Raw genomic sequence first — 127,500 nt, 5'->3', positions numbered from 1 at the left:
CTTTCTCTCTTATGCAAGTATAAGTAGAGCGAAGTGACGCTGCCAGAGATTCATAACATGCAGCCAGGAAGGGATTAAATTTAATGATGATTGATTAAATTTGAATTGCTTACTTTATTAGAATTACGCTAACTGATCCGAACTTAACATTTTCATATGCTTAGCTGGAAACGTGCACTTACCTCTGAACTCTTTTAACTGAATTAACACAGGACGAAACGGGAAAAGAACGTTCATTGATTCGTTATTTTGGGAATTTATTTTTTGGGGAATTTACAACAAATTTTTCAGATTTCTCTGAGGAGATTTTTAGTTTTCTGTAAAAGAAAACTATTGTGTCGGCTTTGTCTGTCCGTCCCCACTTTTTCTGTCCGCCCTCAGATCTTAAAAGCTACTGAGACTGGAGGGCTGTAAATTGGTATGTTGATCAGCCATCCTTCAATCATCAAACATACCAAATTGCAGCCCTATAGCATCAGTAGTTTTTTTTATTTTATTTAAGGTTAAATTTACCCATAATCGTGCGTCTGGCAACGTGGTTAAAGTTCCATGAGTCGCGGCTCATACAACATTATACCGAGACCACCGAAAGACAGATCTGTTTTCGGTGGCCTTGATTATAGGCTGTGCAGAAAACTCGATTGCGTCGAAGAAGGTTCGGCGCATTTTTTACTCGTTTTTATTTTGCCTAGTTCTGAATAAACGTAAATCTGTCCATTGAAGTATATATAACTATCATTCTTAAGAGAAGCTGCAGCCCTTACCTCACCAATCACATTCTACTTTTCATTTCTTTCTTTTATGAAGTCATTGAAGATTCCGAAATCTTAAAAAATCTTCTTGTTTTTGTTAAAGAACATTTTGATTCATTTACAGGTGGGTTAGGAGTTTGTATAATCTTCGATGAGGAACATCAAGAATGACTTGTCAACATTTTTGCATTTAATCATTTGAGAATATGGCTAGCAGGTTAGGAGGATTAGCTCCCCAGGGTGCCGAAGGATTAGAATTTTCTTCAAAAGTTACCTAGCAACTTAGCTCAGCATCAATTATAGGCTGAAGGAAGATAAATTCCCTAATTCTTCAGAATGACTTGTCAAGAGTTCTGGACCTGACTTCTACAAGAAAATGGATTGGTACATTCTGGGGGGCTGCTCCATCAAGCTGCTGGTAAGAAGAAAATATGCTGCTAGCAGAGATGGGAAGTCAACCCAACTGTTGAGCTGATTAACTAGAGCTGCAAGAGACAAAACTATGGCAAGGCATAGACAACAGCCTAGCCTGCCAAGAGATAGTGGACAACTATACCCTATCGGCTCCTTCATGGCGATTTAGGGATTAGCCTACCCTTCCCATTTATTTTACGTGGCTAAGTTTAACCTCCTTGGCGTTTGTTAACCAGTATACTTCTGGTTCCCTATTGCCTCACACTCTGGACCTCCACAGCTTATGAATCTCTTTTTGACCTTCCTTGGATTATCACGAACCACTTTTAATTTATTATACAGTATGTGCTATATATATATATATATAGAAATGAATTTCTGTCACCAGAAATAAATTCCTCTAATTCTTCACTGGCCGGTCAGAGAATCGCACGCCGGCCAAATAAGATTAGTGCTATTTAATTTATCATCTATTCATAATATGGTCCCCTTTCAGTTAGAGTACAAGAAGGCTCAGGAGCCACGGTGGATTGGACATTGCATGGCTCATTCTGTTTTAACGCGTCTTTGGGGGCTTAATGAGTCTAAAACATTTCTACGTAAAACGCTCCATCATGTTCTGCTGGTGAGAGAAAATTGTGAAATCTCTCTTCCGTATCTTAGCTCACAAATCCTCACCAGACACAGGCAGCGTCCAGGGTATGTCCTAAAATGACCTCAGAGCCTGTGGATGAAGCAGTCATGAGGACCCTTCCTGTTCCATGTTTTGAAAGCACAACTTAATGAGTCACTGAGCTTCCCTTGTGGAAATAATCCCAACTAGAGGAAGGCAGCGCATTCCGTTTAAGAATAAACGTGTTGTTTTTATTGTTGTTAAATGAGAAAAAACTATGGCAAAATTGATTAGGCAACCAATTATAGTATAACAACTGCCTTCTATACCTACCAAGTGGGAAATTTGAGTGGACAAGCCGATAGTGAACTCATTTTTCAGCCACTGAGTACATAAGATAGGGGACTTGGGGGATCTCAGAAAGTCAGGCGTTGCCCAGCTCTATACTAACCATAAGCCAAGGGATTTTTGGTTGCTGGTCATTCTCACTGAAATAACGTTACACAAACTGCAGTACTGGATATATGGGATTAGTGTATTTGTATTGCTCATCAACCCTTCTCAGCAGAATCACACTCAGAATGAGTACTTGGCTTATCCAGTACCATAATCGTGCAAAGTAAATGTTTGTTCTCATATAACGAGAATGTGCAAACTACTGTAGATTAATTAAACCAGGAGGACAAATGGGTTTAGTTCTAATTGAGTAACTAAAGCCACTCTCTGTGCAAGTTTCACACTAAAAAGTGGTTAAACACCTAAGATACTGAGCAGAAATGTACACTGACATACATATTTTCATTGATAACAATTATATCACCGACTCATAATTATAACTATGAGTGCTACTTTGGGATAGTCACGATCAACGGCCAAAAGTAAATTCTCGGAGCAAAAGTTGACGTACTTTAGGAATACAGGACGCAGGTCATACTCTCAAACACGTAAACACTATTTTGATTAATTTTATCTATAAGTCTCGCATCAGCAGTGATTTTGGTAGTGACCAGAAGCAGAGGGCTAGGTTGATCCACTTACCAATATATCTATATTTAGGTGTAGGCTGCGTAGTAATACAGATGTACGATGAAAGCAAAAGTTGTGGCCTTTAACTTCGTATATTCATAACTAATGTTGTGACCATATCCTGCTGTGTTTGAAGCAAACGTTGAAGGCCTTATATTTTGCCAGTTTTATACTGCGTTTTTAATTGCATTTTTCCTTTAGACAAAATGAAAACTCTTTGTCGTGTCTATATCCACTGGATGAATGCCATTGGTATCACGAATTTCAGACAACTTTTACTCAACCTCTGTCCCACTGAAGAGAGGTATATAAAACAGGCAGAGAAAATAATTGTAAGTTGAATGCCGCTAAGTTAACTGTAGTCTTCCAAGAAACATATTTGAAAGATGGGTCTCCTTCATGATAGCGTAGCAAAAACGTTGAGAATAAAAGTAATCTGAGTTTTTTCTTCCCGCTGTTGATACTAATTCCACATAACTAGAGAATACTTTAGTTGGAGAAATTCTAGCAAGTCCTCACTCGTATTTATAATTATATATTGAACGTTAGGGAAATACCATCCAAGTTTTGCAATTAAGCGGGATTGTTAGTTGGATACTTTAAAATATTCATAGTAACTGGAATGTTGTATAGACAGAAATCAGACCCAGGTAAAAAATAACTGCAATCTATGTACATCAACTGAAAAAAGAAATCTGAATGCAACCATTCTGTGTTTCTTTGCTAGGTCTGAGTTTTTTTTTTTTTTCTTTTCTTTTTTGTATGAACGAGGAGGCCCTTTGGTGTCATAAGAAGCGAAGTGGAACCTTTGCTCTCCCATCTTATACCTAGTGTGTGTGTGGCCTAGGTTCGGAGATCACCAAAAACAAAATTAAAGGGATTAACAGCTTAGATATTAGGCAATTTAATGCCTTCTCCTCCAGACGAGGCTTAGGCTCGGGTGTGTCGACAACAAATCTGAATTCACTCTGTTGTTTCATCTCCGAGAAATCGGATTTTTTATGTTCATGGTTCCCCTTGTAGTGACTTACGTGGCGCTTTGGGGGCTAGTGTCCTATTCAGATTGGCTGAAATAATTCAGTAATAAAGAAACTTGAGAGATGTGAAATGCCAGGTCAGGATGGAATCAGTTCAGAGATGATTTTAGCCGAAATTGGAGTGAAATAACTTTTGCAGCTTATGGATTGAAAGGAAGCCTGATGACTGGGAACTGGAAGCCCTAGCTAAGGTACCAAAGAGGGGCAACTTGACTGAATGTAATGGCCCATTTGTATATATATGGCACTTGGTAACTTTCATTACACTATTATCCTCTAATGTTGTTAATTTTGAAGTTCTGCTATTCAAGGTCAGAGGCCAGTGTATATATATATATATATATATATATATATATATATATATATATATATATATATATATATATATATATATATATATATATATATATATATATTATTATGTGGAGAAAAGTTAAGTATACCTTAGTTTAACCAGACCACTGAGCTGATTAACAGCTGTCTTAGAGAGGGCTGGCCCGAAGGATTAGACTTATTTTACGTGACTAAGAACCAGTTGGTTGCCTAGCAACAGGACCTACAGCTTATTGTGGAATCCGGACCACATTATGCCGAGAAATGAATTTCTGTCACCAGAAATAAATTCCTCTAATTCTTCATTGACCAGTTGGAGAATCGAACGCGGGTCTAGGAGAGTGCTAGCCGAGTACGATATCGACCCATCCAACGAGGAACTATATTACGCGGAAAGTTATCAGTTTTAAAGCTCTGTCTGTGAATGCCCAAGTTATTCAAGGTCAGAGTTCGAAAAAGAAATTAACTCAAATTTATTGCTAGGCAGGAGGGGATTTTTTTTCTAGACTGAAGGCGTTGTTGAAATGACATATGTGGCGGTTGGAGGATTCCTTCCTTCATCATGGTCTTGTCTTATTGTGTTCTTAATCTTGAGGCCCCATCTTAGATGTTGTCGAAGTTATTCAAGGTTAAAGCCTGCAGATTAATAATAGTAATAATACCACCAACTGAAATGGTAAGTTCCAGTAATATGAGAACAAATACGTGACTCTGTATGGAGCGTAGAGTTACAGAAGAAATACTGAAAACCTTAAATAAGATAAAAAAGAATAGTGACACTTCCATAATTTACGAATACAGGGTTTCTTGCATAGCAAGCCAAGAGAGAGAGAGAGAGAGAGAGAGAGAGAGAGAGAGAGAGATTCTTCACTTATGCTTGGACCATCACGCATGCGGCACCAAACGGGTACTCGGTATTCGCCTTCGCTAACCGCGACGGTGAAGGTATGCCCGGTGGATATCCAATGTACCCTTGGAATATTGATACAGGCCGAGACTTCTGCGCAATTCTGAGCAAGTGGTTGACCATCTGTTTCCAGGTTCTACAACACAAAGTCACTGGTCGTATTGGAAGGTCCCATAGAGAATAACGACGGTTTGAGTACCAAGGGAAAAAATTGGCTGTCTAATATTCAATAGAGAAGAAAATTACCCGACACAGCGCTATAAAATCAAGATTATGACCAGTTATAAGTTCAGAAGTTAAAAAGTGTTCGGTCTCTGTCCTGAAAGCTCTTGCTCTTTGTTTAAACGATGGTGGGAACGAGTGTCGTCATCACTCATGAATTTAAATTACCTACTTGTATGATGGAGTGTAAAACCCGTGGAGTTTTCGAAACTCTTGTAGTTACAAAAACCGAAAGTAACTTTTAATTTCAGTTTATTCATTCGTGTATTTTCGTTTTTTCCTGTTTAAATAAGATCAGGAACTAAATCACAAAAGAGCAAGTACCAAAAATAACATTAAATGAACTAGTGTTCACTGCTCGTGATGCTGAAATAAGTTACTTGAGGAGAATACCCATCATCACACAACCAATTTGGAACAAGCATTCATTAAGAGTAAGATGTTTGAACTGACTCTCAGGGACACAGTGAAAGCACGTTTTTCCACTCAACCTTTCAACTTCGATTCTAGACAATGAAAAGATTATTGTTACCCAATAAAATGAATGAAGAAAATTGGCACGAGAATACCAAACGCAACATAAGTGTATATATATTACGAGTTAATTTTCATTCATATGTAAAAAATAACATAAAGAAAAATTGTTTAAAGACGTTGCTTGAAATTCATCTCTGTCGTCATATACATCGTCATCTTGTTGTTTCATTGCATTTATAAACTGTACATCAGTTTATAGACCCAGTGTTATGTCATTTCTTGACAAAATATAAATACTCATGCATCAATATTTATGAGAATGCAATTAAACGACCTTTATGTAGATGGCAGACCTAGGAGCAGGACGGTTTCTGTTATATTGGTAACGTACTGGATTTTCAGGCTCAAGTCAAGTGGGCAGTAAGATAACGAGCAGAAACAGCATAGGTAAAGTACTAGGAGATTCGTGGATCCCTGGTATACTGGTATCCGATCAGCGAACAGGGCAAAAATAAATGACTCGCGTGTTAGACCGACGCCTCTGTTTACGAATGACCAGTAATGTTAGACGTACATCAGTAACATGGTAACTTAGAACCACTTTCACAGAAAACGGTTGAGATTTTGAAAAAGCGCCGCCAAAATGTAGTGCACTAGGAAAATCAGATGAAGAAATCGGACATAGATATTCTGTTCTGAGACATGAAAAGAGACTGATAATAATGATTAGGACGTGTAATATGTGAAGAGGAACAATCAGTTTAATTAGAGAGGAGTGGCAGGACGCCGAATGGTGGGAAGGCCCGCCCAGAAAATCTTAAAGAAATTCTGTCGATGAGAACATCGAACAAACGAGAATTCAGAAAATAAAGGGCCCTAGAAATAAAAGATTAGAAAGAACTCGTATACTTCTATTCAAGAAAAGGCAAACGACATAAAAGCGTGAACAGCAATGATGATGGGTATTCATATATATAATGTATATATACACGTATGTATGTATGCATGTATATATGTATGAAAGTATATATGTATGTGTGTGTGTGTTTGTATGCAGTATATATATATATATATATATATGGTTGTGTGTTCGTTTTATGTGTAAGTGCGTGCATCTTAAAAGTTCTTAGAAAGCAGAAAAAAGAAGGCAGCAGACATTCGTTGAATAAAAAAAAAGAAAGATTATCGAGAAACGAAAGAGAGGGGGCTGGGGGCGGGGGGTGTTTGGGGATTGGAGCGATGATCAAGGGATCAGTGGTAGGTGGGCGTTCCAGTTGGGCGGGCAGAAGGACAATAGCCTTTGGAGGATGGAAGGGGTTCGCGGGCGTTGAAAGGAACTTCTGAAAAGAGTGGGATAGACGTAAAATTTCCCACTGCTTTCATAACCTTAATATGTTTGTCTTTGAGAGAGAGAGAGAGAGAGGTCAATAGTCATCGTGAAATCGTTTTCAAATGTAATAAGTTCATGACGGGATTACTTTCGCAAACCGGACACATTTATCAATATTTACGTGTAGGAATTTTCAGGTCCTAGGTCATTACATATTTAAGAGAGAGAGAGAGAGAAGAAGAAGAAGAAGAAATCTTGCTGTGACCGAGGCTATTCATTGCATCTGCAAGTCACTGTCCCCAGGTGATTGCTGAGTACATCTGAAAGTGAGGGTTGCAATCTTACGTGCGGCGGACGAGCACAGGATGTCTTCCAGATTGGATACTTGGGGTTTGAAGTGGAAATAATGGAGGTTTAGACTCGTGGGAAGTTTCGAGAGTAAATTGAACCCCATTTAATGAATTTCTGAAGACGATTTTGAGCCGTCATGAAAGGAGATGCATGCTATAGTTCGTCAGCTATGTGAAAACTTCTACATCTTGAGTATTCACACGAGCAGTAGGTGATTATTTAGTTCTAATACTATGCTCCCATGCACCTACATGAAGCAGTAAAATGAAAAGCAAAAGGAAATCACAGGAAGCCTCAGTACAATAATAACGAAACAAAGGAAAGCACCAGATATTGCGTCAACAAACTAGACAGACCAAAAGGAATTATTAGTTATTGTTATGGCAAAAAAAAAAAGACCAAAGCTAAATTATTAATAAATTATGCCAGCGAAATCTGTAGAACAATGGAAAATCATTCGAAACAAGGAAGTAATGAATTCCTAAACCATTGCAACAGACCAAAGTGAAAACGGTAGTAAACTGCATCAGCAAACTAGCAACAACAACGGTATGTCATAGACCCAATATATTTGTTTATGTTTTGTCAGAGCTGCTATTCTGCCACAGACAATTTACAATTACTGCTTTTCTCGTTGGGGATTATACGTATTTGCCTTTCCTGTTTGCGCTGATTGTGAAAAGAAAACTACGGGGAATGTGGTAACAGAAAAAATTCTAAATAGTCATTAACGTATCATCGTCTTACTGTGTATCTCTACGCGCGATGTTAAATAAGGAGAATAAATGAAAATAAAAGAGCCTCAGACCTCTAGCTGGAGTTGGAGGAGCAGTTAAGTACATTGCCAAGAGTAATTGTTGGTGGGTAGTCTTTGTCCACTGTTCTTCATGTTTAAATGCACGATATGTGGTTTGACCTCGAAAACAAGATTGTTGCTTATGTAGATGATGTCACAACACATATCAGTCCCATCTCCTGTTGGTAAGCCTGCGGTTGCTGATTAGCTTACCAAAAGTTTAGCTAAAATCAGCATTTGGCGGGAGTGAATTTGAGCCCCAGTGTGTCTTTAACCATAAGTTACACTTTGAAAATTCTCGGTGTCGTTCTTGACAGCAAATTCACTTTTGAGAAACATATTCGGTCCATCTTTTCTTCAGTTGCTCTAAAAACTGGTATATTGGGCAAGTCTTTGAAACCTGTCTATCTTGAGGAAATGTTTTGATAGTTTTTGTGACATAATTTGCATATTGTTCGCAGTTGAGTGGCATCTTCACTTGTTGTCAACACATTTCTTAGTTATTATCGGTCACCTCACTGGTCATCTTTTGCATTCAGATCTTGTAAGGATTATACCATCCACTTCGTAGTGCTAGAAATGCTGTTAATTCCAAGTCTTGCTCTCCCTCGATGAGGTTCAGTCAGGTTTTGTAGAAGTTTTGTTTCAGCAGTGACTAAATTTTAGAATGATCGAAATGGGCTGCTTTCCGTATTGGGGCCTCTGGGCTTTTGTAGCACTCTGCTTTTAGTTTTCTGTAGAAGAAAACTGTTGAGATGGCTATTTGTCTGTCCGTCCGCCCTCAGATCGTAAAAACTACTGAGGCTAGAGGGCTGCATATTAGTATGTTGATCATCCAGCCTCCAGTCATCAAATATTCCAAACTGCAGCCTTCTAACATTAGTAGTTTTGATTTTATTTAAGGTTAAAATTAGCCATGATCGTGCGTCTGGTACCGCTATCTGTGCCAATAACACAGGCCACCACAGGGCCGTTACTGAAAGTTTCATGGACCGCGGCCGAGAGTTTCACGGGCAGTGGCTGAGAGTTTCATACAGTATTATACGCCCTACAGAAAACTCGATTGCGCCGAAGAAACTGGGAAAAATGTACTGGGTCGCCGCACTTTGAATCAAGATGGCCATAAAATTAGAACAAGCCAAAAGTTATTTTAAAAGTAAAGAATCAGGTATTAGGAAGGCCATAAATTTTACACATGAGGATATTTTGCGAATAATATGTAAAAAATCTGTTTAAGACACGTCTGCGCAATAATAAAAAAGCAGCATTGTATTTACAGCTGATGTTACCGCTTTGGTTCAGGTACCTTTTAGTCAGTTTGATAAGGAGAACCGAGCAGGCTGTCGAAAGTTCTTTTTTCGTGCATTGCAAACAGGATTTTAACAGAATATCAGCATGGATTTGTCTCCCCATTTTAGCGCCTCATGTCATAAAGAGACTTTGAAGAGTTAGAGCACGGTGAAAGTCTGTTGTATTCAGTAAGATCAGTTAAATTTGTACGCATTTAAAGGGAATCAGGAATAACAGACTAAATAGTAAAGGCTAAACAGACAATTAGTAAATAAAGTGAAAGTGGTAGTAGGACTATAAATGATAAGAAATTTTTAGAGATGAGAAAACTGAATGAGTTCAGAAACTGGTGAATGACAATAAAAGTGTGATAGTTTAGTTACTGAGGGCGAGTGTTTGCTGTTTTAGAAGGAAGATGGAATGCGTAATGAAGATGAGCAGAGGATAATAGGAACTGGCTGATGTAGTTTATGTAGCTGAAAATAAGTCTCCATTAGAATGACTTTGGTGGGTGGGAGTGGGATACCGGGAACTACAGCAGAAAAATGGAAAGTTGAACAGAACAGGTAAAATTCAAAGTTAGATAGGGATAGTTTCATAAAACCTGCCTAAAAACAAAGCATTCAGATCGTGAAAAACGTTTAGGAGCCTTCTTTAAATTAGCCAGCCCTTTTTAGGATTTCATTTAATAACGGTTAATGCCTCCATATCACAAGTGGAAGTGTTGTCTCAAAATTTTGCAGAGAAGCTGTTATCAGTCTTCCAAGTTTTTAGATGAATAATAGTAATCAGTAATTGCATCACAACATAATTTTCGCCACGTACCCAATTGTTTTTGACGTTTAGAAATTGAACAAAACGCGAGCAAAAATGTCAGGGACTTTGACACGATAATTGAATTATTTACCTGAAAAGTGAACAGGGAAGTAAAAGTTAGTTAAGAAACTGAATTTAAAAGATTCCTGATAGGGGGAAAAGGGTCTGAGAGGTATGAAAATAATGACTTAAGGAAAACAATTATTGAAGGGGAAATGCAGGCTCTGTTAGCAGCGGGAAAATATGTTAAGGAATGAAAAGGATAAAAACGGAAATGACGTCTAAAGTCAATGGAAGGAGCAAAGTCAAAAGGGACGAAGAAAAGGCGAGTTAGTGAGGTGTTGGAAGTGCGGTCAGAGGGGTCACTCGGCTTTTCTACGAACTTTTTCTTCCCTGATCGGTATATCTAAATCCAAATCATTAAATTATCGTAACCACAAAGGCCCAGACAACTTTGTTCTTGCTTTGTTCAGCACATCCGTTACCTTTCATTATCTAATTATCCTTATTAGGCACAAAAGCTTCCCGAGATTTCTTCGTTTCTGTTGCCTCTGGACCTGAATGCTTTACTTTTCATATCAAGGTAACTTTGTAATGACTGATGACAGAACTAAGTGAAGTTAAAGAAACAAGAGACAAAGACAGACCCACTGGTAAATTATTATAAGGTTTGAAGTGAGTGCAGGAAATGCAAAGGAGGGTCAGTCTTTAAATGTAAACTCGAAGCTGTAAGCCAAGTGGGTTTCAAAGTGAATAAGAATTGGGTTATGAAAAATTAACGAAACGAGTGAGAATGGCGAAAGGGAAAACTACCCTAGCCGTCCGTTATATACCTGGCAACAGGTTAATTTGAAGCAATGAAGCAAACCTATTTTCTTCTTGCTAAGTGAAGACAGGGAGATGCAAAGAGTCCTTTGGATTTAAGGGCAAATTATAGTCTGTTGTCTGAAAATTAGTATAATAAACACCTGGTAACAATGGCGTTAAATTATATTAACATAGAAAGTGCTCTCATTACCTGAATAAAATTTAAATTATTATCATCTGGCATGTTGCTGCGGAGATGCCTGTAAGAAATATTAAGCAAGATAACTATGCATTTTATAGAGACTCTGAAAGGCATGGCATGGTCTCGAAAGAACATCGGTCCAGACTGATTAGTAAGCATTATTATCATGGAAATTAGTTTGGAAAATGGGTCATATTAAAGGATTTTAATTGAGGTGGAGACTCGCACACGTAGGTTAGGGAATGTCTTTGATTTTTGCAATGTTCCAAGGGAATGTACAGTTTTAGAGGGAATATAATAATATGATGGACAGAAGACATGTTTCCCTCCTGGTGTTGACGTGTTGCCTAGTTTTTCGTTATGTGAATGGAGAATTAGTTAAGTTTCTAAATTCTGTTGCCAGTTACACTTTAAGCACGAAGGTCATTAAAGCAAGAATACATTAGTTGCTGTATAGTTAGGGTTTGTGAAAGAAAGTGTATTGATCTGGAAGGTAGCTGTAATGTTACAGATAATGCCGATTAATGGCTACGATTGGAGTAAATACTCGTATGAAAGAATCTGACCTTAGTAACGAAGACCTGGGGGGGTTAAAATTGTTTCTGTTTAAGTGTAGAAAATACTTAGAAACGAATAAAACTCATTAAGGCTGATAAATCGATGGGAGAATCAGATTAGATTAACTAGTAACATAGCAGTGAAGCTTCCATACAGGAGAATAGTTCCTGTGTTGATACAAGAAGATGTAAAGCTAGAATGGTCATTAAAGGGAGTAAAGATCCGTATGTAGCACCGGGAGCGTTGGGTAGGAAGACATCAACAGGATGTAGACTGTATTGATTACAGAAAACATATTGAAATTTCAGTAAAGGAGGCATTTTCATGACCTAGGATAACTGAGAGTTTAGTTGAAGTGTGGGGACCAAACTATTTTTCAGCCTTTGATCTTGTATTTGGATGCCATCAGATGCAATGAAAAGAAGGCCAGAGATAAGACATATTTTTTCACTAACCTGGGATCATTATCAGTACAGGTGTCACATGAGTTTCACGAAGCCCAGCTACATTTCAAAGACTTATAGGAAAACTTAGCGATATACCATTCTTTTCGAGTGCCTTGTTGTCTTGCCTAACATTACAAAACCGGTCTGAACCATTGGTCAGAGGGATACTAAGAGATTTCAAATGTAAGGAATAATATTCAAACCAGAAAAACGGTGTTTTCTTAAGACAAAGGGATTAAACCTGAAACGTGTAAAATCGAGAAAGTTAAAGAATGGAAGAAGCCTGAAACAATTAAGGAATGTAGGGGAATATTAAATTTTTTCACATTTTATAAATGATTTACAAAAAATCTTTTGTAAAATTAGAAAGCCGCTGAATGAAATTCTTATAGGAGTTAGGAAAAAAGTCAAATGAGAACATGCATAGAAACAGACAGATGAAGCTGCATTAGCTTTAAAGAACTTAAAGACCTTGACACACCTATAACAAAAGGAGTAGCAAGAATTTGTTCTAGAAATTGTTGCCAATTATGATGGTCGGCGGGAAGTGTCACAATACAAGTGGGGTTAGGGGTTGGTTGCTTCAAGTTGCACATGTAAGTAGGGCCTCATTGCCCCACCAGAGGAATATGGAAAGTTATAATTCTTGGGAATATTATTTTGTGGCTTAAGATGGCATGTTGCTGAAAATTTCATGACTGTTTGATAGGCACAAAATGCACGATCTTCACTGGTAGGATCCCTTAAGTAATGTAGCTAGCGGTAAATTATACCGAAAAGAACTTAAACAGGTAAACATAATACGAGAACATTCGCCATATCTGTACAGAAAGAGGTGTACAGAAAGATGACAGCGAAGCGCCAAAGGAGGATGACTTTTGGGTGCTATCCAGAGAAAGGATAACTAAGTGAGAATGATAGATGCCCAAGTATTATCAGAATGGGAATACGAAGAGATTAATGTTTAACACTGGTTCGTTCCTTGAGCAGAGGAAATCGAGTTGAAGCGGAAGACGCAAATATAGGATATCAGGTGCATAAACTGGAACTGCTTGCTTCGAAGAAAGAAAAGCCAAATCTTACTCTCATTAAACGAAAAAATTTCCCGTGAGAAATCGTAATTCCAAAAAATAAAATTTCCAAGAAATAAATACTAGCAAGGTTTAATTTACGACATTGTTGTATTTTTACCCAGCAGAGTTGAATGAAGAATCTGTGAAAATACTTTTTTTTACTTTAACAATAAAAGAACTGGAAAAATTATGACTAAAAGCCCTTGAAATTCAGTGCAAATGTGGCAACGTCAATGAAAATAAAACAATACTGTGTTACCGAAATGAAGATAATATTTAAGGAATATTGACTGGAGTTATCAAGGATGGTTATTTCCTGTGCAGCCATGGATTGTCGCCGTGACTATTGCATAACCCACTGAAATTATACACAGAGCATGGAACACAATAGCGTGCAGCGATTAATCAGAACGGTACCCTATACCATAACGATTTGCATAAATAGGTTCAAACCTGTCACGCAGTTTCACTCCCTGGGAGTCACACACTATTGAGAACTATAAATAACCGGGTGGTCACATGTCTCACGAGCTAAGGTGACGTGAGAACGTTTTGCTTTGAGCTCTAATTTCCCTCATAACGTCTCATGTCGTACCAAAAAAATACGATTTCATCTTTATTCTCTCAGGATTAAAGTTGCAATGGGTGATGGTATTCTCTGAGGTTACGCACGATATGGGGTGGACTTTCAAAGGCACTCGTATATCATCACCTTTGTATTCAGAAAACAGAAATCATTATTAGTATTTTGTTATCATTTTGATTTTATTGGTTCAGTGCACAGTTTTATCAGAGTATTTTTTTATTAAAAAAAGTTATTTAATATCGGTGAAATGTTTAGCAACTAGCTGTAACATGAAAGAGTTCGTTGTTAATGAGGTATAGATAAGGGGATAGGCAGAGACTTATATTCTTATTTAACAGAGTCATGGTCTAATTAACAGCTATGATTTGCCAAAAGTCTTATGACACCGAAATTAAATCTTATAACTGCTAACAAACTCTAGAAAAATAAACGACGTTTCTGGATTTCATACTCGCATATATTGTATCAGTAAATTTGTGTACATTTTGTATGTACCAAACGTATTTGTATGCACATAACTTGGTGTTGTGTGTGTGAGAGAGAGCCCTTTTAGGCATATTTGTTACAGGAAGCGACCGTCACCTACGCAAGTAATAGCAAAACCGCAGACGACGATAACGTTCGTGACAGCGTTAAGAAAGAAAATAAGAGGAAGAAATCAAGGAACGCCGTGATGACAATAATGGAGGAAATTTACCGGATATAACGTATTAATTTAATTACTGGAAATCCGAAGGCATCTCCATGACGCGGAGAGCAGCTGTTAAATACGCCAATTAGCTTCCATTTTGTCATTAAAGGGAAAATTGAAAGCTGAATAAGTGCTAAAGAAAGTACAAATGTTATTTATTGCCGTGCTCCTAAAATCTAGCTATTCTTTTACTGACGATTTTGGGGGAAATTTATGTTTCGACAATGAGGTTTATACTCTCTCTCTCTCTCTCTCTCTCTCTCTCTCTCTCTCTCTCTCTCTCTCTCTCTCTCTCATGCAGCTTAATAGCGCATTGGCAGCGCACTCACCTCACAAACTGAGGGGACAGCCTTCGATTCTCGAATTGCAGGAGGGGCGAGAGCATGGGTCTGTTCTCTGAAATTGCCTTGTTGACCTAATCATTGAATTAGGTACAATGCCTTTTAGCCATCAGTCGACTGTTGTGCGTTGCAGCTTGGGTGGAGAAAGAAGGTGAAGATTTAAAAAAAAAGTGATGTTCATTATACCTTGTATTATCAAGACGTGAGGTCCTTTACGAGATAATACTCACCACTCTGGTGGGTGAAACCATTCTTAAGACATTCATGATTTCTCTCTCTCTCTCTCTCTCTCTTTCTTCCATGGTTACGAGAAAGGCCTAATGAACAAGCTTTCTGAGAAATATTCGGTACTTGAGACTGAATGCCAATTTAATAGAAAAAGAATTTCCGTTTTCGTGACGAAAATCACCTCCAACTCGGAAATGAAGTTGGTGCCATCTGAGGTTCGTAGACGGATGAAAATGGGGGGGATTTTCTAAACTACCTTCTAACAGAATATCAACAAGAGACTGGCATTCCAACAGAAATCAGCGGGAATCCCGAAAAAATCATGATACTGAAGTTTTGGAGAAAAAACTAAAAGAGGAAAAATCTTGAGGGTACTGAGGGTCAACAATTTCCAGTCCCACCACTTAAGAGAGGTAATAATGTTCTACAATTGACACCCTGAGCCGATTTTGGTTAGCCCAGGGTTCCTTTTAGCTGTGAGCTCATCGAGCGAAACCTCCCACCGGATCTAAATCATTCGCGGCAGGATGTCAATAATGATGGTGCGATCTTCTGAATCTCTTTAATATGATAAATTCGTTCTAGGATTAGTAAGTCTTTTTTTGCATTTTCACGGCATATGAGTGTGTCCTTCATCGTAAAGTATACTTGTTTTTAATAATTTCCTGAGCCTTTTCAGTACAGATTACAATCTACCTCCATCCAATTTTACGAATAATGGTTTTGTGAGAAAAGTCAACATCAATTTTCGTCGGGGTATTGTTCTTTATACCTCAGCGTGGTTTGGGACATAAGCATCTTTTGTATTCCCAAGGATTTTTAAGACTTGTGTTTGTAACAAGTAAATAGAGAGATGCAATTTTTTCTTCACGAGCAATTAACATTCCTAGGATTCTTAAGAGAAAAAGATCTAATGCAGACATGATTTAGATTCCCATACAGCACTTTTCTTTCATGGCGTGTTTTACTGTGTGAGATGAAGCGTAGAACGATTTCAGAATACAATTTCGTCAGGTTTATTTGTCGAGATGGCCCTTGTAGATAATTTTCTAGGGAAATGAACGTTATTTGCGGTAATTGTTACTCGGGATAATATTACAATTCCGGGGTCTCGCTCGCTTCAAGGAGGATGGAAATGCCTTAGAATTGTTACTACGAATTAACAGACGAAGAACTCAAGGTCAGAGATACTCAAGGAAAAATGTGCAAGGGAAATTTTGGTATATTCACAGAAGAGATATCCGTTGCTCAGTATCTATTTGTCGTTCATTATACACAAAGGCTTTTTAAGATGTTGAGGGAGAATGTATTAGGCAGTCTGTCGTTATTACGTAGGCAAAGAAAACAAGGAAAAAAGTACCTGAGATTCAGATTGGAATGTTCGAAGTTTAATTATGCTTTGCGAGAAGAAAAACATTGTGAAGGATTTTGTATCCGAAGTGTTTTCCCGCAAACATTAGGTTTAGAAAATCATTTTTAAAAATTTCAGTAGTGTTTTTACATAACAAGATTTTTGGTATACCTTGCGAAGTTTGTAAAACCAAAGGAAAGTGATGCATACAGCCTGTAAATAATTTTAGAATATCGTAGCAACCAGCTTGGGAACCACCACGGCTTGCCAGGATGGGTGAGAAGACTATCTCCGATCTTTTTCCCACAGTTTTTGGGGAATTTCCTCTGAGGATGTGGGAATCATTGTCAAGGGCAGATGATTCTTCTTCTACTTCTGTTTATCCTCGTCTTTTGTATTTAAGCTGTTCACCCTTCCTGAGAATTTAGGTACATATTAGTCCATTCTAATATTTCGTTGATTGCATTTTCATGGGGTGAGTGTTTCTTGGCTCTGCTAGCGTTTGAAAAATTCTGTTCTGCAAAACTATACACATTAGCTAGAAACTTTTTTTCTGGCTATATAGATCATTTTTAGAATCACGCAATGTATCTATACATATAAAAAGCATATTTATAGAGGTACATTCACATATACTTGTTTATATTTAGCGTCCATGTACAGTGGATATGCATATAAGCCCTTGCAAGCCTACATATAAAATCTCAGCAAGACCGTAATTTTATTGTTTCACCAGCAAGATGCCTATGGTTCGATTTTGATAGCTGTTGATTTTACCACTATACCTCTCTTGAATTATTTACTGGTGGTCAGTTGCCTGTTGATGGTCACACCTAGTGTGAAGAAGCAAATCACCATTCCTGAAAAGCGTAAAGGGAGCACTACCTAGAGCCATGCTTTTGAAGGGTTAATGCTATTTGTTCTGAGCTGAAAAAGTTACAGTTATAGAAGAATAAAAGTGTTATTTGTAATGAAGGGACCTAAGGCAGCTGTGCATCTGTGGGAGTGCATCTCAGAGAAAGTGGACTGTCATCTCTTAAAATTCATAAAGGATGGTGGGGTTAATTATGCGCCACTTCCCGAGAATTTGACAACATTGACCGGGACTGAGAATAATCAGGTCTTGTATCTTGGTGACTGCTCCAAGATAATGGTAAACGGTAGAAAACTACAGAAAGTAGAAACCAGTTGCACTGAATCTTCACACACTGAAATGCCGACAAAGGTTGGATTTCAATCAACATCTTGTGATACCAGTATATTTGGAAAAAAACTGTCCTTGGGGATCCAGTTTAGGAGGTATGAAATATAAAATTTTTACATTTAGATGTGAAAATTTTGATGAAGGCTACATTTCACCTCACGGAAACTGAATAAGTTGGGAAGAACCTGATCAAGGTAAAGAACAAAACAAATGAAGATAAAGTCTGAGGGACGTTGTCACTATACAGTAGTGAAGGGAGATTAGTATCGCGAATGTGTCTGTGAATCAATAAAAGGGATTTCGACCCTGTCCAAGGCAATCGATGAATCAAGAGAATTTGAGAGCTTGTCGGGGGTGTATTTCAGGCGGCTTCGTGAATGTCCTGGAATCACAATGAACATTTTAAAAGAGGAGCATTCTCAGTACTGGTTTATGAAGGGCCTGAAAAGGCACTTTCTAAACAACGTTGGAAACTGATTGGAAATAGTATTCTAATGCGCTGAGTAATGTGAAGAGCTATAGAAGAGCAGATGTTTGTAGTGATCATCAACTTGTCATTGCCACACAAAAGATGAAATTAAAAGCACTCAACAAAAAAGTTAACAGAATATCTAGCTTTAATAAAATAAAGTCCCTTGGAAAAAGATATCGAGAAGTTTTTGCGATTGAATGGTGAAATGGAATAGCAGTTCTGAAAACCATATCTGAGAATGTACGGACACTCAGTGAAGGATGGATTAACATCAAGAATGATAATGAGTCTGCTGGAAAAGAAGTATTGAAATACAGGGTTATAAGACGGACGAGACCTGGGGTACAACAAACATTAGACAAAAGCACAAGGTACTTGCAGACCTATCTCAACAATACAAGGAGGCAAACGCTTGGCAAAATGAGTAACACTTGCCTTGAGAGACACGACTGCGTAAATTTTAATAGAAGTTCTCTATTGAAATCTAGTTTCCTTACTGCTTTCGAGAAAGAGGAAGCCACTTAATCGGGCAATTTTGTAGAAATGATATATATTCTACGATGATGCTGACATCCAAGAAGAAGAGTTAAAGAAAAGTAGAAAAATATAAATCCGAAGCTTGTGATGTTGATATCATTATCTCATTAAACTTGGTGAGCCTTAAGAGAAATACTTTGTTTTCTGGTAAACTTACGTAACCATGGGCCATGGCGTAATGTTAGTCAGCATTTTACAGAAATTTGCCCAAGGCTCTCTAAACGCCACGCTAAAACAAGAACAAAATCTGATAGAACATAATTTTGGTTTTATGTAATTTCGAAATTTTAATTTTCTTTCTTACCACTTCGATGTCACATTTTATCTCATTAGTCTTGTTTTTTTATATACTTAACTGTCTTTTCAACGAAATAATAATAATAATAATAATAATAATAATAATAATAATAATAATAATCGAACTGTACGTTCCTGAGAATTAGGCTACTTTTAAAACTTCACAATTTATATCCAGAACAATGGTCCGTCTTTCCTTGAGTTTTTATGAAAATGTGTCTGTTTCCTGAGACACCTTACAAAATACCACGCATAAAGAGATTATAAAATGAAGGAAAACGAGGAAAGTGAAAAATATATTCATCATTGAATCTGCTTTGATGGAAACGATAATGATTTAAAATTCGCATTTCTTCTTTCCGTATAAAGAGGACTTGTAAAGGTCCTTTGGTCCGCTGTGTCATGCTCAGTGCCATGACTGGAGAATGTGAGTCTGACCTTGGGGTCAAAGAAAACAGAAAGTAAAAGTTCCTATCGAAAAGGCTCGGATAAAATGCATAAAAAAGGAAAGTGATTATTGGGGACTTAACAGTGATCGGGTGAAGTGAAACCAAGAAAAGAAGAGATGTAGTAACAGCATCACTGTCATGTGTGTTATGATTGTTATTCCAGTCATTATCATACGTCAGCGAATGGGGTAATAATGAAGGAATGGGTAACGAGAGATAATAAAGAAGAAACATGTGAGACTGATAATCTATACCTCTTAGTTACAGTGTTTAATTTTCGTACTTCTGAATCGTTTCATTATTTGTCAAATGATTTTTTATATTGAAATATTCCTGAGTTAGGGTTTGTGGTGGACGTTTCAATTTCATTACTTGACGATTTGTAATTGCGTGCATCGTTTTCTTAGTTCCTTAGTTAAAAAGACATTATATTTTATATTTGTTAACAAAAAAATTATTGTAATATTTAAGTAGTCAAGTAATAGTCTGAACTGGGAAATGCAGTGAAGTTATGTATCTCATAAAAGAAGTTTTGAATTTATTTTCAAGTTGTTAACAGCAGTTTATTGCCTAGGCAGTAGGAAAAAGTTTATATATTGAGAGAGAGAGAGAGAGAGAGAGAGAGAGAGAGAGAGAGAGAGAGAGAGAGAGAGAGAGAGAGAGAGAGAATTCCAGTTTTAAACCCGCCTCGACTCCAGTCCCTGGAAAATCGGTGCCATGCCGTCCCCGCTCCACAATTACTTGCAAAGCACTGATTTGGTTGATTGCGTTTTCTGTATGAAATCCACAATTACATTAATTTCCCGCATGAGCTGGCAGGACATTTGTAAGTTAAAAGATATATCAAATAAATTTGATATTGAATAATATGCAGCTTACCAAATATACCTTTCCTAATGTATCTGACATTGTTTCAGATTATATTGGAAGATATAATTATATCTTTCAATATGAAACTAAAACAGTAGCAGATATATTAGGAGAGGTACATTTAGTAAGCTGAATTAAGAATAGATGTACAAATTTTTCTGATATTTTATTATTTATATTATGGGGCCACCTACAAATAATATATCACGAGGGCAGACTCTTCTGGAGGCAAGCCCAAGACCAGGGCTCTCGTGCTTCGCCTACAGAAAGTAAAAGTCGGTAGTGAAAGCGGGAACAGGATCTTGCTCTGATCCTGCACGTTTGGAGCACATGCTGCTGTATTAGAATTATTCATCATCGACATCGTCATTTATGTTCCAAAGAGGAAATATTTTTCTTAAATACTTACATTGCTCAAGATCACATCGATATGTGAAGATTTTGGGGGGATCGTAGATCTATGCGGATATTCGCAAACAAGAGGAGGCAGTGGGACTAACATAAGCTTCGATTACAGTATCTGGAGTTCGCTACCTACAGCTAAAGAAAACTGTCAAAAAAAGATCTTATATAATGTCAGTTTTCGCTTTGGTTTTCTCTGTTCTGTTTTCGTGACTGAAACTAGTACAGTGTTCAGAGTTAGCATCTTCCACATTACGTATTGATCACTTTAGGTTGTATGAGCAGCATATTATTACAATGAGAAATCATTCAGCCTTAGGGCTTAGCCTCGCTTGTTATAAAACCAGAGTTTGATTCTATATTATCAGCAATAAGCTAATCGTAAATATAAATTTATTATGAAAAATCCTCAACAAGCAGGAGACTGAATGAAACAGGATAAATGTATTGTTAAAAAGCACACGAAGCCTGTTAGAGATATAAACAGAATTTGGGTTTTATTTTGTAAAGATGATCTAAAAAGTTATTTATAAGACACCAGATCGACCGGTTTTGGTGCAGGGGCGGAGGTCTCGAGTCGACTTTATTCAATTCCTGTAACTTGCTTGGATGTAATTCCTTTCAACAATGTATAAGACATACCGCCTGCTGGGCTGATGAATGATTTCGTATGACTACCAAGGATCACCCAGTAGGCATTTTAATTCGTTACGTTATCAGTAAAATTATGGAAAAATTTTTTGATATATATATATAATATATATATATGTGTGTGTGTGTGTGTGTAGGGTCAAGAGTAAAAAAGGACCTGACCTTCATGTTCGCAGGTTTTTGATGCATTTCAAATTTGTATAATTCTAAATCCGAAGGCTGCAAAGTGTCTTTTAGCCAAGAGCAAAATGAAGTCTGTCACTTGAGATTCAGGTATATACAAGGAAAAATTAATGAGAATACTGAAATATGCCTAATATAGTCGACGAAAATAACAATTATGGAAAAATGTCTCCATGGCTGTTTAGCGTCCTTAGGGTGCAGTGGTGCGAGGGCCCAGAGACGGGCAGTAGACGTAAATGCCAAGTTTTTGGATAAGGGGAGTTGTGAATGTAATATGGAATGACTGGTGTTCGCAGATAATGCAGTTCTGATGGGGGCTAATGATGAGAAACATCAGAGATAAAAGAATTTGAAAGTGTCGGTAAGATTAAGATTCTGAGAGTAAATGGGCGTCAGGAAGATGCAACAGTAAAAGTTCTTATGAACGGAGGAAGAATGGAAGCAGTAGACATGTTTGGGAGCAAATATTTTGGATGATGGCTGGATGACAAGAAGAGGCGAGTCACTGAGTGGATGAAGCATGGAAGGTAGCAGGATGTATGTATGTATGAGATTGGTCGGAGACTTAGTGTTGGGGAAGCCAAGCGGGGAACGAAGGGATTATTGAACCAACAAAATTCTATGGAAGGAAAATGTAAATGTTAAATGCAAATAAAAGGAAGAGGGGTAGAAGCCGTAGAGGTCAATGTTTTCGTATTATTTGTGAATGATCATAATATTATTAAAAACGTAAGAAGTGCGGAGATAAAATATAAGGAGTGGTAAAAGGATCAGCCTGTGTGAAAGGATGGATCAGTGTTTTTACATGTCTTGGTCATGAAGAAAGAGAAGAAGATAAGTAGGTGAAAAGAATATGCAGTTTGAAAGTGTTGGAAGGAAGGAGAGGAAGACTTAGAAAGGGATGGAAAGATTAAGTGAAAGATGTGATGGAAAGGAGACGTCTCACCATCCAGAAAGTGAGAGAGTGCGTACGAGATGGAGGTAGAAATTGCAGTTTGTGTAGGGGGTTGGACGCGCTGCTGGTGAGTCTTATATGTAGGTGTATGAAGCAGTTAATGTCCAGAAGTTTATTGCAGAGGAGGTTCAACTATGACTCACTAATTCAAGTATGAAGGTGGTAAGGATCATTGTCCTCTTTTCATGGGAGCCCCTACCTTTCGTGTTTGGTTAAATGGCTAAATGTTATACACACCCACACACACACACACACACACACACACACACACACACACACACACATATATATATATATATATATATATATATATATATATATATATATATATATATATATATATATATATATATATATATACAGTATATACTGTACACACACGTATATGTGCGTGTATTACATTACCTTTCTATGCTTTTATGTATTTTATTGTGTCGATTTTTACGTAATTTGGTGGTTGCAGCTTTTATTTGCATTATATATATATATATATATATATATATATATATATATATATATATATATATATATATATATATATAGAGAGAGAGAGAGAGAGAGAGAGAGAGAGAGAGAGAGAGAGAGAGAGAGAGAGAGAGCGCAGCCTCATGCAATGATCTCTTAACTTTTGTGTTTCCTATCATTTTGAATACATTTTACAGTAAAACTCATGACGCCGAATTCAGGAATGGAGTGAAAACTCCCTTGGTCCACCCTAGTACATACGTCTAAGGAGCCGTTGTCTTTCATTTGTATTTTATTTGGTTACTGTATTATTTTTTATACCTAAGAGATTGCAACTGGGTTTAAATAGTAATAATGTTCAAGTATGCTGCCGTAATCTAACAAATAAACATCTGTCATTTTAGATTTTATTAAAATGTTATTCATCTTCGCTGATTTATATTTTGTTTAGTTTCTTTAATCCATTACATGGCCAAGTAGCTAAATCTTGAACATTTCGAGAGATTTACACCAGCAAAAAATAAAAAAAAAGTGACACTGACTTACAGAGCGGAAGCAACGAACTTTGCACAAGAAAGAGATGACCCCTGACACAGGGAGGATTACCAAGACCTCATAGAACAATAACCCAGTTGTGGAAGTTCTCACAGAATGATCTATTTCACCTTGGGAGGAGGGAATCTTAATCTATTGATTCAGTATATCAAATCTGCTCTCCGTCCGCCCACCCCCACCCCTCTCTCTCTCTCTCTCTCTCTCTCTCTCTCTCTCTCTCTCTCTCTCTCTCTCTCTCTCTCTCTCTTCTTGTTTTTTCATTCAGATAGTTTATTTTTTATGCTTCATGTCAGAGCCGGGACTTTCATTAAATGAATATAGAATCCACTCACCTTTGGAAGACTGAAGTGGACACCTAAAAAACATGTAGTTTATTATCCTTTTTCTCTAGTGGCAGCCACTAATTTTTCCCGCATTTTTGGTTATGAACACGAGATCGTGTTCATCACACTTTGCAATAGTTGCTAATGAGTAGTAAATATCTGTATTGTGAAAATGCTAACCAAACATAAAATGGAACTCGCACAAGAGCAGACTATCCACCCCAGGAATTTTCAGTGAATTCTTGAAATACTCAGGAACACGCTACCATTATCATGGAATTAATATGTAACAAAGGAAGAAATATAAAGATAAGTCACCTCCCCAGGGCACCATATATTCAGATCAGGTGAGATGTAACTTGTCGGGCATCGGTTCATCCACGTTTTAGAATGAGAGCTCTCATTCTTCTTTGACAAGGCATACACTGATTAAGCATTCAGTGACTTCAGATGGCGTAATATAACTCGAGTCTGTAAATTAACGCTCGGTGCTTGATACAGATTCGCTTTTGCATCTAGAAATGATATGGTTTCTAGTCATTTAAAATAAGCGTGTTCATTTTACTATTCATTGACCAGCTGTTTCTTGTCTGTTGCGTCATCAGTCAAGTGGTACAAATGGCACGTAGTGAACTGGCCTTTAGTGGTTTATTTTATTTGATGAAAGATGCGAAGTAGAAGGATTTGGATTTTTTCAACCCAGAACCTACAGCTTGGTCTTTAATAGCTGAAGGTAATAGTAAAAATTTACTCATTATATTTGCCAAAAATTGTGTTGTTTCCTTGTTGCAATAATTAACAGTGATTGTCCCCTAATTTCTCTTGGCATGTTATGTGTACTTGGCCAGATCCATACACGCAATGGACCTCGATGTGTTTTGTATTGTCTCTGTCACCGCCCGGTCAGTACACGGTTCGTTTCATCCGATGACTAGATGAACGTAGGACTTGAAACGTTCATTAGCAACTTGTATCCCTGTGAGAACAATTTTGTTGCTGCCTAGTTACCACCAACTCAGGGCCAGCATATTAACTTCTAATAGCCATGATTAGAGTTATTTAGAGCTACGATACCTGTCCCACAAAATGTTGTGTACTGACTACCCACAGAAAAATCAACTATATAATTATTTATGGACCTTACACTGGTATACATGTGTAGGCAAATCTGCATCCATGTACCGCCATTATCGTACAATAGTTTGAAATCTACTATTCAGAGGAATCTCATAATATACGAAAATTTTCCAATTTAGGCACATGTCCGTGACTACCCCACCACAAATCAAGATCTCCATGTTTTTCATTCGTTTACGAAGACGTGAGGTCGCATGTTGACTAAGGATTTGGATTTCAGCGTAATGACTAGAGGAATCAAGGAAAATCCATGCAGTGACTTAAGGATCGAAGTAAATTCAATAAAATAAGTTATAAGTATATACACGATTGTGTGATTTGAAGACAAAACTCCCATACAAAGATCAAATCGTAGCCGGTGTAACAATATTACTGTAGTGCCTCAGGATCAAAATTAAATTTGTGTATAAATCGTTTCGTTATAAAGCTAAGTCTTGACGAGCAAAGTAATATCATGGTCTGTGTCTGCCACTTCATCAAGTTGTTTTGTGAGACAAAGTAAACTTATGATTTACACGTCATCCTTTAACATTGAAAACAGCAGATTTGTAGCACTCTCGAGTTTCACATTGTCTGCGAGACTTAACGAATTTATTTCAGTTTTGTTATTGCCATCTAAATCTAATCACACTTTCTTTAATTTGGCTTTCAGGAAATATTGAAATGTCTTTTACTAACCTGTTAACGTCGTCAGATGACAAGACAGCTCTGTTATGATTACTATTAATTCAAGTTATTAGCAATCAATCGTAAAATGTGATCATAATTCGCATTTTTCGCCAAGTCGATCATTCAGTCGCTGAATATCTAACATTAAAAACACTTTTCACGTAATGATTTGGATTTTTCACACAGAGTACTCTAGAAAATTATATATGACTGTCTACTGCTATCAAAAAAGCGTGGGTGTGCCAACACAGTATCACATTTCCACCTGTCTTCTGCGGGATTCATTTTCGGGCTTGACATGTTTTTCGCTACCAAAGAGTTTTTCATTCAATATTTTTCCCACGAGGATTGGTCCCTCACAAAGTTATTGATAGATTTGTTGATGTAATTATGTTGTTACTTTGTTTCTTTTTTCTCAGCTGCTTAACTTGTCTTTAGATGTTACCATTGCTAATTGGTGGTTTGAGGGTTTTTTTTTTTTTATTCGTTGACGTCATTTCACCGAAATCAAGGGCATCTTGTTTTTCAGTTACGTCCGCCCTGTACTGAAATTCTTTTCAATTTCGTGCCTGATCCACCACTGTGTTACACTTTCTAAAGTACTCTCTGGACTGCTGGTATAAAGTAAAAAAACTGGGTTGGTTCACCCTTTTTAGTTGTTAATTGCCTATGATGTTTTTCATTTTCATTTTTTTGTGCTGTTACCATATATATATGTGTGTGTGTGTGTGTGTAAAAGTACATGTATATGTACGGTATATTACTCGTGTTAGGCTCCAATAAGACGGAATGGTTTAGATTCCAGATTCTTTAATTTTAAAAGTGCTAAAAACTTTCGAAGACTTACAGTCTTCTTCATCAGGCACCGATGCACAAGGGAGATTACTGCTGCACTGGGATAAATATATGTGGTCCGTCCTCCTAGCATCTGTGTTTTCCTTTTCCTAATCCCTGGGGGTGACCTTCCCGGTGATCTTCAACCGCTCTTGTCCTTTCTTGCATTCTCCTTAATCTCCGCGGTCGCTTGTTTAATCCTTCTTCGGTGTTCGGGATTTTCTCCAACCTTTCCGTCTTGTTTATGTTCTGCTTAAAACTTCTGTATATTATTTCACACGTGTCCTTGTCCACAAAATGATTCTCTACATTGCCTTTCGTCGTTTTTTCTTAACAGTTGATGGGGGCGTTCTCTACGATCACCCTCGGCGTTTTATCCTGGTTGTTATATATGAAATTGTTCTTTGCTAATTGATCTTATGGTTACAAATCCAACAGTGTTTGGCCAGTGCCGATGCTTAGTTGTGGTGGCGAGTGTTTTATTCATGGTGGCTTGCTCTCTCCTTGCACGATTCACTGCTCTGTCCGCCATATGTTTTAATTCACAGTTGTCACAAGGCTAGTTAAACCCTGGCCCTCTTCTCCTCCCCTTTTATGGGTATTTTATTCCAAGTTATCGTAACCCTGGTGTTTTTATAATTCCCAACTAATTTTATATTTCTGAGTTTTTTGGGGGGTTGAAATCCCTAGTTGTCTGAAACAACGATGGCGTCTGTGAAACACCTCTATGGGGAAAGGCGCTAAGATAAAGACGTAATTAACAAGAAAGTTTCTGTCTTTGTTCTTGACAACATTATCATTATAGACTTGAGCAACAAACTCGAAAATATAAGATTGGTTGGGAATTATAAAAACGTCAGGAATAAGGTGATAGTGGGGACTGAGAATTACAGGGGGATAATGTTTAGTATATCTGGGAAGGTGTATGGTGGGATTTTAACAGCAAAAGTTTGATAACAAAAGGACTGATAAGGGAAGAATAGTAACAAGGAAGAGTTTGTTACGAAGCAGTTATATGAGTTTTTGAAGGTAAAGGGAAAACTTTTGTGTAGCTTGCATGAGCCAAAAAGCACATTAAAGAACTGATAAAAAAGGCATTGAGGAGAGTTCTATGGAACTGTGTTACAAGATATGACTCATTGAGAGCTATGCAGCTTTAATGATGGATGTTAAGTATATGTTGGAATTTTAAGATGGCAGAGTATTTGGTATGATAGGAAATTAGGGCTGGGATAAGGATGGGTTGTGTCATGATGGTTGTTTAGCATTTGTATGGAAAGTGATGTAAGAATTTTGGCAAGGGCGGTAGATGTAGGAGTAACGTTGTGTAAATGAATCAGAACGGCATAACTTAAGACTAATGGTTCCAGATGATGAAATACTGGCTGGGTTTAGTGAAGGGAAACTAGAGGCCGGTGGAAGACTGCATGTGTTTGGAAGAGGCTGAATTAGAGGTGATTGTGATTACAAGTAAGGTTATGAGCTGAAATGAAAACCAAGATGGAAAAATGGATGTTGATATGTATGGTAGGAGAGTGGAAGCAGCTAGTTTGTACAGGTTATACAGTAGAAATAAATATGTCGGATGATGATAGGACAAGGGAAGCAAGAGTAATAGAATAAGTAAGGCAAGAAAGGTTCAGTGATGCGCACGAAAGGTAAAGAGGAAACTTTGAGGTTATGGAAGCCAAGGTTAAAATGTATGAAAGCGAAGACTTAGTGTAATTGTGGAATATAAATGGGTGCAACGGTAGAAAATTGACAGTCTTGGAACACAATGATCCTGTTTTAATCATCAAAACACGACAAAATTTACATGGATTGCTCAAGAGAATGCATTTTATACCTAGAGATGGGGCTCAAGATAAATCTAAGAAAAATAGAGGTGACGAGGACAGACTATGCATAAAGGAATTAAACAACAATAGATGCGGAAAGGATTGAAGAGGTTGAATCTTTAGGAGCATTGATATCCAGTACAGGTTCTCTTGAGCTGGAATTCAGTAAAAGGCTTACAAAGGCAAATTAATCTATGGGCAGGCTGAATAGTATTTAGAAATTAAATATACTGAAATTGAATACGAAAATAAGACTATATAAGAGTCAAGTACGATCTGTGTCGTAACGGACAGGTATCATGGTATGACAGTGAATTGTAACCAGAAGTTTGTTGTCGATTTGAAAATTAAGCTTTAGGAAGAGGATCATGAATCAGGTGGCAGGATAGAGTGAGAAATGACACTATAAGGGAAAATGCGGAATTCCATATGTAGATAAGGTGATGAAGGGCAGATGCAGATGACTTGGACATGTCCTGTGCACTACCCCTGGAGAACAGTTTATGACTGTGTCAGCTGAACTCCTTTTGGACAACAGAAGAGTGAGAAGACTCAGACATACTTGGATGAGAACTATAAAACGGGAAGATGAAGGTGATTAGAGATTTATGAAATATAAAGCACAAAAGAGACTTGAGTTGCAGAATTTCACAGAGGTTTTTTGCTTCGCACAGCACTGGATGCGATGATATCGATGATACTGATAAATGAATCTTAGTTGTTTACCCTAATTAAAAAAAAGCTTTTCCTTACACATACTTTGTATACTTAAGTGACGTCCTGGAATGCACGGATTGATTAAGGACACTTCAGTTCTGTTACTGCTTTTGATAGCCATTCCCTTTATTAGCACTTTAATTTGTTTCATATTATTAATGCCTTTGTTGGGAATATTTATTTAAGAAACTTTCATAATCCAGGTTGATCGATGTTACAGAGAAAATAATATTGGCTGTCTATATGTTTATACTCTCTCAGCGTACAAACGTATTTTTTATCATGTGACATAAAATAAAGGCTTTGTGGAGTCATTCTCCTTATTTTTACCATCATTGTTTTATGGCCGAGTCACGATTTCAAGTTTCCTTACCTCTTGCCCCTGGCTGTAGGCAAAACTAAACGGAGTCACAATGCTCCTGTTATATAATCAACAGAACCGATCACGTTCTACCAGTGCCATATTTTTCATTGTGCCGACTTTCTGGAGTTGATAAAGCATGACATAACATGGACTATCTATTTATTTCACACAAGCTTGCTACCTTGCATCAGATTTCGTGGTTGTATTAACATACAACAATTCTACCTGCTACGAATTAGATCTCATGTCATAGCCTGTCATTTCATGTACTGAATGACAACGTAAATCATTCACGTAAGTATTATAGAACTAACTCAGTGTTACTAAAGCTAATATGCGATGCGTGATTGACAGAAGTAAATTATCAAAGGATATTGCGACCATGTTTACAGGCACTATTTCCAATTAAAGTATCGGATAACTCCCGGTTGTAATTTTCAGGCATCATCAGCTTTGAAAACACGGAATGACGGTCCTCGATAGGAAACTTGATGAAAATTTATGTTAACATTTTATCGCTGTAATATCGTTGTATGACCGTTATAAAAAATGAAATGGAAGTGCAAACCTCACAGCTCCGAAAAAGGGAAGAGGTGGAACATTTCCACGGTCATTTCATGCCTAGTTTCTGCGAGGCTTAACATCCGGTATGAGTAATTGAGTATTATTATTACTATATTCAGAAGATGAACCCTATTCATACGGAACAAGCCCACAGGGGCCATTGACTTGAAATTCAAGCTTCCAAAGTAATATGTTGTTTATTTGAAAGAAGTAACAGTAGGTAATAGGAAATACAGAAAGAAGAGATCAGTTATTAGAAGAACAGATAAATTAGCAAATTAATAAATAAATAAAAATGTAGGTAAAATATTAAAATACAAGTTGAATTCCATTAGGGTAGTAATGCATTCCATCTTCGTTTGAACTTCTGAAGTTCCAACTGCACGACATCCTCTCGGAGACTTCCACAGTCCAACGGTGTGAGGAATAAAGGACCTCTGGAACTGAGAAGCTTGACAGCGAGGCACATTTACCACATATTCGTGCTGCTGATCAGTGAATCTGGTTGCTGTCGGCAGGAAAAGGGGATCAGGGATCAATTGTAAATGTGATAGATCTCTGTTAAAACACAACTTATGAGAAATTGACAAACAAGAGACCATCTGTCGATGGTCCGAGTCATAACTGCTAATATTAGGAAACAGAAACCCACCACCACGAACCACTCTATCTAAAGAGATAAATCTCTACCAGAAGCAGACATCCACACAAGACAAGATAACAGTATGCGTACCAGTGTCATTCCGCCGGCTCCGAAATTAATCACAAATGATCTTGAAACGCATTTAGGTTTTACTCTGATTGGTCTGATAGAATGTTCACTTTTACAGGCATTTATCTTTGCTTGTTAATTCCATGAGGACTCATTATTCACAAAGCTCTAGCGCTCACAAAACACCTGTTATCCTTTAGAAACCTTATTCCCCACTATTTGCTGCGGACTACGGTATCAGTGTGTTATTCCTCCCTATTCTGGTGCAGCTCTGTCATCACTTAGTACATGCTGTAATGGCAAGACCTTTCCTGGGACTAGCACCTCTATCAGTAGTTTGCTGGTGTTTGTCACAAATGAGTTTTGTTTTTAGTTATTTCGCGCTGATGTATTTTTAAATGTTTGCATTTTATTTTTTATACCAGAAAGCAAACACCGGTATTAATTCTTTGCAATTAAAGAACTAAACTATAGGGAAAAGATTGATTATGATTATCTGATTTCTTTCATATTTTTATAGTAATTTTCTCGAAAGAATATTCGTACGTTTGACTTCTTCTGTTGGTACTAAATATGTAAGGATGCTAATCACTTATTGTCTTTAAATAACAGAAACTTTTCTCAAAAGGCAAACTATACAGTTATCTAGTTTTCGAAATCACAAACATATTCCAGATAAGACGATAGACTGAATTGCGGTTACGTCTAAAGTAAAACTCGGTGCCCTTTTGCGAGCAGAAAAATTGCACGTGTAATCTGAGGAAATTTTTAATAGAATTAAAATATCACAGAAACAGAATTGGTAAAAAGGAAAGTATATTCCAGTACAATAATAGGATAGTTACATATTCAGCAGAAAAGCTCAACTGGTTCACATACTATTATCTAAACATCCATTTGACCTCATTGAATATTCTTATTCATTTTATTTTTATCCATCTTCTCTTTGTGAGGTAACGGTAACTTCGCTAAACTTTAAATTGTAATGGCCGTTTGTGATGGACGTAGAAGAAACAAGAGAGGCGAAAAACCTTTCTTTCAGTGCAGGAAACTTTGACCGGGACGTGAAATCATCTGTCGCGGATAAGAGGAAATCGGGAACACCGGGAATAGGATGGCGGTCATCGTCTCCTAAGAGCTTCGTAGCGATATCAAGTACGAGAGAATCGCCCCAGGCAGTGAGATATGGTGCAGGTGCAGGCGACCCTTGTTACACGGTCCGTGCTCCTCTCGCAACTGCCCACACTTATCTGGTAAGGATAATTGGCCAGGCGACATTCCGCTTCTTCCTTGAAGTGCTGCCGTCGCTCCCCTGCCAATTCTTCGGGGAATCGGACGCACACACACACAATTTTTTTTCTCCAGGGTTGATTACGTTAGGACAATATTAATTGATTGATTTGGAGTCCTCCTTACAACCCCCGGAAAACACATGAACTTTATTGTGTCCTCCGCGCAGGGAGACCTAGTAAAGAAACCAGCACAGCAAATAACGTCTAAATAATAATGGGAAGTAAGTTATATTCGCAAATACAGAATTTTGGTTAACATAAAAGTGAAAGCGAGAGCCAACGTTTGTGCAATGTGGATAATATGAAAGTAATGACTCCTGAGTTTCTGCATAGTTTTCACAAATTTATTTGTGAATATCATGCATATGCCCACTCACTCACAATAACAGAGCTTTTGTTGTTTGGATAACAATCCACTCCTTACTAATTCAGTGTTTAAATCAGTAATCTTGGAAATCAGATACTTGCAGTGATATTGAAGAGATCTTCGACAACAAGTGTAGTCCTTAAAGCCTACAGTGTTAAAAAAAAACACACACACACACACACACACGTACACACACTGCAGACAAGGCACATCCGATAGTGCGTTGGTGTTTGCTCGGGGCAAATGTCCTTTGTGACTTGAAAAAATCTTGGACAAAAGATCATACCCATTGTTTCTGTGCTCTAGTTGGGACACATGCACTTTGGGCGTGGGGCGTTTATCCAAGCGATTGTGGACACGGGCGTGTGTGGGGATTCCAGCTCAGCTCTCTCGTGGGCATGTGTGGGCGTCAAGGGAGTTGAACGAGTGTGGGCGAACAGGGACAGGGTTGCTGGAACCGCATCTTCTCAGTTTGGGTTGAGACAGTGAGGAGTCCAGAACAGTCTTGGGGAGTCTGTTTTTATTAAAAGAAAAAAAAAAAGAAGAAGCCATCGGAGGTCTTCCTCGGCGTTTTCAGTCGCTCAACCCCTGCTGGTCAGTAGCATTTCCGCCCATGTGGGTGATGAAGTTCAGAGTATTTCACGTGTCAAGGTGTGATCCCGGTGTCATTTCGTGTCCACTATTTTACGGATTCGCGTGTATTATCTTCCTACTGTGCTAGTGAATTTTATGTGGTTGGCTCAAGCAGGCTTCTGGTGAAATCTTTGTGATTTATTATTATTGGTATGTGTATTTTATGTGCAGTATTTAAAGTGAAAACGTATTTTATTCGGGACCCACTACGTCCTTTCCTATTAAGTTGATTTTCGAGTGTGTAGACCTCAGGATCAGGAGGAACAGGACATTCCGTGACGAAACGTCCAAACAAATTTAATGCAAGTGAAAGTGAGAGCGATCACTTGTGGGCGGTGATGTAGGGTCCATGTTGCAGGGCGAAATTTTACTCTCTACACCTGGTACTTTATTTACATGCCTTTATTCGTGACATTGATTCACGGACACTGCAAAGGAGCGCTATGCTTTGCTTGTTTCAAAAGTGAGATGTTTACAGTTAACTGCATAATTTCCCACAGATATTTCTAGATTTTACAGATGTTTTCGCTTGAGTTTGGGTTTCGTTAGAGTATGAGCGTTACGTAATAGAAAACGGCAGTCAGGGAGTATTGAGAGGACTGCTAGCAAGGGTTGCATTAGATGCTGCTATTTCTCCGGCTAATGTTTTCTATTGCAGTATAAAAGATATCTTAGCTGTAGACAAGCAATGTGAGTTTTAATGGGCTCATCTTAATATGCTCTTTTTCTGAAATTAATGTCATCTTAACATTTTACACGACACTGTCACATATGATTTTAAAGTAATAACTGTTGTTGTAATGGATTCTCTTGTCGATTTACATGGCGAAATCCTAGTTACAGCTGGTCACAGTAATATAGATATGTGGGAAAACTATACATAAACACAAATATAATTAAAAGCTATATGATTTATAAACGGAAAATATATACACAATAACATAAATACTGTAATTATGTAGTCTAATGGGTACATTCACAAGGAAAAGATGGTTTGGCCATCAAATGGAAATCAAGCGGAATACTAAGGCTGCCGATGAAGCTTAGGCGATGTGGCTTTATATTAGAAATAAAAAAAAAAAGATATTAAGACCATGTAGGTGGATCTGCAACATTTGGGGATAGTCAGTAAATAGCATCATGAGAGTCTAATTTCTCGGAACCGTATCTGAAGGAACGGGGAGTTTGAGGAGCTGATTCTGTTTTGGAGGGAGACTAAATTTTATAGAGAGAAGGCGACTGGTTGGTTAGGGCTGGGGACTGAGGAAGGGATATGTAATATTTTGATGTTGTGTGCACTACCACATTTGCATCAAAATTAAGTACACCTTGATTTCTAACAGATTGGTTTACTATTTCGTTATGTATTGTAACTTACTGTTGAATAGTAGTAAATAAAAATTGCAGCCCCAGAAGTAACTGTTATTGTTCTGTGATCTGAGAGTTGTTGTCAAATGGAGAGATAAACGTAGCGTCAGCAGTAATTTCTGAGTCTTTTTTTTCTTTTAAGTATCATAAAAAAGCTCGAAAGGCTCATGTGAGTAACTAAAAATAATTGTTATTATCAAATGTTTCTGAGTTACTGGTTTTACGTATTTGATCACTTGTCAGCGATAACTAGTCTCATTTTCATTCAAATATATTATTTTAAAAAATTACAGTAACGTTTGTAGCCATGATGACATTAATTCCTGCCGTAATAAGAAATATGACGACCTCGTTTCTTTGGCACAGCTGTTGACGCATGTCACGAAGTTCTCAAACCACTCCTATTCCCGTCACACCGCTATTAATTCATCTGGTTAGGTAAAAGCTATGTTTATGAAAATGACGCCCATATAGAGCTAACTGATTCCGTCTCTCACTTTCTTAAGAAAGTAGCATAGAATGGCTCGGGAATCGGAATAGCTCTCTCTCTCTCTCTCTCTCTCTCTCTCTCTCTCTCTCTCTCTCTCTGAATAAATAATTATGTCGAACACAAACGTAGGACTTTAAGGGAAAATGATGCTTATAGACTAGCGTTTGAAAGGCGATATTACACTGTTTAAGGTTGGAAGATAAAACGGATTTTTTGGGACCGCTAAGTCAAACATTTGGAGCTAAGAAATTACAAAACGATTAACTCTCATTCTCTCTTTCCAAACAAATAATGGATGAGAAGCTTGACTTGCAATGCGTGACCGAGAAAGAAAGGGGTTGCAATTATATCGTTTTAATAAAAAAAAAAAATAGATATATTTGGTTCGGAGTGCCAGTGTTACACTAACGGCTATTCAGAAGGCACAGATATTCATAATCTTTCTATTTACAAATATTTCTATTTTAAATGGATCCATCTTACAATTTCATGAAAACAGACTTTTAAAATTTTTTTTTAATGTGTCGCATAATCCCGCTGACCCGTTTCCAGATCACAAAGCAGTTCTCCTAGTCTCCTGATGACATTTTGCTCCGCCCTCGGACAACAGACTGCTAACATCAGTTACAGTCTGCGATGCTTCTCACGAATCTCTGAGGCTTGTACGGGAGTGGACTGAGTAATGCGTAGATGAGACTAGGAAATGCCTTCCTTGTCGTAATATCATGAAGATGCAAGCATACTTATCTATGTGGGTACAAACACGGACCACTTCATGAACACACAGATAGTCACACAAACTTGTACAGTATGTTTTATATTTCATCACACTATATATATATATATATATATATATATATATATATATATATATATATATATATATATATATATATATATATATATATATATATATATATCCCATTATTTTTCCTATTATTTGCTACCTAACACTGCAATAGCTTTTAAAGGAGAGACTCTTCGTTAGTATGAAGATATGATTGCATAACTGAGACGAGATAGTCATGTTTTATGTAACGATTGATCATGGGGCTCCTAGGCCAATGTAGAATGTATGAAGGTATTAAGCATTGTAGGGTTCAAAGACCGAGAGAAGTGGCAACTTCTGAGAGATCAAAGCTATGTTGTTCTAGTAACACCCTCCATTCCCCGGTATTTTTACATGCTTTTATTTAACTTGACTTCTGCGTTTGTCTGTCTGTCCTCAAATCTTGTAACTCAATTTTCGACCTGTTCCCTTCGTCCGATGGACTCGAAATTTTGCTTGGTTACTCAGTCCCGGTGACAGTACAACCTTACATGATCAGTAAGGTCAGCAGTGACCTCTCGTGACCCTACAGTGACCTCTCCCAGTATCTCAGGATTTGTATGAAACTCTTCGGATTTTTCACAACTTCTTTGACTCGGTAAATGACTCTTCGGATTTTTCAAACCTTCTTTGGCTCGACAGCATATCAATTTCGTTAGCTACAATCATAAATCGGTTACAATTTATGTCAAAACTAAAACGTATAAAATAAAAAAATAAAAAAATTTTAAAAACGCTTTTATTAAATGCACTAAAAGTGAAAAATAAATCTTTTGAGACACACCAGGATTTTCTTACAATTAATCATGTCTAAAAAATTAAAAGCGTGGGCGCCAAACATGGAAGGAAATGCTAAAAGAAATAATAAAAAAAAGTATTTCTTTTCTTGTAGCACTTCTTTCCATGTTTGGCGGCCACGCTTTTATTTTTGTAGACATGATTAATTGTAAAAATCCTGGTGTGTCTCAAAAGATTTTTTTTTTTTTTAGTGCATTTTAATAAAAGCGTGTTTTGAAAAACTTTTTATATTTTTTATTACATGCTTTTGTTCTGTCTGTGTCAAAACTTGTAACTCAAGTTTCTACCTGTTCCCTTCGTTCGGCGGACTTGAAATTTTGCATGGTCAATCAGTCCCGGTGAAAATACAACCTCACTTGATCAGTAGGTCAGAAGTGACCTCAAGTGACCCTACAGTGACCTTTCCCAGTATCTCGGGATTTGTATGAAACTCTTCGGATTTTTCATACCTTCTTTGACTCGGTAGAATAAGTTAATAACTTCACGGATTTTTCAAACCTTCTTTGGCTCGACTTTCAATTTTTTTTTTTTTACAATCATAAATCGGTTACAATTTCTATCAAAATAAAAAAAGTATAAAATAAAAATATATATATATATATATATATATATATATATATATATATATATATATATATATATATATAATATTTAAAAAAATGCTTTTATTAAAATGCACTAAAAGTAAAAAATAATTTTTGAGACACACCAGGATTTTCATGTGTACAAAAATAAAAGCGTGGGCGCCAAACATGGAAGGAAATGCTACAAGAATTGTAGACATGATTGATTGTAAGAAAATCCTGGTGTCCCCCAAAATTGTTTTTACTTTTTAGTGCATTTTAATAAAAGCTTGTTTTAATTTTTTTTTTTTTTGTTGTTATTTTCGTTAAAGTTCGAGGATTTCGTCAGTCAAAGGATTCCTCTTTCGGCGACAGCTTTCCTCTGTCCAAATTTGAAACAAGGTAATTAAACAGGAATTGAAAAGATTCATGGTTGTTATGTAAGATGCAAAGATGATTGATCCTGCTAAACCACTGAAGTTTTGCTCATAATAGTAGGAGAGATTGAGAAAATTAACAGTTGAAATATTTTGTCGTTTAAAGTACTTTGCCTATATGAATATTCAACTAAGAAGTTTCCACCCGGTTTGACAAGTGATTGATAGTGATTGTCTTAAGAACTAGTTGTTCGGGTCATCCTTATCTCAATATTGTCAATACCAATAGCCCCCTTAGTACTTCTGGCATGCGTATTTGGCAGCTGCTGCCTCCAAAGTAGATTCTTAGCAATTTGGTGATTTTCAGTGTCTTTAAAGGCCAATTGGTCTGGCTGTTGGATTCGCATGTACAGCGCATCTCATTTCCGAAGACGAATTGAAAAGAGTCGGAGGGAAGATGGGACGGGGTGGGTGGGTGGGTAGTGAAGGGTGGGATGATGCCCTTAACATCGAAGTAAACCATACTTCATGGTTGAACAAAGCTCATAAGAGCAGGGGAAAACAGAAGCAGAAAATTATTTCTAAAATTTAGCAGTAGGGGGAAAGAGCTAGATCCAGAATAGAAAACGAATATTTACAAAATGTGCGCTGAAACAAGACAATGGTTTACATTCCTTGAACACAAATAAAGTATTGAAAATGTTCGGTCGTGTCGACCACGCGTTACGTCTTTGATTTTTATTTATGACCAGTAATATAAACTGACGAGTGCTGTATACACTTTTGCTCAGGACAGTTTTACGACAAATAGAAATACATGCTTCTGTTCCAACAGTCATTGAACTGGGGCTCTGAGAATGACCGTTCGCTTGATACTGATACGCAAATCTAGTACGATTGCAACAGTCATCTCACTGGCTATGTTTTACCGAGAATAGATTAAGCCTTCTTAGTTTTGTAGCTTTAGCTTGAAAGCTGCATTACTCCAGTATTCCACCCATTCATCTTCGTATCTTTGGAAAACCGAAAGAAGCTGATCAATCAGGAGGTTCTAACCTGACTTACTGACATTGTCTTATAAAATTGAATAGGAGACATGAGAAGTATTGCCCTGTGCCAAATCAGAGGAAACATCAGAAAAGAGAGTGGGCTGGATGAGAAAAAGTAACAGAGGTTACGCAAAAGGTTTCTTGAATGGGTTCCATAAATGGATTTTCATCTCGCAAAAGAATCAAAAGTCTCAAGGCTGGAAAATCATTCCATACATGTATGGCAGAGTATTACTTTTTCAGTTTTCTGTAAAAGAAAACTGCTGAGGCTAGAGGGCTGCAAATTGGTACGTTGATCATCCACCCTCCAATCATCAAACATACCAGTTTGCAGCACTGTAGCCTCAGTAGTTTTTATTTTATTTCAGGTTAAAGTTAGCCATGGATCGTGCGTCTGGCACCGCTATAGGTGCCAACAACACAGTCCACCACCGGACCGTGGCTGAAAGTTTCATGGGCAGCGGCTGAGAATTTCATGGGTCGTGGCTGAGAGTTTCATACAGCATTATACGCTATACAGAAAACTCGATTGCGCCGAAAAACCTTCCGCGCGTTTTTTACTTGTTTTTAATTATAGCATCTACGTATATTCGCGATACTGCCACTTTGCTAATAAATCAAGAGAAATTAAAAAGATGATAAAGTATTTAGGTGGTTAATATTCAAGAATTACTTATGCATCTATCGACAGGTAGCTGTTATACTCGTATAAATGAGCAAACCATTATTAGATCGTTTAAGAACGTATGCACCGTCACGTTTCATGACTTGCAAAGCTGGGTGGTAATTAATTATGGCTTTGATGTACACACGTACAGCCCACTTACATACTGACATCGATAGCTTTTAGATCACGTACGGGACCTGTCCCTTAGGCAGACTTCCGGATGGCAATGGCGGATTGTGGAGTACAGAAAGACGAGTGAAATGTTTGGTGAGGCATTCTCTCTCTCTCTCTCTCTCTCTCTCTCTCTCTCTCTCTCTGTGTGTGTGTGTGTGTGTGCGCGCGCGTGAGATAGTATTAGCAGCACTGCCAAACGATGTAGTAAGAAGTGTACAAGGATTTCCAAGTTACTGCACTGATGGAAATTTAATTATCTCTCTGCCAATCTTACGACCATTATCCTTCATGACAGTTTAGATATTGTATGTTATCGGGCTAATAACACACAACGGAAAAGACGAAAAATTCTCTCTTTATTTGCTTAGACATTAGGAGACTTACTAAATGTAATAGAAATAAAGTCAGTTCTCATGTTTTTATTTTTCAGTTCGAGTATGATTAAAATTTTGCATATAATTATGCAATAACTACGGTTATTTATATTTATCCATTATACTATGCACTGATGTTATTTGTTTCACCAATTTTTTTATGTCTTCACTCTCCGAGGTAAATACTTTTCACATTATATGTTTATAGATAATCACATATTTTGAACTGAATGACTTGTTTGGGTTTATTCCTCAAGGATCTCTCTCTCTCTCTCTCTCTCTCTCTCTCTCTCTCTCTCTCTCTCTCTCTCTCTCTCTCTCTTTCCCCATTACGGTTCAAGAAATGTATTCTTTTGGTATTTCTAAAAATTCTGCTACTTTTTTGGGGGTCACTATATTTTTTATTATTTAATTCCTCAAGAGCTAAATAATCCCACTCTCAATAATTTGAGATACAATCCTTGAGTCTCACGTGTTCGAGCAAGTGGTCTATCAAATTAGAAACTAACCATTCAAGTGGTTAATATGAGCACAGATTTCCAATTTTTAAACAACATAGCAGATGCCAACACTGCGTAATACCACATTTAGTTTTCTGCAAAAGAAAACTACTGAGATGGCGATTTGTCTGTCCGTCCGCACTTTTTCTGTCCACCCTCAGATCTTTAAAACTACTGAGGCTAGAGAGCTGCAAGTTCGTATGTTGATCATGCACCCTCCAATCATCAAACATACCAGATTGCAGCCGTCTAGACTCAGTAATTTTTATTTTATTCAAGGTTAAAGATAGTCATGATCGTGCATTTGTTTCATGGACCGTGGCTGAGATTTTCATTCAGCATTGTATGCTGTACAGATAACTCGATTGCGCCGAAGAAACTTCGGCACATTCTTTACTTGTTTATATGCATTCTTACCTTTGTAGTGGTCATTGTAGCCTGTTTCCAGTATGCCTTCCTTTTGATTATTCAATGTGATTTGTGTGTAACACGACCTTGCTCATGTCTCACTAGGTAATAGTCTTTGAAGTGGAAAGGATCATGTATTGTACTTGTAACTTTTCATTTTTCAAATTCTTAGTCTGTAAAATAATTTTCTTGCCAACTCAGTTTCAGAAAAACCTGTTATGCTAACAGCTCGACTGCTGAAAAGGAACAATGGCCATTTGAAAAGCTAAACATACTCCCTGAAATATTCTATACGTCTTTCAGGGGTCAAGGCGCATGGCTTGTGTCACTTCAATTGATTATCTTTTTCTATTTTTTTTTTTTTTACGGTCTTCTAGGCTCTTCGGCGTTCCCTGCCTTCTAAGAATCATCTTGGAAATCCAGTCGTGACTTTGAAAGTTAGCGTTTGAGCAGTGTAGCGAAGCAGAGACATTTAAGGCAGGTGTTTCCGCTAATAAGTTCCGCAACAGGTGGAATCGGGTTAAACGTTTGCTCGGCGAACGTAAGTCAGAGGAATTGTCTATAAAGAACTGGAATCAACGAAAATTTTCCACAGTTAAGCATCACCTGACTGGAACATTAATGTACTTTAATCCGTGCGTGTAGATATTTACCTTCACGGAGTTAGATTTTGTTCATAACCATACTTAGTACTGACTTTGATTTTTTAACTCCTCAGTGTCTCGAAAGGTCAGTTCTTTAATAGATAAAAAGAAGAATAAGCTCTCTGAACAGTTTGCCTAACAGTAGGACGTGAATTTTATTTGTGTCCCATTGTAAAGGAACGTGCTGTTACATAAGTCATCTTTGTAAACACGCACAAACATTTATTCTACGTGACAGGAAGCTAAACTGGAGCAGTAGGTGATGATCGTGAATCAAAAGATTGTTATGATAGGTTTTTAAGGTATGTATATATGTATATATGTATATATATATATATATGTATATATATATATATATATATATATATATATATATATATATATATATATATATATATATATATATATATTTGTGTGTGTGTGTGTGCATGTACCTACGCTACCGGGGTCTAAGCGATGACAGGCAGGACAGCCGATCGAGACTACAGTCTACCCCAAAGCCAAATCAAAGTTCTTCAAAAGAAGGCATCGTGCTTACCCCATACAAATGGGAAAACAAGCACGTTAAAAGAAGAAGACGAAGAAGAAGAAGAAGAAGAAGAAGAAGAAGAAGAAGAAGAAGAAGAAGAAGAAGAAAATATAAAGAGCCGGAAGGCTACTCAGCATTACTACATTTCAAAAGCCCAACCTTTTCGGGACAAGTCCCATAATGAAGTTTAGATAAGGAGAATACGTGAACATTAAAACAATAACATGAAATACATAACTTTAAAGTCATAAAGCTGAAAGATAAGGCTTCAGAGTTAATAGAAATTAAATAGTAAAATGTAGAGGAACAGGCTAAAACAAAAAATATATCAAATTCTTTAGTGAGAAATTTACGGTAGGAGTTTGAGTGCTCTCTAAATCTCCTCAAATTTCTTTATATAAGATTTGATGTTCTTTGTTGTAGCCATAGTGCCTTACCATTTTACCTTATAATTCGTATTAGCTGGAAGTCTTATTTTCATTTATGGCTTAAAACTTATGTCTTAATTTTATATTTTATGTCATTGTGGTAATATTCGTGTCTTTGCCTTGTCTTGAAACGTTGGGCCTTGGAAAATAAATGTTGAGTAGTTTTCCGGCTATCCTCTGTACACACTCAAACACACACACATACATACATACATATACTGAAAATATGTGTCCAATTACCTTATAAAACCCAGGGTCGTTTTAAGGAAGTGGAGAATGACGGTACTAATTATGCGACTGACAAAAAAAGCGAAAAGGAACGAACGGTATGGGCCTTAATTACGAAAGAACGAAGTCTAGCCTAGTACAAACGAGCATGGAAATTGGCTGGCAGTAAAAAGGAAAGCAGAAAGAGGCAAAACGAATATGAGATCATAAACAAGGCTAAAGAAAGACCCAAGGCCGAAATAGTGAGATTTAGAGAGCATGAGGTAAGCTTTGACATTTAATGATAAAGAATATAATTACCGATATCACTGGCAAAAGTTTTGACTGAAAAATGATCAACATCACTTGTGTTTACCATAACAAGTTACGATGCAGAACAGAAATTACCTGTTATCCGCTTGTGGGGAACGATGCGGCGGCGTCGTGTAATTTTCCAAAGCCCTCCGCCCCTGCCCCCGGCTATGGCATGCTTCTTCCTAGTTGAAATCACGGGATGGGTTGCCGTATCCTCTTTTGCACGTGATTTGTCAAATTAACTCTTCCGCAAAGAATTAAATGCTTTTTGTTTAGCAAACGTCTTTTGTCCACCAGTGCTACAGTTTTGTAAATTCTCCCGTTCTAATTGTTTCGGTGGCTTCTGGTAAAACCTGTTTGTAAATGTTTCCGGCATGCAAGTATATAACACTCGGTGTTTTTTGCGCAGAGCATTATTATCGTCAGATTGGAAACATAAAGAAGACCTTATCTGAAACATATTTTCAAGTTCACATGCCAAGATGGCGCTAATTGTTTTACTTCAGACATTATGGCTCAAACACAAACTGCTCAGTTTTCACGAAGGTATGATGCGTGCTTAATTATTCTAAAAGAAAGGTGAAGTGAGTAGATAAACAAACAAATAGATGAATTAATATATATATATAATTATATATATATATATATATATATATATATATATATATATATATATATATATATATATATATATATATATTGCATGTAGGTGTGTATATACATACACATTTGTGTATATATATGTAAATATAAATAAATATACATATATGTATGTATGGTCCAATAGATTCCTTAGTTAAATGAATACGCAACCACAAAAGATACGAATGCTACTTGGCTTTCTACTATTAATATAGCCAGTTCACTCATTCACTTGCTAGCACGTTCCAAGCAAAACAATGCAGGCAGAGACAGGAAAAGGAAAAAGACAATATACTAGTGCAGGCAATGACTTCCCATCGGGAGATGAAAGTTCAGAGAAAATGAGACAAAAGAAAAATCGGAGATGAGGAGACAGGAAACGATAATAAATGTGAAAGCCTCTCTTTATCTCGTGTTTTCTTCTCCAATTAACCCTCATTTTTCTCCAAATCGCGTGTTAATTATTCATAATCATCCGAATACAAGGAACTAGATGGAATTTGAAGATACAGGTATAAATCAGCGCAGATCTTTGCTGTGGTGAAGATTCGACACCATGTTGTTGTCTGAAAGAACACGCTTTGGAGGAAGAGCAGTGTCAACAAAATAACGAATTAATTAGATTAATCATATTCATCCGTGTCAGATTCTTCGTTTCCTTAATTTTTTAATGATTTCATTGTTACTGAAACAGCCAATTTGTGTTTTTTTAATAAACTTGATTGAATAATCGAATGCACAGTGAGTCAGAAAGGAAATTTAAAAATATCCCTTGAAGGAATGGATTGGAAGTGTGACCACACAGTATCTGCTGACTCCTCTGAATCCGTTAAAAGTAAAATTTATGCATACAAAGCCGCTCTTAGCAACGTGAATTTGTGTGGAATTATTTGCGCATGTGTGTGTGTGTTTGCGCGCTTTATCATTAAAGAAATATTTTCTTTGCTTGTTTTGAATCAGTTTCCAATTTAAATCACTAAGGCCTCTCACTTATAAAATCATGGATGCTTTGCACATTTCCTTCAATGTCATAATCAAATTATAATCTCCTCCTCTTCCTCCCCCCTCCCCCTCCCTCTCTCTCTCTCTCTCTCTCTCTGCCCGGTGACTGCTGAAAACCGAAATTTTTCGTCTGTTTGTTGCCCTGAAATTCTCTTACCAAATTTTGTTATGATGACGATAGTAACGCTCCTGTAAGTAAATATTTTACCTCCTAATCAGCTGACGAGAAGACCAACTTGCGGAAGAACAAGCTAAGCGGAATCCTATAAAAGGTCTGCTATGCGTGGGCGTGGGCGTACAAAGCTCGGGTTGAGGAAGAGTAGTTGCCGTGTACGTCATCCGGGGTTTCGGCAAAGCAAAGAATGATCGAGGATCCTTCTAAATTCTCCCTGTTATAGGCAGGGTTATAACCAATTTCACTTTTCTTAATTCACAAACCATACTGGATTGTTTGCTAAACAAGCTCTAGAACTGTATTTTGATTGTGCCTTATATCTTCTTCAAGGTATATTCCTCGTTCTTGGTGACTTCGAACACTCTTAGCTATGGTACAAGGCAGTTAGTCATCAACAATGATTCCATTGAATGGAAGATGCCAGCTGTGACGTCAGCACCGTTCCATACGCCTGCGCATTATTAGTGTAGCGTTACGAGGAAGTGAAATACAAGGTCAGCGACGTTTTCTCAGGCATCGCACACCTCGCTTGCATGGAACAATTGCGATGATAATTAGTCGGTAAAACATTGTCTGGATAACAATGTGCTCATCAGGTGTCTGTTATTTGGTCTCCAGGAAGAGCGCTTCAGGTTTTTGTCTTTAAGTAAACTCATAATGACTATTCTGCTTTTACATTGTATCCGATAACGTAAAGGGCAAAATTTAATATATAACAAATGCGATGTGTTTACGGTTACAATCTTGGTTTTCCAATTCGTTCTTCCAAATAGTGACAAAAGCTTCATTTATTTCTGTTTGAAAACGTTTTCTGCAATAAAAAGTTCGTCCTGAAAATTATGGAATTGCTACTATAACATAATAAAGATGTCTAGAAATGACATGGTTTATGTATGTTGTTTTGCGCTTTAATGTAACCAAACAAAATTTTAATTTTCACAAAAATATTCAAGTTCGTACAAGATTGCAAAGATATTATTAAAGAAATAATTTGCTGCCCCCATGAGTAAAAAACACATTTCAGACATATGCCATAGTCATGAAACTGCAATGCTCACCCTACATGTACCGCAAACCATTCTTACGGGATTACAAAGAAACGTAGGGAAATGAGTCAAATGTTTTGCTTCGGAAGCTGCTGAATAATCCCTTGCATCATGAACACGGGATTTACCCACGCATTCAGTGGAAAAAATCCTTATTCCTCTACTCCACCCTTCCTTCAAACTCTTTTGAGGATCACAAGGGCACAACCTCACAAACAGCGTTACGTTCCTTCGTCAACAGAGCCGCTTAGGAGGACAGATCAACTTGTCTTGGTTGTTTGTCTGTCTGTCTGACAGCATAGGTCGTCTTGTTCAAGGGATATTTAAGTGCTAGTGAACAATATTACGCTGAGCCCCACATGTGTACTGAGAGGAGGGGTCACTCTTATTAGGAGTAAGAAATATTGGAGTTGGAGTGCAGGGAGTGATCTGGATAGAAAAGCAGCTTTTATTATCAGTTAAGTAAATATAATTTAAGTAAATATGATCCATCATTCTGCCCTTCACTGTGAGCTGTTATTTTATCAAATTATGAAGCTAGGTTAATTTAAGGGAGAGATTGTAATATACTTTCATAACAAAACCGTTCGGATATTATTATTTTTTTTAAATAAAAATTATACCCTTGCAATTTCATATATGGATTGAAAAGCGAATACTACAAAATTACATAGACTATAAAAAATAAAAATATAATACATTTTGTTCCTTATAGGTTTTATAGTTAATGAACGTCTGTACCCAAAGTTCAGTGTTGCTTAACAGGAGTATTCTTCAGGAAAGGAATACTTTCCTTTATACTACTTGATGGTTGAATGCAAGACCAATCTTCAATATTCAAATATGTCTTCCTTGTGAAATTAAATATAATATATTTGTTATTTAAGTGGACTGCGCAAAAAAAAAAAAAAACATTCCAGCATTTTCTTGTATTAATTCACATAGTGTTCGTTTCAGAAACTTGTAGAAAATGCGGTTAAGAAAATTAAGAAATCAAGAGTTGCATGCAAATAAATACGGAAGCCTGTTACCAGTTACCTTTCGACTTCTTTTAGAAATAGGGTTGACGTCCCCGGCGATGTCTCTGGCATCTTGGAAGTGAAGTCTTGCCAAAAGAACGCAAACTTAGGGGTCAGATTCTTATCGCCCGTACTGTTGGGCAAAATTAGCCGTTTTTCTCAGTGTTCTCTGCTTAAGATTTGTAATAAAGTCATCGGACTGTGAGAAGGTGAATTGATTACGCTCTCTCTCTCTCTCTCTCTCTCTCTCTCTCTCTCTCTCTCTCTCTCTCTCTCTCTCTCTCAGTATCCAGCGTCGTATTCCGTTAGGGTACGGGTTGCATGAAAGCACAGGGCAAGAGAGAGAGAGAGAGAGAGAGAGAGAGAGTACACACCACTAACCTGTTCTGTGGAAAGGGAAGGGCTCACGGCTTCTTACGGGATTTCATAGAAAATTCCGATAACCTAACCATTTGAATTAAATGTAAATACGCTTTTTCCAACTTGCTGTATAATCTGCTTCCATTATAGATGATTCTTTAAGTATTTTGCCCATTTGGAGACCCTTTGCAAGTGAAGGATACAGAATATATATATATATAGGCCTATATATATATATATATATATATATATATATATATATATATATATATAGTATATATATTGTATATATATATTATATATATATTTATATATATAATATATATTATATCGAATTCAGTCTACGGTCTCTTCCCCCGACCAGGATTCGAACTTATGACATTTTGGGGTTGGAAGTAGGGGGATATTAGCCATAACCACTCAGCCAATAGGGGAGACGAACTGTTGGTTGTGGTCGATGGCACCCTATACTTCCAACACCATAAACCATTGATTCAAATCATAGACAGGAAAGCAGGCTTTATCAAGTGCAATTTCCGTTAGGGGTAAGTATTTCCGTAGGTAAAGTGAATTGGATGTTAATAAATTATTCTTGGTTTAATATGTACGCACACACACACACACCCACGCACAAAACGCGCACACATACACATGTATACACATATATATACATATATACATATATATATATATATATATATATATATATATATATATATATATATATATATATAATGTGTGTGTGTGCGTAACCCAGGACCCAATAGGGAATATAAGAGAGGGCTGAAACAGAAAGTTCTGACCGAAGTAACGTTACTTGTCGTCCCAAAGAGAACGTGGAATTTACTACCGGTAGAACCATGGCATTTACGCACGAAAAAATAAGTGGATACACAATGCGTTTTACCATGTAGATTTATTTGTGATTATCTCAAAGATACCCAGAGTACCACTGGCCCGAAGATTGGGTTTTTAGTCTCTGCCGATGGGCTTTTTTAGTCAGAGTGGGCGTGTGTCTCTTCCTTGTCACCTACATCTTACTCAGGTGATGTCATGCTTCCCGTAACTCTTGGCTGTGCATCAGCTACCAGATGTCTCAGTCGAGGAGTATAATCTTAAGGAACACACACACACACACACACACACAGACGAAAGCTGAAAAACATAATACAAATTGTGTTCATTCTGTGTTTGAAAAGGTAAAAAAAAAAAAAAATGAAAAATAAAATGTAGGTGATTGTTACTGGTCATGAAGCAGTAGCATGACTCTTCCTCGACTGCTTTAAAGAGATCATAGCCTTGGAAGTGTAGCCTTAATTTTGTTTAAAGGTCAGACGTGTACAGTACGTTCGTTACGAATACCGTAGTACTTGGGCACACTTGAATTATTGATGGTCACAGCAAATGGATGCGTCGGATATTAGGATCAAAGTTAATGTCATTATTGTGGTTGTTGCTCTTGTTTTTACAATTCGGTGACTGTTATTACAACAACAATTACTGTAACTACTTCAACTACTTGTGCAGTTAAGATTACTTTTATCATTGCTGTTACTATTGTTGTAAATATTGTTTCTCATCTCAGTATAGTAGTTTCTACCTCAATAAATATGAGGAATTTAGACACAGATTTACCACGTGATCTCTTTATGAAGTTGGGAGTCATTAAGATCTACAGAAACACGAAAATATGCTAATTTGATGAGTAAAAACAACTGCCCCTATAAATTTCACGGTCATTTTATGGCGATTTTTTAGAGGACCGCATCGTGTTTATTTGCGTCAGGTGGTCATTTTTTCAGCTGGTTGTTTTTGTTTTCAGGTAATAAAAACATTCCCTTACAACTTGCCCTTCCTCTTCAGCAACTGTTTCATGTAGATATACAAACACGCACACACACAGACACACACACACACACACACACACACATATATATATATATATATATATATATATATATATATATATATATATATATATATATATATATATATATATATATATATATATATATATATATATATGAACGAATTTAAGGTTACAGAATTTTTGGGTGGTCGGTAAACGTCCAGAGTAGGATTTTGATTCATTAGTGTACACTAGAAGTTTGTGAACTCCAAAGGAAGAATGCCTGGGCAGTCTCTCTCTCTCTCTCTCTCTCTCTCTCTCTCTCTCTCTCTCTCTCTCTCTCTCTCCATATATATATATATATATATATATATATATATATATATATATATATATATATATATATATATATATATATATATATATATATATATATATATATATATATATATATATATATATATATATATATATATATACATACATATGCACACACACATATATATATGTGTGTGTGTAAAAGAGAAAACCCCTTACCTCAAGAATCTCCAGTGAATTTTAAACAGCGTTTCTGAGGAGAGGCGTCAGTCATCGATAGTACTTTTGCTGATAACGTATTTTTGAAATGTTGAGCTATTCATGACCGAAAAAAGAAAATTTTTTTATTCACTCTTGTTATATACATAAATAAGTTATATGGTCATATGAAGAAATCTTTTCACTGATGGCCAAGCAGTTCTCCTGACAGAGGTAACAGCATTTACCTGGAAAAGGATCTGTGAGTATTATTTATCCCAAAATGATTTTCATACCATGTCGTGGTCAATCTTCAGCGTCTTTTTTTAGGAGCGGAATGAGGTGTCCATTGCAAGGGCCCCTTTTCTCTGCAGCGTTTCATGTTCCGAACATTTTGCCTCTTTCTACCTGCCTTAGGCAGCAGGTTACTCTGGCTGTCTGCCTCTTTCCTGGTGTGATTCACCGAGATAACAAAACCGTATCCAGCGAACATAACCCGATGAGAATCGCCCATGCATATCCGAACACAAGCCCTTGAGCGTCGAGTAATCAGGAGGAAGCCATTCCGTCGTGTTAAGCCCTTTGGCGACCACCTGCCGAGAGGACGAAGAAAAGAAGAAGAAGAAGAAGATAGAGGAGAAGGAGGACTGGGGAGAGGAAGAGGTAAAGAGAGAGAGAGAGAGAGAGAGAGAAAAAAAACTCCCTGCCAATGACCGACGTAGACGCTTGCCATGAATTTTAAAAAAGCACAAGGCTCCGACTTCACCAAAGCGACGATGTCGAGTTTATATCTTTAGTCTTCCGTCCGTCCGTCCGTTGGTGGAACTGATGACCGCTCCGGTGGGACTTTTTTATTTTGTTTTTGTTCTTAAGATGATTTCTTTGGCTTTTCCTTCCCATGGTATAAACAGCGGAGCAAACGTTGCCTTTGTGCCGCGATAAATTATCGTTTAATTAATCTTGATAATCAACCACACGAGAAAAGAATTATTTAAAATTAATAACATTTCATAAATTAATATTAATCATGAGTCACATGAGAAAAGATAATTACCTAGAACTCTCTTTGAAATCTCCTGTTCTGACACGTTTACAAGAAAGAATAACAGAGAAAAACTTTGTTGCTTTGCTGAACTTCATGGAGGGAGGCCTACAGTCTTAGAATCCTTCAGTCCATCTTTCGCGAAGGACATTAACACTAAGATCTCCCAGCATGAGGATGTTTGCCAGAGGCCATTTTCCCAGTACTGTGCAAAGCCAAATGTTGACAGAAGGCGGAATTTCTGTTGGCAGTGCCCACCCAAGCGAGACTGATCTAACCATTGCATGTGGATCACAAATGTGACGGATTTGCGTAAAACTGGCTGTAGTTGCCTGTTACTCTGGTACTGTGTGTATGTGTATACATACACACACAAACGTACGCACGCACACATATATATATATATATATATATATATATATATATATATATATATATATATATATATATATATATACATAATTATATATATATAATATATATTCACACACATATACATATACATACATACATATGTATACATGCGTTGCATTTGCGTGTGTGATTCTGGTGCGTGATTAGCACATGATTTCCACCTAAAAGCACGTAAACCTCACCATTTACTTGTTAGATATGGTTTCTACTATTGTAGAATAGCGAATCTGATTTTAGTAAATGACACTATGCGTCAATTTAACATCAAGAATAAATGTGAAAACGACTCGTGCAAAGCTTCGTCAAAATTGCTGCTTATTGGTAGACTTTTTCGGTTGTTCATTGGTAATTTGGTGAAAGACGAAATGAACTAATCAAATGAAGTTCGAAACAGAAGAAGTGTTAAAAAATATGAAAAATAAGATTAATGGGATGGCAAAGGGGTATGGTATGAAAGATATGCGATGCCCTGAAGATTTCGTGAAAGTTAGTGAGATAAATCAAGATCCCTAAAAACTGAAGGCTTTCACGCACGCACGTATGAATACACACAGACACACACACACACACACAGATATATATATATATATATATATATATATATATATATATATATATATATATATATATATATATATTATATACACATACGTTTTGTGTGTGTGCCTGTCCGTGTAAGTGTTTCGAGAACTTATATCTTACCCACAGACGTAAATATGCCTTACACAGTATAGCTGTTGGACCTCGGGCGTATGTTTTGCCTTTGTTGAGTTTGAAACAGCGTGAAAGCAGAATTTCATGGAGGTCAAGTGAATCATCAGTTTTTCTTAGTGAAATGGAGTTCCCCTGGCTTCTCCAGTCCTTTTACTTAGTAACTCGCTTTCTTTTCGACGAATTTAAAGTCGCAAGACCTGAATCGAAGAGCACGATCCTCTACCACAATCCCTCCCTGTTGGTCATGCATTCTTCACTCGACACAATCACTTTCGTTTTCATAAGATTTGCTATCGTTCCAGTAGTGTTTCCGCCTTAGCTGGATAATGAGCTGAATCTGCCTTTCACTCACACAACTCACGGAAGGAAAGTATCCGCTGCTGATGATCTGACGCGATCGATTTGAACACTGTATCTTGTGATGCCCCGAGGAACATTGGCAAAATCAAGTAAAATCTCTCCTATGAAATTTTTAATAAATTTGAATAATGTGTTTTTAACATGCAAGTTCTTTGCGCACGCATGAAAAAGGCCTTACACGCATTTACATCACCACGATTTATATCAGAAGTATATTATTAAGTTTTATTGATGGTGAAAAATGAACGAAATATAATATAGTCCAGTCATGTTTCCGGAATTCTGAAGAATGTTTCTCACGACTCAGTAAAAAAAAAAAAGCCAAAGACTTCCCATGACGTAATTTACATGCAAGAATACTTTTGTTTTCAAGTACTCTGAAGCCATTTTATATATATATTAAAAAAAGTTAAATGAACTGTTGTCCATGAAATCTATGGATCACGGCAGACCGAAAATTTTTTAACCTCCCGAGTGAAGACAAGAATTTTCGATCACAGATTTTGCTCCGAAACCAACCGAAGTACTGCAAATAGAAACGAGAACAAAGAAGAAAAACGAAAGGAAAAATATTTTCTTGTTGTAAACGAGTCGCCTTCATACGTTCCCCAAAGACGTAATGACTTTGTCTAGTAAAAATGAGAATGACACGCAGTTTGAACAGGTATACACCATTGACGTACTCACTCATTCTTCTAAAGCTGTCATTTGTTCGCCCATTTTTCATGAAGAGTAATCTTTTGGAGGTGCTTCGTACAGTGCTTAAAAGAAACAGTATATCCTACACAAAATATTTCCATGGCATTATTCATAATCAAGGTATTTAATGGTGGTGAGTAACTTGATGTTTTGACGAAAATATGCCGTAAGTCTTATATTACAGAAATTTAAGGGTATATTAACTATGACTGCGATACTAGACGCAACAGGAATAGTAAGAACTAAAATACATAAAGACCAGGAATTAGTTTTTATCACTTTGTTGTAGTTTTTATTATGGTTATTAGTAGTTCCTTCGTGTATGTGTATGTGCGAGAGAGAGAGAGAGAAAGGCTTAAAGAAAATCACAATGTTCTTGCTGGAAAGATGTGCAATTGCTTTCCTGCGAGCGCTTTCCACGAGGCGTTCGCGCTTTCCTCAACATCCAGACGTCGCCCTCTCAAACGCCTCGCCGGACATACCCAGATGACCCTCACATGTCTTCCAGGTCACCTCTAGACGTGGTGGGTAGGCATTTTGGGGGCAGGTGGGGGGGGGGAGGGTTAAACCGAAAGGCCACAACACCTGCATCTCTCTTCTTTATGGGAGCGTTCGTAGAACTTGAGACCCCAAGACTTGAAGGTTCAGTTGGTTTATGTTTGTGTATATCTTGCGGTAAGCCAAAGAACACATTTTTTTTTCATTTTGGCAGAGTTTTGTATCATACCATTATACTTACATTTCGACAGAGTTCCAGTTGCAAAGTAATGTACACAAAGAATGATTTTTTGATGCAGGCAGTGGTTTGTTTGCAATTTGCTGTGTATCAACGAAAGAAAGATATCCACGGTAAGTGGACATCCTTTGTGACTTTACTCAAAGTCATGGTTCCACAGTCAGACTAACCCTTTAATGTGAATCCTACTCTGTATATTTTAATTTTTTTTTTTTCGTAACACTACCTTCAACTGTTAGCCTGATCATAGAAAAATATGTTATTTTTCATTCGCCGTAGAAATGTTTATATATATATATATATATATATATATATATATATATATATATATATATATATATATATATATACAGTATATATATATATATATATATATATATATATATATATATATATATATATATATACAGTATATATATATATATATATATATATATATATATATATATATATATATATATATATATATATACAGTATATATATATATATATATATATATATATATATATATATATATATATATATAAATTAGTTAAAGTTAAAGTCCTCCTGGGCCTCTGTAAGCTCTAGGGCAGGCCCCATCTCCTGTTTCTTAGGCCGACAGCCAACGGGGACAGGTCCCAATACCTATGACTCGTGGCCAGTGTGTTGCTAGGCACGGTGTTTAACTCCCAGCCCATATAAATATATATATATATATATATAAATATATATATATATATATATATATATATATATATATATGTTGGTATCATACATGTTGTAAATGTAAATGCAAATAACAAGCATACATGTACAGTATGTAAGCCTAAAATGATGTCATAATTTTTTCCTGTTTGCCGCTGAATTAGACTTATCTAATTTTGAACCATAATTCCCTTTCATTTTACTTGCATTTCAGCAGACAAGGTAACACGTCATTTCGTTCGAACTCTTACTTATGTGCATATATTATGGTGAAATAGTGTACAACGGAAAGACATCTTCCACGATAATTGCGTGATTTTGTTCCAGTTATAATTGATTATAGGCTTCGCATTCAAATGTGAGTGGCCTGTCTTCTAATGTGCACTTTTTTGTTCTTCTTTGAGTGTGGACAAATATTTCCATTTTTCATTTTTAGTTTTCTGTAAAAGAACACTATTGAGATGGCTGTTTGTATGTCCGTCCGCAGTTTTCCTGACCGTCCTCAGATCTTAAAAACTGCTGAGGCTAGAGGGCTGCAAATTGGTACGTTGATCATTCACCCTCCAGTCCTCTAACATACCAAATTGCAGCCCCCTAGCCTCAGTAGTTTTTGTTTCATTTAAGGTTAAGTTAGCCATAATCGTGCCCTTGCTTCACCGCTATAGGTGCCAACAACACAGGCCACCACCGGACCGCGGCTGAAGTTTCATGGGCCGCGGCTGAGAGTTTCATGGGACGTGGCTGAGAGTTTCATACAGCATTATACGCTGTACAGAAAACTCGATGGCGGCGAAGTAACTTCGACACATTTTTTTACTTGTTTCTATTGCTGTCACATAAACCCTAATCGGTTAATAATGTCTGCAACTAGGTTTACACTTAATTTGTAGAAATAATCCAAGTCAGTATTATCAGAACATATCTTTGCAGTTAAAAGATCTCCCGAAATTACTGCCGTCATATACGTTTCTTCTATCTCACGCTCGTTAAATCATTTTAAAAAAAGTAACTGGCCTAGGGCTATTTATTGACTAAAAATGTAATCATCATAACTTGCGTTCTCTCTTAAGTAACTTTTCACGCACTTGGCGCCCACAAATCGGCAAAAAAAAAAAAAAAAAAAAAAAGACTTTTCGACTGAAGTCATGCAAATAAATAACACCAGGTTACAGAACTGATCATAGGATAGGGATGAAATGGCGCTGGTGAGATAAGTCACGGAAAGTGGATGACATTAGACGACCTTAAGAAAATAAGGCAAGAGCAAGACGTCACGCACCCAAAGTTCACCGGCTCTCTCTCTCTCTCTCTCTCTCTCTCTCTCTCTCTCTCCCCTTCCTTAGTAGGAAGGCGATCGATCACTTGAAAAAGATTTGTTAAACGATTTCCCCAAGAAGGCAGATTCAACCGCATGAAGGAAGTGAATTATTCGGTGACGCCTAAGTGCCCTTGTTGGATGACGGCCCTCCCTTCCTCCGCGGAGACAAACCACCGAAAGTGAAAGCACAACTGTTCATAAGACGACAAACTCATATATTTTTATGGTCCTTTTTTTTTTTTTTCCTCAGTAGCCTTCTCGTGGGTCGCGTGAGTTTTGTCACCTTCAGTCAGCGATGTGTCTACCGAAGTTTGCTTATTTATATCACTCTCAGTTTTGCGCAAATTCCAACCGATTTTCTATTATTCCGGGAGACATCGTGTGGAGATTAAACTGATTTACTTGACAGTGGTCAAAAACCTCGTCGTTTATATTCCTTGGCTTAATTTAAAAATATTGATACAGATTCAACAATTGAGTCACCCAAAGGGAATCCTTAACGTCAAAGGAAATGTGAGAGCATTGCTTTCAGTTTAAATAAAGTTAAGTATATATAACGAATTAGGCCGATTTTCTGTTATTCCGGGAAACATCGTGTGGAGATTAAACCGATTTACTTGACAGTAGTCAAAAACCTCTTCTCTTCGTTTATATTCCTTGGCTTAATTAAAAAATATTGATACAGATTCAACTATTGAGTCACCCAAAGGGAATCCTTAACGTCAGGAAATGTGGGATCATTGCTTTCAGTTTAAAGTTAAGTATATATAACGAATAATGCCTTTCCCCAATTTAGGGTACATTGACTTAAAGTAAACACGACGGAATTCGAGCGTATTATCGTTACAAAGACCTTTCTCTTGTAGCCTGCAGCTTGATGGTAGGTAGTTGTTATCTTTAGGAAAAACACAGAATTTTCCTCTCATATGTACCTATTATTCTTTGTTACGCTGTGCTTACCAAAGGCCTTCTCCTTGAAGAACCCTAAGTTCAGATGCCAGACACGCCACTTTGTACGTGAAAAGTTTTGGAGACCTTCAATTATATGTGTAATGTTACGCGTTTTATGTGAAAGAATGGATGATTCCTGTCACCGTAATATCAGATGAAAGTTGATGTCAGTGGCTTCAATATTTCTCATTTTAGTTTATTTTCTTAATAAAATTGTAAATTTTTCTCATTTGTTACTTTTTTTTTAGCGAGAACTAGAATAGTTATTTGTTAAAAGAGCTTGCAAACCTATTACTTATTTCGAAAACCCTCTCATTGCCATGAGATTTTTTATTAATAAGCGAAAAATTACCAGCTTTGCGAGTTCAGGGTTCCGGGTTCAGGACTCATGTCCAGGTCCCATGCTCAAACAAAGATTTGACATTTGGTTTATAATAAGTTGTTATTCATGAGTCCATATTTTTATGTATGCATTTCGGGCCTGCAAATCCTTGCATGTAATGTACAGCGATTCGTTCTTCGGGTCGTAAAAGATTAACGTTTTGCTAAAGAATAATAAGAATGCATCTCTCTCTCTCTCTCTCTCTCTCTCTGTACTTTGAGTTATTTATCTTCATAATACGCTTAATTTTTCCAACCATAATTTTTCTTCTGTCGTCTGGAGCTGCCGCTAAGCGATATTGATTGAAAACAATCTCTGTTATTTTATCAGAAGGTACCTTGCATTTACTTGGTACATTCTCATAAAAAAAAATCATGTATAAACGATAGGCGGTGTGTACATAATATTTTGAAATCCAACATTTTCGACCATGAAATGGAGATAGAGAAAGAGTGAGAGAGGTTAATATTCCTTGATATCTAAACAAAAAGTATGTTACAAGAACTAAGCGAGCATTCTTGCCCCGCCCACCACCCACCCAGAAGAAAAAAGAAAAAAAAAAGACCAACGGAATTATGGAAAATGAATGGGACGGTAAAAAGGAAACGCCTTTGTAGACATTTTTACAGTGCATGACAAAGAAGAATATTAAGTGTTTTATGTTTGGAGAGTAAAATAAAATAAAGATAATAAAAAAAAATCAATAAATGAATGACCAACAGCAGTGCCACCCATTTAACATCGGGACACGCTCATTAAGTGATGAAAAAGGGCTTTAAGAATTAATCCTTGGCCATAAAGATGACGTGTAGTTAAGTATACCTTAGTTTAACCAGACCACTGAGCTGATTAACAGCTCTCCTAGGGCTGGCCCGAAGGATTAGATTTATTTTACGTGGCTAAGAACCAGTTGGTTACCTAGCAACGGGACCTACAGCTGATTGTGGAATCCGAACCACATTATAGCGAGAAATTAATTTCTATCACCAGAAATAAATTCCTCTAATTCTTCATTGGCCGGTCGGAGAATCGAACGCGGGGCCAGCAGAGTGCTAGCTGTGAGAACGGTACTCACCCATCCAATGAGGAACTTGATGACGTGTAGTGACTGGGTAATGAGGCAGGGCGTCCGGCAAGTGATGCAGTCTCTCCTTTTTGAGTGATTCCTCGACAACGACTGACTGCAGTATTTCACCAGATTTGTATCCCGTGGGGTGGTAGCGCCGTCAGTGCACCTCACGTGGTGCACCGTAGGCATTTATTTAAGGGTCTCTGCAGCGTCACTTCGGCCCTTAGCTGTAACTTCTTTCATTCCTTTTACTGTACCTCCGTTCTTATTCTTTCTTCCATCTGACTTTCCACTCTCTCTAGCAGTTGTTTCATAGTGTGACTGCGAGGTTTTCCTCCCGTTACACCTTTCAGAGCTTCTTACTGTTACTTTCCCTTTCAGCGCTGAATGACCTCATAGATCCCAGTGCTTGGCCTTTGGCCTAAATTCTATATCTTATGTGAGTGCATATTTACGGTGTTGAGAAAAATGGCCGAATGGATAATACCTTTCTTTTTCGTACTTTGGTTCTAAATATTTTGTGACTGAATATTTCGGTAACCATGACAGAGTACAACTTGATGAAAGCACATTATTTTGGTGCGCTGTTGTTCACTTCTTTCTCTTCAGTGGAAACGACCTTCTTTTTTTTTCCCTTTTGCTTAACTTCATGGCATTAAAAAATTTTGACACATCTCCGTCATGATTAATTTTTTTTTACTACTGCTTTATTTTTACATTTATGAACTGCTTACTTCCTTCTGTGTTGAATGACAGATCTGAAATAAATGGGAAAACTATCCAATGGCTTCGTGATCTATAAAATCAGCGAGAGAGAGAGAGAGAGAGAGAGAGAGAGAGAGAGAGAGAGAGAGAGAGAGAGAGAGAGAGAGAGAGAGAGAGAGATTTTCCATAGGATGTTTTCAAGGTAGCAGTCTTTATACTTACGTGAGTTTAAGCCTACGTGCTGCTGAGGGTAGTTAGGTTGCTATGCTTACTAAGGAAATACTTGTTTACAAAAAGAAAGTGAAGATGTGAACAGCCTAAATATGAATGTGATGACAAATTCACGAATATAATAGCACTCTTATGGCGCACAGGTCTTGAGTCCTTTTCCGGCGCTAATATTTCGTAATCAAAACACCATTTAGTCATTTCAGATGAGTAAAATGCTTCAGTTATATTATCTTTATTATTAAATCAAGAAACGTTGAATAAATATAAAACGAATTGCTGCTAAAAAGAATGGGACTCACTTCGATGAAGAGCAACAGAAGAAGCTACGATCTCCGAGACCACACACGATGGGAGAAAACTAACGGAATGGGGAGGGTGAAAAAGCTTACTCTGATACGGCTTTTTTTCCACAGCTTGGCTTTACAGTTGTGTTCCTGTTTTTAATCAGGTAATGTAACATTACGTTACTCATTTGGAAGCCCCTAAATCCTTTTTTCGGTTCGATTTCTCATGTCAGAAGTTTTGCGAAGAAAATTCCACTGTGAAGATGAGTGGGTGCTGACAGATTTTCGACACTGTCTCTGCCAGTGAGGAAAGAAACAATTTGACGTTATTGAACAAAGAAACTGCAAAAGCACAATAATTGTGTCAGGTGTTCCAGTCTTCAAGGTTTTCGGCAATGAATGTCTGGCGTAGAAGGTGGTGGGGTTAGGTGTCAAATTGAACGGAGTAAAAAGGCTCGTATGGCGTGGTAAAGATTTCCGTAAATGTCCCTCATCAAAAGAATCGTGTGAACTATACAGCCCTCTGGAGTTTGTTTTCTCAAGTTGTTTAGGGCCGCCAGAGCCATAATCAAGCACTCTTTAGGGTCGAGAGAACTGTTGCTTTGAAGTGGAATAGCAAAGCAGTAGAATGGGTTTGGCAGATCTTGTGTGACTTTGATGTTCGTTCTCATGTAATATCTTTGAGGCTTTCCCTAACACCCGTTATAAAAGGGTCGTCCGTTGTTCCTAAAGATATCAAAGTTAAGAGGGTATTGTGGTGATTAACACTGCATACGTGCCAGGTAAAAATGTAGATTCTAAATACATATTTCAGCCCAAAAAGCAATAAACGATGAAACACTAGGCCATGATAGTGAAGGTGGGTTTATTCCAGCTCTAGTAAACATATCTGAATTCGACTTCCGCTTTTCTTCGTGGCCAATCAATTAACGTTACCTCGTTCTGATACTCCGGACGCAAGTTCGAATCTCGGCCGGGCATTAGCACTTCTTCATTTCTTTCTTCCTTCGGGTCTAGATTTAGTAGTGACAAGCGTTTCCAGAGTGTGAAGAAATCGAGAAATTGAAGAGGGTATTGTGGTTATTAATGTTGCATAGGTATCTGGTAAAACAATGACCAGTAGATTATGCACTCACACACGTAAATATAAATAAATATATTTATATATATATATATATATATATATATATATATATATATATATATATATATATATATATATATATATATATATATATATATATATATATATACAGTATATCTATAAACATTGTACCTTAGAGGAGGATACGCCACATTGAAACTATTGAGCAGTGGATGTACTCCCCGTGCAGTAAACATCCACGATATTGCCTATTTCCATGAACTGCACATACACCTCTTCCTTGCATGTGCTTTTGGATTTCGTGGATGTCAAAGGACTTCCTCTCCTATGCCTCGTCTGCATTCTGTCTAGCACTTTTGATGTTGCAGATACATTGCACGTATTTTTTGAAAACTAATTACCTCCAATAACTTATTAGGCCGGTAATTCTTTTTTATTTATAGCATGGGGTTGCGACTAACCTTAATTCTTAATTTTACCTGGATCTCATGTACAGTATGTACATGTATGCGATATATTATAAGTTTGAGACGACTGCAAGAACTAGTTCAATTTTGTCGTCATTTTTGACTGCTCAGTTGCATATATATATATATATATATATATATATATATATATATATATATATATATATATATGTGTGTGTGTGTGTGTGTGTGTGTGTGTGTGTGTGTGTGTGTGTGTGTATATATATATATATATATATATATATATATATATATATATATATATATATATATATATATATATATATATATTATATATAAAGGCAAATAAAATCACTGTCTGGCTGGATAAGTTTTGGAAATAAAATAGATTATATTATAATAGCTTAGTTTAATACCATCAGCTATATGGATTTGAATCGTGATATAACATTGAAGCTATATCTAAAAGGTCTTATCAATTTGAATGAAGAAGTAAGAGGGCATTAGGAGTCAGATGGCAGGATAGAGTCGGGTATGATACTTTGAGGAAAATCAAGGAAGTTCATATGCAGATGAGATGAGGATGTGCATGTGTGCATATATAAATGTGCATTGTGTGTTTACATATTAAGTGACACGTTATTTTGATGATAGGTCACCTGAATGTATATCCAGAGGTCATCAAAATCTAAATTACTTGCGTAAAGTTATATATCTTTCTTTGTGTCGGTTAAGAAACAAAAGAGGCCTGGAACAATGTCATTGCTTTACGCTGAATGATTTTCCATTAAAGAAGACACGCGGAAAAATGGAAGAATCATCACTGACGAAAAATAAATTGCAGTTTATGACATAGAATGTTTTGAACCAGTGGATGACATCTTGGAGACATTTCCGAAAAAAAAGGAGAATCTAATGGCGTTACATCACACTGCTATAATAACACATCACATCCCACATAGCCATTGTAGCAAACGAAATCACCACCGCACGAATTCATCCGGCGGGAGAATCGCCCTTCGAGTGAGATACTCTAGGTTTCAGAATCGTTTGCGGAAGTAATTCTGATAATTGGGTGATCATCAGCGGCGTATACACTCTCATTCTACCGAGACCCGGTCCAATTGTCGCTTTAAAAAAAAAAAAAAAAAAAAAAAGGCCCTACCATTAAGAACCAGACCGTGATTATTAGGAAGTAAGCTAGTAGGGACGTCATAAGAAAAATGCTGCTCTACAGGAGTTATTCTTTTGATTATCGACGAAGGTGCGATGAGTTTTCGTGTTGATAAAATTTGTGTTAATATTAATTCTGCGTTCGCCCTATTCATTGCATATCAACAAAGGTGGTTAGTTTATAGTTACATGGCATCTAAAACTTGAACGCACAACATTTCTGTTATATGATACACCTTCATATATATATTTATAAATATATATATAATATATATATATTAATATATAAATTATATAATATACTATATATATAAATATTTAAATATATATTATATATTTATATTTTCTTTATATATATATATATACGGTGTATATATATATATATATATATATATATATATATATATATATATATATATATATATATATATATATACAGTATATATATATATATATATATATATATATATATATATATATATATCGCAATAAGTAATTTTCTTAATTAATGGCGCCTAAAGCAAAAAAAAAAAAAAATTACATCAGTTAATGCCACATGCACCCAGATGAGTTATGCGCGTGTTTGTATTGCATATCAGTTATTACTCATAAGAAGACAAGCATGTAGTGTGACTCCACCCTAGAAACACTTTGCAGGTGCCCATTCGCTGGCTGCCTCAGTGAGAGCTTGTGTAACTTAAATATATTTAAGTGTTTGAAGCAAGTGATATGATCCGAAAGACGGTTTTCTCTTACGTGGAGCGGAAAAGTTCAAATTTGGGAGAATTAATTGTCTCTAAGTAAGCTGTTTAAATTGGCATCGTGTCCCTTACTGAAGGTATATAAATTTCCCGCTAGGAAATCCAAATTTTAATATAGCTATTGCATACGGTCAGGTCGTTCAAAAAATGCTGATATTACACCAACTCTGGGACAAAATCCACGCTGATATGAAACCTCCATTGCAGTCTGCTATTTTTATAACGTTTTCTTTTTTAAATTCGGATAGATATCTTTATTATTCACTATGCGCCACACTTGCAAGGATCGTAACTTAGCTATGCTCACTCATTTAGATGCTGCACTGAGGGACACTGCTGTGTTGTTTTGACAGCTTTAAACGTCTTCGAAGATCGACGGAGAGAGGCTTCCAAGGCCATGATGTTGGTTTAAAGGGATCAAATTGAACGACTGAAACACACACACAAACACACACACACAGACTCTGATAATAGGAAATATATGTATTATATTTCTTGAGGACTGAAAAACACTCTTTGATATATAGGTTAAAAGAGCTTTAGGACATGTGCCTAAATGTTCAGCGCTATTTTACAAGCGTTAATTTTTTTCTGAGGAATTCACCTGGGGTGTTATCAAATATTTATTTCTTTGTCAAAGAATTCCAAATCTTGTCATTTTTTAACAATTTAGGATTCTAAATATTACATGAGATACCTTACGATGTTCAGCTGACAGAGCACTTTTGATGTGTACATTTTGTTTACATTAAAGCAATGGACATATATTTTTACATTGCTGTCCTCCTAATCATGCAGTTATTATGTATACTCGTACACTTAGGTTTATATACACTGTGTAGATATATAATATATATATATATATATATATATATATATATATATATATATATATGTATATATATATATATATATATATATATTATGTATATTTATATTTATATATATATATATATATATATATATATATATATATATATATATATATATATGTGTGTGTGTGTGTGTGTGTGTGTTTACATATATATTTATAATATTTATATGGTCATGTCCCTAATAATGCTAAATGATATGTTTATTGTTATCAGCATCAACTTTTGGGCATGTGGGGGTAAACGTGGGCGTGCGGAGGGTTCAAGAAGTCTGGGGGAAGGGGGTTCGTTTAGGTGCAGGTAGCGGACCAAGCTTGTGGGCGGGGACAGGGGAGGTGAACAGGTGTGTCTGGTCGGTGCAAGGGGTGTAGAGACAGTTAGCGGAGTGGTGGTACCAATGCAGACGTCACTCCTTTATTTTGGTCTTTTATGAATTCCACTGGCTGAAGGTGACCCATTTTCGACTATATTTATCATATATACTTTGCGTTCAAGCGAACACACTTATCCGAAACGAAATGCTGAAACGCGGCTGGATAACAGAATGCAGAATTGGCTACCTGGCACCTCTAGGTCTCGGGTGGAGAACCAAGGTGAACCGCTCAACTCTCTTGCCAACTTGGAGGCTAGGTAACTTCTCCCCCCCACACCCCCACCCTTTCTCAACGACCCCCTCCACTAACCCCCATTTCTTAATTCCCATTCTCTATCCCCCATTTCCTCTGTTCCTACCTCCCCCCCCTCTCCATTCCTCTTGCATCGCTCTTGTGTGAACTTTCAAGTGTTGGGAGATTGTTTGTAACGTCTGTTGTGGACCATCTGTTTCTTCTTATATATTTCGTTTGTGCAAACTTCATTTGAGCAAAATACGCTTATATTGATTATTATTATGAAATATTAATAGCAGACAATTTTTTTCTTACCGATGTCTACAGTACTTTCTGATATTTTAGTTTGTGAGCATCTGTGTCCTTAGGTAGGTAATGCAAGTTAAAAAGATAATTTGGCCAATGTTGCTTATTAATGTTTCATAGATCTCTTAAATTCGTAAGAGAGAGTAAGAGAGAGAGAGAGAGAGAGAGAGAGAGAGAGAGAGAGAGAGAGAGAGAGAGGGAGAAGCATATGCATATCTGCAATATCTGATTTGCCATTTACTGTAGATCTCTGGGCCGTGGCTCGAGCCTCTCTTCCCTTAGTACTGTGGAAGACTTGACTGCGCAAACGAAGACAGAATAAAAGAAGAGGAAGAAAAACTCCTCTGGTCGAGTGATCCTGATATTTTCTTAAGGATGAGCCGCTCCATACCGTTAGCAGCTGACGCCCACTTGAATTATACACATACTATACACTGGCGTCTCCATGTACGCATGCACACACACCCTCAGTCATGTGTCTCTGTTTGCGACTGTCTCGCAAGTGCTTCGGGTTTCTTATTCTTTAATTAAATGCTGTCCTGATCTGCGCTGATTATGATGCTTCCTCTTTGAATGGTATTTGACTCATATGTTTTTCTGCGTGCTTGAAAAGATTCGAGAAAATGCGACAAAGGCCTTGCGCTCCAGGTAGTCGTTTCTCTTTCCATGATGGTGGTTCAGAATTATAATTTTTTTTTTCTGGATGAAATCTCCGCAGCTTTTACATACCCTATGTATATATATATATATATATATATATATATATATATATATATATATATATATATATATATATATATATATATATATATATATATATATATATATATATTATATATATGCACACATATCTATATATATATACATATATAGATATGTGTAATTGTAATAACCACAATAGCCTCTTAACTTTTCGAATTCTTCGCGCTTTTTGGATACGCTTGTCACTACAAAACCTTAAGATCTAAGTGCAAGAAATTGAAGTGGTTGTGATGTCCGGTAGCGGGAAACGAACCCGTGTCACCATAATCACAACGAGGTCACGTTGCCGACCTGACCACGAGAAGTTTCTTGCACTTGGATCTTAAGGCTTTGTAGTGACAAGCGTATCCAAAAAAGCGCGAATAATTCGAAAAGTTAAGAGGGCATTGTGGCTATTACAATTCCATATTTATTGGTAAAAAGTGACCAGTAGATTGTACACACACATACACACACACACACACACACACACACATATATATATATATATATATATATATATATATATATATATATATATATATATATATATATATATATAGATTATGTCGTGTGTGTGTGTATCTGTGTGTTTGCAGTACGATTTCCAAATGTACTTTCAGTGCACGCGTTTAGAGACTTTCACGCCACCATCATGCTTGAATGTGTGCTTACCTGCAGTTTATGCATAATACTGGTAATCTTCTTATACACGAAGATGTACCATTCATTTATATTCCACATAGGAAAATGAAAAATGTAAATGGTTAAACATGCTCAACAGTCCGCCTATAGGCCTCTCTTCTTTGAGCGCTTATTAGGGAAAGAAAAAATTTTAAATGTCTACCCAAAAAAGGCCTAAAACCTTAAAACGTATGGAATATCTTTACAAAAAACTAGCAGTTTAAACTTAAAACATATAATAGCAACAAAGTACAATAGAATAAAAATGGTACTTTATGCATGTTTATGAGAAGTGTTCGTTTACATTGACACTAATGCAAAAAATGAGTAAATAAAATAAAACGGCAAAGGCGGCGTGATTATGTTCGTTCCCCAGAGCTGATCATCGAACTGTCATTTGGGTCAAGACAACAAATTTGACCAAAGTTGTTTTATCTCCAAATGGAAAGTACAGTAATGTAATACATTCAGTGAGGTTTAGTTAAATCTTGCATTGTCATGGTCATTGGGGGAAAAAACTTAAAAAAGAAAGAAAAAAAAAAACAGACTGTGAAGGTTCTATACCTGCCATTCTTATCAACTTGTTCATAGAGTTCGTACGCATGGGTGGGATGTTTAATCATTTATTCTGCATTTTTTTTATGAGTGCAAGATTTTATTCTAAGATTCACAAAACAGTTGGTCGTCTCTTTGGTGTGACTGCAAAATGTCCAAAATTCGTATGGATAAAAATTGTTGTTAATAAAAACTTTTGTTGTTTTGTAATAACTGCTCCTTTTATATATGGTGACGTACCTCCGCCGGAAACCTAACAGCAGGGTGATTGATAAGATATTCCTATTCTTTCAGTTTTAGAAATGTGTTATTGGGATTCAGTCGTTCTTAACATTGGTAATCATACTCCACAGATAAAAAGCCCAACCATTCTCTGATAAGCTTTGCGTGTGTATGTGTGACGTATGTATGTGTGTATGTGTGCTTCACATTCTTGTCTGTATGTCAAGGCTGAAAGTTTATGGTCCCATGACTCCAGCTGAACAGCATTTTACGTCCCAGTGACTCTTGGACATTCCATTTTGCAGTTTTGGAGAGAGAGAGAGAGAGAGAGAGAAATTGGAGTTACTCTGTTTTTTCCTGCTGTTAGTTATTTCTTTTTCTTGCTCATTTATCTCATATTTGTATTTTCCGAAGCTGAAGTTAGACAACCGCATACCAGAGAGATGTATGTTGGGAAGGGAAAGAGAGGGAGCGAAAACTCTCAGCAAGAGATGAATTGAAAGTGCTAGTTTTTTTTTTTTTTTTTTTTTTTTTGAATGAAGAGGAAACAAGAAAGCGAAAGTAAAGAGATTCAGCCGTTGCTGTTGTACAGCACCATCCGGTGCATGGACTGCGGTTCCTCGAACTAATAATACAAAACTAAAGACACTCCTCCTTTTTTTCTTCTAGCCACCAAAACCTGAAGTGTTTAATGTTTCTAAATCGTTACCTGGGCAGAAGGTAATGCTTTGACTTTAGTTTGCTAGGCTGTCTGTCTGTTTGTCTGTCTGTCTTTAGAATTGAAAGCTAATGATAGGATCTAGATGGATCTTGGTGAAAACTTTCATTGAGAGACTTCCCTCTGATTTTGAGGAAGAATTTGGGTCGTTCACTCCAACTCCCTCTTTTCACGTCTTAAGCGCGGGATGGTTGATAGTTTCCCAGTGCTTGGCTTAGCAGCCTAAATTTCATAAAATCAAACATCCATAAGAACTGTGGTAAATGTTATACAATATCCACCAAAACTTTATCGTCTGTAAAGAGACATCTAATTATTTTTCATATTAAATTTCACCAAAATTCATCCATACGTTCTCAAAATATTATTATTATTATTATTATTATTATTATTATTATTATTATTATTATTATTATTATTATTATTATTATTATTATTATTCGCTTGGAATTCGCATTGAAAGACATATGTGGAAAAAGCGACAACTAAGCAAATATGGCAATAAAAAACGAAAAATGAAAGTAGGTAAAGCAACGAGCAATAAATGAATAAGTAAATGGATGAACATCAGCGTAAGTGATAAAAACTAGGTCAATGGTGCACAGTGCTTTCAAGCAGCATGGCAGCTTCTCTTAAACTTCCTTCCAGTTCATCAGCAACACCGCCAAGAAAGACGTGTTTCAGTTTTACAGCAATGGACGTGAAAGACAAAGTTCGTTAGTGTGCTTTCCAATGCAGTACAGTTGTAGAATGACATGAAATCAAAGCTTAAAAGTGGATTAGCTTGTTAAGTATGATGTCAAGAATTACCAAAGGACATATTAACAATTTTTTATCAAAAATTTCTTTTTTATTAGTTTCGGCGTTGTCTTATTCTCATGTGATTGCGGTTAATATTTAGATATGTAATCACACGATCTTTCTCTCTCTCTCTCTCTCTCTCTCTCTCTCTCTCTCTCTCTCTCTCTCTGTTTACATAACAGATTATTTCATTTCCATACTTACAAATAATTATCGAACCTTTTTGTCTAACTAATCCTCTGAAAGTACTGACATTTTGAAGCTCCGTTATCTAGCTATCAACGACAGCACATGAAGTAACAAGCTAATAAAAAGCGACAGAATGTATGAACAGGCACATAAGAAGTCTGGTGAAAACGAGCAGTAGAGGACGAAGCGAAATCATGAAATGAGAAGGAAATAAAATTTATCGTATTTGGTAATTATAATAAATATGTGCGGAAGGATTTAGACGTCACGTTTGAAAGTTTTTCACATGTGCTTTTTAGTTGTTGTCTCCGGTGGTTTTGGGAAAACCTCTGATCGTAAACTTGTGGTGCTTCTATATCAGATACCTACATACATACATGTTTTATATATATATATATATATATATATATATATATATATATATATATATATATATATATATATATATATATATATATATATATATATATATATATATATATATATATATATATATATATATATATATATATATATATATATATATTATATAAGTACATACGGCTGGGGTGGCTACAGCTTTCAGGCTTCTCAACAAGTACTTAGAAGCGAAAGCCTGCCTCACGCCCAGTACTTGACTCCTGCACGCGCTGGCATCCGTTCCTAGTTGGGTGGACTGCTGGGCGGTATGCCAGAGCTTGCCATAGATTTAGCTAACTATAATTACATGCATACATACATGATAAACACAGATTTTTATATATGCATTTATATAGATATATACATATATATACATAAAGATTCATACATGCATACATACATAATAAACATATATATATATATATATATATATATATATATATATATATATAGTCTATATATACATATACATACATATATATAATATATATATGTATATGGAACTAATATTTTCTCAGATTTTCAAAAATTACCTTTGGTTACCAGTGTTTGACGTTCATCACAAACTCAAAAACTTGAATAGGAATAAAGGGTCTATGAACACATGCGATGACATGTGGCAGTACATATACTTTTACCAAGGTAGACAGGTAAAGCTGCACATAGCTTGTGACCATCTGAGTTTTCGGTTTGCGTCACATGCTACCAGAAATAGACCGTGAGGACAAAACTCTTCCAGTTTCTTGCGTCTCATTAGCAGGGCTAAAACTCGAGCAGGTTAAGCAATAGGCAGGGAAAGTTCTGTGGCCGCAACACTAAGTGCGTTTGCGTCCGAAAAACCGCATGCTTCTCACGAATGCTTAAGCAGCTGTGACCAGTGGTTTCTGTCTCTGGCGCAACTGGGGACATTCGAAGAGACTTAGAGAGAGTCTGTAGGATGAGAGGAGAGTGTCTGCAGAAGGAGAGGAAGGGGGAGACGATCCTGATTGCTGCATTCGATGGCTGGAAGTTTGTGTCGATGAAATCCACGAAATATGTTATAAGGCGTTCTTAAGGTCGAAGTCTGATGTATTAAGACATGGGGAAGGAAATAAATTAGACATAGAGAAAAAGAAAAATCTGTAGTTCATAAGAGTCAAGCCGTTTATTTTCAAACGCATTCTCATTGTTAATAGGTGCAATTTTCAAATCTATGCCACTGGCAGTATTCTGTTAAAGTATTTTCTCAGAGTCATGTAATTTAATGATGGAGTGACGTGATATTTTCAAATATGAAGGCCGACGGGACGGGCATACCTATTTAGTGAAACCCTAAAGAAAAATGAAAAGCAGAGCCTAAATACGTGGTGAGTGGAAGAAAAGCCCGTTAAAAGGAGCTGAGTTATAAATTAGATTCCTGGAAGGGAGGACCTGCGTTTTAATAAAGTAAATTATTCATTTGGAGAAATCTGTGTGCTTATTCAATTCAAGGTTTCTTTCACATATTAACTGGAACTGAACTTTAATCACGAAGTGCTGATCAAATATTTATGCACATGTGTTAATAACTAGGCGTCTTCAGGCAACAACTACCTCCTTGTTTAGAGGACGGCTGCACGTTTTAGCATGAGATTTAGTATTTCTCTAGATTCTAAGTTTTCCATGGACGTCCTGAGGAGAATGTGAGGCATATAATCTTTTTAACTCGTTCATTGCGCGAAACGTGATTTTTAGGATATTTACTGTTCAGAATTCTAAGTTCTTTTGCAGTGTTCTCTTTGCGTGAAACATTTAATTAAAGAAGGACAAGAAAGGCGGACGTGTTTGCATTTTTTCCTCATATTTGCTGAACAGTCCTGTCAACCTTGCAGTGTGCGTTAAACCTAAAACAGATATGATTAGTAGTACAAATGAGAGAGAGAGAGAGAGAGAGAGAGAGAGAGAGAGAGAGGACAATTATAATCGTATTATATAGCTTCGTCCTTCGACCGTTCAGGAAAAAGACCGAATAGCTCTTCGCACTGTCTCCCACCCATGAGATAGTTCGTGCAAATATTGTGCAACATCTACAAAATTTTTAACACGACAGAACCTGTTAGTGCGTCACAATCTATTAATTCGAGAGAAATCTCTCGTATGCTTAATGCTTCATTCTTAATAATTTTAGGTGTAGCTGTCATTCATAAGGTTGATGATGAGGCTTCTGCGATGGAATGTAAAGGGGTTAATGTTGTGGAAGTAACACTGCGCACAGGGTCTATTTTTGGTTCAGCTGTTAAACTGTCAAAGAACGAGGAGCCTTTGCGTTTTTTATCTGGGAAGCAACATGCCCTCCCCACTCCACCACCAATTGCTAATGGAAACTGCTTGATGGTGAAGGTTTTATATATATATATATATATATATATATATATATATATATATATATATATATATATATATATATAAAATCACCACGTAAAACTGTATTTCCAAGAACCAGTCAAACTCAACTTTCTATCTTGCGTCTAACTTGTGCATAAGCATCCCAGATCTGCATCAACTCTCTTGCGTCAGCGCTCATCTTCCGGAGTAGGACTTAAGATGATGATGTAAGACCACAAGTTTAGCAAATCGCCTCAGCGTTTGTCTCTTTTTGTTACCGCCATAGAACTTGAATGTCTAGCGCGTGCACTTGTGTAATCATACACACACTATTTGTGTGTGTATATATATATATATATATATATATATATATATATATATATATATATATATATATATATATATATATACAAACATTAAGCTACAAATATCGTTTCATATCCAATTCGCTCTACCTCGGAAATAATACCGAAGGGAAATTATAATTGATAAGTGGTTCGTCACCTCACATGATCGAACTGCCGAACATGAGAACCAACGGCGTTCAATGACGCCCTAGGTCACCCTTCTATACATGGTTTTTTTTTTTTTTTTTTTTTTGAAGGCGGACAGCCCCGGGTAAATAAGACAGTGGTCACCGTCACATTTATCCTTTAACTATTAAATGATGGATGAGTCCCTGGGCAGCAAAGTTTCACAACGTTAACAGCTTCATACTCTTACTGAAAAGGCTCATCAGTAATGCAAAAAACCTCCAGCAGTACCGCGTCATTTACCCTCGTATTTCCTGGTTGTGTATATATGTATATATATATATATATACTCAACCATAAATACATGACGCAAGAATCTCTTTGAAGACTTTTAAAGTCTATGAAAGCCAAATTTGGCATGCATAATTTGGCATGCATATCAGGATTGTTGAGTCGGCCCTCCTTTATGGGTGGGAAGTGTACATGTTGATACAAATAAAAAAGAAAGGTTGAAATTGTTAATATGAATTGTATTTGTGGCATAGGAAGAATAATGAGTTGAGAAAAGTAAAGAAGTATAGAAGTGGCAAATCAGTTACCGTAAGTGAAGGGATGTTGTTACAGCCTTCTTCTGAAATGTCTCTTCCACTTCATCTATCTTGCTCTTTCTAAGCCTTCCTTTCCTCCTTCCTCCCAGGGCTTCCGAATAATATACTTTTTACCAACCTATCATCCTCCATTCTTTCCTCCCATCTCACAACGCTGACCCCCTCCCTCCACTTATGGTAACTGATTTACCACTTCTATACTTCCTTAGATTTCTCAACCCATTATTCCTCTTATGCCACTAATGCAATTCATATCAACAGTTTCAACGTACCTTTTTTCTCATGAGCATCAACATTCACACTTCCCTCCCATAGGGGAGGGTTGGCTCAACAATCCTGATACGCATTCCAACTTTGGCTTCCATAGACTTCCCAAGCCTCTTCCCATTCTTTATTGACATACTGCTACTATTCTTGCAACATGTATTTTGGGACCACGTCTTCTCTCATTCTGCCATCATCCACTACTTTTACTTAAGAAAACTACATAAATCAGCCGATTCCATTTCTCCACCATTCGTATTTATATTCATTGCTCCATCGTCCAGGTTTCCATTTACTTTCATGACCTTACTTATGCTCAGATTTTACACCAAGTTTTCTGCTCTTGCAAATACCTTAGAACTCTGTATCTCCTTTGTTTTGTCCTTAATATTCCCAATTAGTACTGTATCATGTGCAAAGATCAACCATTCCACACTGTTTACGACCCTTTTTTTTTATCCTAGGAATTTGTACCTATAACAAATGGCTTTTCTCTCGCTTCTGACATCACTTTATCCCTAACGATATGAAACAGTCACGGAGACAACACATCCTTGGTGTCAGCCTCACCCATAAAACAAACCAACCACTCTCCCACCTACGTAATTTGACACATGCTTTACGTCCATCTTAAGCAACTTAATTTCTGTACCGTAGTCTCGCATTGCCTTTGTATCCATTCTACCCTGAGGTTTTTTCAGGTCCATGTATGCCAGACTCGTCACATAATTGTCCTTACCTTACCAATCGTTCTATCATGTATTTTGCTATCTCAGTTAATATACGCCTAACACGATATACTAGGAAAATTACTTCCACATACTTAAAGCCTCTTCCGTCATCGTTGTCCTTATGCAAATGAGTTTGTGGATCTAGAGAAAAAACAAAAAATCAGTCATTGACACATCCCCCTTAGCTGACGAATGAAGGATGAATATCCAGTGGAGAAAACATCCTCAACATTAGCCATTGTATGCACATTCAGAAAGGGTTCATTCCCTCTTTATGAACCTCAACAAAAACTGCTCAACCCACCACTTTATATTGCACAAACTCTTGCACTTTGCGAATGGTAAGGCCCTTTGTTGCAAAACCTTTACTACTCATCTGGCTTCCGCTTTCTCAGCTCCAATCCTACCAAATCGTCTGACTTATGCACACTTTAACCATCCTTTCAGCCTCCTTTCTTCCCACTTGACTAGACCCCTTCTAACTATATCCGTTTTTAGTTTTCTGTAAAAGAAAACTATTGAGATGGCTATTTGTCCGTCCGTCCGCACTTTTTCTGTCCGCCCTCAGATCTTAAAAACAGCTGAGGTTAGAGGGCTGCAAATTGGTATGTTGATTATCCACCGTCCAATCATCAAACATTCCAATTTGCAGCCAACTAGCCTCAGTAGTTTTTATTTTATTTAAGGTTAAAGTTAGCCATGCTCTTGCGCCTGGCACCGCTATAGGTGCCAACAACACCGGGCCGTGGCTGAAAGATTCATGGGCCACGGCCGAGAGTTTCATGGGCCGTGGCTGAGAGTTTCATACAGCATTATGCGCAGTACAGAAAACTCGGTTGCGCCGGAGAAACGCAAATATTACACCTCGTTAGCTTCACCGGCTGCTGTAATGGCCATAAGCAGCTTCCTCAGGAGCTGCTAGTCATTTGAGATGCTCGTGAATCGTCCCTTATGGCAGAGGAGAGACTCAGAGGGTTTGGCAATTTTCTAGGATATGTGACCCTTAGTAGGTGGATGACCCTCTTCTCTTGAGGCCAGTGAACTTCAGCCTTGTTATTTCTGCAGTATTCTGGGCAGTAAAACATTAGTGTTTTAGCAGCTCTCTGCTCTGTAAAAGTTACCAAGTGGCCGGGGAATGGGGTTATAGCTGTATACTTGTACTCATATTACTATATATATTTGTATGTATATATATATATATATATATATATATATATATATATATATATATATATATATATATATATATATATATATATATATATATATATATATATATATATATATATATATATATATATATATATATATATATATATATATATATATATATATATATATATATATATATATATATATATATATATATATATAAATATAAATATATATACACATATATATACATATATATGACTTTTTATCACATCACCGTGATTCATATACAATCAGTAAGCTACAAACTTCCTTTAATATCCAATTCGCTCTACCTTCGGTAACATATATGAAAATATATTACTTCCGAGGTAGAGCGAATTAGATATTAAAGGACGTCTGTAAGCTTACTGATAATACATATATATATATATATATATATATATATATATATATATATATATATATATATATATATATATATATATATATATATATATGTAAGTGCTGTAACAGACGGTTATATAAGAGACCTGAAATTCGCCTCTCTCAAATGGGATTTAAATTGAGACTTTGGAGGGACAAGCACACAGTTAAAATTTTGCATGAGATCTGAATTTCTGTTCTCATATGTAATTGTCAGTTACAGCATCCACCCTATATATATAAATGTATTATATATGTATATATATATATATATATATATATATATATATATATATATATATATATATATGTATGTGTATGTGTATGTATGTATGTGTGTGTGTATGTATGTATGTATACATATATGTATATATATATATATATATATATATATATATATATATATATAAATGAATGTTCCAAACGATATTTTATCGTGTTGAATGTATATATACGTCTTTGCATTGCATTCAAAGATATCTCAGTAATCAAAAATGCAGAACAAGCGTATCTAAATTACCGATCTGATTATTCGTTAAAATCAATATCCTTTTTACTCAAAGTTCATCGCAGTTTAATGCGTATCGTTTTTAGTCATATAAAAAAATAACAACACACGAATCCTTACAAGATGTATTTTTTCCTGCGAGCCTCGAAAAACCAGACTCCAATTTTTCGCGCAGGAGTGTCCTTTTACATTGCTCCTTTCTTGGGATGGTGTCACATATCGGAGAGCGCCGTCGTGGCCAAGGGCAACCAGTTCTCTTGCCGTTCCAAACTGGAAGCTCTTCCTACATCTACCGACTAAGTGCTGAGACGGCGAACTGTCATGCATTTGACATTATCAATTTGAGCACCTCTGGCATTTCGCCTTGGTTTTTTCCCCCCATCTCCGCCATCGACGCCCTCTGGCTGATTGCTAGTGGCGTTTCGTTTCGCTGTTCCTGTGTCCACTTTCGGAAGTCTTTTGTTGTGATCTGTTCAGTTCGCCGTTGCTAATCTGGTGACTGATACAGAAATTGCCACATTACTAGCTGATCAGCTACATTCACGGAAGAGTAGGAAAATTACGTTATTAGCTGTAGCCTATTGCTTATTCCTTCAAGCACTCGTGAATATACCACAAGAAGCTGTCGACCCGTTTTCAGTTTTTAAGGAAACCGAAATAATTAACTGAAAATAGTTTTCGTTTGTTAAAGTTATAAAAGACCTTTCCCCAGCATAGAAATTTAAGTTTGAGGAAAGTTAGCTCTTAATAAAATTCTAATATAAAGAGAAACATTATAAGGTTCCTACGTGCTTGTTACAGTTTTATCTTTGGCAACAAGGTAATTGCCTTGGACGCCTAAATTCCTTCCTTCTAAAACTAATGAATTCACCCCACTTTTGGACACAGCACGTGAGCCTCCTTTATGGTTTAAGCTGCTAAAGTGGATGGACCGGCTGATTTCAACACGAGGTTTCTACCAAATAGCTTTTACATCCTAATTCTTATTCATGTTACAAAACCCACAACCGTTCTTGATAGCGCAACGGACTCCAGGTGTAACGTAACTCTTCTTATCTCCGAATACCACGTCTGTTTTGGTCTCTTTATGTATTAATCGTTTATTTATAAACTTCATTTGTTCTGTTAATGTATAAATTAAGTAGTTTTTCTTTCCTTATCTCTAAAAAGAATTTTGATTTTTAAATTATCAACCAAGATTCTCTGTACATGCCAAGTCTTCATTTTTTACATAGTAGTAAACAGTGATATCATCTGTGCAACATTTCATTCACTCTCATCCTTCCATCGGCAATCTTTGACCAATAAAAACGATAAAAATAAAAGTGGTAGTAGTAGCAGTAGTAATAATTCCTTTAAACGGCATTTACTCTCTGATTCTGCACTCAAACTTTACTCACATCAAGCTTTTATACACTGACGTTTTGTAAGTCTTGAGAGGATTTTCAAAGATCCCACCATCTGTCTCCCTACTGACTGATTTCTTCCCTCCTTCATCCTTCATTATCAAATATGTTTTAGCAAGCTCAGCTGATTTCCTGTCCAACTTATCCTGTTTTTTTTCCTTCAAGTATCTAGGGAGAAAAATGATTTGCCTCTTATCTATATGCAGATGGATAGTGTTCAGTGAGAGTAATATTTCACTTTCTTTCTTTCCCAAAAAATAGAGCAAATGTGGATTTTTGTTCTTAGATTAAATTCCAGTATGGGATCTTGCTCCTCGGAGCAGCTCGGTAGTGTACTTATTCATTCAAGACAGTATTTCCCCCAGAAAGCCTGTGGTCCCAAATAAAAAAGGATGCAGACGTCCTTTTTCTGTTTGGATGGCTTTTTCTAAACAATTTTTGACAATGCCAAGTTCACGTTATAAACATAATTTTAGGTTTCATCCAAACTTAATTATTCAGCATAAGCACTTAACCTTAATTTTGTATCTGTTTCATTTCTCTTACTTAGCACTCCTTTTTCTCTGAAATGGCAATAGTCTGATTCACCTCAACTTTCTTTCCGGACATTCCAAAATGTGTTGTATAGTTCATATTTCCAATCGTCTCTACCAGTGTCTACAAGACAGTCTGTCCGTAGTCAAGAATCTCCTATCGTCTTTGACACAAAAATTTGCAGAGTTTCACATCAAGTAACATACTCAGTAACCGTTTACGCCTTATTTACTACACTTCTAAGGTGGTAACTTCAGTCATTTTACCTTAGCAAAAACATCTCTCCCAGTTAGCATTTCCGTTATAGATTGTGACACTTGCTTCACCAGCGAGAGGCATCGGACTTTGCTGCTCAAGTGGCGGGACAATTCAAGTGTGTCCTTTTAAAACCTAGTGTGCCTCAGCTAATCAAAAAGTGAATGGTGCACCTGATAGTTCTGGGTCACAATTAGTGCGTAAAAGGACATGATGTAGTAATTACATAGCAGAGTATTACTGAGAAGGGGAAGAAAATTGTATGGAGTTCCCGTATCTCAGTGGAATAAAAAAAAAAAAAATATATATATATATATATATATATATATATATATATATATATTAAATAGTTTTTTCTGATGATAGGGCACTGAAGAGATAAAAGCAAAGCGAAGGCCGCTTTACCTCAAAGTCTCATGAGCAGCATGTCGAAACCCATATACACACACTGTGCCCTATTTTTTTTGTTTTATTTCAATTTTTATTTTTGTATGTTGAGTCCCTTCCTTTCCAATACTTTTTTGCAACATCATTACAAGTAACATATCAGTTGTATTATATATGTATGCTCTAGATTCGAAGAAGGTTAGGCGCTAATGCTGCTAAACGAAACGTTTCAGCTGAACATTAACCTATCAAGACTGAATTACAAGAAAGAAATCAAGTAACGCTGAAGCCGCCGGAAGCATAAATTTCCAATACGTCGAGGTCATAGTTCAGTGTAGGTCAATCGATAGCCCTTCAGAGCGAAACTTACGAAATGTTATTTTCTTTCCAAACCATAAATGGTAACCTGACCTTGAGAGAAAACACTCGGCTTTTTACTTACCTGCAAAATAAAAGTAAGAGCTGAAGAGTCAAGTTTCACTTACTGGCGACAAAAAACGGAGCACGATTGCAGGTGCCTTTCTTTTTCTAGCTCTTCCTTATATGAGCGACCCCAGTTCCTTGCTGGACTTGTGCCGCCATTTCTTTGTGCACAGGAAAAGAAGGGCGTTCAGTTCATTGCTTGCAACCGCTTAAGGCAGTCACTTTCTTCGCTTCGATATTGAATTTATTCATACCAGGAAAAATGTATCGTTACAGGAGATGGTTACCACTTGAACGAAACCAACCGGACATATTTGATTTTCATATTCCATTCAAATACTAAATTAATTTCCTTTGCAAGAAAAACAATATTATATATATATATATATATATATATATATATATATATATATATATATATATATATATATATATATATATTTTTTTTTTTATGACAAGATAAATCAGTATAAAGTATATGTTCTACAGAACCCGTAATCAGAAGGAGAGAAATATAATTAACTGCTCTCGAGTCTTGTAAAGATAACAATGCGAACGGGATAACAACAACAGAACCAACGAATCCCATTCCCCTCCCATGACAATACCCTCCTTTGGGTGGGTATCGATCTGTCACACCCTACGTGACGACTGTATCCGCTTACGAAGAGACCTTGAGGGTGAAAGTGCCTCTCTCTCTCTCTCTCCCCCCACACACCCCCCTCTCTCCCTCCTCTGCATCCCTACCCGACCCCCACGCCCTCTCTCTCTCTCTCTCTCTCTCTCTCTCTCTCTCTCTCTCTCTCTCTCTCTCTCTCTCCTTCCTCGAAATGTCACGAATGAAACTTGTTTATTAATTGGCTGGTCACCAATTCAGATGTTAAAAATAAGTCGTGAACAAATGTTTTGTTATTATCTGTATAATTATGAGAAATTTTTAGAGAAACAGATTCCAGCCTTTGCAGATTGTGTTTCCATCCTTTTCATAGCACGGGCAATATAATAATAATAATAATAATAATAATAATAATAATAATAATAATAATAATAATAACAGGGAAAGAATAGGAGAATCAAGGACGGTAGCAAGGTGTGCGTGCGCAAGACATGACAGAACAAAAATTAGTATTTACGGAAGATTTTTATGCCAATATCCTATATGGATTGTGAAATGTAGGTACTGAATATCAGTTAAATAAAAAGTATATAAGCTGTGGAGATGGATTGTTAGCATAGTATTATATGGGGTAAGAAAAAATTAAAAGGATGTTTTGACATTGACTGAAAGTGACCTGTAAGAAGAGGAAAAAATCAGATTTAAAAGTGGATCAGAGTGTTTTGAGGTGGTTCGTTCATGGAAAGAGAACGGAGGAAGAGTTGATAGGAAGGAGGAAAGGAAGACGAAGAAAGTACTCGACAGACATAGTGGAAGAGGTTTGTGACTGGGAGATTAATTTCTAGGAAGTGTGAGAGTTTGCACAAGATATAGGTGAATGGCACTGCGTGCATATGCTGCTGATGAGACATCTTGGTAGGTGTATGAAGCCAGGGAGTGTTTGATAAGGTTTCTGCGCCGGGAACTCATCCTTGACTTAACACGTCAAACATAAATGTGACTATTATCTTGCTATTCAATGGACACAGCTGGTCGTTGAGCTCCTACAACAGGTTCGCTTGCACTCAGTTAGAGATATACTGCAAAAAAACATAAAACAAATATAAAAGTAGTAAGTTTACTGGGTTTTGCTTGGCTGAAGATTTTATCACAGAAATGTTTTTGGGTATTTTTACTTTCGTGAAGAGGGCGTGCAGTGAAGAATGTAGAGCTTTTAAACTTCTGAGCTATAGCTTCAAATTCCGAAACTCATTCTCGGAAGCTGTCGAAGTTATTCAAGGTTGAATTCCAGGGAAGAGTAAGAATGAGAATATTGTGAGCTAGAGCAATGTACTCAATGCTACGTCACAAAGAACGCGTAGATGATAGTTGGGAGAACGAGACTGTTTCATAAAGAGCATCTTGCATGGTCGTTACTCGATTGTATAGCTCATATAATTGCAAACTGAGGTCACGGTATTTATTGCAGGAAATGAATAGGAAAGTATTCCCCACTACTAGTTAATCATTCCCATTTGGGTATTGGTAGTCTCACTATATTAGGGAAATCTGAGAGACTTTTTCGGTGGCTGTGAACAGACTGTAAAACATTTCCTCGTTGATTAGGCGTTCTAGTCACTGCGAAGACCTCTATCTAGAATTCCCTTATTATTATTATTATTATTATTATTATTATTATTATTATTATTATTATTATTATTATTATTATTATTATTCGTGACGATTCATTTTTTTAATGGAGAAAACGGACTGTTCAGTTTAAAGGAAATAAAATATAATAATTATATATGTTTTTGTCCACGGAAAATTAAAACAACTTATAAACTGTTTCCTAACACTTCTCCCAAGTTTTACCGTAGCTTTAAAGGAATTTGATATGTACAAATCTTATGCCCACCATCTATCTTGGATTCTCTCAAAACGACCAACCCCCTTTATTATAATTTAACATTTTGTTTCGTCTCTGATGACAGTTTTATCAACCTTTTCCATTCAGTTATATTTCCCTTTCACTTTCAGACGTGAACATACACATACATTCATACACGTATACTTTTCACATTTTAATCATGCAAAACTGGTTCAACAGTCCCTCGAGCCTCTCAGCTGCTCGGAGAGTTGCCGAAAACTCTCGCTGCCTTTCTTGTCTCGCCTGTTATATGACTCATCTCTGGATTCGGCCTGCCTTCATTTACTCTCGAGTGCCTATAAGCTCCACCCTTTCCATTTTGCCCTTACAAATATATTTTATTCCGTTTATTTCAGAAAGTTTTCCTCTTACTGCCATCTTACATCCTGGTTTCGTCTTTTGTCTCACTACTTATAGAGTGCCCAGTACATTTACCATTGCACAATGGAAACGTAAGCTGCCCACTCTTGAAAAGAGCAGTGCTCATGAAACCTAGTAGTAAGTTCCATACGTCGGTTAATCAAAGGGTAAATTATTTATGTTTTTTGTAAGTCGTGGTCATAGGAGATTGCGACCCGGTTATAGCAATCCTGTCGGAAATCAGATTACATATCTGTGTAGATTTTCTTCTAAGTCTATTGGGTTAAGGAGTTCAGTGGTATGGGATTTCAAACTTTAATTCTCGGTCTCATGGGCTGGCAAGAAAATGTTTTCAGTGTATTGTCCCATTGCTTCTGAACTCCGTAAGAATGCATAGCCACTTGCTAAGAAATGTAAATACGATTCTTTTTATAACGAAGTAACCAATAAATGTGTAGGTGCCCGAACCAGGGTATTTAACTGCAAAGAAGGCGTTATTTTATCAATTTTCTCGGTTCCAGTGAAAACAGGCTTTTAGAGAGCCAAGTTAAAAGTGTTAAAATATAGAATAAGAAAGAGAATTTCACATTCTGAAGGCACTGGTATGCTGGACTGGTCAAAACTGTCCATGATTTCTGCACAGTATTTATGGAATTGTCAACCTGGCTTGAAAAGGGATCTGTATATAGCTCTATCCAAAGCTTGGACCTGGGGTACAGTAGAATGACATCCTTACCGCAAAGCTGAGATGAACTCGTATTAGAATTTTAAGTAAGTGGGCAGTTCATTCGGCAGAAAACATTTAATTTTAGCTTAATGACCGGGTGTATGAATAGCCTTCTCAGACTGGTCTTGCAAGCATCGACACAAACCCAGTTTGGTCTGTCCATTAATGCACTATCTAGACATGATCAAGCAGAATGAGAACAAGCCTCAAAAAGAGGGCAGAGGAGGAAAGAGGGCGGGGGCCGGGGCGATAATTTGTGAATTGTCAAAACAAACTGGATCTGAAGTAAGATGGCGAAGAAGAGAAGGAAAAAAGCTAAGTCGAGCATATCCCACAAGGACTCAGGAAGGCTAAAGAAAGTGCAGATACGGCACTTTCAGCTACTTCAAAAATAGACAGATTAGATGTGAAACTCGTAATGAATTTGTAGAGAGAAAGACTGAAGTTACAAGCTTAAATTTTGACTATCATGGCCATCCCAGGTTTTGTCAAATGTCTGAGAGGTGTCAAGGACCAGGTAAAATGTAAGATAACCAGTTATTCTTGCCTGTTAGAATCAATGTTGATGATCAAAGAGGCGGCTGTAAGGTTCCAAGTGTTTTAAATAGTAAGAACTGGACAGTTTCAAAGACTTTGGCTAGAGTACAAGCAAAAGCAATACGTGGGGGAATTACAGAAGTCACTCTTAGAAAAATCTGCACGATAGCGTACTTTCAAGGTGATGGATAGATACCTGCGTTTTGGATGATGTGAAAAATGTGAAAAAAGGCTCTGGAAAGTTCATTCCAATAATTAGTGAGAAACCAAGGAAGATGCCCTTTGTCCGGTTGGGTTTTCCTACTGTAAAAGAGATTTGAGTACTCTATGGACTTGTGCAGTGGAATGACAGAATTTCATGTAATTTTTGAAAACAGAAGTCCAAGGCAAAGAAAGTGATATTTTGAGGGAGGTTGTTCCATTACATTTCTTCTTCATATGGGATTGATTGACTTTGCAAATTTGGGTTTCGCATCGATTTCAGAGCAGTAAAATCGAGAAGTTGTCGAAATTGCAAGCTCTCTCGTTATGGCCTTCCTCTCGTCAGAATAGTCAGAGAGTAAACAGTCAAACAAAAGCTTTAGCGGAGAGAGAATTTTGGTACCGTAGGCCTGAATTATACGAGTTGTCATGAAGCAAAGGTTTGGGGAAAAATAAATACCCACCGCAGAAATTCAGAGAAGAAAATTAAACAAGGTAATATCACTAAGTTCGATCAAGGTACCATAGATGGCGAGTGACAGATGGCAAGGATGGCATATGTGTAAAATTATGGATGATTACAAGAAACTTGAGGTGGGCAGAGTTTTTCTCAAGATCAAAAGATTAGGTTAGAGGTATCAGCTGCTTGTTCTTGTCAGTCTCGAACTCATGCAGTCTTGCAGTGAAGTCTTCTCAGGTGTAGCGTTTAGAGAGCAAAATAAAGAGTCAAAAATTACAAAAAAGTCATTTATGAGTTGTGGCAGTAACAGAAAGAATGTGAAAAAATAAAATCCTTGCAAACTAATTTTGAGTAACACTACATCTTATACCAATTTTTTTTTTTATGTTTAACTAGATCACGTTACACATTTAGAGCAAAAACGAGTGAAAAGTCTGTAACAGGATATTAAAAATGATTAGCAGAAAAATCACTCGAGAATTTATTTTCAGAGAAGGTAGCTTCAAAGAGAAAAGTTGATGGTGATCAGAACTGGAAAGGCCATAAATATTTTAGTATAAGAATGGCGAAAGACTCAGGCCTATCGCAGGTGGCATTTCATCTATAGTTGCCTGTTTTATATTTCTGAGTACAAGTGCGAATGTCTGTAAAAATTATGATAATGTCCTTCGCACATTGTAATATTGAAGAGTCATTTATCAATTTTCACTTTTCCTTTCAGGTAAGTTACTTTCGTTGGTGAGAAGTATGAAAAATGAAAGTAAGCCCCGGATCTGAATATACACACATAACTACCTACAGTTGTTTTCAATTGTGTATGGTAAGTGCTCTTGTATTTTTGTCGTTATTCTACATATCCTTGGTACGAATTTGTATGTCCTTTCTTCCCTAAGTAGGTTATTAGTATAGATTTAAAGAAAGTTTGTTTTAGAAACAAAATGCTTAGAGGAATAGTTAGTGTACAGGTTGTCTCGTTGTTAGTTGTATCAAAATACTAATATTCTGCTTTCTGTGCTGCAACGTTATATGATTTAGCTGGTCTTTTCATGATGTTATGTTAAGATAGAATTCGTGTGATATTCTTGATAAAAAAAACACCTAAGGCAATCTGAGAGTTATCCGTTATTTTAAGAAGTTGCACGAAAGTGAAAATCGCGTTTACTTACAGGAAATAAGATATGATTGCAGGAAGTAAGGAATTGCCCGCTGTCCCTAATGCAACCGGCGGTGTCTTATAAAAGAAGAGAAGCAAAAACTCTGATGCAGAAAAACGAATAGTTTTATGGAACACTTATGGAGGCTAATTGCCCCTGATTTACAGCCAGTCATAACTCTACTTGCTGTTCTTCTGTTGGCTGAAGGTACCACGAAGATGATTCATGAGTGGCAGAATGTGTGCGCGACATCCATTCTTTTATGAGTCATTTAGGATTTACCATTTCGTTTTAAGTTATCAAATAGGTTGTCTATATTTAATGTCATAAAGTTATGAATAAAGAAATATGTAAATTATATATAAATGTCTGTGCTTGCGGTTGTATGGTTTGTGTTATTCCCAGCTCCTTTATCGTGACGGAAAATGTTACTTCTTTGTATCAATGGATTAGGATGAATGCGGGATTATGCAGTGAAGTGATCTGTTATCCTTTGTCTGTCCGGGGGCAAAGGTACTGTATTTCCTTGCTGTTATTTTGTTGTATTCTCCTTCGATTGTATTTTTCATGGAATATCCATGTTTAAAGGCCGAATGTTACAGAGAAATTTTTTTTAGCATACAGAGAAATTTTTTTAGCATGATCATGTAGAAAAAAAAATGATCACCCAAAATGCTGCTCATTAATTTCGAGTGATTTTGCGATTAATTTACCATGTTCTATAGATAATTCGCATAATATCAATGTCCTATAGCTAACAGAAAACTGTGCCTCTTCAAACAATGCACCAGGTACATGCTTCTCTTTTCTCGGTATATCAGAAAAAAATCTATGTTTCCGAGGTGAAGGAAACGATGGTTCATTTCCATTGAAATCCCGTAACATTCTACAAAAGCACAGTCAGTTCTTGATTTGGAATTTAAATCTTTTGTAATTAGTCGGTGGCTCCATCCGTAATTTTTGGTACGGGTCGGGCCGTTTTTAAATTATCATTTCGTTGCCCTAAACAAAGCCAATATTCTCATAAAAGTTTAAAAAAGCATAGTGCATATCTGACACTGGAGATACAATTGAAAGTGATGAACAGTCGTCAAAAAATATTTGCCTTAACATATTTTATGCCAGTTAGTGAGTTCCATTAATCTCTCCATTCTAGCCTTCTTAGGAGTTTATACAGCCGTTATGCATTTCATAAGTAGTTTATTAACTACTGTCTCTGTCAATCAGAAATCGTACTGTTCGTCATGCTTCTGATCATGCACCAAAGACGCTCAGTCAAGCAGAATATTAGCCAGTGGAATTTAAAAGAAAAGGTAATCCTATTCGATGAAAAATGTATCTAGAGATTACCTATAATATCATCTAAAACTGTACAGATATCAGTCCCATCACAGTAATGACTATTAGGAAGAACTGTCATTTCGACGAAGAATCTACTCTCATTACTTCAGAATTTAAGAGTGTGGGGGTTTGGGGGGGGGGAGATTTAATGGAGGGGTATAGAGAACCAGGAGCTGATCGATGTAAAAGGAGTGGCAGGCACTGGCAGGTATCATGGGGATGTGACTGGAGTTCTCGGAGTGACGCCTCTGTCCTCGCTCTTTCCTTCTTTGGAAGGAGATGTGGGCAGTTGCCGCTTGATCTTTTGTTCCAGGCTTCGAAGGCTTTCGTCGTTTTCTTGGTCTGCATATCGTATGGTCTCTATGCAAAGTCTCCTCTTTATTTTTATTGCCTTTTTAAGCCTTTTCCTTTCTTTGACGCTGTTTCAGGTGCCAGGTATTATTTTGACTTTTGCTCCTGTTCGCAAAGGTTTCATTGTCCATGGTTTGGTCTGTTGTCTGTATAATAGTCTTTGAAATCCATCTAAAACTCATTTAGAAACACATCGCAATAAAATTAGTATAGATATGGTCGACAAGATTACAGAGTGAGTCACAGATTGGAATTTCATCACCGTAATCGTCGCTAGAATGAGCACCGTCATGAAACGACAATAAACTGGCTGCCAGTAATAACCATCGTCGCCATTCCGATGGCGTGGAAAATGAATGGGCGTTCATGGGTATTTATCAGTATCATGCAATTAAAGAAATAGCCTTTATGAGCCCTAATGAGGTCGCTCTTTCCAATCCGTTTGGCATAGGTGTGATTCGGCAGCGAGGGTCAAAGAAGTCAGGGGAGGCTGTCATAGACCGCGCCAGATGTTGGAGGAGTTGGAAGAACGTATGGGTCTGACGTGAAAAAAAAGGCTTACAGTTATATGCTATTGGTTCTTCCCTGGTGCTTTCCTGCGGTTTGGTTTCCCACCTAGAATAATGTTACACTCTCGCCGATACTTCAGAAAAGGAAGGAAAGCGCAACAGACAGTGAAACACGGGGAAAGTTACAAGAAAAGAATCATATGGTCTGGGAAGCCTAGGTGATATGATGATTGCCCCCCGCGCTTCTCCATTTTAGGCAATAGACGGGTCCGGACAGACAGACCTCTTCCTCCAGGCGCTTACGGAGAGGGAGGCGTCCCATCGCTCCCTTCGACAGGGGAATTTCGTGTCATTGTGCGCTCCAGGTGTCGCCCTGTGTTGTATACTCTTTTCTGTTGCGTGCATGCCGTTTGCATGAATTGGGACACAGATAGTGAAACAGAAACTAAGATTAAAACTTGGGTTAATGTGATTCTCTGTTAGTATAAAAATGATGTTTTATGCGCAAAATGATCTCGGAACGATTTCCCACACTGTAGTTCTCTTTCTTTCAAATTTGCTTGTCTAGCGCAACACTGCGACCTACAGCAAACAGTGGAAAAGGTATGTGCGTGTGCTCGCACAAGCAAGAGAGAAAGAGAATTAGATAATGTCGCATCTTCAGTTGTCCTTGAAGCTCCTGGAAAAATATTGGTACTCCAAAAAAGTAATAAAAAAAAAATCAAATGGAAGTTAGTGGTAGTGGGGTATTACTTATTTTTTTATGTCCAAGATTAGGGAACGAGTGACTCCTAAGCCAACCGAGTGTTCCATTTTACGTTAGGGTTACGTCGGAGATTTTAAGCACTCTCTTCCATTCTGTTCAGCCAGGCTCAAGTTTACCTGACGTTTTTCATCTGAGTATCGAATTCAGTTGTTCTGTAGGCACTGTTCCGGAGGAACTAACAAAAATATTTGGTGTAGGTTCTTGAAAATACCAATTTAAGTTCTTCTCCCCGTGAAAACCTGGAGATTTAATTCTGATTTTATTCGTCTAAATCTTCCTCGATCATTTGAACATACTCGTACATATATCCGAAGTATTCAGAAACAGTCTAATTTTTTGAAGGATGTAATCAGGAAACAGTGATAATAACCTTCCCATATGAAGGCAGGACAAGGTTGCTTCCTGAAAAGGGTAGATTATATATCAGGGAAACAAAAAGACATCTCTCGCTGTAAAAGCCTTAAGGTATAACGAATGACTGTCGTATTCTGACTTCCCCGTGATTTTTGCTGGACTGAACGAATATGCCTTTAGAAATCTTATGAGAGTCAGTATGATCTAATAACCTTTATTTTAAGAAAAAGACAAGTTATTAATAAAAATTTGTATTCAGCGTCACAAACTTTGTGTGTGTGATGAAGAGAGAGAGAGAGAGAGAGAGAGAGAGAGAGAGAGAGAGAGAGAGAGAGAGAGGTAGTTTATATACACTGACCATGAGTGTAAGGAGTGCAAAAAATAAAAACCTGTAGAATTTCTTTGTGACTGAAGTTATCTGGCAGTGGCAGCAATCCTGAGTGCGTTAAACCCTAATCCTGTCGCAAAACGTCCCGAGATCCATTTAGGAGGCAACGCACTTAGATAACCATCTGGAAGGAGATAAAGAAGAAATTATGGGGTCGTTGATGGACACTAGTTTTGCCTTCGTAGTACTGAACGTTGCGAACAGGGCCATTTCAACAGGCAATGAATAAGGATAAGAGAAATGTAAATTGCAGGATACTTGGGCAATTTCAAGGACGCAAATTGCAGAGGAATTCACCTCCGGTCATATATAGGAGTAATGAACTTCTCTTTATTTTTTTTGTGATTCAGTTTTTGCGCGGTTTCTCTCTCTCTCTCTCTCTCTCTCTCTCTCTCTCTCTCTCTCTCTCTCTCTCTCTCTCTATTGAAATTACAATTGTTGCCATTAGTAGAGATTAGATCAGTAATAATAATGAATATTAACAATAATAATGATGTATTATAAAGGCAAAAACAAGAATAAGAACTCCTTGGTCTCCCAATATAGTAACCTCCCGGCCTAACAGACCTCAACTTATCAGACGTCTTTGCTAGGAGAACCATTTAGATATGAAGTATTTTGTTGATAAATCCCTTAAATTGAACGATAAGTGCAGAATACCTTTTGTTTTAGGCTAGAAATGATATGAAATGTCTTAGTTGCGGGAAATCTTGATGTTAAACTGTAGGCTACGCTATTGGGTCTTCGTTACTTGCCAGATTCTGTTACTTATCAGAAGGCCAGACCCACGACACGTCTGATAAGTGGAGGGTCTTCTGTAATCGGTAAATAGAGTATTTTGAGAGAGAAAGAGAGAACAGTAGAGAGGTGTGAAGTTTTAATATGAAATTGAGTTTGAAGGCAAAAGATGTCTCACGGAGACACGGACTCAAGTATGCAGGTAAATATGAAGCCACGGGACGAATAAAAATTAAAGCACAAGGCTACAGCTTCAGAAATATCAATTGGCGATATCAAGAAAAAAAAAGCGTCAGTTGTATCGAAAAGAAAAGAGAGAGAGAGAGAGAGAGAGAGAGAGAGAGAGAATGGTCTAATAACAAAAGCGATCCATTTAGTTACGCAAGTTACCCGCTGGAAGGCATGGATTAGCTTAAGTATATCGACAGTACCAGTTCTTTTCAAACAGAGATCGATGTACTGTTCACTTAGGCAAAAGGAAAAGTGCTTTGTTTTATTTCTGTTTTTATACCATCTCCTAATATTCTTTAAGCATAAATCCCCGTCGTGCCGTCAGTGCGCCTCACGCCGTGCACTGTAGGCATTACTTAAGGTTCTTTGCAGCATCCCTTCGGCCCCTAGCTGCAACGCCCTTTTACTGTACATCCGTTCATGGTCTTTCTCCCATTTTACTTTCCACCCTCTCCTAACAGTTTTTTCATAGTGCAACTGAGAGGTTTTCCTCTTGCTACACCTTTAAAACCTTTTTCTTTTAACTTCCCTTTCAGCGCCGAATAACCTCATAGGTCCCAGCGCTCGGCCTCTGGCCTAAGTTTTATATGTTGAAATGGAATTAGATCCCTCGGTTCCTATTCTGTTCCACCTATTTGATAGCTTTAATGCTCTACGAAGAAGAGTGTTTGTAATTTTACTTAAAAGTGAGGCCCACATGGCTACCTAATTATTATTTTTCGCGAAATATAATCCAGACACTAAGATGGCACTTCCGCGGTTTTTCGTGGCTGAAGGAAAACGGCTAAAACATTCCGATAGCTTGTGTAATATGTAGGAATGTAATAAAACAGTTGCTTCATTAGTGTCCAGAAATGTTTGGAAATGGGGCGGGGGCGTGCATATTTAATCGCGCTTGCTTTTTTAGTGTTTCCTTGCACGTGTTCAGAATTGGCCACAACAACTGTATGTTTGAGCGTTTGTTTGTGTACTTCTGCCCGTCTGTCTCCGGCCGGCCTTGGAAAACTTCACCTTTACAAGGCCCGGTAGGTGTGGTTTCAATGATATTGGAAGTGGTAGGACTTGAAAAGTCCAGTTGGGAATGCTATGCATAAAAAGTGCGATAGAATTATATGGTGACTGATAGACGTTCATAAACTTGCACACACGCTTACTCCTGAGCTTTGGCTCTTACTATTTGCAAAAGTTTCTTTTGTAAGTAAGGAATCAAACTTGTAGACGTGAAACATCCAGGGAGGCAATGTATAGGACATACCTTAGTTTTTAACGCTAACTGTTCGCCTCATTTTTCAGAATATGGCCTTTCAGGGCAGAATAATTCTTAAGATGTTCATGTGTATAAGAGACGACCCATAAGTAAGAAAGGATTGGAATGGCTAAGGACGACAAGAAAGTTATGAAGTAAAAGACTCGGATTTAAAGGGAAAGACAAACCAGAAAGGAAGCTGAAAGTTGAGGGCATGACTTTGTCAGGCCCTCCATTCGTCCTTGAAAGGGACGATCAGTTACAGCCTCAAAATTTTTCCCCGTATTTTTTTTTTACTTATATTTCTGGTCTCCTTTGTTCTTTTCTGAACAAGTTTTCTTTCTCTTATTATCGCTTTTAGTCAAGTCGATATTGTGTGGGTTTAGTTATTCAAGTTATTGTTTTAGATGTGAGTGATTAATGTCGCATATTGTTTAAAAATGCAAACCCTTGTGATGTTTTATTTTCAGCAGGCATTGAAAAAAACACCCCAAAGCATTTAAGAAAGATAATTGTATTTAAGTGAAATAACCTACAACTTTCCGAAGAAAACAAAATGGGAATGCCATATTAAATACGAATTTACAGCCAATAATTTGAAAGGCAATTTTAACATAATATAATTTAGAATTATGGAAAAAAAACCAGTGAATGAAAGGTAGAATGATTTTTCAACCTTTACGAAAATAAAACCTAAGATTCGGGCATGGGTTGTAGCTAATAGCACTTATAATATATTAAACTTTTTTCGTTGTTATAAGAAGCAGAAAAAATAGACCAACAACCAACAGATTCCTAGTAAGGAAAGGATGATTAGTTGCCCGTGGTATAAAAGCAGTACTTTCTTGCTGCTAATATTTTCACGATTTGGAGAGAGAGAGAGAGAGAGTAATTAGAATACAAAGACGGGACTATCACGCTCGACTGGTCTGTAATCTGAGACTGAATCCCGAGGGTATTGTCAGTAGCCATTATTTTATGGTACAATGTACTGTCATAAACAAATTTCATGGCAACTCCCTGCCCTGACTGATTCACAAAACAGTCCTCTATAACTTCTTTGCTCTTCCATGTATTGTAATTATCTCTTCACGGTTAACGGTTCTTCTTATCCTGATTCATTTCCATTGCAGTTCGGAGAGACAGTAATTTTGTGACTGGCGTTCAGACTGCATACGTTAGAAAAAAAAAAACCGCCTTGGTGGAAATGTTTCTGAATATTTGCACATGAACGATGGTTGTTAAGTGAAACAGCTCTCGTGTCTGAGAGAAATAAAAGAAATACAAAAGAGAATCATTTTCATATAGAAAATCGATAGATATAAGGACAGAAAACATAAAAGTACGTTTGAAACTGATTTATTCACGTTACGGGTTTTATTGGTGCTTTCCCATCATACGTAAGCTAAATATCTTTAGTAAGTAACGCAACCTAGTCTTTGCTCAAGTTTCTACAGAAGCCCCGTCAAATCTCTTCCACTTCTCCTGTATCCTCTGTAGAATGGTCAGTCGCTGTCCCGTCGCTATCATTATCATCATCTTCATCATCCCTGGTAGCAGCTTCCGGTCGGCTGCTCTCGGGGACTTTTTTTCTGCTTTTTTGTTTTCTCGTCCTTATCTTCGTAAGTTGATCCGAGTGAACAAGAGCTGCGGCTTCTGCCTTCGACAAAAAAGAGCCCTGAATTACCCTCCAAATGAGCTGGCCCGGTCTTCCTCGCCTTCCTTCACCGTCCTCTATCCATTAATCATTCTTTCTTTTCTGTTCCTTTCCTTTCAGTTCTTTGGAGGTGAATTTGTCTGACTTTACTTTTCCTAAAAAAGAAAAAAAAAAACTTTATTTCCAGATCTGTTTTTACTTGCCCCATTATTTAAATACTATATGTTATACATGATTTTATGATTTATGAATTTGTGTTAACTCTCTCTCTCTCTCTCTCTCTCTCTCTCTCTCTCTCTCTCTCTCTCTCTCTCTCTCTCTCGCGGCCATGAATACTTCAGTCATGAATGCGCAAGATATCCATTTTTCGCACCCAATACTTAAAATTTCATGGACTTGTGATTATGGAATTCTCCATTTTTGTTAACTGTACAATAATAAAACGTCAAGAATATTGTCAGTCTCGGATTACAATATGAATATGACTTCACTTTTCAAAAGCTGTAAAATCTATGAGATCATGCGATAGGTTTGTTCCATTTATGTTTTCTTTATCTTCTTTCCTTCTGTTTTCGCTCTTGATTTTGTTTTCTTTTATTTATACCTTTATTTTCATTATGATATTCATTTTACTGTTTTTAATTATAATAATATTCGTTCCGGCTATTAGGTAATGTGGATCATTTCCCATTGTCATATAGGCTAAGTTTTGAAATAATCTCGTTTTTTTTTCTGAAATAATTGATATTGAATATTTAAATCCATGGTTATGTAACATGAACATGTGAGAGACATCACGCAAAAGAAGAAACCACCGACTGGATCTAGAAATTTTGACGGCAAGATCATTGCGAAATCAGCATAATCTTGGTCATTATTAGTAAACTAGGGTTGATATACGTATTTATTCTTGTAGGTAATGAGGTGAAAATAAAATAGGGGGACATATTTAATCTAAATACGCCTCAGACGCCTTCATACTTCAAACGCACGGGAAAAGATAATAAAAATGTAAGTACAAAATTTTTCTTGAGATGTGTTCAATAACTCTTGATAAAACTAACATGCAAATTTACTGATGAGACCAGTCATTAAGTATGAAGTTAGGTCTGTCATTTAAGTGGAAAATTGTGATACCTTCAAGCCTTTTTTTTTATCCTCTAAGAATTTTTAATTTGTCGTTGTCCACACTGTTGGTTTGTGTAGGAGAACTAAGTGCTTCCATGTAAAATATGTATTTTCGCTCATATTGGGATACAGCTAACTATTCAGCATTCATAAGTATATACAAAATCTGAACATTGCTTGGCTTGAGTTCTGTGAACTCCAGCCTTTGTATGAACATGTCTTTCGATGCGTTGAGTGACTGGAGTGGTATTTCAGGTGGCTGTTCCTCTGTTTCTTCAGATCGGGTCGAATAAGCACTTTACTCCGAACACAGCAACGAATTTTGATTAACAGATAAAAAGAATTTCTCTTGCCTGCCTGACTGCAAACAATAACAGACAGACAATGAAACTTCGTGTTTCTTTCAACGCCATTCCGTTCGCAGGAATGTGGTGTTGCGCTTGAATGAGCTATTCTAATTAATGTTTCATTGCATCTTGCCCGCATGCATTAATCGCCATGCTTGCTTGGTGTGAGTCTCCAGTGTTATGTACGGAATTCGATCTTAGAAGTATTTTTCTGCATACACGCCGAGTAACTGTCTTCTCCCGTAGGGGGGTAGCGCCATCAGTGCACATCATGTGGTGCACTGTAGGCATTACTTAAGGGTCTTTGTAACGTCCCTTCGGCCCCTAGCTACCTCCTCCCCCATCCTTTTACTGTACCTCTGTTCATAGTCCCTTTCTTCCATCTGACTTTCCACCCTCTCTAACAGTTGCTACATGGTGCAACTGAAAGGTTTTCCTCCTGATACGCCTTTCAAACCTTCATACCGTCAATTCCCTTTCCACTAGTGCTGAATGATTTCATAGATCTCAACGCTAGGCCTTTGTCCTTAATTGTATATTCTATTCTATTCTATTTCTAACTGGCTGTTCTCGGGATTCATCATAACAAAGATCTTAATGCAGTTGCAGTTTGACTTCCTTTTGACGTTTGATCCTCAACAATTCCCGTTTACTGTTTTGTTCTTTCTTCGTTTCAAGGCACGAGCATTGTTTTTTCGCGTGGTTTGCAACGAAACGCAAATAAACAAAAATCCTAAAGTCTTCCATTTAAAGGTCATCCATAGCATCCACACGTTTCAGAGTAATTTCACGCAATTTTGTACATGCAACTAATCTGCAGGAGCACTCGCTTTAAAACTGTCCTCCTGTGACGAATTGGTCAATTTTTATAACATATAGTTTACAGTTTCGGACAGATTTTTAGGCTGTAGGGTTCAAAGCAACATTGAACTCTCTCTTTAAAGTCTTTAACAGCAACCTCACTGTTTAACAGCCAAACACTTCAAAAAATGCACAAGTCATTTTATTCCTGGCAGTATAAAAACATCATCCAGAGCCCAAACTATTCAAAGTAGTCGTGACACCATACCACTTGAAAGTATTCGCAGGAACTTCGCTAATGGCGTAACAGTGCTAGTGTAGTCCAGTTTGTCATTATGTCCTGTGTACTTGTAGAATAATAAGTGCGCACAAATTAGGTGGCTTCGATAACCACGTGCTACTTGAGGCAGTAAAAGATACCACTTTATAGTGAGGTATGACGTGTAGCTGTGATTTTAGTAGTGAACGGTGAAGAAATATTGATATGTTTAACAAAAACCACAGGTATTTTCTGGCACCGCTTACGTTCTTGGGTTACTCGATTAGGATTCCACAAGAAAACATAAATGTAACATATACATCATTACTGTTACGCTCAAACGTTATTAATACTTTCTTCACTGTTTTACTGTATTTTTAGAATTATAAGAAAGAGTAAATTATCGAAGAAAATAAATATGCTTGAATAGCTATGATTAACTAAAGAGCTCTCTCTATATATATTTCAGGTATTTTGCCCAGAATTATCAAATATTGCTTGAGAATTAGGACACATTTAATTTATTCTTTTTATCCAAGAGGTCAATAATTGTAGTAAGCTGATTAGGTAGAAAAGGCACAGATTAATTTTACAGATGAATTCATTATTGAAGACAGACTCAGGTTAGGTATAAAATTTTATGTTATATTGCTCCCAGATCGTTTGTATTTGTAAAAATCACAAATCTTTTAAGACTAGGATGGTCCGATTACTGAACTGATTTCAGTATGGCATTTGGTACACATCACAAACCAAGATGTGTGAAAAAAGCTAAAGTTATTCCACATAAAAAAAAAAAACATAGGGGGACAGTCTATTACCTTTTTGCTTAAAATCGTGACTGAGCCGGCCTTAGAGAAGGGCAATTTGATAACTAGCACAAAGCCCTTAACAACTAAAGCACTGTGCATTTAGAGCCTCAGGATTAATGGCTGGTATGAATGGAATGTTTCTAATGTGCAGAGAGCTGCACCTTCATGGCCACTTGCAATATAGCCGAATGAAACCGACAGGTTCTCTCTCAGGAGAGAGCTATACTTTAAAAGAAACCTATGCGGTTCAGAGGGGGGATTTATCGCTTGGACAAGTAGGGTGTGGACTTCATTTACCTGTGGAAACTAACAAAAGGAAACGAGCTGAGGGAACATCATTGTATACAAACAAAACGTCAGACATTCAAGAGACAAAAATTTACAGCACGTTTCTATTTTACTAAAACTACATGTGTGCGTGCGTGTGTGTGTGTGTGTGCGAATGCATTTGTTCGCACATCCATTATTCAGAGAGGGTGGCCCGAAGACAGAAACGTGATGATTATAAGAGATCTCATTTTTTAGCTGAAGGTCAACTGCGGGCTGCCGAAGGAGACGCTTTTGTTGAATAGAACACTATAGCTCTTTTTATTTACCTCAAAGTGAGGTAAAGAACAAAACCTTTTACAGTGTTATATAAATGCGGACCATTGTGTTGTCGACGATTACTTTGTGTGTGTGTGTATATATGTATATATGTATATATATATATATATATATATATATATATATATATATATATATATATATATATATATATATATATATATATATATATGGCATAAGTTCTTGGCTTTAAACGGTGAGTAAACGGCGGATAATAGACACAGGTACTGTGTCGTCGGAAAACTTTCTTTGGTTTTCCTTTGAGTAATGTTCGTTTTGGTTATTTTTTGTTCTTCATGGTTCTTAAAGGTTCCAGGCTCACACTGAATCCTTTAATGAGAGAAGAGGAAATATTTTTGACGGTATCGTATTTTATTTTCTGCAACTCACAATGAATCTGTTCGACACTTCCTGTAAGCGCTGGAGCGTAGTTACCGAACGTACCGCATGTGAATTAAGTTTTAATCATTTAATGAAATGAAGTCATCGGGGACTTCACCGCAGTCGCGGAAGTGGGATTAAAGACATGGCCAGGAAAAAAAAAAAAAAATCTACAATTCATGCAGTAATGGTCGTTGGAGTTCTCATCCTGTCAATTCTGTTTTATTAGTCAGCTAGACATAAGAATAATCTGCATGCAAAATCTGAAGTTGGGAAATACATATTTTGATGTGGCCTCGCTGGTTAGTGGATTTAACTGGGGAAACTGAGAACGAGGAGTTTCCTGATTCTCCAAATTTCAGGACGTCCCTGTGACAAGAAATCTGATTCAAGGCACTGAACAGACTTGGTCCAATTTTCACATTTAATGTGTAGATATTCACATAAATACTTTTGTTTCCAAGTCGAACACACACACACACACACACGCACAAACATACACACACACACACACAAACATATATATATATATTTTTATAAATATTACTGCTGTTCGCCCTCGATGTAGTTAGGTGTAGGAATATTAGGCCAATTGACCTCGACAGAGAACATCTCTGCCCGCCGGTAGGGTAGGCAATTTAAAAATAACAATCACCGCCTTAGACAAATGGCGCCGCATAGGCTGGAAAGTTTGTAAACAAAATATGTTAGGGCATTAGGGACCTAAGCCTCAGAGAGGGTTTACGCTCAATGACCCCTAGTTATGGTGGCCCTTAAGCTTTATTCTATGCATTCGACGATGCCTTTGTCAAGGTCGGATTGCCCGGGGCGGTATAAGTCCTCCTCTGGAAGAACGAAGCGAGGTCGGGTCAGTCAGAGAGAGATCCCAGCGGTCACGGAACCAGGGTGACGCTGCGTGCGTGCCCGAACGTTATTCTTTATTACTTTCTCTCCTACGTCTATCTTAATTAGTGAATTGGGAAGACTGCCAGAATACGACTCCTGAGGTCCCTCGTTTGCGCAGCGAATCGACGTTCACGGTAAGTCCGATTCTTGTTGAAGCTTCGTCGATTGACTAGTACTTTTCTGTATTTCACATTTTTTCTTTGTTTTCTTCCTTCAGCCACCACTTAGGGTATATGTGTTTACAAAGTCTAGATTAAGCCTAATTATTTTATTGTTAGCTTCAACCCCATTATTCCAGTAAAATACCTAGGATTTAGGGTAAGCAAAATCAGGTTAAATCTCGATGCTTTGATTGCCTCGCGTCCGAATGTTTGGAAGAACCGTTGCGTTTAAAATCAAATTCAACTCAAATATTCTTTGTTAAGGTTAATAACCCTTAACTGGCGACCTTTGGCTAATTAACGTCTGTCTTTGAGGTTAACTTTTGGCTTCAAGTGACAGGTTACGTGTAATCTTGGTTTGCAGGGCCGTAAAATTTACGTAAATTGAATAATACATGATCAACCAAGACTCTCACGCGTAACATTGGCGACCTTGCGTAGAATCTAAAGTACATTTTAGAGAAAGAATCTGGAGAAAAGGAAATTAAAATTACATTAATTCCAAAAAAATAAAAGTCAGATATCGAACTCCATTTCATTCTTCCAAACAAGGAACGAGGCATAATAATAAGCAGTAAAGAGAATAGTTATAATAACAAGTGTAGCGAGAATTAGCGTAGGAAAGGGTGCGTCGAGAGCAGTCATAATTTATAACGTCTAAGACAAGGGCATTTTACCGTGTTCGGACCGTGAGAGAAGTCGTTCAAGAAACGAATCCTAAGGCCGGGAAAAAGCGGAGCCTGTTTCATGTACACAAAGTAATTTAGAAATCGCGTCGGCAATTCCGATCGTTATTGTTTGCATATAGCGGGAATCATTCAAAAACCGTGTCAGTGAAGTGGCGAACGAACGGAAGTAGTAATTGTATCATAAAATACATTTTCAGTAAAGTAAATTTGGTCCGTTCAAATCACGCAAATCTATTCCATTGTTTGCGAGGATGTTTCTGTGAGAGAACGATAACAAAAGACAAAGTTGTTTGGTAATTTAGTTTTCCATCCGTAACGTAAACGCTATGCATGATTGGTATATTTAAAGTAAAATCTGGATACCTGCATTTGTTTCGTTGTTTGAATTTGTGCTAAAAGAAAATACCCCCTTGCGGTTGTTTTGAAATTGGTCGAACTGTTTGTGAGAGAACGGCCATTTGGGGTTTCCTTCGGCCGAGAGTTGTTTTGAAATTTAGGCCTAACGGGATTTTCCGCCATCTTAAGACCTTGTTATTGTCATTCTCTGTTGTGACCACTCTGCTCCCAGCCCTTTTGGAACTACTCTCTCGGCGTAGTAGAAGTTAGACAGACTTCGGTAGACAAAAAAAAAAAAAAACAAAAGATAATTTAGGCAGGGAAAGATAGGCCTTAGTTAGGAGTAATACCACAAGTTCCTATACGAATACCTACTATAAAAATCATATAAAGAAAATTTAAAATTTTTACGATAAACTTTTGTGACGTCGGCTCCCGGGAAAATTAAGATAATAAAGTAATCCCTAAGGAAGCCAAGACGACGCATCTATATCATTTTATTAAGATCCATGCCATTGTGCATGTATAAAATCTTTGTTTACATGTTCTCAAGCAGCAAGAAATTCCTTTGATTGAAACTCTCTCTCTCTCTCTCTCTCTCTCTCTCTCTCTCTCTCTCTCTCTCTCTCTCTCTCTCTCTCTCTCTCTCTCTCGTCATTCAAGTAAGCATTCCTAACCTAAGTGTCGTGACCCTCTTCAAAGAAAGAACGGCCGACACTAGGCTAATTAATTCGGATACAATAAACCAAACAAAAGAAACACCTCTGTCCCACAATAGATGAGGACAAGTTAAGAGTAATTACGATATAGTGATAAACTGTCGGTCACGAGTGAGGCCTGCTATCCAGACCGAAGCAAACAGTAGTTTTCACCCTCTGAAAAAAGAAGGGGCCAGCCGTTGCCGGTACTGGGACCAGCCACTCACGAGGATCTTTAAGAAAAAAAAAAACCCAAATTCACTTTATTCCACAGTGCCAATAATTTGCAGCACTCATCACTTGAATAACTTACTTCTCTATCTCTCTCTCTCTCTCTCTCTTTTACCTTCCCTTTCTCTCTCATTCGATTGTTGCACTCTGCAGGGGTGTAGAGTGCCTTTCCTCCCATATAGCCTAGTTGGACTCCAGTAGAGGGTCCCTAGGAACACATTGGCACCATAAGTGCCACCAAGCAAAATCCAGAAAAATAAATAAAACAAAACCAAAGGAACACAGAGAAAGTTCTTCTGGAACCTAACCTGCACCAGTGCCGAGGGATACTGAGTGCCACCAGTGTGACCTGTACACGGCACACCCAAACTACAGTGCCACCTTTTGAAAGGGTGCCACTTCATTGAAGAGACACTTCCTCGCTGCCCCAAGTACGCCCGTCGACCCGGTTAGACGCCCTTCCCCACCAGAACCATGGCAGCAGAGCATTATAAAACTTTCCTGGGGCTGGGGACGGCGGCAGGTCTCACCCGCTCGGAACTTACTACCTGGGTTAAGGAGCAAGTGGACGACTTGGCCAAGCGGGAGAAGGAAGAAAGACTCGAGCAGAGGAAGTATGAAGCCGAGCAGAGGCAATATGAAGAAGAGAGAAGAAAGAAAAGGAGACAGCATGAGTTAGCCTGCAAGGAAACTGAGTTAGCCCTAAAGGAGAAGGAGCTCGAGCTTGAGAGAGCGAAAATGGAGAATGCCGAAGCTATGGCTAGCCATCAAGCCTCCAGTTCTACACCTGCTGCATCAAACGCTCCAATTTCGAGCATCAATTCCCTAGTCCCCAAGTGGACTGAGGACGAGCCAGAAGCATGGCTGGAGGAGATCGAGGCTCTTTTCGATAACTACAGCACCACGGAGACGGAGAGAGCCTTAATACTAGCCAAGCATATGGAGGGAAAAGCCAAGGCAGCGCTTCGCTCACTGGAGAAGAGCCAGAGAGGCAACATGGCGGAAGTTCGTAGAGTCATTACAAGGCCTGCGAAATAACCCCAGAAAAATGGAGACAACGGTTCCGAGGTCTTGCCAAGGAAGTCGGCTGGTCTTGGACAGAATGGGCATGTCACAAAACCCAGTCCGATGCGCGCTGGTTCGACTCCTTGGCCTGCACGACGTTTGAGGATCTCTTCAATCGGACCATGCTAGAAGACCTTTTCCAATGTGTGCCAGGGCCCCCTTGCGGTATATCTTAACGATAAGCAGCCCCCACACTTATGGAAGCTTGTCGCATGGCTGATTCGTGGGAAACCTTCAATCAGTCGCATAGCACCTCTCAGAAGCGAATCATCCCTCCGGCCTACCTCTCGAACTCCACTCGCCCGAAGAATGGACTGCCTAGCAAGACCATATGCAACCATTGCAAGAAGGGGGGCCACGCTGAAGCTGAGTGCCGATACAAACTCGGCACTAATAAGCAGCCTAACCCTACCAGCCAGAACTCCGCTCCCGATTCACCCGCTCAGCCCTCTCCTCCAACAGTTACTGCAGGCCACCGAGCCCATCCAAAAGGCCCGTGCAAATCCTGTGGGGCTGCTAGCCACTACAATGCTGGATCTCCGGCCTGTCACATCATGTCCCCACCACCAAATTTGTCAACCTAATCAGCACTTCATTTTCTGCTGCTGGTCCGCACCGGATCCTTTACCCGAGAGACTGAAACCCAGTTCATCTCGGTGGCCCCTCTTCAGAGCACTAGCCTGCCAGTGACCCTTCCGGTCACCGTAGACACTGCGGCAGATATTAGCCTGATCGCCAGGGCCCAAGTGCCAGCCGGTGCCATGGTTGTGAAGAAACCGGTGGGAAATGAAGTGGATAGAGAGGCCACACCATCACCGTTCTACGGTCCAACTCCAGGTAATGACACCTTGGGGCACGATGCCCCCACCGCCTTGGCGTGGTAGGTGGAATTCGGCCCGGAGTGGTCTTCTTGTTGGGTCGGGATCTTCTCTGCGGAAGCCCGTCACCAACGCCACTCCCAGCCACGTTACCTCCTCCACGGAGGCCCCATCTAAAACTCTCAACCATGACAAACCTCCACCTTCCGCCCACCAAAGTGGTCCCGCGGAAGGGGCACCACCTAACCTATTTCAGGGCCTAGCCCTCTCCAATCGCGAAGGGCTGGCCCACCAAGAGGTCCTCCCCCTCCTCGAAGAGAGATTCAGGAGGAGCAGTACCGCTGCAGGACGTGCAAGCGGGCAGACCACTCCACAAATTGGGAGGGCTGCCCAAGCAAGCAACGCCCAGCGGGCGCCCCGAACAAAACTCACCGAGAGGCTACGATCTCCCGCTGGGGCAGGAATCTCTGCGCAGCCAACCACAAGTCGTCCGCGGTATTGCACCTCCGGACCCCTTGTCAGGCATGCCTGACCTCAACTGCTGCCAGTGCCACTTGCGAGCACTGAGCAGTGCCAGACTCCGTCCGCCACGGACGTTGAGCTACCAATGGAAAAGGCCCTATGCCGGGTCTAAATCATGAGGTGAATCCTCCTCCGGGAGATTTAGGATTCCCCATGCAGTTGATCATCGCGACTGGAGAGCCTCCAGCACCGAAACTTCTTCTTTGCAAGATTCTTCTTTGCAAAATTTGAATCAGGATGAACCCCTGGAGGATCGAAATGGTACCCCTCCCTTGGAAGACCAGGAACTGGCATCCTCGGACGCAGAAGTCGAGATCGCTCTCGCTCCGGTTGTCGCAGCAGCCGGAGTAGGGAGTCCTCCGCAGCCTTTGCAGTTGCCCCTGACTTCGCGCCGCTAGCCCTTCTGGCCTGTCCCCGAGTCGGTGCTCTCATCACCTGCTAGGCCAGCTACTGATAGGCCTTGGAGGAAACCGAAGAAGAAGAAGAAGAAGGGGCGGAAGAGAGCCCAGTAGTTGCCGAGCTATACGCTCATCCTGGCACTAGTGCCCTCTCGGCACAGTGCCTAACATCTAGAGTGATCCTGGCCCCTTGCCCAGAGTGAGGTAGCCAGTGTGATCTCTTCCTTTTATTTATTACCTAGCCTAGGCCACCTTAAAGTACAGTACATCAATTTAGTAGCCTTGTTCTTTCCACTTACCACCGAGCCGCAGTAATCATGTAAGTAGCCTAACTAATTTCAGTAATCTTAACTATTGTGAAACGAGCCACGATGCTCGTGACACGCATGGCCCTAAGACCTCAGTGAGGCACCCATTTATCATATGAGGCAACCCTCCTGAATTAACTAGTAAATTTTAATTGTATTAAACATAAACCATGTTGTAATTTAGTTAGAATATTAACTCTTATATTGGTGCTACGGTCGGGTTAGGATAGGTTAGGCTAGGGAATATCATAGAATGTACCACTAGGCTAGGTCTAAAACACATCATGATTGTAGGAGGTAGCCTATAATAACCGTGAGCACCTTCCAGTACTATTAGAATTAGGTAAAGTAGTGAATATAGCTCATATCCTATCTAGGGTTAGGTAGTTCTGTAGCTAGGTAGGCTAACCAGGACTAATCTGCTCAGGGGAAGGAGAGTAACCTACGAGAGGCGAACAGCTTGCTTAGTATAGACCTTCACGCCGAAAAGGGAGTGAAGGCCCTCTTAAGGGGGAGCTTTTATAAATATTACTGCTGTTCGCCTCGATGTAGTTAGGTGTAGGAATATTAGGCCAATTGACCTCGACAGAGAACATCTCTGCCACGCCGGTAGGGTAGGCAATTTAAAATAACAATCACCGCCTTAGACAAATGGCCATTTTCCATAGGCTGGAAAGTTTGTAAACAAAATATGTTAGGGCATTAGGGACCTAAGCCTCAGAGAGGGTTTACGCTCAATGACCCCTAGTTATGGTGGCCCTTAAGCTTTATTCTATGCATTCGACGATGCCTTTGTCAAGGTCGGATTGCCCGGGCGGTATAAGTCCTCCTCTGGAAGAACGAGCGAGGTCGGGTCAGTCAGAGAGAGATCCCAGCGGTCACGGAACCAGGGTGGCGCTGCGTCGTGCGAACGTTATTCTTTATTACTTTCTCTCCTACGTCTATCTTAATTAGTGAATTGGGAAGACTGCAGAATACGACTCCTGAGGTCCCTCGTTTTGCGCAGCGAATCGGCGTTCACGGTAAGTCCGATTCTTGTTGAAGCCGTCGATTGACTAGTACTTTTCTGTATTTCACATTTTTCTTTGTTTTCTTCCTTCAGCCACCACTTAGGGTATATGTGTTTACAAAGTCTAGATTAAGCCTAATTATTTTATTGTTAGCTTCAACCCCATTATTCAGTAAAATACCTAGGATTTAGGGTAAGCAAAATCAGGTTAAATCTCGATGCTTTGATTGCCTCAAGGCGTCGAATGTTTGGAAGAACCGTTGCGTTTAAAATCAAATTCAACTCAAATATTCTTTGTTAAGGTTAATAACCCTTAACTGGCGACCTTTGGCTAATTAACGTCTGTCTTTGAGGTTAACTTTTGGCTTCAAGTGACAGGTTACGTGTAATCTTGGTTTGCAGGGCCGTAAAATTTACGTAAATTGAATAATACATGATCAACCAAGACTCTCACACAGACAATAATATATATATATATATATATATATATATATATATATATATATATATATATATATATATATATATATATATATATATATATAATATTATTGCTATACACCTATTTGTCTTTATTTATATATAATATATATATATATATATATATATATATATATATATATATATATATATATATATATATATATATATATATAAAGATAAATAGATAGCTAGGGATAAATATTATTATTACTATTATTATTATTATTATTAGTAATACTTTTGTTGTCGATGTTCTTGTTATGATAACGCTGTCGCAATGACTATCATGGAAGTTATAAGAATGAAGGTATCACACGGATGACGCTAATTGCTCCATGATCAAAGTCACAATTAATATTACCGAAGGCAAAGAAGAGCGACGAAATCCATCTTTTTTGGTACATCCTTCAGTACTTTTTTTTTCTTTTTCTTCTTACTGCGTGGGCCCCCTCTCAATCTGTACGCAAGTGAAGACCGTTTGCCGCGAGGGCTTTTTACCAACCCACGCAGACCCCGCTGACTTCCGCATTTACAGCCCATATAAGAGTCTTTTTACAGTGAATTCATTTAGTATTACCTAATTTCCTTACAGGGCTTTAAGCTTTCTTCCTAACTAAATTGTTAAAAGTATGATGTTGCAGATTTGAGATTTACTGGACATTATCATATTCTTTTTATCATCCGGCTGGGCTACAAAAGATTACTATTTTTACCCCAGTTGAAATCTCCGGCCATCAGTCGGCACTAAAAATTATTCGCGAATTGTTATGGATTTATTTGATAAGTTCATTGCCCCCACGTAAATTATATGTAACGTTAGGTTATTCTAGGTGAGGCTAATCTGATTTTACTTAATATACACAATCCTGTCATAGAAGGGAACAACGAGCTTTGTTAAAATGGAATTACCCGCAGTTTCATATTGATACAGTATACATTGATATAGTCCAGTGTTTCTAGATTTAGCCTGGGCATATGTTTTTATATCCCTGAATAGATCGAACTTAATCAAGACTAAAAGAACACCATTGATTGCGACCGCTGTCGTTGACATGAAATGTTTTTACTAATTAGTCAACTCAGTTTTGCTGATAATGGAACTCATTTTCAACAACTCTCTCTCTCTCTCTCTCTCTCTCATGGGCACATTTTAAATGATGGTTGTATACGGAACTATGAAATCTTTTAAATTAGCTGTTCCGGGCCACAACACAAAGAATCTGCAGCAATCAGTTTAATGAAAGAGAAAATCCTTGTCATGAAACGTAATAATAATCCCTTGGCCATATCAGGTCTAATGTCCGACGGGCAGAGACCATCATCACGACCTCACCTTTCTTCCATAGTGCTCCCGTTAGGCTTTAAAATCGACCGTTATTTCACCTCTCTTACTGGCTTGAGAAACAGAAAGATCATATATTTATAATACTTATGAGTCCGTTTCGCTTTACTTTTGAGTCGTTAATATTAAGAACAAAGGTTATAAATTTTGATGATGAGGAGAGAAGAAAAAAAGTGAAGAGAGAGAGAGAGAGAGAGAGAGAGAGAGAGTGGTGGGGGGTATAATGAGTTCTAAATATCGTTGACTTATGAATGACGTCAGCAGGAGTATTTGCCCATGTGTTGTCAGCATCCTTATTTTTTCTTTGGAAGAGGTTATATAATGGCATCGTTTTAGCGCTTGCTTTGTAAGTCAAATGATATTTCACATAAAGAGGATAACTTTTCTCTAATATTATTCGGCTGGGCTATTAATTAGCAGTATTCTGAAAATCTGAAGTCTCCCACTATAGAGCTATCAAGTTACTAAAAAAGTTGAACGTTATAGACGTCAATAACCTTTGGTGCCCATTGGATGAGAGAGAGAGAGAGAGAGAGAGAGAGAGAGAGAGAGAGAGAGAGAGACAGACAGACAGACAGAGACAGAGACTGACTTGAAATGGAAGAAAAGTTTCAGGGACATCTGGTTGTCCACATCAAAGACTGGCGCGACTAGTCTTTCTAGGACCCAAGGGGTAGGTAAACTGTGATTGGTGTAACGAGGGAGTATGTTGACCAATCAGAGACACTGGACGTCTAACTAATATGGTTAGGGACCCCGTGTTTGTCTCATGTACCTCGGTGCTGTTCCTTATGTCTTCAGCACAGTTTTCACATTTACGTAGATACGGTAAATGTGACTCGGTTACTTTGCTGAGGCGTAAAAGAATATGGAAAGCGTTACTATCCTTCGCCATTTAACTAAAAGACCAAAATTATGTGATCGTAGATCAGTAAAAGACGTTGTATATCCAGCCTTCTTAAGTTTGCCTGACGGTTACTAAACTAAGGCAAAGCTCGATACGGAGAACTCTGATAAAGATTTATTCGTTAGTAAAGGCCATCAAAAGTTTAACGAAGTTCCGAGCAATTCGTCGGGTGAGATTATGGTGCACTGTAAACAGTTTGCTTCTGGAGGCGAGTGCCCAGTTGTATGAGGTTTAAACTTTCAATTATAACACAGAATTGCACCATATACATACAAATACATCTTTTCCTTATCTGGGTTGTTATATTTTACAACTAATGCGCCCAAAAATACTTTGAAAGCGAAAGTTTCCCTGGTAAACTCAGCCCCAGTCGCTGAATAATCACGAATAGAGTAATGAATCCATGAAGTCTCTCCACTGAAAGTATATGAACTGGCAATCCGTCAGCGCATTAACCCCTTGTGCAATTCAACTCTTTCGTGAACCTTTCACAACTCGAAGTTACCTAATCCAGCGAGAGCAAATTTCGTTACAGGTCATGCAGGATACTTGAGAACAGGTGAGTGGACTGACCAGCCCTTAAAAAGGATGTTGGGTCGGTTGCCGGTTGGGGAAGGTGAGAGGCAACGAGGTGGAGGTAGGGGTAGGGGTGGGGGGTAGCCAAGATAGGAGACGGTGGGACGTGAGCCTTTTGTAAATATCTTGAGCCAATAAAACCTTTACACGGGGAAGTAAAAGATAAAACACGTTCGGGTTTTTTATTTTGGTCATTTCTATTTCTATCCTTGTGTTCGCATGATACTGTCATAGGCTAGAATAAGGACAACGTATTTATATAATTTAGGGTCTTTAGGATGTATATATGTATATATATAATATATATATATGTATATCTATATATATATGTATTTAATTTTCATATGTTCGTTTTTAGTTTGGTTTTGGTTATAATGAAGGTTGTTAACTTATGCATAACATATATATATATATATATATATATATATATATATATATATATATATATATATATATATATATATATATATATATATATATATATATTGCAACTTTACAAAGTGTGCAATTTCATCAATTCATTTTATTCACTTCTGAAATATATGTCATTATTATATATATGCGTTTGCGGTTCCTAATCCTGTGACGATTAAGAACACTCATCATTTTATTCTACCCAGGCACTTGCCCAGTCCGTTTGCATAATCCTCCACGCTTGATGTTTACTTGATAAGCTCAGGCGTTAACTCACACGCGTATAAGACCTGGGTTTCAACTCTCTTTCGAATAAGATTAGTGTACATGAAGGCATTTCAGTTTCTTGTAACGACTTTTTCCTCTCAATCCCTTGTTCACTTCATAATGAAGATGGTTTTAAGCATGTAAATGTATTTTCCTTATATAATTGACGAAGAAGGGGTTACCTTTTATATTGGGTAGCAAAATTAACAAAGGTAAATGATCACATACATAGCCTCAGTGGTTGATGTTTTTGGTCCATGTAACTTCTACACGAGGATGATGCACGATTATCAAGTGCCACAGACTTACTGAACCACAAAATCAAGAAAATATTTGTACTACTAAGGGAAGGATTCCCCCAATTCACATGAACAATGATTCGTTTCAACTTCAGCGGTATATTGGAAAATGGTGGAAAAGTCACTAAAATTATTACAATATAGGACTTAAGTTTTGCCGTTGAGAAAGCATACAGCCCGTTTTCTAAATTTAAGGTCCACTAGACCACCAGACAGACTTGAATTTGGCAGAAAAAAGAGCCAGTGTGTTCTCTCGTTAAAGCCAAACCCGTATTTCGACTTGCACCAAAAAAGAAACGCCAAGTTGGAGCACCCCCACATTCACCCAAAATATTTCAGTACACCTACTCGGAGAAGCAGACTTGTTGAGGAACGATTCTTTTGAAACAAGTCTCTCTCTCTCTCTCTCTCTCTCTCTCTCTCTCTCTCTCTCTCTCTCTCTCTCTCTCTCTCTGAAATAATCATCATTATCATTATTCATCGTTGTGTTTAGTCATATTGTTAGTGCTCTTATCCTTCTTAATCATATTATTCTTTTCTTACCAGAAATTTCGCTTTGAATAACGGATACAATTTAAAGACATTCCATCGAAATTCGGAAGGTAAAAGTACCTTAATGTTTAATTTTAACCAGATTTCCTAGACACCATCGACGTCACTGAAGCGCCGTTCACTTACCAAAAAGAAATTTGTTCTGGTTCATCAAAAACCGTAGAATTTAAATATTGCAGACTTTTCGTCACTTTACGTCACTTTATATGAAGCTCAGTTCTACTGTGCCTTGGTCAGGAAAGTTCCGTGTGTTCCAATTTAATCATTGCTTTTATTTCTATAAGGGAAAAAATCGAAAATATCCTATTCTCCAGAATTATAACTAGAGTAGACATCCGTAACGATAAGTGCGTGGTTATGAACAGTGCTTCTACATTATTATTATTATTATTATTATTATTATTATTATTATTATTATTATTATTATTATTATTATCCGTTGCACATTCACCAAGTCTGGGAGCTCAGAAGCAATGGTACTGGTGAAAACGGAGGAGAAAATGTAATGTTGTCCTGCCGTTTCCAACAAACCACCAGATCTTAATTTTTTTTTTTTTTTATAAAAAGTTGCTCTTAGTTATGTCCATGTTTGAGGCGGCATCTTCTTAAAAAAGGCAAACTCTAAAATCAATTATTGAGGGTTTTTGTCTTGTCCCTTCGCAGAATCCGGGCTTTTGTTCATCTGTGCTATTCATTAATCTTGATATTCCTCCGTCTGGGGTTGATTAAACACATGAGAATGACTTGCAGGCACGGACGTCTTTGCACTTTGTAAGGATGACAAGATAAAACAAAGAGACTCGGGCTAAGGCGGACGACTGCGTTCCTCTTATATGGCTTCGGGGTTGGGTAAGATGTTTCCCCGTGTCTTGAAAGCCTCCAAAGGGAACCGCAGACGTCTCAGGATGTAAATGACATTTTGCCCAGACCAGCTTCTGCATTTTTTTTTTTTAAGCAAGGTTATGCTCTAATTACTATGTGGACGACAACAAGCTCGGTTTGCTTTTGTTCAGACTATATACACAGGGTGTTTCAGACTGCTTATATTAATCTAAATCGAGACAATTCGTAAAAGGTATATTCCGTATGAGAGAGAATTACCACAACACACCCGCACTTTGCATCAAATTTAATCGGAAAGAAATAAGAACAATAGATACAATTTTAACTAAGTCCCCTTGCCCTAATGTGCATTTCACATTATCTTTATCAGCTCCCTCGCAAGATATACATTTACGCAAAATGAAATTCGAATAACAGCATTTCGTCTTTTCTTGTTCTGTGCAGACTCTGCGTATCGAATTGCTGCAATTGTGCGTCAGTAGGAAGCTATATTATAATGCAAAAAAGGTCGGATAAAAATATGGCAATGGCCAGGTGTTATCTGAGCTGATATGCAATTGTGCTGGTTGGTGTTGTTACCCCAATCGGTCATCTAGCGGTCACAACGCGAACTACTACACGATGTTCTCGTCTCTTTGCCAAGGGCTCTTCTTAGCGAACGCCATTTCCTTAGGCTACTAGTAGCTAGTCTCTCTCTCTCTCTCTCTCTCTCTCTCTCTCTCTCTCTCTCAGTTTTTTCCGAGGCTATTTTCTTTTCCTCCCCTTGTATGATTCGCTCAATTACAAGGCACGAGGTGAACATTTTAAGCGCTCCAGGCTCTTGACGGGGTACTGTACCTTCTACTACCGGTTTTGCAGGGTTGAAATAGTTTTTTCATTTTTTTTTTTTTTTTTATTTTTAGGAAGGGCAATACTAAGACCTCTTTTTATTGCATTTATTGATGAAGGAGGAAACACTCAGCGAACGATAATAATATGCAAGTTCGTTATCGTGTTGAGTATTGATGTCCTCAGAAAAGAGAAGTTTATTGTAGCTATGAAGAACGACATCATTTTTGCATATCTAGAGCAAGTTTTAAAACTAGTAAATTTCTTTCGTGGTATTGCTGGATCCATGAAATGAGGTGATAATCTTTTTAATAGTCACTGCAAAGCTGCACTGATGTCGGCTGTAATGAAAGTATTCAGGATGCCTATGAAGAAAGAAATTGATTAATTGCTTAAATTTAAGGTGAACAAGTTAGTTTTAGTAAAGGCAGGAACTGCACAGATCAAATATTTGTGCTGCCCTTTATGAAACCTGAAAATCCCTTTCTGATGGCTTTTGTTGCTGACGAGAAGGCACTGGACGCTGTACTCAGGCCAAAATTTTTGGATCTAACGTCACTCAGTTATTCCCGTGAATTATGTAAATTTAACTGAAATTACACTTGAATGAAGTAGACGCAAAGTTAATGTTGATTATCATCAATTGAATTTGCATTAAACAGTAAGGTTTTACACGAGAATGCTGCCATCTTTGCTCTTTCTCCTTATAATGGATTTTAGCATCAAATAAGTGGTTTGAGATGGAAGAAAATATTTAGATTAGGGTAATGACAGACTCTTGACAGACTTAGAGTACCCAGATGAAGCTTTTCTAGTCAGCGAAACAAGATTTACAAAGCTACCTTAACAGAATACGCCATTTATCCAGAGATGAGATCCAAGATATAAATATAAGATAAACAGGAGACTGAAGACAGAGTATGCACTGTTGGATGAAATAGCACAAGATGGAGGAAGAATGAAAGAGGTTGCTTCCTTTAAATATTTAGGAACAACGATACAAGTAGAGGTTCTTTCAAGTTGGATGTTAGTGAAAGACTGAAAAGGCAAAAAAAAAAAAACTCAAATAATGGACAGGTTAAATAAGATAGAAATTGAATATATTGAAATAACTTATGAAGTTAGAAATGCATATTTGTCTAGTAGGGTCTGCACTGTTATATGAATATAAAGCGGTATGACAGGAAGTATGTCTAAAAAGTTTTATCAATTTGAGAATAAAGCTTTAAGAGGAATTTTAGAAGTTACATGGTAAGACAGAATTAGACGCGATACCATAAAGTGAAATTACGGAAATTCCATATGCAGTGAGTTAATGATATATTGATGAAGGAGAAATGAAGCTGGCTTGAACTAGTCCCTAGCACGACCCCTGGAGAACAGTGTGTGGTAGTGGTAACTTGGGCACCAGAAGGGTTGGAAGATCCAGACCTGCTTGTACAAAAACTGAGAGAGAATGATATAGGTAAGAGGAGATTTGTGGAACTGAAGGCATATAAAGGACGCGTGTGGTAGAATTTCACAGAGGCCCATTGTAAAACGCAGCTTCGGAGTCGGTGATGATAATGAGGATGATGATGGTGATCTCGCACAATTCAGGATGAAAGGATTGAAAATATCAACAAATAGAGGGATATTTAAAGAACAGTCTTTTATTCAACTATGCTTCTCATCTATAAACAGGAAGATAGCTTGAAAATATTAATAGATTATGTGGATCTGAATCAGCTTTGAGTTTACGATGTTAAGAGACGAAGCTTCTCTTTTTTTTTTTCTAATAAAAAGAAAAAGTGTTAGTAGGAGACGCCAAGGATTCTTTCAGAAAAGTCATCCTCTAAGGTCACCAACCTGTAGTGTGGGCGTCATATGGGCGTCAGGGCCGGGTTAGTAACCGCGGGCGTAGGCGTGATTGCTCTCTCTCTCTCTCTCTCTCTCTCTCTCTCTCTCTCTCTCTCTCTCTCTCTGCTTCAAGTAACTGGGTACGTTTAGAAAAATGGTCGCACTTAAATAAGGAAATGGTTCAAATATCAAAATAGACATTTTAACATGAAACTGCGGGGAAGTGAACTGCGACACTTCGGAAGACACTGTATTCCTTTAGTTTCCTGTAAACTGCATAAAACAATATGTTCTGAAATTAGAAACCTGAACCACTTTGTGCATAATGAGATATATTCTGACGTTATATACCGATACAAGATTAATTCATGAATGCCCATTGCTCCACCAGTTGACCTTCCGCAAGAGATAAACTGATTGTAATTATTTATTGCATGCAGTACAAACATCGGAAGGCGAGTGTGCTCAGGTGTAACCCAAGGTGAAGCGTCCATAAACAATGAGTGATTGTTTACTTGAGTATAAACAAATATATGTGAGTGTGTGTTAAGATCAGTTTTTACAATCTCTCTCTCTCTCTCTCTCTCTCTCTCTCTCTCTCTCTCTCTCTCTCTCTCTCAAGGTTTTAGCCTTGAATTCTATCATTGGAAATATATTTGAATGATCTGTTTGTGTATTTTCCGATTTTCGTAAAATAGTAACATACATGACACTCTTTAAAGAATGAGAATTGATTGACAAGGTCACCAGTTGTAAAATCATTTCGATGCAATCGTTTCAAATGAATTTCTGCTCGTTTTCCGAGATCCATTAATTTAAGTCACTATCTAGAGATTTATATTTACACATGGTATGAGGCCAGGTGTAAGATATTGTTAAATTAACTGCTAAATAAAGGTTACTGCTCTTTCTTAAAAAGGCATGGTGACGATACGTGACTAAGATAATCACTGGATTACATTTTCTGAGGAATATATCTGAATTTCTTTCTTATTTCTACTTGAAGGAGTCTTAGTAGAAACGATTTTGATTTCCATCGTAGAGTTACCCAAGCGATGTAGGTGACACATGGCATCTTAGGGAGATCCACCCATATGGATAGAAGAGATATGCGTGCTGGCCTGCGCAAGACTTCCAGTTTCAAGGAACATAAACAGGACCCCTCCTTTATACCTCTTGTCGCTAGATGGTGGTGAAGGAACTCTAGGTCAGTTCTCTCTCTCTCTCTCTCTCTCTCTCTCTCTCTCTCTCTCTCTCTCTCTCTCTCTCTCTCCCTCTAATTCTGTACCCTGCTTTCCTAAGGCGTAGAATCGCCCAGAAGATTCCAGTGTCTGGCCTTTGTCTCAGATACCTGTGTCATTCATTACCTCGGTTACTTCTCTTGGATACCCGCGAATACCTTTATTGAATATAATGGCGTAGGAAATAGAGTTTCTGTCATAGTGAGTAGAAATGATTAATGTCACTGACTGGGCTGACTTTGCACTGAATAAAGACTTCATAGTCGTTGGCTGGTTAATCCTGACTAGAGCCTAATTCATGGAAGTTTCAGGATAAGTTGATGAAATTGAACAAGCTATGTTACGGCTTCACTTTTCTTCTTGCATTATACGTGACTATGGGCCATTGTGTCCTAATAAGAAACACTGGTCTGTGGCCGAAGGGCACCATAACTTCCCTAGAGACTACAAGAACCAAATTGCCTCTTTCAGGGTACGTGAGTGTTAACGGTTTATAAAAAAGTAGGGAACATATTTACGATGCCGTAAACCCCATATCTGAAGGGTTCTTGAAGTCTGTCATCTCCCTTGCGGCTACTGCAGCAGATAAGTCGGAATCTGTTATGCCGGTCTGTAAATGTTTTATGAAATTGTGATGCCAGAGGAATCGGTTGTACCTTGATAGCAAAAGAACTGTATGGAATTGGATAACGCCCAAATCATTTTTACAGGAGACTGCGATGTCATACAGTATTCTTGTGACCCTACGATAAAAAAAGAGGAGAATTCGCTTACTTTTTATCAGTTACATTGTTTCTTCAGCCATATTCGAACCTGTGATCTAGCGGCTAGGAGAGGATTCCCGCTTCAGTCGTGTAAAGACTGAGGCTCGAATTCCGAATGAGGACGGGTAATGCACACACTACGTTTAAAATCGTCGGGCCTGTGTTGACATAGTGGGTCGCAGTCGGGGTGATGGCCAAACGGCTTGCACCATATTCTAAAGTACTCAAGGGGTATTGGAAGGGCATCACTGGAACCATTCCCTCTATGTGGTGAAGGTGTAGAGGTAAAACACACACACACACATATATATATATATATATATATATATATATATATATATATATATATATATATATATATATATATATATATGTATGTATGTATGTATGTATGTATGTGTGTGTGTATAGGTATGCATCAATGTGTCCCTTATTTTCGCTAACATCCAAAGTAGAATGATAATCTGCACTGCCAACTGTCTTATGAAGTTTCATTTTTTATATAAATATATATGGAAAATAGAAAAAGTGAACTAATATGTAAAAGAAAAAAAATCAAGCAAGGGAGTTAAGTAGTTGCGCGAAGTTCCTCACCCAGTCAGAACTTCATCCATGAGTCAACCGTGTGACTCATCCCACATGCCCTGGCGCCATGTTGTTCCCATAGACTCTCGCTAGTCGCTAGTCTACCTCGCCTTGCCCCGTTTTACTTTCTCTGCGTGTTGCTTTGTTACTGTTGTCTACTTAAGCTTATAAGAACATAAGAATATATTAGTACAGCCTGACCTTTCCAAGGATTGCCAAGTTCCTCGCCGAAGAAAAGCTTGTGGCATTTAGAAGATTATTGTAATCTTCCAGAACAGGTTATTCTTGTTAGTACATTAAGCTGGCCTTGTATCTGCACGGGACCCAGAGCAGGAAACCTCTTCACTGGCATTCTTCGGCATGATCATGAGCAATATGACGAACACTGTTAGAAACAAGCTTATGAAACTAAATAGGAAACTTTTAAAAGTTTTAATAACCTTAAAGATACAAAAAAAAAAAAATGATTTTGAAATATGAACGCATCAGTGTCTGTTGCTGCGAAGTTGCAAATGGCGGTATATTTTAGAAGTCTCGATATCTACTGACTCGATATCATTAGTAGAATCAGTGATTAAGAAACAGATATTAGGTCACGAAAGATTACATACTCTCTCAATAATCAAGATGGGTAAGATATGTGAAAACAGCCCATTGCTGATAAAGCACTAATGAAAGCAGCCCATTGCTACCTACAAACGAACTCCAAAGAGCAAATACACGGGAATGATCCATTTTTCCTTCCAAACATATAGATTATGGTCCATTTTATATATATTACAATCACAATATGTTATTGTATATATATATATATATATATATATATATATATATATATATATATATATATATATATATATATATATATATATATATATATATATATATATATATATATATATAGACTTTACTCTCTACCCTTTCCACTTGAGTACAACAGAGAGCATTGTCTTCCCAAATCTCGGTAGTTAATAGGTGGGGCGGTATACATCCACTCCTTCCAGTTTTGATTTCTAGTCTTGCTTTTGGCTGCTATGTTATCTTCGGCACCAAATTCGGTTCCTTCACACAAGGTGAAGGAATTTGAAAGTGCTTGTAAGACTGGACAGTTGAACGTTAATTTTACCAGATTAGGTTTGTTGGAGTAAGTAAAATCCACAAACATGGGGCAAGGAATATTAGTAAGGATGGAGGAAGTCAGTGTAGAGGATGACAAGTTGACGTAAGAGCTAAGTCATAGGATAGGTGATGCAAGAAAGGCAGCAGGGCTCCTGCTAAAGGGTTCGAAAATAAGATGAATGTCTAGGAAAATTTTTTTTTATGAATGAAGGGAATGTTGAGTAAATTCTTCGGTGTAAATAAAGTTTAGATTTTGAATGTGACTGAAATGAAAAATCTTCAGGCAGTCGAGAAGTATTACTAGTTTAGTTAAATAGTTGGAGAAAGCGAGAAAGGTAGAGATACGACCAAGAGCAAAGAAAAAAAATTGCCATATATAAATAGATAGATCATATGATTTTGAAGTGATTTAGTCATTTGTAGAAAATGAGGTACGATTTGTTGGTGGATAGGGACTAGATTTTGGAATTTTGAGACTGTGAAGAAGAGGTAGACCAAGAAAGTGACGGTTAGACATTAGGGAGAGGTGATGGAATAAAAGGGTTTTAGTTCTCGAGAAGAGAGACGACGTATGGAAGATAAGGTGAGTGGCGCTGCGTACGAGTATGTACTCCAAAGGGTGGTCGATGGGTTGCTGAGTAACCTTGCTTGTAGACATACGAAGAAGTTAATTTTATGGAAGTTTTCTGTACCGGGAAATTATCCTAGAGACTCAGTAAGTTATGGAATCACTGGGCAGTGAATGTTGGCTTGACCTTGTTTTAAAGGCATTTCTATCAAGAAAAATAATCTTTTAGTAAAAACATAACATAATATATAAAAACAACATATACACACACACACACACACACACACATATATATATATATATATATATATATATATATATATATATATATATATATATATATATATATATATATATATATATATATATATATATATATATATATAAAGATTGTTTCTTAGAGGGAGATGATACGAGGTTTCTTGTCCGTGAAATTTCCAAAGATTGATTGTGAACGATCCGCATGGTACTGGACATAAAATAAATAAACAGGAGGTGTCTAGCAAGAACAGTTGCAATAAGAGCATTTTTTTGTTGTTGTTTATTTACACTCGAGGTCAGATGATATCAAACAAAATTACTAATTAATACCATGTTTTTGGTTATGCTAATTTGTTAAAGAAAAGGCATCCTTTAATTAAATCTTGTTACATCCAAGGCAACGTCATTACGACGAAAACAGATATGATGTTGCGACAATTACTTTCGATATTCTTTAGTAAACTTTTTCAGGATCAAGGTGTAAATTTCGTTTCGCATGATTCCATTTACACGAAAATATCTCAGTCTGCATATAATGTAAGTATTAGTATGGAAAAGTATTGGTTTTGTTCTATTTGAGTAACGTCAGTGATATTCACACAATATATCGCAAACAACAGCACAGTTTATTTGCTTAGTAAATGGATAAATTTGTGCCAACAGTACTTTAAATCCAGCTGAAAACAATTCTGTCCTTTTGTTTTAAATGAGACGGTAAATTGTTGTGTCAAAAATGCATTTTATTTATGAGCATCTCGACAGTGTGAGGATTGACGAAAAATATTAACAATAACTAAACTCTCTCTCTCTCTCTCTCTCTCTCTCTCTCTCTCTCTCTCTCTCTCTCTCTCTCTCTCTTTTGTGGAAGATCTTTGAATAATTCGTTAACCGAAATTCAAATAGTGACCAGACATGTCCTCTTGCCCATACCCATCTCCCTTATCTATGGCCCCAACCCCCACCTCCGCCCCAGTCTCTGGGCATCTTGACAGAGTGAGCATTGACGAAAAATATTAACAATAACTAAACTCTCTCTCTCTCTCTCTCTCTCTCTCTCTCTCTCTCTCTCTCTCTCTCTCTCTCTCTCTCTCTCTCTCCTGAAAGATCTTTGAATAAATCATTAACCGAAATTCAAATAGTAACCAGACATGACCTCTTGCCCACACCCATCTCCCTTACCTATGCCCCCACCCCCACCTCCGCCCCAGTCTCTGACTTGATGTCACATGCCTTGAAGAATCTCAAGATAATAATGAGAAATTTAAAAGAAAAAAAAAAGGTCTTGGGGGAAAAAGATGAAATTACTAGGAGGGGAAAAAGCCGTCGCCGGTGACCTGGAGGAAGTCAGTGCCCGTGTAATTTGAAGAATCATGATCTTGAACAGTGTCTGGAGGTTTGTGGCCTTTGGTAGCTGGGTGGTCTTTAGGAAGAGGTAACCATTTTCTGAATATTTGCTCAATTTCATCGTCATCAGTTTATGTATTCAGTTTTTCCTTTAGGCCCCACGACTCGACTCACAAAAGATTTTTCGAACTTGTATCTTTGATGTTGGTTTAAACTTCGTAGCATGAGTAGTTGAAAAACTTTGCTTTTTTTTGTTTTTGATCTACGTTATTTGCCCTAGAAGCAGGATCACGATCACCAGCTGAAAGAATGACACGCTGGTAATGCGAAGAACGGTACTTGAACAGTGATTTACTAAAGAGCGTATGGTAATAGATTCTCTACGATAGGTTAAATTTGTCAACATGATCGCCACAATTGAAAATTGCAGCTTGCGGACTTTTCATGTCTTATGCAACTTTATGGATAAACTGTCTGTTTGGATACTCTGCTGGATAGATTCATAGACCTGTAAATATATGACCTTGAAACGTGTGTTGTAATCAGTATGAAACCTGAGTCGGGATACTGAATAGATGTCTATTTAATTAGCTGTGGTGGTAAAGTAAAATCATGCACCTAACACAAAATGAATGAACGCGGGATTCTTACTGATGAATTATGTACTCGTGTGTGTGTGTGTGTGTATATATATATATATATATATATATATATATATATCACCCAGTACTTCGCTTCTACTGATGTATATCTTGTGAACACCCCGGGAATAGAGAGAGAGAGAGAGGTAGAGAGAGAAGTAGGATTTGAGGATAATAAGTGAGATGTCCTTGAGTTGCTTAACCACACCGCTAGTAGCGCTGTTCCGTCCCCATCCATCCGACTCAATGGAGAGTTTTTAAGCTCTTTGAAGTGATTTTACACTTCATGCTTCATAATTCTAGAGGTTACATATGAATCAATGATATACATTCAAATCTACAAAAAGACATTTAGAATCTGGAATGCGAACCAGTTATAGTTACTTTTTAGAAGTGGCAAAAGAAAAAAGAACAAAAGCCAATCGAACTCGAATATTCTATGCTGTCTGTGAGCTGATTAGTATGTTTAGGAACGAGAACGTGACAAACAGTAACAAATATTAACTCCTACCAGATGTACGACTCACGTATCCTTAGGAACAATCTGGAAAAATTGTTTTTAACATCAGTTAACACGAATTAGTTCTAAAATAACAACACGCCTGAAATTTACATTATTAGAAAAATTTAATGATAATGTTATAACTTTGAAAAGTTTTTTACCTGTCAGAAATGACAGTTGATGAGTTTAATGGGAACTAAATGTTAGAGGTAATGTTTACTCAGTACGTACTCACCTATAATTCATGTAAATTTCCTCAGACTTTATATTTTTTCAGATGCAGTAATTACAGAGTCACTGTAAACCTTTTCAAATCATATACTGAAAATACTGGAACGTTTCAAGTGGCGATACTGATATAACAGAGAGACTAAGAATAGATCAGCTACGGTTTTTATCTCGTATTTTTTCATGGTTGATGAAGCTCAATGTAATTTACTCTGTTTTCCCATGGAGCCCCTGTACTGAACATCAGCATGACTTATGGTGTTTATAGTTCAGTATTCTCTGCAGTCATTCATACATGAGCTGGCGTGACACTTTGGAGTATTTGTTTAGTAAAAGAAAAATTAGCCTGTTAATCTCGAGGTTATCTTCCCAATTTATAAATACATTACCTCCCGGAGAACAAAATAACGAGCTGATTTAAACCAGACCAATAGTTGTGCGTCAGAGACTGCATTCGTCAAAGACCATAGGCAGTTATGCAATCAGGCCCATCACTTCCTTAAATTTTATATTTTCGAGCCTTCACGGGCTTGAATAACAGCCAGAAGCCGCCAAGTGTGCGAGTGACAAGAGGTAGGAATGAGTATCTTGAAGTGAGCGAGGCAGTCCTGTCCTTGGCTGAGTGTGGGTGTTCTCTGTCTTTTTGTGGGAGTTTCGCTCTACTTGCACCATGTGAAAGATACAAAAACCCCACTCGGTTATTGTTCCTTGGTGGCCAGGGAGAGGACGGCGTTTTAATCGTTACAGGCCTACCTGAGGGAAGCAGAAGGGAATACGGATTTCAATGTCATTCATTTCATATTTAATTGACTGCCATAACATTTTTTTCGTGGGGTTTTGTGTCTTAATTGGAAGGCATTCTTTTGGAAATGACAAATATTCTTTCCAGTGACAGGTGAATGATGATGATACGTGTCTTTCCTCGTGACTGGTAACGGGAGAACAGTGGTATTAAGAAATAAAATCCATTCAATCAGTTGATTGTTAGAACTTTCAAATTTTGCAAGCATTTTTTTTATTTCAACTGCGTCTACGTAGAATGTTGCAACCAAAAAGGTTTACTTCGATTTCAAAAAGAACTTAAGTTAGTCATGCCTCATTCCATAGTCAGTGTTATCAGGTTCTGCATCTGAATATATTATTTAATTTCTCGTATGACAGCTCGATTTTGTACAAAGCAGCAGTTACTCCTTGCTGCGATCTATTGCGAAATTGGTCGAGAATAGAAAACCATCGATTCTGTTTTTCCCATAAACGTGTCAAGGAACCTCAGATATCAGTGAAACACTGAGAGCTGTAAGAAACACATGCCAAATCTGGAAAAACATTCTAAGAAGGTAAAGTCACTAAAGAAATAAAGCAGAATGCATTGCACTGAAGTAAACCAGTGTTGAAGCCATCCGCTGAGAGATTTCACTGGGCAAAAGCAGCGCACGAAGGGTGTTGGTCCCAGAAAGAGCAAACGAGACTTCAAAATTAACCTTGAGACAGAGAGAGGGGCGTTTCCGAGTAAATTGCTTCTGGTGGCGCAACGTGTGAGTGTGTGTTCTAGTTTATCTATGGAATCCTCAGCAGATATTTTCAGACTTGGTTCTCTTACATTACTGAACGTAGTCTCATCTCCATCGTAAAAAAAAAAAAGTATCGTGAATATCATTACATGCGATTATTCACTATTTACGTGGTCAGTTGTACCATCAGCTCCATTTTAATACGTGAGTCAACATCTGACCAGTTATTTGTTTATTACTTGACGGACTTAGAGATGTCGTCAGAGAACATATTTATGATAAGTTCCGGATAAAGCTTCAATTCATACTTAATTTCTTTAGCGAATTAACTTATTTTTCTACCGCCAGTAGATTTGATGGTTAAATTTCGTGAACGATAGACCAACTTAACCGTATTCAGTGAATCAGAAATGTGTATTCGTAAATATAAAGCGCGTCCACCACACCCTCTCTTTTATAACTGTTGCTCTCTTGTAAGGATACTGACGATTTATTCTGAACTGGTCGTGAACTAGAAGGTCACCTTGTTCCTCAAGAACATTCAGTTCGTAGGAAGGATAATTTTGATCCTTGTCTTAAGATGATCGAGCATTCAAATAAAAACCAGATCCCATATCCTCGTTTAAGTTTGGTTCTTTGTCTGCGATTTATGATAGAAAATTTGATATTCTTAGACGAATTACTTGAATTCCAAGTAATTCGTCAAAAAATAAGCATCTGCTTGCGAATAGGCAAGTCCAATCCACGTGTGAACTGTTCTGAGAAAAAACAACTATGCAAAGGAATATATGCAAAGATATACAAATGTATGCATATCGTGTATTACATGGACCATATACATACATACATACATTTATATATATAAATATATATATATATATATATATATATGAATATATGTAGATATATTTATATACATATGAATATATACTGTATGTATATATATTTATATATGCATAAATATATGTATATATACGCACCTATATACATACATTTTTGTATGTTTGCATATGTACTTGTACATCGTTTTTTTCTCAGAATAGTTCACACATGGAATGGACTTGCGGAGTTAAAAATTGTGCCTTCAGCGTAAAAAATATATATATACCATTATAATGGTTTATATCCTATACCATAATTGACATTAATAAACGGGAAACAAGAATCGAATATGAGGAAAAATATTGAAAATTAAAATTTTAAAGCACCACTGACTTTAACAATATGGCGGCATAACAGCCTTATGCTGCCGAGTTGTTAGTTTCTGTTGAAATCTTCACATAAAACAAAATATATGCAGCTACTACTGTAGAAAGAAGATCTTGCCTTTTTCTTTTTTTAATTAACCTATTGTTTTATGGCAGTATTGTATCACTAATCATATTTGCTCGCAAAGAGGACACCCATCAACTTCATATTATAAAATTATTGTCTTCTAACTTTATACGAAATAGTTAATTGAAGAACCCCAAGGCTTATATTCACAACGCAAGAAGACGTATTCCAAAAATGTTGTAGTTATAATATCTTCAAACTATGCATAGATACCTTGAATATTTGTCCATTAATTAGAATTTCGCGCTCAGTGCAGCCTTACATTGTTATTGCTCATATCTTCATGCTGGTCTGCTGGTATAGTGGTTAGTGTCGTGGCATGCCACTCAGATGTCGCGGGTTCGCGTCTCCTCCAGGGCGATGAAAATTCACTGGTGCTGTATCCTGATCAGTTACTGCTGCAGTGTGGGGTCTGCGGTGGGAGGTTAAAACCAACATTCTTTGGAAGCTTAAATTTCAAGTCAGTGGCCCCTATGTGCTAGTTCCATGGGAATAGGTTTCATCTGCTGAAATAATAATAATAGTGATAATATAATTCTTACTCATCTCCACACATTTTGATAGCATCTATATTCCGAAGATGGAAATGCAATAGAACCATAATTTTTTCAACGAAAGTTGCAAAGTACCATATACAGTATGTTGTCGCTGTGTCCCTACCCACATTAGGAATAAATAAACAAACAAAATTACTGTTTATACCTCGAGTTCATTTCTGTTGTGTCTGAATCAGGAAATTTACTGCAATCTAATAGTTTATTTGTCCCATGTAGGGTAAAAAATGACAATTTTGTTGATATCTACCTGGATTTTCCAGTAGAGTAAAGACCTGTAGAAATACGAATTAACTTATAACAACTTCTTCAGCAACTTCTTCCCAGTTATTTTCCTTTTTCGAGTGTTCTTTCTCGTTATTCTTTGCACTGCAACATCTTCCTATATAGCAACTTCCACTCGCTGTATCCTTTCGTTCTTTCCACTGGAATAAAGGAACGTAGGAGGGGAAGCCAAAGGCCATCCAGAGAGTCCTTCGACGACTCAGATCCCTAACCTAATTCTGAGAAGTGTCATTATCTGCAAAGGAATTCAACGAAGGGGTTTCCGAAGTAATGAAGGTTGGCATTCCTGCACACAGTGGCATCAAATGATCATTTCGGTGACTTGCGAATTACTCGACAACCTCAATTGCCGCTTAATGATCTCTGGAAATGGAACAGAATACGTTAATGTTATGTTGATATCAGTACTAACCTCTCTGTCACTCTGAAACTCATAATCACCCTCCCACGCGCACATGCCATATATATATATATATATATATATATATATATATATATATATATATATATATATATATATATATATATATATATATATATATATATATATATATATATATATATATATATATATGGGTGTGTGTGTGTGTGTGTAAGCATGGATTTATCTGATTCTGAGTGAATTTATCTGATTTTATGTGGGTGATTTCTTTTCCCCAGGTTCTTTTTGTACAGATAAATCACGATGTTAACATTCACCGATCTCTGAAGATCTTAAATTACTTGGGCGTTCCTCTCTCTCTCTCTCTCTCTCTCTCTCTCTCTCTCTCTCTCTCTCTCTCTCTCTCTCTCTCTCTCTATATATATATATATATATATATATATATATATATATATATATATATATATATACATGTATATATATTTATATATTATATATATATATATATATATATATATATATATATATATATATATATATATATATATATATATATATATATATATATATATGCTGAGATGATAATATACTTGCTACCCTTGCGTGACGTGAAAGTCACCAGACGACCGGCGTCTTGGGAGTTGCAACCACATACCCCATATTTAACTGCAAAAAAAAAAAGGGCAAAACAGAAATGGAAAGAGATGAGGCATCTTGCGATTTTGAATGTACGTAGTTGTGGTACAGATGATAAGAAATGTCTGGTCGCTGATTTGTTTAATAAGGGGAAGCTTGATGTTTTGACCCAGAGTGAGACAAAGGTAAAAGGGCTAGGTATGGGAGGATAGGTAGTGTACAAGCGCATTAGTTTTGGAATGGTTTGGGCAAGACTGAAGGTGGCAAGAGAAATAGCTGTGATGGTAAGTGTTGTGGACCAGGTCTGCAAAAGACTGGGAGTGAAAGAGAGCCTCGGGGAGTATTTGAATTTGTACATAGCTGGATTTAGAGAGTTTGGTAGATGTGGTGGGTGATTTTGGTACAAAGGTAGGCAACAATGAAAGAGATGAAACGAATGAAAATGGAGAGAAGCTTGTGGAAATATGTTTGAGAAGGGTTTGATTGTTGGGAATACAGGGATCCTAAAGAAAAGCATGCTCAAGACAATACATTTAGGAAATAGAAAATGATGAGGAAAAGGATGTTAGACAATGTATTAGTTCAGAGCAAATGGAAAAGCAAGCTGATGGATGCCATGGTGAAAAAAGTAGTTGGCGGTATATATGATTATTATTTGTTTGAAGCAAAAGTCAAACTAGACTAAAGTGAAAGTCGGAGAAGATTAATCAAAACAAATGAATTTGATAAATTGGAAGTATGGAGAGCATGCAATGAGAAAATGAGTAGAAATGGGCTAGGAAAATAAAACAATGAATGTTATTTTGGAAGGTGAGGGAACTGAGTCAGTAAATACTTATTAAAACTTGAGGCTTAATATTTCTGATGAGGGCAGGATGAATGAAGAGTAGTGAAGAGTAGTTGATGTAAGAACGGTACCAGGAAGTGAATGAGAAAGGAGGATATATGTGGAAGGTGTTATATAAGGGTTAACGTAGGTGACAGGATGGATTAGCGTTTTGAGATGGTTTAGTCATTTGGAAGGAATGAATTACGATAGGTTGGTGAAACGAGTATAAAATACGTGTTAGGGTGACGATGGGGACGACCTAGAGAGCAATGGAGTGAGAAAGGTACCCGAAAGGAAATACCTCTGTGTCCAGTAATGAGTCTGTCTTCCATTAAATATGACAGTACGTAGATGCACTCGGGCATACGTGCACCGAAAGGGAGAGAAAATTTAGATATGCATTTTGAAGAACCAATAATAATACATTTGATTGCATCTGAAGTAATATATTATACAATCTGCATCACTGCATTTGGTTTAGTTTTTAGAGGCTTTTGTACGATTAAATGACTTTCATGCCTATCATTGACGATGTGGATAAATATTTGTAATGTGGAGTCAGTCTGAATATAATTTTACGGGATAAAAAATATCCAGAAATAACCAACAGACGGACTGAACTGGTTCTCTTCTTCCAAACATGAGTAAAATCATGCACGCAGGATAGCTAATTAAGAAGGAACTCTGTGACTGGATCGACGTTGCGTCCAAAAGGAGGCAAGGCTCTCCTAGTCATGAATCGCCGAGGTCAGAGGAAATGCAGAGGCGCCGCTAAGGCAGTCGCCTCCATCCTCTTCTCGTCGTGGGCGGTTGGGGGGGGGGGGGTTGCGGGTGTCGAAGAAAGTTGCTGGAGAATACCACCGTCATCCGTGATGGAAAAATGTTGGGAGATTGGTCCTTCTTCTTTGGGGAAATATGATGTAATTTTGCCAAAGAAAGGTGAGACAAGAGGAGAGAAAATGCGACAAATGGGACTCCCATCACAGGTGAGGAAAGAAGGGGTGTAGTGTAACTCAGAAGAGCCTGCGTACATAAAAGTCGTTTCATAGTTTCATGTTGACGAACGTATGTTTATGGTATGGGAAAGTATTTTATATTATATTCATATGAACATGCTTATATACATTTGTGTGCATCTGCTTCAAGGTAAGTTTCTTTCAAGGATAAATGAAATCATTTAACGTAAGGGTACAGCTATTTGTAAGAACAAAATGCATTTTACTCGTTATTAAACAAATAATGGTATATATATATGTGTATATATATATGTATATATTCATATATACATATATATATATATATATATATATATATATATATATATATATATATATATATATATATATATATATATATATATATATATATATATATATAAAACACCAATGTTCGCATAACTACAGGATACAAACTTCAAGGACTGAAATGGAAATGTGACAAAAAGCAGGTGAAAGGATGTGACAGTGATTCCAAGACCGCGAGGTAATTAGGGGATGGAAGAGAAGCGAAACAGTGTGTGTTTGTGGTGTGTATATTTCTGAATGTAATGATATGTTAGTAAAAAAAGAAAAACCGAACGTTAAAAAGAACGGACAACTCCACTGAAGGCTGAGTTTTGCAGTTACCGTTGGCGATTTTTCTTTACTGTTTTTTCTTAAGTTTGTCTTACTGCCCCAAAATTCCTCTAATCGGGAGTGGCAACTTCTGAAGGTTCTGTCGTTGAATCCTAACAGAACAACAGCAAGAATGTAAGAGGGGATGTTTTTTCTCCTCCTAAAAACTCCCTCTTCCTCTTCCCTCCCAAAATGAAAGGAAAGGGCTGGCTGAGTGAGACGAATCTCCTCCTTCCTTCCCTGGCATATCTCCTCCCTCTCCGGTAAATGATGCGTTTGGAGAGAATTGCCTTATCCTTTTATTTTCTGGGAAAACTTTCCGAATGGAAGGACTGCCGTCGGACTCCTCCCCTTTTCCTTTCTCAGGTAAAATACCTAATAGGAGTATATAGAATTCTTACGGTTTTTGTTGTTCCGTGCGTCAGTACGTTCGCACATGTAGATCTAATTTGAGGTTACAGTCTGAAATATTGATCGACAGCAACTATTTTTGGGAAGGAACTCGCATTCTTCATGTTTTAAATAAATTTGAGCGTGCTATGGGAGAAAGGCAACATATTTGGATGTACTTCACAAACTGGTATATCTATTTCCACATAGTATTATGTTTCCGAGAACACGAATAAATAAGCACGTAGTCTCAAAACTTGAGTCAGAAATTGCAAGGCCGTTGCAGAAAAAGAAAACTGATATATCTTGGTCACTTCATTCGCAACTCTCCTCAAATGATATCCAAAGGATTTATTCCATTCGTCAGGAAACCTCAAATTTAGTTGGTCAAATAAACCACGATGGCCGATTGGGAACATTTTCGGGTGAAGCACCACTTTATGTCCACGGGGAACATGAGTTTGCAAACCTGTGTATTTTTGCCTCAAATTGAAAGTGGTTGTTAGCGGCTTTGAAACGAAATAACCAGCACCAGCTCTATTAATATATTTAAACTTGTAGAGAAAAGTGAATGATTGAGTTTTATTGTTTCAGAGCCGAGTTGTAAATCAGATATTTCATTGACACTGCTCTCTCCAGCTTGCACGAGAAAGTTAGAAATTAAAGAAGTCATTGACGATATACCAACTTATGAATCTAGAGAATAAGTGTCTTCTTATTCAAATAAAACAAAGTCAGTGCTTTGTAATAAGACCAGCTGTAGATGTACACTTCGTGATTGCCTGTTGTATGTACGCACAGAAGGTGATCTTGTTATTTACTCAATGAAACTACACATATTTGGATCATTGATGATTCGTAAATATTGTGACAGCTGATAAAAATCAGCTCATTTCCACAAAAATATTGACCTCAGTAAACTTTGTTCAAGATGTCGTGTTAAAGGCCTAAGTATTGTGTGCATCAACAACACAATTGCATAATTGTAAATGACCATCATTTAGAAGAAGCTGTGGATGGTTCCACAGATGGAACTGCCTAATGAGAATTATTGGTTTTGGGCATGGGGCAACCAGCTGAAGTAACCTTGACGGGCTGAATAGCAATAAGGAGGAGGTGCCTGGGCAAGTGGTTGTGGAGGGGTTGAGGTTTGCGCGGGGACGATGGACTGACTAGTGGGGTGGGCGGGGGAGGGGATTCTTCCCTTGGGT

The 127,500-nt window shown here is 37.4% G+C and overlaps 1 long non-coding RNA gene across 1 annotated transcript; it reads left to right on the top strand.

The window, feature by feature from the left end:
• Positions 1-32,980: 32,980 nt before the first annotated feature.
• LOC136843137 (uncharacterized) lies at positions 32,981-84,243 on the top strand. The gene is made up of 3 exons (XR_010854462.1): positions 32,981-33,098; positions 83,663-83,761; positions 84,110-84,243. It is a non-coding gene; the product is annotated as an uncharacterized lncRNA (long non-coding RNA).
• Positions 84,244-127,500: the final 43,257 nt, after the last annotated feature.

The sequence above is a fragment of the Macrobrachium rosenbergii genome, chromosome 11 (genome assembly GCF_040412425.1).
Source record: "Macrobrachium rosenbergii isolate ZJJX-2024 chromosome 11, ASM4041242v1, whole genome shotgun sequence".
NCBI lineage: Eukaryota > Metazoa > Arthropoda > Malacostraca > Decapoda > Palaemonidae > Macrobrachium > Macrobrachium rosenbergii.
Note: the sequence above shows the minus strand (reverse complement) of the source record. Positions and strands in the feature narration are given on the sequence as shown.